This window comes from Ornithodoros turicata, chromosome 1, assembly GCF_037126465.1.
Source record: "Ornithodoros turicata isolate Travis chromosome 1, ASM3712646v1, whole genome shotgun sequence".
Classification (NCBI taxonomy): Eukaryota; Metazoa; Arthropoda; class Arachnida; order Ixodida; family Argasidae; genus Ornithodoros; species Ornithodoros turicata.
The window spans coordinates 83,505,780-83,639,556 of NC_088201.1; the positions used below are offsets into that span (position 1 = coordinate 83,505,780).

Sequence of the window (133,777 nt, forward strand, 5' to 3'; positions counted from 1 at the left end):
ATTAAATCCAGAACGCACGCGGGCATGGGCGTTACCGTTACACTGTCAAGATTTTGCGGAGGTAGAGCATGCTGTCGACAAACTGCTTCTCCCAGTCCCTACCCCTCTCACCAAGCTTTGCCAAAGTGATTGTGAAATATGTGAGGAGTGAGGAGCAATGTAAAGTGGCTTGGAGAATGTTCTAGAGGGTCGAATCATATGCATAATGCAGTATCCTTTGCTTGTCTTTGCAAAATATGCACAGGAATGACGCAAGCGCATGATGATATGAACTAATGCATCTCCATTGTGTGGGATTAGCTGCGTGGCCCGGCCGGGCCTGACTCCCGGGAACATATTTGTCGGCCGGGCCCGGCCCGGCCCGCGGTGGTGGCGTATTTTAACGGCCCGGCCCGGCCCGCGGGCCGGGTCGGACCCGGGCCCGTGCAGGGCTCTAGTTGACATACTTCAAAGTATGTCAGGGCTTTGAAAGGGTATTCTTCGGGGTGTTCTACGCCTTTCATACATTCTCCATTCGTGGTTTGTACAACCGACGTGCTTCGCCCTTGAGACATCTGCTGCTCAGGAGGCACAAAAAATAAAAAATAACAAAGATTATTAATGACGATAATGATTATAGACGCAACGTAACACGTTATCCATATGTAGCAAGTTACGTTTATTTTGGCTTGGATTGCTGTAGGGGAAAATAAAATGGAGAATGTGGCTCCCAAGTTATGTGTTAAATGCGTGCAATATGAATTTTAAGAACATCTAGTTATAATGGGTGTTTCACGTAGGTCCCCCGGATGAAGAACTTCCTTTTAGGTAATGATACTTGAGACATCGGCCCCTCAGCGGCTGATTTGCATACGCTCAAAATACTACCTTTTTCGTATGATAAACAGAAACACATTGAGAGACAATTGCCAGGCGCCGCGCCGCGCCGTGCAGATAAGCGCTGCAAGCTCTCAGTCAGTGTGTAGGATTTGATCAATGATGGAGTTCAAAGCTGACATACGCTGCCACTCTCTGCGAATATCCAGGTTTGAAATGATATGTTATACGGATAAGGTACTTAACGAAGCGAAGGGATAATAACAGCTCCTACCACCGGCTGTGCTGTCTGAGGTTTTCCCTGGGCTTTCCGAAGACTTTCCAGACGAATGTCTGCACAGTTCCCCCTGAAGCCGGCCCAGGACGCATACTAATCCCCTGTCCTCCACTCCTTCCTGCTGTCCTCTATACAGTATTGGGAAGTAACGTAGTTAAAAGTAACTAGTTACAGTAACTAGTTACAAAAAATGTAACTTGTAACTGTAACTAGTTATTTGTCACGAAAACGTAACTTGTAACTGCAACTAGTTACTTTTCTCAGCAACTAGTTACAGTAACTAGTTACTTTATTTCGAAGTTGTATATTTTCACGATAATTTTACCCACTTCGCATTTCTTTCGCAACGCCATTGGTCTTGGCGGTGGTTATGCTATATGGTCGGTTACTCGACAAAAACAAATTGTGAATGTGGTGCAAACCAGAATGTTCCAAAGTGACGAAAAAAAAAATAGAAGCGACGACGCACAGCACACACACAACGAATCTCTGTTGATGCAGCTACCCGCCGAAGCACACAAAACTAGGCACGTGTCATGTGCTCCTCCTTGCGTAGAAATCTTACGGATAGAGGCTAGAAGGAAAGCTGGGGAGGAGGATCGGAGAAGAGCAAAGCACTTAAAGGGGGCTCTTCCCTCTCTCAATGTATGCGCTCGGAGGCAGCCATATTGAATCAGCCGAGGAAACGTCATGTATTTACAGCCCGTGAAAGCAGCCACAGTTCCAAAAACTGTTGCAACACTTGCTTGGTTGCTCCTCTGCTTCCGTCGGCTACATATTTTGTCAGTGTCCGCCCCTATCCAGGCTTGTAGTCAAGGGTGGTTGAGGCAGCGCCAGCGGCGGAGACGGCGTCCCTATGTGGCGTCCGTGTCGTGTCTGTTTCTTCGTGTGTGTGTGTGTTTTCATATATCTTACGGTTTCATGAGTTCTTGCGGTGTGTTACTGTTCGAAAAACATTTTTGGCGTTATGTTTGCTGTATGCTTACTGGATTCCTTTGTTTCCATGCGCCGCGGCAACAGTAGCTGATTCAATCTGGCGCTCCCCTCGCCCGTACGTCCCAGTTTCGGAGGTTTCCTTCTAGCATGCTCCTTATGATTTCTATGCCTCCTTGGGTGTTTGACCTCGATAGGAGGCTACCGAAGGTATGCGAGGGAAGTGCGCTAGGTTATGCGCGGCACTCTCGCACGGGGTACGGTAGAAGTAATAGGCACGTTAAAGGCCTGTAAAAAAATGTGTTACAAAGAGTCACTTGATGACATTTCGAACATTTCGAGTGGCCGGTGTACCGACAGGCAACATCATAGGTGCCCCGAAGGTTCCTTGGCCAATGTATGAGGGTACATTTGATTTGGTGTGCTCTACTGACGTCAACGTCAAAGTTCGTTGCAAGACGTGCAAGAAAACTTATTCATGCAGCAAGACATCTACAGCAACTTGAAGAAGCACCTGGAAGTAAGTTACCTTGTATTGTGAGCATTTTGCCGGCATTAGGAGGTTACCAAACGGTTTTTCAGAGCAAGCATCCTGGTCTGCACCGTGTTGCACAGCAGAAGCGTAAAGCTCCGGAAGGCGAAAGGCAACCAAACACTCAGGCTCAACAGAAGAAATTGGTGGAACTGGTAGCCACGTCGTCTGCAGTATCTCAGAGACAAATAGACCGGGCTATTTTAAATTTTGTTGTGGGGAGCATGCAGTGTTTTTCCGTTGTGGAGAACGAGCAGTTTAGACGCATGATAGAGGTACACCAGCCTGCAAGAACAGTAATCGGGCGAAAAGCTCTTGTTGCCCTGATCAACAGTGCTTACGACGACATGAAGCACTCACTTGTTGAGAGGTTAGGGAAGGTTTCTGCCGTCTGCTGCACAGCCGACTGCTGAACTGCTTCGAACAGGTATTCCAATATGCTGAACGTGCAGGAAGCAGACTAGTGTTAAAACAGCGTGCTTTCAATTTTAACAGGAGCTGCATCCGTGCCACCGCACGCTGGATAGACGTAAGCTCGTTGGAGAGAAGATCAGTGGTGATAGCGGGTGCCGCAAAATGTAAACTTCGAACACCAGCTGCTGCTCAAATGTAACATATATATAAATAGCATAACTTCAATGTATGCGTCGCTTTTGCGCCAAAAACCTCCAATTATCATCATCAATTTCAATGTATGCAATAAAGCCTGTTGATCTCATTCTTTGCTTGGAAAATTTCTAAAGTAACTGTAACTTGTAACTGTAACTAGTAGCTGTAACTGTAACTAGTTACAATTTTCACAGGGTAACTGTAACTTAGTTACTTTTGAAAGTAACTTTTCCCAAGACTGCCTCTATCCATCTGTCCGCATCTGTACGCCGGTCATAGTCACAGTTGCTTCGCGGCGCTAACACGGAATGAAAAGAAAATAATAACGGTCAAAGCACAGAACCTTGAGGAAATTCAGACAAGTCCGGCAAAGCAGCAGACCTGGTGTTTTGGTGGTTTTGTACCATGGCGTACTGTTTCCGATCTGTTAGGTAATCATCTGGCCAAAAAGGCAGCTAGTCATTCAGCAAGTGTTTCAACATGAATAACAATGTTGTGCTTGAAACTCTATAAAATGCTTCTGCCAACACTACAAATATGGTGTCACTCTGGCATGTCAGTGTACTTGGGGCAGATGCAAGATAATGTAACTTCTGAACAAGTTGCGGAACTGTTGATAAGTGACAACGGAATGTGTGGCTGCTAAGACGAGAGAATAGCAGTGGGAAGGACGATACCACATTATAACAACTCCTCAGCTTGACATCTCTGCTCTTAACGCTAATGGTACTAGTTGCTTCGCGGAGTTAACACGGAATCAAACAAGGAAAACTTATGGTACGATGTATGTAGTTTGATGCTCAAATTGGGCGTTCGGTACAAGTGCTGCCTTTTTCAAACTTTCGGAATTATCCCAGGGACAGTGTTTCTCCTGTTCAAATGCAACTAGCTGCTGTGTACTCAGGTGCCATCCATGCACATTCTGCACGTTTGATAGTGTACTCTCCACACTACATTTAGGCGGGGTGTGGCGTAACCCTGGAAAATCGTCATCCGTGTCGAGTACGACCCTTACACTATGCAACCCAATGTGGCACAATATACAGGGTGTCCACGCTAAGTGTGAACAGATTTTTTAAAAATATATCAATCACTTTTTCCGAGATGAAATCAATTGCAATATAGTATATGCTGAAGGGCACTCCGTAGGGGGGCATTAACAGACTCCTAAGGCAATGTCTTAATTAACTTTCAATAATTAACTTTTTAATTATAAAAGCTACGAAGTTGCTCCAATGAGAACACGACGACGAGGACTGTACAGGAACCATCCCTTTTCTGTGTGAACTGTAGGTCCTCTTGGAATTATTGGCCTTGATTGATTGATTGCATATTGGCCTCGAATCTTTTGAACTTCAGCGTGAACTATTTCTTATACTTCAGATATGCGGTCGCGAATTTCCGGACGTATTGCGTACTGATGACAAGACTCATCATCTTCTTAAAATATATTCAACTGGTTCCACGACTCTGACGGATACTCTGGGTCGTTTATGGAAGTAGAAATTAATAGAAGTGAATGAATAATGATGATGATGATGAAGTTGTCCGTAGTGCTGTGATCCTATGATGGCAGATGGATCCAGATGATGTCAGCAGCAGTTGCGGACGGGGTCGGATGTGAATGTGATCAAGCGAAGAGTCAGCCGTGGATCGATGAAGACAGCAATTTATTTACAGTAATCTACATTGTGTCTCACAGAGGCAAGACTTCAAGATGAGATCCAGAATATTCCCACAATGCCAAGTTTCTCCTTTTAAAGGGACCATGGCGTCATGTCCCGCCCATATAGTGACCATCACACTATCAATCAGTCAATCTTTATTTACATTTGACGATGTGGGAGCTCAGAGCAAAAAGCTGGGCGAACAGCTTGACGTGGCCCTGGCCCCCTAATGACAGTGGCAATTGAACATGTGCAATAATACAAAGAAAATCACATTTGTTATATACCTGAACAATCATACAACCTATCAGCATATCAAGATATACACGCTAGCAATTGCATAAAGATGCAAAAAAAAATTGAATAAAGAAAAGGGAAAGTAAGCAGACAAACAAGTCAACGTATACTTAACGTACTAGTTCGCGGATTGTGGCTATACTTGTAGTGGCATTTATTGAGAATTTGTTTAAGAGCACTGCAGCTTGAAAAGATATACGTTGATCACCGTAATTTGTTCGTGAAAATGGTACAGCCGAATTGTATTGAAAGCGCGTACGGACGGCTTGAGCCGGTCGTTCAAGTTTTAAAGGGAGACTCCGCACCAAAAGCGTTATGAACTAACAATGCTACGTCAATCTATATCGTATGATGTTTCAGTGGTCGGAATATCTCATCTCCAGGTGACATAGATAATTAGAAAACGATTTTTTTCCATCCAGTGATTCGGCGATTTTTCCATGGAACGGCAGTCTAGCAACACTGTGCTTCACGTCACCGGTAGTCTTCTCGAGCGCGCGCTTTTCTGTTTCTTCTGCTTCGTTCTGTTCTATCGTTGGCGAGTACTTTGCGTGATATTTTTCATTATAAATTCCTGTGCCGTCAGTGGCAGAGGAAAGACGTTCACCGAGCGGAATGGTTGGGACAATGTGTTGCGCTAAAGGCTGCAAAAGCAAGCACCCGACGACGCCCGATGTTTCGTTCTTTCACTTTCCGAAAGACAGTGATTGTTTTCGTCAGTGGGTGGCCGCTATTCCGCCGAAAACGAGGAGTTGGCATCCGACAACTCACAGCAGACTTTGCTCCAAACACTTCAGTCCCAATATGTTCGATCCCTCGACCGAACTCATGTTCAATATGGGCTGCAGCAACAAACGGCGATCTCTCGTGCCCGGCGCCGTGCCCACGATTTTCGGAAGGCATATGGAACTACCTGCGCGTGCATCGTACGACGAGCAAAGGCGGAAAGAGGTGAGGTTAATTTGTAATGTGTGTTCACAAACTAAAATTTGCTAATTTTGTGTGCAGCTTGTCGACGAAGCACTCAGTGCGTACGAGCTGAGCACACCCACAGTGCCTGCAAATACGGATGCGGAAGATCACTTCAGTGCCGAATGTGGTGAGTGCAGCATAAGTTTGCAGTTGGAAGAACACTGTGAATGAGTGTTCTTGATGCTGTTACGTTTCGTGTTCACTTAATTGCATTGTATTCGCTATTGGCTTCGCTATCACGAAATACACTGAACGTATTTCGCAGATATCGGTGGAGTCATTTGTGACACTGGTGGCGATGTGGAGACAGCACCGTTGTCCCCACCTGCTACTCAGGTAGTGTCACCTGTGTTACCCAGCCCAGTCAGGCCAACATACACGGAGCATGGAACACAAACTTTGGAGAACAGTGGTAAGATTTCTTTGCTTTTCATAGGAATATGGATAGGGATACTATCTGCAAATTTACTTTTCTTGATTAGTTCCACAAGTCATCGTGCAAACACGACCGCCTCCTCAGCTCAGTGACGCATCTTGTCAGACAGAGCCAGTTCTATTCTATGACGACGTGCGACGCACTTCAACTCCAGTTTTTGATGGTCCCATCCTCCCTCCTGATGGTCCCGTCATCCATGATGGTGTCCCCATGAATGATGTCCCCATGGATGATGTCCCCATGGATGATGTCCCCATGGATGATGGTCCCCATTCTGATGATGAAGACAGCATGGCAGAGTAGGTCTATGTACACTTATACCGGATTGTATTTTCTGTGTTCATGCAGCCCATTTCTGAATGCATAAGTGTACGTATATTGACTGTACACTGATTTTGTGCAGGATGTTGGATCCTAATGATGCTAGCTACGTTCCAAACCAGACAGATGGGTATGGTACTTTTCAATGTCACATTTGTACATGGGTAGGTATGGTACTAATGGTATTTCCTCATTATGGAATTTTCATAGGACATTGGAGTCGTCATATTTTGAAGCCCCGCTTGAGGCCCCACTTGAGGAACCTGATCTGCTGGAACTGTAAGTGCACTACTCGTTTGCTTTGTGCACTGCAGTTACACAGATGCACATGTCATTCAGGTTGGGTACAAGGAAGTAGTCATTTATATGCTGAAGTACACACGAAGGAACAGACACATGTGACATGGTTCCAGTGTTTCAATTCCGTTAGCCTTCCCACCCACTTCTGCATCATTTCTAAAAAGCTATTCAGAATTAGCATGCTAAGTCAACTAAATTTATGTTGCTGAACCCTTTCCAGTTTAACCTCATTTCAACACTTCGCAACAAGTTCACTAGCCGCAACAGAGTCAATGCCTCACCCAGTCTATATAATCAAAAGGGAACATTGTGGTCAAAACAGAGCACTTTAAAGTAGAGTATTTAGAGTACAGTTCAGGAATTTAAGCATTGTAGACAATAACATATTTCATTTGCAAGATTCATTGACAAATGGTTCAAACAATAAAGTATATCTTCTGTTATTCTTATCATTTGAATACAGTTTAGGTGTTGCAACACTATGCATTGTTTACCCATGTGTTTGTGTTTACTCTCTTTGCTTCACATATTTGTGATATGGAGATCCATCAGCCCATATACAAGCTGCTTATTAAGAATTTCCTTGTAACCCTTGTAATGCATATTTCTCCAGGCCTCCCAATGCCGACACTGATGAGCAGCCAAGCTGCAGTACAGAAGATGAGGATGATGAGAACAGGTACACTGACTTGTCTGTACTAGGGAGTGAGAGCATTTGTTGCTTGATTCAAATGAAATCTTGCATGTTAACATAAGCTGGAAACAAGCTGAGAAGGATATGTTCCCAGTGCAGAACATATCCTCAAACACAACCACCTTTGTAGTGGAGATAAGGGAGCAACTTCCAGTGAGGTGACCAGTTAAAAAAAGGAAAAAAAAAAGTTGGATGTTGATCTAAGCTTGAGGTAGATGTGCTTTGGCCATTGAGTGTTGTTCGATAAACATTTTTGCATCGAGCGAGTTACATTACTAATTACGAGAATGATCCCATTCACATTATAATAGAGACATTATTGTAATGTACTGGTGACAGTGAAAATCATGCCAGCTATATTGAAGCCTTATACTTATGATGTCCTAATTTCAGGTTTGAAAGCGTACCTGACTCCAAAGGCCTGAGGGAGAACTTTTACATGGTTGCAGAATCTAACCTCCTTGACCTGCTCCGCATCTGCCCAACGTGCCTGACAGACCAAACAAAAGTCAGCCTCAGCTGCAAGGGATCCTTGCTGCGTGCAAGTGTCACATGCAAAAAGGAACACACAAGAGTGTGGCATAGCCAGCCGCTTTTGGGTGCAAAGCCAGTAGGGAATGTCCTAATGTGTGCTGCCATTTTATTTACCGGGTGCTGTCCAACAAAAGTGCTCCGCATGTTTGACTTCCTACACCTGGCGAGCATCAAGAAGACACAGTACTACAGAATGCAGCACTGCTACCTTTTCCCTGCAATTAATGAGGTGAATAATGAGGTGACATTAGGGTTTCTGCTGATGAATGTATTATCCATAAACTGGTCCTTACAACTCTCCAATCTGGCTTCAAGAAAATCAACCCATGGTGAGACAAATGGTTAGCAGTAAATACTGACAAATGTAGCAGAATATCCTTTACACGATCCCAAATCCGCTTACACTCTTATCACATGGGTCCCCATGCTCTCCAACATGTTGGCTCCCATAAATATCTTGGTCTATGCATTACTTCCAAAATGTCTTGTTCTCTCCAAATCTCCCATATCTTACTGAGTGCCAACTGCAGCCTCGGATATCTACACTTCCTTTTCAGCGTATTTGCGTTATTTCTGCATGCTAATGAAAATACATTTCTTTTAGGCGTGGCTCTCTGAGCAACAGGCACTCATCCAGAGGGTGAGGGGCAGAAAACTAATGTTAGCTAGAGATGCTCGGTGTGACTCTCCAGGCCACAACGCGCTCATGGGGACATACACTCTACTGGAGACATCCGTCAACAAGATATTACACTTTGAATTGATCATGGTATGTGGAAATAACCACATAACTGACAAAAATGTGATTTGGTCTCTTGTGTAATCACTAGAGGGAGAGAAACTCTACTAATATAAAAACATACGTTCCAGTCTCCACAGGTTGTCTACAGCAACAACATGGAAAAGAAAGGACTTGAGCAGGCCTTGGCATTTCTTGATGAACATGAACTGTCCACGGACCTGCTTGTCACTGACAGACACACTGGTGTCAAGGCTTTCTTGAAATCAAAGCACACCAATATTCGTCATCGTTTCGACGTCTGGCACGTGGCAAAGGGTAGGGATTTATCTCTACATTAGTGTTTCTTGACAGATATGGTTTGGTACAGTACAACATAATTCGAAAATTTTAGGTATAAAGAAGAAAATGCTGGCAGTAGCAAAATCAAGGCACCATCGAGATGTAGCCCTCTGGTGTGAGAGCATTGTTAGACACCTGTACTGGTGTGCACGAACAAGTGGGGACAGTGGAGAAGAGCTGCTCGCAAAATGGGTGTCCGTCATCCGTCATGTTGTGAATGTTCACACCCACCCTAATCCTCTTCATCCGGTGTGCTACCATGGTGATATCGGGGACAGACTGTGGCTGCGTGAAGGTAACTCCCTGGTTCACTGTTATACTATCTACTTCATATGCTTCGTATATATGCTTTCCTCTTGCACTTGAGATGAGCCATTCTTGCGAAGGGTCTCCAATAGTCTTTTCATAAACATAACATACCGGGTGTTTCAGTTAAGTCCCCGGGCTAAATATTACGTATTTTTGTCGCGGCTGGTCGCGGCGCAGCACAAAAGGACGCTCTTTCACTCCCTTATCCATCAATAAATTACGTCCTTACATTAATGAATTACACCAATGAATTACACCAATGAAATACGCCCTTTTGCGCTTCGCCGCGACCAGCTGCGACAAAAATACGTAAACCGAAACCAATTAATTACTGCAACAAATGACCCGCTTCGGTGGCAGATTTTTCTCTAAAAGGTGTCCACTGAAGGTCCCAAAAGGGGTAGTACACATTTTAATGCCGACAGCGCCCTGCTTTAGAAGATACGCTTTTTGACGAAACTCATTTGCATTTTTATTTTAATAATGAGCGCCTCCCACTCATTCACACGGTGTGCAGCTTGTAGGTGGTATCGGACAGATACTTGTAAAAAAGAAAGTTCGTGGATTGGTGCACCCGTTCGCGAATTATTTAGCCCGGGGATTTAACTGAAACACCCAGTATACCGCAATCAGTGTATATTTTGTGGTACGCACAATCATAAAATGTTTGTGGTATGGGCTGTCTGGTACATTGCCACGCCGAAATTCTTCATACTATTTGTTTTATAACCAATGAAGTGTGTTTTGCAAGCATATGTGTTCTCGTCAGCCATTCATCATGTGCGTTGTGTAGAACTTTGTGTGTGTTAACTTTTTCTTTCAGGTTCAGACACATTCAGGAAACTCCACGACATCATTATGGCGAAGAGTCTTCTCGCTGACATCCCTAGGCTTTCACCACGAGAGCAAACGTTCGGCTTGGAAGCATTCCACGGACTGCTGATCAATTTTGCGCCAAAATCACGGAGTTACTCATTTGAAGGCATGAAAGCAAGGTAATAATTCAAAGTGTTATTGTTTATTTCTTATAATATATTATGAGTAATACAACAGTCTCTTATACCACATAATCTTCAAAGGACACAAATCACTGCCTTGCACTACAACTACAACTCCGACCGGGTAGTGCTGCAGAATGATGATGGGAGCAACAAGTGCCGTCTCAAGCCATGTAAGCCAAGGAAGCAGTGGGTCGTTGTTCCCTTGAAAGAAGCAACATCATATGGTTAGTCAATTTGTGAGATGCAAACGTATCCACATAATTTATTGGACTTTCTAATTCAAAGTAATCATCATTTTAATATTTCTCCCTAGGTTATGTTGATAACCTGTTTGACCATGTCGTGAGGTGCCTGGAAAAGTGGCCATCCTATGACGCTGCTGAAAGGTCCAACCCTCGAGTTTCTATGCCAACACTCTGCAGCTCATATGGTGAAAAACCAAGTCTAGAAGATGCTGCCAAGGCACATCGTTCAAGGTTCAGCACAGACGCAGACTGCTCCTCGTTTGAGTCAGCCTAAAGGATTAGGTATTATACGTCATACATTTCTTTTCAGTATATTTATTTTTGCCAGCAGTGTAACGGATATTACAAGATGCAAAATTACTCTTCAGCAGCCTTGGAAATGCAGAAGCTCAAGCAAACCAGCGAGGAAATGCTAAGGGAAGAGTCTGGGAGATTTCGAGCAGAGGTTGTTCTACTTGGGCTTCCCTCCCAGCCTTTCCACTGGCATGGTATTTAAAGGGTTAGGGATGACATGTTAATGGGTGTTACAGATGGGTCATTTGACCCATGTCAGAATATTTTTGTTGTTCAACAGGGTGTCTACTGAATTGGAGCCTTGAAGTTTACTGACTTTTCCCTATTTTCACTGACTATTGCAAGCAAATATCCTGACCAAAAACAAGTGGGAGCGTCATGGCTGCTGCTATATTTTAGTGCAGATCCCTCATAAAAGAGATCACTACTCGGTTGCCCTACTTTTCTGCCTTGAGCTTGTCGTACTGACGGTTTGCTACTTGCGGCAACGTTGCAGCAGCGTGGTTGCTCAACCATTGGTTGGCAATCGCAATTTGTCGTGCATCGTCACAGCTCTTGTTTTAGACTTTCTCTGATTTCAGATGCCTTCTGGAAATCCCCTGACTTTTCCAGTCATATCCGAATTCCCTCATAACTTCTGGTTTTCCAGGTTGCTTGGTAGACACCCTGTTCAAAAACTTTGTTTCAGTCCAGTGTGAGGGCCTTGCAGTGGAATTCGGTTAGAAAGGAACCTGGGTAATCTCATTGTCAAAGTGTACTGCAGAGTTCTAGTGTGTGTGCGAAGGACCTTGTTTTCTAGGGACCATATAAAAAAATTGGCATACATGGGTGAAACTTCGTGGACTTTTCATGGTGCTTCATGTGCAAAGGCCCCTGTGGGAAAACTGCTATTACATTGCATGGCATGCTGGTATGGTCACATTCACCTGCTGGCCTGCTTGTTTGTCTGGGTGGTGATTGCCTTCCAAGGGAGCAGTACACCTGTAGTGTAGAGTTTGTGTAGGTGTACTTCGTCAATTGAACCTCTGTATGCAATAAGGGGATAAGTTGACTTATCTCCTTTTTACAATTTTTGCTGCGTTCACATCTATATTCCAGTATGCACCTATGAATGAAAATTTAGGACCGTATTGTGATTTGCTGGCCTGCTACAGCATGGTGAAAAACGGGAAATGCATGTATGTCAATGGGACGGACAATCAGACCAGGCCCCTGTTCTCGGTTTGTTGTACTACGAGGGGAGACCCAAAAGAAACCGGAATTATTTTCTAAAAAATTGTGTTTTTATTGTTGCATGCTCTAATTTCAAACACCTTCAAAGTAACCTCCCTTTGTTGCAATGCACCTGTCCAGACGTTTCTTCCACTGCTCAAAACACTTTTGGAACTCGTCGACGTTGATGCTTTTTAGTGCTTCTGCCGTTTTCTTTTTCACTTCCTCGGCATCGGCAAAACATTTCCCTTTGAGGACTTTCTTCATTTGAGGGAAGAGAAAAAAGTCGCAGGGGGCGAGATCAGGTGAGCAGGCAGGGTGGGCACAGCGGTCATGCCATTTTTGGTCAGAAACTGCTGAACACTCAGCGCGGTGTGGGCAGGTGCGTGTCATGATGAAAGAACCAGTCACCTGACTGCCACAACTCGACACGTTTCTTCCGTAGATCGTGGCGCAGCCTTCTTAAAACTTCCAAATAGAAGCTTTGGTTCACTGTTTGACCCTGAGGAACAAATTCGGAGTGCAAAAGCCCCCTCACATCAAAGTAGCACATCACCATTGTCTTGACGTGCGACTTCACTTGTCATGCTTTCTTGGGTCGTGGGGAACTGGCTGTTTTCCATTGGCTAGACTGCTGTTTCGATTCGGGGTCGCAACCGTAGCACGAAGATTCGTCTCCGGTTATGATTTTAGAAAGAAAGACGGGGTCCGTCTCCAACTGGTCCTTCAAAGCATGGCATGCAGCCATGCGATTCTCTGTTTGTTCGGGCGTGAGCAGTTGAAGCATAAATTTCACTGCAACTCGTTCCATGTGCAAATCGTTCGATAAAATTCGCTCACATGAGCTCCATGACACCCCTGTTAACCCCCCAAGCTCATCAATGGTCCGACGGCGGTCTTGCAAGACGGCTTGACGAATTCTGTCGACATTTTCTTCAGTACGGCTGATCGAAGGCCGTCCAGAACGATGTTGATCGTCAATCGACATTTCGCCTCGTTTAAATTGAGAAACCCATTCGTACACTTGTGTTTTGCTCAAAGCAGCCTCCTTGTAAGCCGTCTGTAGCATAACTGCCGTTTCCTGATACGTTTTTGCCCAACAGAAAACAAAATTGCACTTCCGCACGTCGTTCGTGCAAATCAGCCATCACGAAATAGGCAAACGCGTTGAAGTGGTCTAGAAATAGAATTCACTCAAGCCGAATGCAGCGTTGCACAACAACGCCATCTGGTGCACCGATGCAAAACAGTTCGTAAAACTCTCAGCTAGTGGTGGAATCCTGTATTACAAGGAATGCGCCCTCCCGAGGACAGTTCCGGTTTCTTTTGGGTCCCCCCTCGTATTTCTTTTCCAAGGAGCATTGCTGTAATGCTATCTAAATGCTAAAAAAATAGAACGCAAATGTTGCTTCCACATTGCACGTTGCAGGAGCATCGTAAAGTGGATAGTAACATTGGCCCACTTTTGTGGGCCAATATTTTGGTACCAAATGTTTTGGTAATATTACAATAATGTTAACGAGTGTTGCAAAACTTTCCTCTCTAGTGGAATATTGCTTCAATGTCACGGCAACAATGTGTGCTACTAGGGATATTTAATTGTTTGTACTAGAGTTTCTGGGTTGGCTATATTATGATCAGACTCTGGTGTGCGAAGGTCAAGAGTGTTTGTTTATTGTGCTTATGTTGTGTTCGATTGTAGCAAGATGTGGTGCTAATGTTTGAACTCCACTGCAACAACATTCATGCAGCATGTGTACACATTTTCATTTTTCAATGCGTGTGAAGCCAGATTTTGGAGATCTGTATTGTCATCGAGCAGGAGAGCGACCTATGGGGGTAGACTTCATTGGGGGGGACCGCTTGAGCATATCACCAGATCAAGCATATACTTAAACACACACTGTTTGGATAATTTTAAGTATAGCGAGGTGTAAAATATTTGTAACAGTGACAATGATGCATCCTTGCAATTAACCCATGTATCTACAATGAGTCAAGCATACCAATCAACATTCCTAACATCCCTTCCTGTCAGGTACCATGTTTTGAAGTCAGGCTTGTGCTACATAGGATATATTAACTGCGAGGAGTGCACAAGAACCCCTCTCAAAAGACAGTATGAATTTGTTTCCCGAAATGTTGTATTTTGGTTCCAAGAGACATTGCTGTAACACTGTCTAAATGTTGCAGAAATACAACGCAGATGTTGCCTCCACATCATATTTGGTGTAACGCTGTCTCTGTGTTGCAGAAACAGAAGCCAAATATTGCCTTCATATTGCATTTGCACTGAACTTATGCAGCTGTAATACAGTCTCAATGTTGCAGAAATACAACACACATGTTGCGTGCACATTGTATCTGTGTTGGAGAAATATGGCTTTAACACCGTCTCTACGTTGGAGAGGCATAACGCAAGCGTTGCTTTCATATTTTATTTGCATTGACGGAATATGGTTGTGACGCTGTCTCAATGCTACGGAAATCTTATCCAGCATCGTTACTGGAAAAAATTTTCAATGGGACGTTATCCGGGTTCGCACAATATTTGCGCTAACGGTTCCACAACGGTCTTGCAAAATATTGTGCTACGATAGGGTACGCATGAGTAATGTTGCTCGAAGGTGACTGAGGAACATTGAAACACTGTTCCCTAGCAACACTAGAGAAATATTAAGCTGTCACATTGCGAGAATAACGTGAAATGGATAGTAACATTGGCCCACTTTTGGCAATATTATAACAATGTTAACAAATGTTGCAAAACTTTGCTCCACGTGGGACGACATTTGGATAGACAAATGCAGATGCACAGCCTAAACCTCAATGTGATACACTGATGTGATGCATACCTCTATACCCAAGCAAAGTGGGTGTATGCAGTTGAGGGGAAGGCTTCTCGTATCCGCCTTAGGGCACAGCCTGGAATTCGGCGTCTGTTGCCCTTACCGAGGCCACCCCAAATGCAGTACACAAATTCCCTGTACGCTGTAAACCGGAGGACACTGCATGGACAAAAATAAAATACCTATACATATTGGTACTTCTCTACATTACTCTCTCATAGTTCCCATGCATCATGCTAAATAACTGCAAACCCTACATACCGATGCATGTAGTCAATGCTGCTATCGTCGTCTCCACATCTCTCCATATAGATAGGGCAGTCTGCCCTCAGCACTCGTGAGCGCATTTCGAGCTGCTTTCTATGCAGACAAAGCATGGAGAACAACTCATGTTCTGTGATGCATTCAATCACTTCTTCATCACACACGGCTGAAACCTCATCTATTTCTTGGCAGCACAGGTTCTCATCGTCTTCCATTGGACGGCAGCGGCCACATGAGCACCTAAAAATGCAGTGCATGCAAAAACAGTGCATATGCTTACTGAGTGACTTATTGGTTGTGTTGTAAAGCTTTCTACAAAATATAATATCTATGCAATCCTAGGCAATAACATGTGTAACATATGTACAATTGTTTGTGTGAATATTTCATAAAAGTTTTGCCCACTGAATTGATAGTCTGTTACCGTGTGTCCCATTTCTGCAAGCAAGTTTGTGAGCACTGCCAAATAAATGTTAATTACATGTGTAACGCCCGAGGCTCCCTTCCAGTTGTGCTGGACTGGGTGGCCCCTCCTGCACCCCATCTAACCCCAAAGGGGGACAGGGTCACAAACTGCTTGGGGACCCCAAGAACGGATATGGGAAGTGTAGTTGCTTGCTGAGTGCAACAGAATAAACCCGTATTCTTCGCGTGACTCTCTCGTCTGTTGTCTCCTTCGTCACATATATGTCCTTGTAGCTTGCAAAATATTCTTGAAGTAAACTTTTGCAAAATGCATATCATAAAGAATAACAGTAAAAACGCACATCATACTGCTAAGCATTACTTGCTAAGCAAGCATGTATGCTGCAGAGCATCAACTCACACAATCGCCCGAACGGTGCCGCTGTCTGGTTATGCAATGAACTTCCAAAATACACCGAATTGAAAATCTTGGCGGAAGCACTCCCCACGTGCAGTCAGCATGCCACTGTGCGCTTGTTAATGTGTGTGTGTGTCTCGGCAGAAAGACTGCACTGGTGGATGGGCTAGGATCGCAGCGTGCAGTCGTACCAAGTATCGTGCATTGTTCGTACGAATTCACGAACCCTCACACTATACACTATAGTTTCAGTTTTATTAACGTCGCCCGCAACAAAAGAAATGTCAAACCGTACTGATATAGCAGAAACATATACGCTGTTACTCACCATAGACTAGCATCCACACGATCACAATTGCTTTCGCTTTCCTCGCTGCGGTCTCGTTGGCTTGGCATGGGATCAGTCATGAACGGCGATTCCTCATCGTCTATGCATACGTTTTGTTCGTTGAAATGAATTTCTTCGTCTGAACTGTAGTCACACTCAGATGAAGAAATGGAGGATGCAGATGATTCGTTATCCATGTTCCACCGAGAAGCTATAACGCGCGCGTACCCGAAACTGATGCAGACGGCAGCCTGCGGCCCGCGGGAGACTACCGGTGACGTCACACAGGGTACGGGAGGCCGGAGAGGAAGCCGTCTGGAGTTTCGGTTTCGGTATACAATTTTCGGCTTTTATTGCAACTAATACGTCTCCGACCGCCAAACCAACTTTGCTTCTAATTTCTAAACCATATTTGGGGCTCATATGCACATTTACTACGATAGTTTCGATTTCTCCCGGAGTCTCCCTTTAAGAGGTCTAGGAAGGTATTGTTCATGGTTTTTAATGCATTACGATAGATTAAAAGTAATCGGTAGGCCACAGAATCAGGTCTCGATAATTTGGCTATACTTCTAATTACTTATGACCTTATGAACTAATGACCAATAAACACATCAAAAATGAGGAACAACTCACTTTCCCAAATTAAGTATCAATCACATCGCCAGAAACTGACGTGTGAAGATCCCATCCAATCACGGGTTGTATAACCCCCGCAAATCACAAGCAAGCACAACATTCCAGTGATGGTAGTGAAAGTGTTACGGTTCCCAGGAAAGCGGAGAGGATTAACAGACACAAAGGGTGACCACGCTTTTCTTTCGCTGGGAAGTAGGCCGCTTGTTTCCTGCTTCGTGAATCCAATCTCTAATCCACCTCCTCCGTAACTGTACGGCATAAGTGACTCCGTGTTGACGTACGCACCTCAATGGGCATTGTGAGTTACTCTGGCTTTCTTACGTTGGGCATTCGCGGAACATGGCCTTGGCTAAGCGGCATACAGCAACCCGTGGAATCGTTTACATGTTCGGGGACGTGACAAAATTTAAATAATCACAACGCGACAATGGAACTCCCTCGTGATTTGACACAAAAGCTTGCTCCTTCATAACTGCAGAATAGCTCCAGTGCGCTCTACCTGGCGAACATTTCCAATAAAGTCTAGAGGCGATGTGAACGTTCCTCAGCCCATAATGTCCTCATGGAAGATGAATCCGGTGGGCTCCTCAATCCCTAAGCTTACCTCACCCTGAAAGACAAACCGCGCTGTTTCCTAGTCTGGTATCGCGAGGCTCCAACAGCTTCCCATAGAATCCTTAGTTTGAGATAATCCACACAACACTGGGCACACAACCAATGAAATTGCGACGTGGTGGATATTATGGCTGGCTTTTCGGCGGGTCCTGGCTACCATCGACTTCTACTGGATTTCAGGCCTGCCGCCGTTATTCGGTATTCAAAATAACTAAAGCGATTTTTGGGTAAAATACAGATTTATTTGATACAAAGCACTGATTCAAAGGTCTGATACATGGGTGCACTGTGCGTACAAAGCCCACTGCGTTGCTGACACACTGGGACAAAGTTCGAACATGAAGCAGAACGAACACACCGTTCAACTCCTAATACCGAGCCAGTCTCATATGAGTGCGTACCATTTCATGATGAGCATCTTCTATCGCTGCCTCCGGTACATCCATTATCGCGAAGCGAATAGCACTTGTGTGGCACGTAATCCTGTCTTTGTTGACAGCCCTCGAAATCCAACGGCGCTCGAACTTGTTCTTCACGCTCCAACTCATGAAGCATTCCGGTACCGCAGTTGATAGATTGTTCGTGGGATAATAATTGTGTCCAGAAACAGCACAACACGCGTAGACTCACGCACGAGTAAACCCGCGAACATATTTCTGCAAACTGTCCTGTTGATTGACACCACCGAACACAGGAGGACGACACGCCGGCCGTGCTATTTCGAAACAATGCCGAAACGGCTGAAACGGCCGAGACGCTGCACGCGCATGCGCGCGTACAAAATGCGATTGCACAACGTTCTCTACCAATGGGAGCGCGCGCACAGTCTAGGCTAATGAGGTTGAAACGTGGTGTATGGGCGCGGGGCTACATACTCTACAGCCGCGTCCGCGGGTACCTGAGGAGGACTGGTATCGCCTTCTTATAGCTCAATGCACTTGATCCTACTCGTCCGACGTAATCATTAGGCGCCGTCTTTAGTAGCTAACACATACGTCACCGTTCCCCTATTTCCGTCTTCGGGGAAGCGGACATATTCATTAGTGCTGCTTCAATAGGCAGTCTAAATTATCCCTTCAACAGAATTCCTCCGCCCTATTCATCTGATACCCCGCAGTATGCATTACGACGGAGTCTACCTCACACTCAATCTATGCTTCCTTCAACCCGCACTTCATACCCATAAATGGACTGCACGGCGCGAGGCAGCCACCACAGGAATCCTACACCGTTGTATAAAGTTCTTCGAAATCACGCATATTGAAGCCTTTTAGAGGGCTTACACATCATAATGACGCAGTAGCATAGCCAGAAAAGTATTTCGGGAGGGGTTCGGGAGGGGGGAGGAGGATTTCTTCCTCGTTACCCTCTCCTCAATGCACTACGAAAGATACGATTTCGGGAGTGTTTGAACCCCCCAAACAGCCCCTCTGGCTAGCCCACTGTAATGACGCGTATTTTCGTCACCATTAAAGGGACTCTGACCAGAAGTTCAACAAATCTTTCGTTTGCATCTATTACGAAGGTATAATATGCCTCCAGCCACACGCGAAATATTTTGGCTGTGCGCGGCGGCAAAGTTTGCCAAACGGGGAGCTGAAAACCAACTTGGCTTTTCCCCCTCAACTCGCGCAATCGGCGCCGAAATCTAGCCTCTTTGTAGTGGATATCCGCCAATTTCGTGCGCGTGACGAAAACATGAGGTTCATCGATGAAAGATGAAAGTCACTGAAAACGTTAGCCAGCTGTAGGGATCGAACCCACATCTTCTGGATTGCCGGTCCAGGGCTCTACCAATTGAGCTAAGCTAACACGCCTCTCCAGCGACTTTCGGGGTGCGTCATCTGAAGGGACGACAAACCAGCCACTCACTCTCACTCGCCCTCCTTTCACTCTTACATTTTTGCTCACTCATACACACATTCATACGACGGAAATCGACGCATGCGGCACCTGTTGAACAAGAGATAAACTGATGTTCTGAGGCTGGAACAACATAGAGGGGACAGATACAAACAAAGCCTCAAATTGCCTAAGAAATCAACGATGAAAGATGAAAGTCACTGAAAAGGTTAGCCAGCTGTAGGGATCGAACCCACATCTTCTGGATTGCCGGTCCAGGGCTCTACCAATTGAGCTAAGCTAACACGCCTCTCCAGCGACTTTCGGGGTGCGTCATCTGAAGGGACGACAAACCAGCCACTCACTCTCACTCACCCTCCTTTCACTCTTACATTTTTGCTCACTCATACACACATTCATACGACGGAAATCGACGCATGCGGCACCTGTTGAACAAGAGATAAACTGATGTTCTGAGGCTGGAACAACATAGAGGGGACAGATACAAACAAAGCCTCAAATTGCCTAAGAAATCAACGATGAATGATGAAAGTCACTGAAAAGGTTAGCCAGCTGTAGGGATCGAACCCACATCTTCTGGATTGCCGGTCCAGGGCTCTACCAATTGAGCTAAGCTAACACGCCTCTCCAGCGACTTTCGGGGTGCGTCATCTGAAGGGACGACAAACCAGCCACTCACTCTCACTCACCCTCCTTTCACTCTTACATTTTTGCTCACTCATACACACATTCATACGACGGAAATCGACGCATGCGGCACCTGTTGAACAAGAGATAAACTGATGTTCTGAGGCTGGAACAACATAGAGGGGACAGATACAAACAAAGCCTCAAATTGCCTAAGAAATCAACGATGAAAGATGAAAGTCACTGAAAAGGTTAGCCAGCTGTAGGGATCGAACCCACATATTCTGGATTGCCGGTTCATGTTTCATGGTTCATGTTCATGTTTGAGGTTCGTGTTTCATTGGGCGCCCGGACTGGAAGTTCTGTTGTTAGTGAGTTTGATGCGAAAATACTCCAAAAGCCGGGAGATGACATAACGAAAGAAAGAGAGGACTCCGACTTAACGTAACAAATAACAACTTTAAGCAGACGTTTCGCCTGTCATACGACGGGCATCATCAGTGCAAGACTGAGCGGGAGAGCCAACAACCAGTCGCTACTTAAGGAGATGACAGTATTGTTCGGGAAGAGGGCCACGGTTTTTGTTACAGTGCAAGGGATCAGCGCGTATGTGCCACGATTCCAGGAGCTTCCTCGGTCCCCATCTTTGCTCGCGTGCCATGGTCACCGCGTTATCGTAGTCGAAACAATGCCCAGTGTTCCAAGAATGCTCGCTGAGTTCGGTCTGAAGCCGCGTGGCACCAGCTCCGGTGGCGCAGCGGTAACGCGTGCGCTTGGAGATTGGGAGGTCCGTGGTTCGAATCCGCGGGCCGGCTGTGCCGTCTGGGGTTTTTCCTGGGTTTCCCTCAGATGTGTAATAGGCGTATGCCGGCACAGTTCCCCTGAAGTCGGCCCATGGACGCAGCTATCCTCCCCCCGAGCGGATTCCGCTCTGTCTTCCACTTCACCCTTTCCTCTCCTCCTCTCCACCACCTTTCCCTTCCCGAGAAACATGCCGCCTAATCAGGCAGGCAGACCTCTCGGGTTCCTCCCAACGACACTCCTCCTCCTCCCTCCTCTCCGAAGCCGCGTGGCATGTGTGGCGTTCCGGACGTCGCTCTTGTGTTCTTTTATGCGGGTCCTTCTTTTTCGGCCTTTCTCGCCAATATAACACGTGTCACAGTCTAGACATTGTAGCTTGTAAACCACGCCAGACTGGTCTTCTGGGTCGACAATGTCTTTTGGCTTGGAGATGAGGCTGCGCAGTTTTACGTGCGGTCGGAAGGTCGCCCAGATTTCCAGTGGAAGTAGTGCCCGGCGGATAGACTCTGAAACGCCTTTGACGTATGGGATTGTGACCCGGGTCAGGCGGGAGCGATCCTCATCTTGCGGTTTACGTAACTGCATACGTTTCCGGGTGTCCTCAATAAACCTGTGGGGGTAGCCTCGCTTGTCCAGGGAAGCGGAGATCGTCGCATCTTCACATGCCCGTAGCTCGCTGCAAGATGACAATTGCTCTGAACGATGCAATAAAGTTCGCACCACACTTCGCTTATGTTCCGTGGGGTGATGTGATTCAAAACTGAGGAAAGTGCCGGTATCGCAGGGCTTTCTGTAGACACACGTATGGATGCTCCCCGTACTGTCCCTGCATACACATATATCCAAGAAAGGAAGCTTGCCGCCCTGCTCGACTTCATACGTGAAATTGATCGATGAATCGATGGAGTTGAGAACCGAGTGGAATTCCTCGACGTGGTTCCTGTCTAGGATGACGAACGTGTCATCTACGTAGCGCCAGTAGAACTTAACTGGGCGGGAGAATCGTTCCATGGCCGTCTCTTCAATGTGTTCCATGACCAAGTTTGCTAGCGTCACTGATACAGGGCTTCCCATAGGGCATCCTTCGATTTGATGATAACACTTGCCGTTGAAGCAGAAATGAGTTTGATTGAGGCAGAATCTCAGAAGTATAGCTACCTCTTCAACTGTGAGTGACGTCCGTGATGCCAGGGTGCTGTCCTTCCGTAGTCGGTCCTCCGCCACTTGTACCGCGAGATCCTTCGGAACGTTGGTGAACAGTGACACCACATCGAATGACACCATAACATCGTTGTTGCTTGGGGCCTGCGTCCGGACCAGCTCGACAAACTCCTTCGAGTTGCGCACTGTCAGGTTGTTGTTACCGGTAACGGGAGTCACAAGCTCTACTAAATATTTGGACAGGTTGTACGTCGGCGACCCGATGAACGAGACAATCGGTCTCAAAGGGCACCCAGGCTTGTGTATCTTGGGGAGGCCGTAAATTCTGGGAGTAGCACCGTCCGATGAGAAGAGGCGGCGGTAGGTAACATCATCTAGGTGGCCCTTCTTCTTTAACTGACGGAGGTGGTCCACCAAAGAGCGTTCCGCTTTAGCCGTCGGGTCATGCGCCAAGGGGACGAAATGTGCAGCATCGTCGAGGATCTCTTGCATCTTCGTACGGTAGTCCTCCGTGTCCAATATAACCGTGCCTGTCTCTTTATCCGCTTCGTTATCCGTTACGTTAAGTCGGAGTCCTCTCTTTCTTTCGTTAGTGAGTTTGTGAGAGCGGCGGCATCCGGAAAGCGATCCTCAATATGGACGTCGAAGCAAGAAATGCGACTTCGAGCCCGGAACTATTTTCTGACCTTTCTACGATCAAGAAGGAAATTCTGTGTGCTGAATAGTTCGGGAGCCTCGCTTTCGAAACGTCGCCGATGCTGCAAATGCGAGCCGAAGTCAGAGCACTACGAACATCGGTCACAGATGAAGCAAAGAGAGTGAGTCGCCTGTCTTCGACAGACAGGTAAGCGATGAGCTTTTTAACGCACACTGTGATCGAACATATAAACGTTCTCTGAAATTTCGTGTCCTCATATTTAATGCGTACTTGCTGTTTAAGGTGCCGGTGCGGCTGGCGTGTCATAATGCCGAAGTAGATCGAATGCTTGTGCTGCAATAGGAGGTCGAAAGCGCAGCCGAATGACAGCAATATGAGTGCATTACAACCCGCGAAGATTTCCAACTTTTATGCTTCAATACGACTGTCGTGAAGGTGGCATATTTTGAATTCCGTGGACAGCGCGAAATTATGAGCGACCATATTCACAAGTAAGTCACATGTGGTCCTGTCGAACGAGGTTAAAATTTGGGCGCTCAAAATTGGTTTGGTCCTGCATTAAAGTCGCTAAAAACTCCGGCACAGGGCGCAGCACATAAAAGACGACACAATACAGAACTGTGAATTCGAGAAAAGCAATATAGGCAACTGTGTAATTGTCAGTGTGCTGTCTTAAGTCACCTTTTTATGTATTGCCCTGTGCTTATAGGTTTTTAGCGTAGGATTTTAGCGATATTGAGTGTTCTTACTTTCGATTCACTGAAAAGTAAAAAAATGTTGGTTTCTAAAAGAATACAGCATGTGTAGTAATATACAGGGTGGGTGCAGATAAATTGCAGTCGCTCTCAAGTACATGTGGAAATGCCACGACACACACCCTGTACTGTGACCGGTTACCTATTTGCCTAAACTATATTTTATGTACATCTGCGTAGACAACATGGATATACTGCGTATCGCCAGTTTGCAAGGTGTTTTTACCACAAGCTTGGGAAAAACAAGAGCATGGTCATCCCAGCCTGTGCAGTCAACAGGATCTGGCGAGCCTTCCACACAGAAACTGCCACAGGCTTCTAGTACCCAACATCCTAACTGGAGGTACCTCTTCGCACAGCTCGTCTATCGCATTTAAAATAATTCAGCATCTGTATCTAGGATGACTTATAGCGCTCAGGATGATGCATCGTTCATGAGTTCAATATGTTCTGTTGAAACACAACACCAGTCCTCTTTAATGAGTCTTGTGGAATGATAGATGAGCACTCCTTTCGTGACATTGTGTACCGTTGCTACACTGAACAATTTCTTGAGCAAGTCTGATGAACAAATGAAAAGCAGAGCCTGTCTTTCAAATATGCATGTTCCTTGTAACTTCTGTATCTGTTAAGTGACCTATGTTGATGTCCCCCCTCATGTAATGCCCGCAAGGGCCTTTGAGGTGTATTCATGAATAAATAAATATCAAAACCAGAAAAAGACGTAGCATCTATTGTAATACCTATCCTCTCTGTGTGTGAATGATACATAAACATTCTCAGAAGGTATGTTGTCACACTTTGCCTTATTGTGCCTAAAGCCTAATTCCACCTCTTACATCATCTCCACATCCTCAATCTCCAAAGCTGTACAAGGCTAAAGTAATCAGGTACTACATAAAAAAAGGGGGAAGGAAGAAATTAAAAGATGGCACATCTAAAATTCAAAGAAACCCTGGTGCTTTCTCAGGGTTACTCATGTCTCAGTCCTGGATCAGATCCCCATAGAAAACAGCTTTTCTGAGCCTCAGTGATTGATTCCCTTGATTGCCCTGGCTGTGAGGCAATACTCATCGGTTTGGTGGCAGCATGGAGGTAAGAAACTAAGGAGATGCCCTAAGCGCCTCTCTCAATCCAAGCGAGCGTGCTGTGACCCGCGCATGGCATTGTGGTTAGTTGCCCACACACGTGACCCATAAACGTCACGGCAAGACGTCATAAAACATGGCGTCCTCCATGTCCGCGGCGTATCTTACCTGAATACAGAGACGAGCTGCAGCCGAATAACTTGTTTCCGCTTTCATAACGTCTTTGGAGTTCGAAGTTATCACACCCGTTGAAACACAAGATAGATCATCTCAGTGTGGAAGCAATGGATCACTAAATCGCTAAAGACGTACGTACGTCATCGTGACATTCCCTGGCTTCTCTTCTGTTTTGCTCAACTTCTGTTGTGATTTATCACAGGGCAAATGTTGAAACAACCCATAACCTTCAAAGTATTGTGCAAATGGACTCCTTGAAGGTAAGACGATTGCTGAAGATGAGGTTTGGTAAACTTCCAAGCCTCCGCGCAGACCGCCATAACGCCGAAACATGTGGGAATCTCGTGACCGGGCAACTAGATGGGCGTGGTATTGCCAGGAGCGACCGCTAGAGGGGTCCCACGGCCCTCCGATCTTATAGCCCTCTCCTTAGTTTCTTACCTCCATGGGTGGCAGGTGGGCTTGCGTCTGATAGTGCGGTTTGGAATAAAGGGAGCAAGGAAGATCTCTCTACGGTCTTAAGAAGGATATCAACATAACCTGTCAAGGCATAGCATTTCATATTGCTTTCAGTAAGTACAACACTGCTCATAGAAGTTGCGACCATTCATGTCGGGAAAGCATGGTGAAGTTACCTCAGGCAGTGCGTCCAGAACTGGGAGTCAGGTTTATAGAGAGCACCTTATGCGAAGGACAGCGACAGTGCCCAGTGAAGACACTCCAGGAATTTTGTGCAGGTTTAGGGGGTCACGCCTTTTAACTGTTTTGATGGAGAGCAGGGTGTGTGTAACACTGACCTCTGGTGTATGAGTTCTTGGTATCTACAATCAGGTAGCCGCGTTCTAGTAATCTGGAAAAGCCTTAGGTCTCTTGCAGGAAATTGCTAATGAATCTGAGTGTCTTCTGTGGAAACAGGTTGCAACTGTCTTTCTATCCACCCTTCTTAGTTGCACTAGCAAAAGCAAATATGTAATGCTGCACACAATATCTAATGCTAGCACACTAATTGCTTTGAGTGTTCTCACTTCTGAAATGGAGCTACCTCGTGCATACGCTGTGCCATGTCGGCAAGAACATAAATCAGATTGCTTTTACTTTCGAAATTGGCCCTTCAGTGCTTCATGTGACTGAAAGAATGGTATCCCCTCAACAATAGGCAATAAGAATGATTTCTACAATGCAATGAGCTTTGTAAAACAACAACTTTATTTGAAATTATATTCCAAATGCCGGGTGGCGACCTCATAATGTAACATCCTTTACTGCAAACACCGCTTAACATAAAGATTAAAAACGGAGCGTAAACGTTTTGCCGCCTATCCGGGTGGCATCATCAGTACAACAGAGGCCAAAGACGAGCACACCAGCCTACTTATCTAAGAGGGCGTCATACGCATCCGATAGGGGGCCACAGTTTGTATTACAGGCTGATGCATGACGTCTGATAAACCAGGACTCTAAGAACTTTCTAAGGCCACATCGCTAGTCATGTGCAAAGGTTATCGCACCATCAAAATGAAGTACATGTACCTTAGGCTAACATGGGTAGACTAATTCGGTCCTGGTTTCAGTAACATTAGAAGCCTTGTCAACGTCCATTGTGTGCTCTTTTAGTCTTGTCCCACGTCTTTTGTCTGTCTCGCCAATGTAGGTGCATCACAGTCTATGCACTTAACTTTATATGCAAAGTCTTAATTGCTGATGGGCAGAGTGCCTTTCAAATGGCATGTGAAACACCTTGGATGAAAGGAATGCACACCACTGATTTGACTCCTTCGATGTTGTTTTTGACTGTTCTCTGTTGTAGCGATGATGCCACCCGGATGGGCGATGAAACGTTCACTCTCTTTGTTATCAGTCGTTGTTTTCAGTAAAGGATTCTACATTATGAACTTTGTTTGAATGATGACTAGTGGCGAGCTTCATACCCTGGGCCACTACTCTAACAATTGCTTGCGGTAATGTGGTGAAATGGGGTAATGAGCCTTGTAAACAATTTACTTGGCAATATATTTATTTGTCTGTCATAGGATGAAGGACCGTGTGGTGCTACATAACGGAGGGGCGTGTAATTATACAAGACCGATCACCTAAAGGCCTTGCTTCACACTAGATTAAAATGTGATGCAAATGTAACGTGACAAACGCTGCATGCTGGCGATATGATAGGTTCTCCTCACGAATTGTTGACACGGTTGCGGTTAGTCAAGAAACTGCAGATCCAGTTAATGGTAGCAGGAACAAATTTTAATGAGGCTAGTTTGGCCAACAAGCGAGCATAAAGCACAGTGTCAAAAGCCCTTACAAAATAAAAAAATACTGCACCTACGTGGACCCAGAAATCAAGACAGTTTAAAATGCTGTGACCGAATTATGTTAGTTTTGCCTAAATACCCTTTTCTAAAGCCATGCCGGAATTTAAAAAAAAAAAGAAATTGATAGATTCAACATGGTTAACAACGTGCTGGTATATGATGTGCTCCATTAGTTTACAGGGAACCCTACTGGAGCTGGTTAGTAGATAGAAGGAGCATAGTTGACATCTCTTCTGCAGACAGAAATTAGCTTGTGACCTATGCCCTTTCAAAGCACCTTTCACACAGATTAACGCATCTTCGTTCCAGCACTTCCACCTTCAAAATGTTCATCGCTGTTGAGTGGTCTGTCATTCTTGTAACACAGATCTTAATTGAAATACAGGTGCATAAGGGATGCTCTGAAAGAAAAGTGCTTGGTTTTAGTCGTCTTAATGTTTCCGAAAACAAACTTCACAGTGACTATTCTTCTGAAATGAGCAACTCCAGAACGAAAGCAAAAAATATCTCTGGCCATATCATTGTATCCAACTGAAACATGGCACTTCAATTGAATAATGGCAGTTAAAGATGATGATGATGATTCAATTTTAATGGCGCATAAGCACCTCAGGCTATAGTGTGCCAAAACCATGGAAAAATTGTGACTATTAAAAATCAGACGATTATACTAAAATAATATTATTATAAAAATAAACCGTCGAAGAAAAGGCAGAAACAATTGTTGGCATTGTGTGGCTGGTGTCGAGTTTTCCACACTACGTGTTCAATAATAATGTACGCTAGATATGGTACATCATCAAAAGTACAGTGATGTACACACTCAATATGTGGTGGGGATATGTGAAACCAATATAACACATATTTACATTTCGAACTTCCTTGAAAAAGGCAGTCCAGGTCTGTCGGATTTGTCAGACTCGATACAAAGCCAGTAAGCACAGTGTGGAATGACTGATTCATCTTTCGAAAGCAGAGGTGCAGCACCCACGACCTTTCGTCATCTCAATGCTTCAGAGCGGCACAGCCTAGTAAGGAGCCATCAGAAGGGTCACATAAAGTATAACTGGGTTCATGAAGCGTAGGGTTCTGTGGGATACGTAAGAAAGCATACGTGTTACAGAACAGCTACGAGAATGATCGGATGCACTTGCATGGTTTTAGACTCAACCATGTTGAAGACTAGACTTAGAACTGACTTAGCGTGCTTAGACTTGTATTGAACTAGTCCGTAGACTTAGAACTGAAAAATAAATGTGCTAACCTTGTTGAAACTGCTTTTCCGTCAGAACCACACGAGAGCACACTTGGTTTCTTTAGATGAAGTTACAAAGAATTCAACTTCAGCATTTGTAGTACATCATCAGGTCACGATGCTCCTTTGATATGCAGCAGACAGAATTTCGCTGAGGCGAGTGACTGCCGTTGCGGTTCGTTGCTTCGCAGCAGATCAAGAACAGTACGCCGCAATGATAGGTGAAACGTTCTGAATATGGCGAACAACTCCGAAACCAACCCAATGACCCGAAAAAGGCAGGATGAGCCGGGAATCACACAAGGTCGCAAGCTCGTCATATGGCAGCCATTACAGCTGACCGGATACGGAACCATATGGAACGCAAGACAACAGAACGCAGATTGAAAATACAATCGTAGAACCTACTGCATGTGTGAAATGCAGGGTATATTTTTCTCTTTGAGACTCTGTAACAAAAACATATTAACGTATAAATGCCATTTCATTAAGGGAATTGACAGGATATTGTGTGACCACGTGACGCGTTTGAGCAAGTTGTGGGTGTTGCCAGTGGCCCTCATGTTGACGTCATTTTGATGATGGGCCGGGGTGGATATTCTATATAAACGTATGTTTTCTCGGTTTGACGCTAGGCGTGCTGCACTCGGATGAAGTCGAGTGTTTAATATTCGAGTTTAGAGAAACTGTGGGGTTTTAATGCGTGGATTTTCGCATGAAGAGTCCTTGTTGGGTGCTTTATCGACTGCAAGTACGAAAGAGCTCCCACAACTTCTGGTCAGAGTCCCTTTAAGAATGTCATAGCATACCATTCTATTGTGGGATGAAATCAACTAACAGAGGCGGATAGAAGGAGGAGATAACGCGGGGAATGTAGGAGGTGGAGAAACAACTAATAAGTGAGAAGGAATGATGGGTGCAGTGTGCCAAGGAAAGAGTGCATGTACAGTGTGTTACCCTATAAAAGTCTACCCGTGCCGCCATGCCGTATTCGCCAGTTACTCAATGCAGGTGGCACATTGTGCGGTCTTTACATAAAGCTCATAAGGACATTTAATCTTGGTAAGTTTCAAAGTGATTGAGTGCCGCAGCACGAAGTTATAACTCAAAACGTGCAATTCCCATAGTCCAAACAAACAAGATGGCGGCGTCGAGAAGAGCACTTGACATGCTGCTTCCCACACGACAACGTATCGCATATCCTGCCAGCCGGATGGAACTGCAGTTTTCATTTTGTTTTCGTGTAACTGTCGTATTTTGCTCAGAAATAAGCAACGCGAGGAACGAAAAATGCCTACGCATACTCTGCAGACGACACCCAAAAGAGATGTCGTATGCTAACTGAGAAGCGCCATCTTGGCTGTTTTGACTACGGGAACCTCACGTTTTGCGCTATAACTTTGCGTTACGGTGCTCAATCACTTCGACATTTACCGTGATGGACTGTCCTTACGAGTTTTATACGTAGGCAACATATTGTACCGCCTGCATTGAGTAATTGGCGAGCACGGCATGCCGGCGCGGGTAGACTTTTATAGGGTAACACCCTGTAAAATGAAGATGCACATCGAAAAGAACAGGAGGATTAGGAAGGCGCTTGCTGCGCGACAAAGAAGAAGTTAAGGTGGCTGCGGGGTAGATTTTGTGTACAAAGAAGAAGATGACTTTGAGAAATGGCGACGGAAACAACAGTTCCGGATAGTACAGGGCACTATAATGTCCATGTGACACAGCTAGGAGATAGTTTCGAGCCAGACTACATGCGCATCCATGTAAACGGTATCGCATCGACTTCATGCCGGTTTCCACTCGATTCGATGCGGTTCTGTCGCATTCATGTAAACGCAGCTTATGCTACCACAAGCAAATGCCAAACCGAAGCGGCAAAACTGACGGTGACTTCACATGGCTGACACCCAAATTTGGGTTCAATTTTTGGTGGAATAGCGCGGTTGAGTGCATGGTCAGCCAACTGCACTGAGGTCGTTGGAGCCTGCACTGGCTTCGTCCCGCGCCTATGAACAATGTCGAGCATGCTGCTGCAGTGCAAAGGCTGACGACAACCATTCACAATCCCGTGTGGTATGTGGCAGATGATCTTCAGTCCGCAGAAGTGCATTCCGAGCAGAGTACAGCGTTTCGTCAGAATGAGACGCCGGTCCGCCGAGTTCAAAGTTCCGCCGAATGAGCCAGAAAGAAGCAAGTGGCTTGCTTTAATTCAACTTCATGGAGCCGCACACCGTCGGAAAGAACACGTGTGCCGTTGTGTAACCCATAATTAAATTCGCGAAAACGCTGCAGCTCTCGTTCTTCCCATGGTGTCAGCGCACCCAAAAAGTCCAGGTCGTTGGCGGCCTCCGGATCCTTTATTTCGAACACCACGTAACCGAAGAGCGGGAAGCGACTTTGATACGGCAGCAGACGCCATGCGCTCCGGTATGAGCGGTGTCGCTGACCGATGGCGGATGATGTCACCTGGATCATGTGATCCCAGATCCAACGAGGAGTGTCCCTCACACACACGCCACATGGTGATACGCATCGCGCTTGTCACGTGGCTATCGTGAATGTGAAGGAGGAAGTTTCGCGCACGGGAGATTCGTGTGGCTGTTGTAGGCGCCGCGAGTTCGCTACGGTTGTACTGATTGCGATTCCATACCGACCAAAAACAGAAAGTAATGGCGAAATTCGGGTGGTCATTTCGTGGCAGCTTTTTTTTGCCAGATCCCGATGGTTCTTACCGGATCTCGCACGTTCGCGTGGCGTGCTCCGAGCGCCAGGAATTTGCCAGCTAGCGCTTTTTTCGCCGTGCCTCGAAGCAACCGGGCAGCGGATTGCCCAACTATATGCGGTGTCGTCACATCCGCATCGCGAGAGTGGCGAGGGCCCTGAGGGCCGCACGTCGAAGTTCACGTGGGTCAGCAGACGACGGAACCTGAACACTAGCGACCGCGATGCCCCTAGCGTGATCCAACCGTCTCAAACCGCTAGATTCCTGGCACTCATGTTCGGGTGGCAACGGTCACGTGATCCAATGCGGGCGCCGACCTAAGGCCGCGTACCCACACGCGGAGAATCTGCGCGGAAACGCGAACGCGGCGTGGTAAACTCTTGCCGCTGTGCGGGAAAAGCCACCTCCGCTTTCCGCTTTTTGCCGATCGCGGAGCGCACGACTTTTAGCGGCATGCGCACATGCTCGGCCAATCAGGAAGTAAACGGAAGTTGCGTGCGTTCTTGTTTTCTTCCGGCCTCCCGCACGGAGAGCATTGACGGCGTCGTTGACTGGAAGGTATGTCGCAGTGATGCTCACGTTTTTCAGCCGGCGAATTTATGACGGAAATAAAATGTCATTGCTGCCTACATTATAGAGCATTGGATTAAAATGACTTTTTGGGTCGACACTAGAACAAAATTTGGGAGTACAAGTAAGTAAAGTGTAAGATATTGACTGTCATAATATCAAAAAGTTGAAAGCTAAACATCGTTCACAAGAAAAGAATGCGCTATCGCCACAGCGAGTGAACCCAAAGCCTGCGTTTCTTGCGTCTGCGATGTTGATTTCGCAAAAGCTCAGATGTAAGAAACGAAACATTCACTACAGTCAGTAGCTCGACTTCGCTGTCGTTCGCCATTTTGTCAAGCTCTCGCTGTGGAGAGTCGCGGACGGAAGCAGTATAGCTGCGGCGGCATGCATACGCGTCCGCTTGCGGCAGGCGGTTGCGTACATCTCTACCGCATGTGGGTACGCGGCCTAACAGTTTCCGAGCGCTAGGCCGTGTTGGCATGAAATGACCACCCGAATTCGCCAAAAGTTGTCTTCCTCTAGAGTGCTCCTTTCAAGGACCATGAGGGCACCTCGAACATAGATAATTTTGTTCATCGCGTGATATGAACATACTACCTTCGGGAACCTACACACAAAATGTTTCCCTTGGGAAGCGCACGTTTTGTAGAAAATTAGTTTACAAGAGTGAGCGCAGCGGCGGTTATCTCTCCCACCTTCTTCTAGCGTGTTGTTACATCAGACCATCGAGCACTTTCATTGGCTGCCCATAACCGTCTGCCACGGGGAGAAAGGAAGGCAACCGGTCGACTACTCTGTGTCACACGCGGTATGGGCGGCGCCAAATACAACCGCGAAAGGAAAGGGCACACCTCACGATTAAGCGGAAAACGTGACGTCACAGACTGACTGCCGAAGGATGAAGATGTTCTGACCCACGAGATTGAACGCTCTCTTGCGCAACAGCATTGCGCGTCGCACCCATACCTTTCGCTCGAATATGCATTCCAGGGCTTCTAACCCTAATTTGTAGCCTCCTTACACATCTTTTTCGGGACCTTTCATGTCTCTTTAACGTTGAAACGAACGCCAATAAAATACGACGTCGACGAGATTGCATACCACTCGATGCTATACTACCGTTGCTGCAGTTAGGGCATAACGCTCCGCTTCATTCTGGGAAGCTTCAATTGCACGGCGAAGGGTAGCATAATAATGGTCCCATATTTGAGCATTAAACTTGTGCCTAATAAAAGTGGTGCATGCAGCCCTTATCAGTATAGATGGGTAATAAACGAGGTTACGAAGCAAGTAGGACCGGCGTTATGACTGGCGGGACCTAAGACGATTGATTACCTGAAAATAATTGCCAAGAACACTCGATGACGGTGTAAGAGAACGGAAGACAGTTATGCGGGAGATTCACATATGTAGGTGTAGCTGGGGTTGAAATAGCGATAATATAACATAGAGCTGGAGTCGGCGACAAGTTCAGCAGGGATTCAGTAAATCAGGGAATATACTGCACGTGGAAACGGATATCTCAAGCCGGTTCGCTCGTTCACTACTGATCCAATAACTTGGGTAGCCCGTTTCTTCTTTTTTCTTTTTTCACGCCAAAGTAGAACTTTTGACAATGGATAGTTCCAAATGAGATTCCTACATATCTTGAGCACCACACTCAAGGTATCGTGTTTCATTACATTTGCTGTGCGTCATTCTACAGCAAGTGATCCAGTCCTGTCAGCCTATATGATTTCCGATACTTTTGACAAAAATACTACATGTACAGGACGTAAAGAGATGGGTAGTTGTGGATGTCTCGGCTCAAACCATACTTCGACTTTGGAAGGACCCAGTAGATAGCACCGATGTGAGAAAAGTCTACCTTAACATTTTCGCGTCTCTCCTTTATCTTCTAACGTTGCGGGCGAAAGTCGCGATATATGCTATGCAAGCAGGGAAGGATAACGGACGCATTTTGGTTACCGTTTCCATTTTTGTTACTGCTATATTTTCGTTTCCGTTACCCGTTTCTGATACCAGCCTTTCAATTTCGTTTCATTTCGTTTCCGTTACTGTTTCCGGTAATGAAACGGTTGTCACAGAGCCGCGGGAGGACAGCCCGTCCGGCTCTGTCAGCGCCCTGTTTTGCCCAAGTGCTTCGGTGTCACGCGTACACACTACACAAGTAATTTTACGTCGTTAGGATGTGCACATCTTGCAAGATAAAATATATATATGTAGGAACATGTTTTCAGTCTTCAGTCACTCTGAGTCCATTAACTCAAGATGGGCGTAACTTCCATCCAATGTCGCATTCATAAACGGACGCTCTCAATGGTAAATAATACTGCCATGGCCAAAGTGAAAATTAAAAAAGTACAAAATAAGTAACTAAAAATCATAGACTGGCATCCTCGTGCTATGGTGAAGTATAGTCACGTGTCGATGTCATGGAGTCATGAGGACTGGGGCGAGGTAAGTGAGGGATGCACCCTCGAGACCCATTTTGCGCTTTCTTTCCATGCTCTCGCGTAGTGTTTATAGCATTACAGGGAATGAAGTCATCAAAATACAAAAACAAAAAATGGAAAGTCACTCAAATGTAATCGCACAACAGGAATAGCCATTACCCGAATTCAATACCGGACGATAAATTCGTTTCCGTTTCTGTTTCCGGTAATGGAGGACCGTGGTATGCGTTTCCGTTATCGTTACCATCTTCAATTTCGGTAACATACCGTTTCTGTTTCCGTTACCATTACCCTTCCCTGTATGCAAGTAGGTCAGCGTTTCGCGCAGCCACTCAGCTTTCCGCTTTCGCCACATGCACGCGTCTTATTCGTATTATTCGAGAGTAAACTCCAGCCTACTCTCAACATCTGCTGTCTGCTCCTGTCAAGCATTACATCAAATAGCACGAACACTACTTCACTGATCTGCGTAGGGTTTTCGGCGTTATTAGGGAGCTTTAGATGATCGTATTTGAACAAAAGGTTCGCGAACGGTTCTGCCCCTCCTCATTGGTCCTCCACAATACCATTCCCGAACCGTTCGAGAAAAAGCGATTGACTAAAATTCGTCATTGTCGATGATGACCGAGGAGTAAAACGGAGCTATAGTTTCGGAATCGATCGGGATGGATGCGACAGGCCCTTTAAAGTAAGAAACTGCAGCTGAGAGACGAACATTTTGACAAACGAAACTCCTGCTACGAGCCAATAGAGCCTATACATCAATAGACGATTTCAGGAAATCCCAGCGCTCCTTGCGTGGCATACTGGGCGTTTATTGTCATGGGGGAAGGGAGAATATAGTCCTTCACGTTTCGTTTTCGCTGACCTTCACACGTCGTGGGCTATGGGCAAAACCTTAACACGTGAGAGAAGGAACCTCTGCAGTGATTGCGTTGTGATTCCCTCAAATCCAGGGGCGGATCCATCGGTGCGTCGGCCTAACGTGGCAACGCCCACCGTCGTGCAAGCGCATGCTGCCGACGCACGGTCTGAAGTGGTCAGTAAGGTCACCTCGTCCGCTGGGTAGGCGAGCCTCGCCAGCGCGAGGAGCAATGACGCTGCTCTCGATGGCAGACGTAAGTCTGTCAAGCAAAAAGCCTACATTTGACGACATTAACTTACTTTGTATTTACCTTTAACAAATATAAATTCTGTTACCGCGTGGAAAGGAACCTTCTTGCAAATACTTCGCTAGATGAACACGTAAGACACGAATCAGCCAATGCGAATGCAGTGCAGTGTCGTCTGCTGCTGTCATCGGCTCGAAGAGAATCCTTCGGTGCTCGGAGCTGTCTCTTTTTCTTTTCAAGCGAAACATGTGTTGAGGATTAACTGTATTTTATTTTAGCATTACATTCGTAGAAGGCGAGGACGATGATCTGTGCACTAAACGCCGCGTGGAAGATTGCTATACTGACGAGGATAAAGTTATTTGGTGGACTTACGGTGTGCTTGCTGAGCTTTTTGAGTAACCTCCTCCTCCTTTTTAGTTGTACAACTAAACTAAGCAGTTATTCGGGTAAGAGCTCAGGGCGACACACAGCCTGCTGAGGCTTCCAGAGAGTTGCCGGCTACAGCAAGCAGCCAAGCTCAAAATGTGCGGAGCGGAGGCAGATGTCGACGGAGGATGAGGCAGGTGTCACCATCAATATCGCACCAACTCCTTGAAGAACTAAAGAATAATGGTGGAACAACAACGGCGGACCGCAGGAAGCATTGACCGCCTATACTAGGTCTGCCAATCAGAGTTACTAACAATACGGACAATAAAATATGTGCTGGCTCATTCCCGTAGGAACTGGTTCCAATATCACAATATTTTGCGCACAAGCTTCTTCAGAAAAAGCATACAAATGAATAGCGCAAGTATTGCTAGTTTTTTTTTATTGCAGTGTCCAAACATTTCATAAATAAAGGAATGTCATGTTTGTGCAAGACGAACTTCACAATGGTGGGTTACAAACACACTAACTCAGCTTATGCGGGTGATAACATTCCCTACATGGGAAACACTCGATGTCATGTCCATGTTTCCATGTACATCCTGTATGTGTATACAAGGCTTTGGACAGTCGGAAGAAGGAAACAAACTGCTCTTCCGACAACCACGTGAAGGCATCCTTGTGAGCACGAAATGTCCTCGTTGACTTCACTGAAGCGGCTCCTTGTTCCACTAGAAACGCGTACACAAGCGCCATTTTCAACGACGAACATCGCAGCGTTTTGCGTCGGCTGACCTCCTCGCCCAATGGCTACGAACGCCACACGCCCGGCGACGGTGGCAGGCTGCAAGTAAGGTCACTTCTTCCTTCTGACGACGAAGCTGGTCATGTTCAGCACGCGTTACTATGGAGACGACGCTGCGCTACGCACCGACAAGTGGCCAGTAATCCGCCCGAGGTCTCTCCGCGTGCACCAAGTGACATGTGTTAAATTTAAAAAAATGAGGCTACCCGCGATAAATTATTTGCAAAGTATTTACACGCTGAGTACATTTTTGGGCATAACTGGCGCTTCCAGCCGCTACGGAAATGAGGATTACTATGAGTACTTGGATTGTGTACTTGTATGCGAAGGTTTGGGAATGTTGCAGTTATCTTCATGCTTTGTACCGAAAATAACAGCCACTGACATGACGAGGAACCGAGTGGAATGCTGTTACGAAACGTAATCCATAATCACTGCTGGTGAACGCTTTTTATACGAGTAAAGACGACTGGTGCCGGGGAACTGAACGTGGATTTTCCTCTGCAACCCTGACAGCAGGCAAGAAAGTACACTGTTAAAATAGACATTCGCCACCTAACACGCTACTAGCCATGCGTAATTGCGAATGCTATCATTCTTTCTGTTGATTTGTTGAAAACAGGAGGCGTATAAGGTAGCATTGGACACGTTGCCTTTTGCGTGAGTGGTCAAAAGCAGGCGTATACCTCATGTTTTCAAGAAGTCGAGAGACAGAACTCTGAGTGATGATAGGTTCCGGTCGGTGTTACGTGGCGAACCTATGTTCTAGCAGTGCACGAAATGGAAACGTCACGATTGTTCACTGCCCCGAACGTTGAAGACACCGTCTGCAGGAAAGGGACGTACGTAACTCCTGCTGTTATGTCATACGTATATATATATATATTGTGAGGGAGAACCATTCCCCTCGTCGAGTTCCCCTCGACGAGAAATGCGAACGTGCTTTTACTGTGGTATCCGAGGGCATATTTCGCGCGACTGTCGCCGCCGCCGCAGAGACCTCGAGTATGGTCAGACGGGCTCGGACTCTTATGATTCCTACGTGGCCGCGGGACAGAATCGTTCCATTCCCTACGGCATACCTGAAGGGCCGTTTCGGTCAGGTCCAAGGGACTGTCGCATCTCACCTGATGCACGACCGCTCTCGCTCACCGTCCCCACGGTTTCGGGACCCGCGTCCGTCACCTACACGCAATCGCGGCCCGTCACCTGTTCCAGAGGGAAACCAATAGCCGCAGTCCGAGGAGGGCGGGCTGCGACAAGGATCACTACTCACAAACCTCCCCGTACTCTCATCACCATCGTTGTTGAAGGTCTCAGGATGACTGCTCTCATTGATACAGGTGCGGCCACGTCGGTAATCAGTGCGGACATTTGTCAGAAGCTACGTAAAGTTACGTCGCCATACGACGGTCCTGTACTCAAAAGTGCAGCAAATGCCACTCTTCTGCCAGCCGCGAGATGTACGGCACGCGTAGGGATTCAAGATTCCTGGTACCCAGTTCAGTTCGTCGTGCTCACTTCCTGCCCACATGACGCCATATTAGGCTGGGACTTCCTGAAGGACCACGGTGCGTTCATCGACTGTTCTGCCGACGAAATCTTTCTCTCTGATATGCCCTCCTATGAGGTTGAGCACGTCACGATCTCCTCCTGCAAATTACATGGCCTCCACGATGTCCTAATCCCATCTCGCTCTACAGTCTTCGCCAGCCTGAAGCCAGTCTTGGGCACGTTCGACTCACCGCACATTATTGTGAACCCGCAAAACGCATCACTTTCTACTAAAGGCCTCATCGCTCCTGTGTGCTTGTGCACTCCAGCAAACGGCGAAGTGGCTATACCAATTACTAATCTACTAGATGGCCCCGTCCTACTCCCCACAGGATTTCTCGTCGCGATGTATGAACCGCACTACACACACGGTGTTGTCGCTGTCATAGGTACTCCTGACCCCAAATGCCCTACCGGTCGTCCTCCTGGTCGCCAGCCTGATTCCATATTTCATTCTATGATGTCACCGTCTCTGCTTCCGGCTCCTTGCTCTTCCACGTCAGTACTCCTCCCTGTTCGATATCGGCGCCTCTCCCCTAGGCGTCGCACGCCATACCGAGCACCGCATCGACACCGGGGACTCCACACCCCTGCGTCAACGACCGTACCGAGTTTCAGGATCAGAACGGGAGGTTATTGAAAACGAAGTGGAACAAATGCTCTCCAAAGACATAATTCGACCCTCCTCAAGTCCCTGGGCTTCTCCAGTCGTGCTTGTCCCAAAGAAAGACGGAAGCATACGATTTTGCATAGATTACCGTCGCCTCAACCACATCACCCGCAAGGATGTCTATCCTATGCCGAGGACCGACGACGCCCTTGACACCCTCCGCGGCGCAAGTCACTTCTCGTCCCTGGACCTCCGATCTGGTTACTGGCAGATACCCATGGCCGAAACCGACAAGGAAAAGACTGCCTTCACCACACCAGACGGCTTATTTGAATTCAACGTAATGCCATTTGGTCTGTGTAATGCTCCAGCCACTTTCGAACGCATGATGGACTCTGTGCTCCGTGGCCTTCGGTGGAAGACTTGTCTCTGCTATCTAGACGACATCGTCGAGTTTGCATCCACTTTTGACCAACATATCCAACGGCTCCAAACAATATTCAGCTGTCTCTCTCGCGCCGGCCTGCAGCTCAATAGCAAGAAGTGCAAGCTTGGATATGATACAATCAAAGTACTCGGTCACGTGGTTTCTAGGTACGGTGTCGCGCCGGACCCCGACAAAATCAAGGCGGTATCCTCATTTCCCCTTCCTACTACACTCAAAGATCTGCGCAGCTTCATCGGTCTCTGCTCCTATTTTCGACGGTTTATCAGGGATTTCGCGGACATTGCCGCTCCTCTTACGTCCCTCTTCAAGCGAAACGGCAAATTTGCCTGGGCCGCGGAACACACCGATGCTTTCATGCGCCTGAAGACAGCCTTAACGTCTGCGCCAATTCTTTCGCACTTCGACCCGTCCGCAATAACTGAATTACATACTGACGCAAGTGGAGTGGGCATCGGAGTTGTTCTTGCCCAGCGTTTACCCAATGCGCCGATGGAGTCCGCTGTCGCATTTGCCAGTCGCACCCTTTCGCACCCTGAGCAGAACTATTCGACAACGGAGAAGGAGTGCCTCGCTGTTGCCTGGGCCGTTAAAAAGTTCCGCAATTACCTCTATGGGCTCCACTTCATCATCATCACCGACCACCATGCTTTATGTTGGCTGACCACTCTGAAAGACCCTTCTGGTCGCTTAGGCCGTTGGGTCCTGAGCCTCCAGCCATTCGACTATGCCATCAAGTACAAGTCCGGTAGGAAACATCGTGATGCCGACGCGCTATCGCGCTGCCCATTGCCCGCTATGCAACCTACCGAAGGAGAAACAGATGGCACGATAAGCGTCCTGTCCTCACCTCCTATCGATCTGCCCGTCCTCCAAGAACACCAGATCCTCGACCAAGACTTCTCGAAGATTGTCCGCCATCTGAACGGCTCCTCCCCTTAGAGCCTGCATGCTGACCCTACGGCGGGCCACTTGGGGTTCTTCAAAACATACGAACGTATTCGGAAACGGTATTTCTGGCCTGGGATGTACACAACGGTCCACAAATACGTTTCATCGTGCCTCTCATGTCAACGGCGGAAGGCGTCCCCTTCGCCCTCGGCTGACTTCCTACACTCAGAGAACAAGGAGCAGTCAAAAACAGGGACAACGACACAAGAAGACACACAAACAGCGGCTCCACTATCAACAAGTTTTTACTGAACTACACAAGCACATTTATACCCAATGGTATAGAGGGGGAAAAAAGGGGGGAAACGGAACACACGTGGGGGCCATAAAAACACGAGGAACAACCGGATCTAACTACTCAACTCCAGCTTTTAGTCTGCATTCCAAGAACCCAAACTCTTCCCTTGTTAGCGATATCGACGGCTCACTAACACATTTATCAGACCCATACTTCATTATCAAAAAGGCCTCGAAAATTTCTCTTTCATTCTTGGATTTGAATCGTCCTCTAATCTTTGTTCTCGGAAACTCTGGAACGCAACCGCAGACCCTTATGTGTTCATGCAAGGTACCCCCACCCGTTTTATTTACACATATTCTTATGTTCCATTAAACGTTCATTTAGGCACCGGCCAGATTGGCCGACATAAACCTTATCACACGAAAGTGGGATTTCATAAACAATAGACCTTTTACATTCCACAAGAGGACACCTATGCTTCTTCTCGCACTCTAGTGATACCTGTTCTTGATTCGTTAACCTAACGAGAGAAGATAGCCTAGAAAAAGACTTAAAAACTACAGGTACACCGAACCTTCCTGCCAATTTTTTAAAATGATGCGACGTTTTATGAATATATGGAATCACCCCTGGTCTACCTTCCAATCTTACATGGGAACTCTTTAGACCCTTAACCTCTGTAAGCAACCTACGGAGGATCATCAGCAGTACCTGCCGAGGAAATCCAGCTTCTTCAAGGCGGTTCAACTGTAGCACAACGCTTTCAGACATGGTATGCACACAAGATTTCTGGAGGGCCTTCCTAACACAGGTCAATCCTATCCCATTTTTTACTACTTTTGAATGATATTAAACGGTAGGAACAACTTATTTATTTACACATGGTAAACAAGACTTTCGTGCACGAGTCTGCACTTCTTCAGGTTACAAAAATATAAACATGGTACAGGCACATATATACAGTTGAAGGGGGAGTTCTGGCATGAGAGGGTAACAGGTTGATGGAAAGGATGCAGACACAGATAAAAATCAAAAGAACATAAATACAAAAGCAGGGGTATCAGAAGCGAAACATAACGCGAGCCCAAGGGCTTATACACAGGAAACGAGAACACTTGTTGGTGACGTTCGAGGAATTAAGGATAAAAAGGGGGGCGTTATGGCGACGGAATGAGGACACAGGTGCGGAGTACAAAGGTGTCTCCCAACTATGCGAATCTTTTTATGGGGCAATTCGAAGAAAAAACATTAGCATCCTTCCCGATCAAACCTTTAGTCTTCTTAAGGTACATTGACGACATTTTCATCGTGTGGTCGGGTGATGAACCATCCCTAATTGCGTTTTTCGAGCATTTTAACTCCGTACATCAGGCCATCAAGTTCACGTGTAATCTTTCCCACGCATCATTGAATTTTCTAGACGTGACTGTCTCTATACAGTCTGGTAAGCTGGTCACGAATCTATACAAGAAACCCACTGACAAACGCCAGTACCTTCATTTTAACAGCTACCATCCCAATACTCAGAAAAGGAACATCCCCTTTGGTCAATTCACACGTCTAAAACGCATATGCTCTAACCCAGAAGATTTTGAGGCATGCGCTGAAGAAATGTCCAACGATTTTAGAAAACGAAACTACCCTCCCAACCTTATAAGCAATGCTCTCTCCGCGTGCAAATCTCTAGATCGGGATAAATTACTTTCACATGAACCGCGGCAGCAACAAAACCATTTATCCTTCGTTACCGCCTATAACAAAGCACTGAGTGGCGCAGGGTCCATCTTCACCCGCCATCTCAACATACTTCACAGCGACGAAAAACTTAAAACAATTTTTCCTGCTCCCCCCAATATCACATTCCGTCGATCACGTAACATTCGTAACTTACTAGTTTCATCCCGTCTATCCCGACCAAATCCTGGGTGTTCCCCTTGTGGTAACAAACGCTGCCAAACATGTCATTTCATTAGCCCATGTACATTTATCTCGAGCACCTCAAACTCTTTTATTTTCGAAATCCGACAGGGATTGCACTGCAACTCTTTTAACGTATGTTACCTCATTATGTGCACTAAATGTTGTATTCAATATATTGGAGAAACCTCGAACACCATGAGGGAAAGGTTTTACGGCCATAAATCAGATATTGTTAATAACCATCCTACACCCGTTTCTACACATTTTAACCTTCCTGGACACGCTTTAGGTACAGACCTCAAAATCGTTATCCTTGAATCGGGTTATAACAGTGACATGAAGCGCAAAAATCGCGAATCCTTTTTAATTGCAAAATTCCAGTCTCTGAAGCCTCATGGTTTGAACATCCACGCAGGCCCACTACAATTATTGAACCCGTAAATATAATTTTTCAAAAAAAAAGATAATGATAAACACACGCACACACAACTCTCCAATTTCCACATTTTCTTCGTTTGTCTCTCTCCTGAGACCACCTCCGTCTTCACTTTCTCACGGTTCACTGGTCACCTTTGTACTCCGCACCTGTGTCCTCATTCCGTCGCCATAACGCCCCCCTTTTTATCCTTAATTCCTCGAACGTCACCAACAAGTGTTCTCGTTTCCTGTGTATAAGCCCTTGGGCTCGCGTTATGTTTCGCTTCTGATACCCCTGCTTTTGTATTTATGTTCTTTTGATTTTTATCTGTGTCTGCATCCTTTCCATCAACCTGTTACCCTCTCATGCCAGAACTCCCCCTTCAACTGTATATATGTGCCTGTACCATGTTTATATTTTTGTAACCTGAAGAAGTGCAGACTCGTGCACGAAAGTCTTGTTTACCATGTGTAAATAAATAAGTTGTTCCTACCGTTTAATATCACTCTTGGATTTTCTCACCACCGGCAACTTGACATCGCCTATTTTTTCTGCCTTCGTATCTACTTTTGAATGGTTCGACCCAAAGGGTAACACAGGTTTCCTGGACCTTTGTTTGTACTGCCAACAAATATGTTCTGAACCTTCAGAAATACATAGGTCAAGAAACTGGAGTTTGCCACCCACAGGTTTCCCATGTGTAAATTCCAAACCCTGTCCAAAAGAGTAAAACACATTCAGAACTGCATTCTCTTCCAACTCACTGTCAAAAAACAGAAGAAAATCATCTACAAATCTAAAAACCTTCTTTACACCTAAATTCTGCAAAGATTCATTAATGCTAACATCAAACTGCCCCAAAAAAATATCTGACAGAAGCGGAGCAATGCTGGAACCAATCCACACCCCTGATTTCTGAGTATAAATCTGCTCGCCAAAAGAGACCCTTAACGACTTTAAATACAGCATGAGTAACTCTACAAAGTCATCAACACTAACGCCGCACTCATTTTGAAAGCCGACAACACCACTCTGTTCAATGCAAAGCTTTACACAGTGCTTCAAACCTTCAGTAGGAAGGGAGTAATATAAGTCCTTTACATCAACCGACATAAATTTGAAAGCGACCCCTTCATTGATTCATGACTGCTCCTTGTTCTCTGAGTCATGTACCAACAAGCCCATCAAGCTACTCTAGTGACTTCCTACAGCCATTGCCCCTGCCCCATGCACCATTTGATCGTGTCGGCGTCGACTTACTCGGCCCCTTGCCTGTTTCGCCAGCTGGAAACAAGTGGGCTGTCGTCGCCATCGACCACCTTACACGTTACGTTGAGACCGCCCCGCTCAGTAGTGGTTCATCAGAAGAACTCGCAAACTTTTTCATCCACAGCCTCCTCCTCCGCCATAGTGCACCTCGTGTGCTGCTCAGCGACCGAGGCCGCCCGTTCCTTGCCCGTCTGCTTCAGGATATTCTGGGTGCGTGCTCCGTTGCGCATCACTTCACTTCTGCATACCATCCGCAAACTAATGGCCTTACAGAGAGGTTCAACCATACTCTTGGTGATATTCTGTCCCTCTACGTGTCTTCCGACCAAACGAACTGGGACACCCTCTTGCCCTATGTCACAAATGCCTATAACACCGCCATTCAATCCACGACAAATTTCAGTCCATTCCGGCTCGTATACGGCAGAGAACCAGTCTCTAACGTTGACACCATCTTTCCATATCATCCTTCCACCGACCACAACCTCAGATTGGCCGAAGCAACATGACGAACTGAGGAGTGTCGCCAGCTCGCATGGTGCCGCACATTCAGTCAGAAGGCCGCCGCCAAGCTGCGTTACGACGAGCGTCACAGACATGTATCCTACCACGTCGGCGACCTCGTCTGGCTCTGGGTACCTGTTCGCAAACCAGGCCTCTCCGAAAAGCTCATTTGCCCTGCCGCTACCTTGGTCCCTACCGTATACTCTCCAAAAAATCTGACGTTAATTACTCCGTGGAACCTGTTGATTTACCTTCCGACCGCCGTTGCCGTTCCCGAGAAAATGCTCACGTATGCCGCCTCAAGCCCTACAAACACCCTTCATCCTCTGAGGACATCCCAGCCAGGTTGGCTTCGTCTTCGGCCGGGGGGAAGACGTGAGGGAGAACCATAGCCATGCTCATCGCCATCAGTCCTTTAGCGCGAGTTTTCATATCACCCGCATTCTTTCGCTTGGCTGCCATAAAACCACACGCTAAGCTTCCTGTCTCTCCCGTCTTATTCGCCTCTTAACATTATATATATATATATATATATATAAAGGGGGAAAAAGCCATTAAAGAAATAAGAAAATGACGCTAGACGTGTTTGAAATTCAAACTTACAGACCAAGATGGCTTCTATGGCTGCACGTAGAGAAACAGATACTCATGGAACGATGCGACAGCACCAGAGGACACGTGTTTCGCCGTGTTTGCGGCTCGCCAGCCCTGGGTAGCTCCGCATCGTTCGGAATTGGCAAACCAGGGGTCACTCAGCGAGCGATATACACCTGGGAGGGTGACTGAGCACTCCTCAATGTCCCAGTGCAAGCCAGTGAATTATAAAGAGGGGAAAAAAAGCCATTAAAGAAATAAGAAAATGATGCTAGACGTGTTTGAAATTCAAACTTACAGATCAAGATGGCTTCTATGGCTGCACGTATGGCTGCACGGCTCGGAATTGGCAAACCAGGGGTCGCCCAGCGGTTTGCCGCCCCTGGTTTGCCAATTCCGAACGATGCGCAGCTACCCAGAGCTGACGAGCCGCAAACACGGCGAAACACGTGTCCTCTGGTGCTGTCGCATCGTTCCTTGAGTATCTGTTTCTCTGCGTGCAGCCATAGAAGCCATCTTAATCTGTTATTTTGAATTTCAAACACGTCTAGTATCATTTACTTGTTTTTTAATGCCTTTTATCCCTCATTATATATATATATATATATATATAGCTGAAATGAAAATTGAAACACAGACTACGAAGGTACGGGAAGTAAGAAAAAAGGGATAATTTATTTACATTTAAGATACTTGGAATGCTAAAATGGTTGTCGACGTTTCGACAGTGGCACTGTCTTCTTCAGGACTAAAGATGCGTAGCTGATTACACATTTCTTAAATAGGTTTGCTACATGACGTCATAATCGGTACGGGCACGCCACAGGCGTTTGTCAGTGAGTCAGATTCTGGAATATTCCAGAAGGTCAAGTCCCGGTGGTGATGTCATTCGCCGTAGGTCACTGTCCGTTTTCGGGAAAATTCAGGGCAGGGTGAGTGCTGCTTCAAACTTTGCTGGCGGTCGTCAATGGGTCACGTTCGAGAATGTTGACTTGTGAGGTTCAAGTGTGATGTCATCGTCCTTGGGGGAGTGGCTTTGTCCAGGTTGGGCCACCCATCCAGCTGAAAAGGAATTGGAAAAAAGTGCCTTATCTACGAGGTTAGACTTCTAATTGTTGATAGCATGCCGGGGTCTTCGTTAATGGTCGATTGGAATTTGTAGATTAGGTAGGATTCGCGCTGCTCTCGGGAGCGGTCAGAGCTGAAGTTTGACTGGAGAATAAAGATTGATACATCGTTAATAGAATGTCCTGGCTGCTTGAAATGGCGGGAAACCGGAAGATTAGGTTTTTTGGTGACATCCGATCGGTGGTTGTTGAATCTGACTCTGAAAGAAGTTTTTGTCTGACCCACATATTGTGCTTGACATGCGTTACATTGGATTGCATAGATGACGTTCGAGGAATTGCAATCTAGGTCCGCAATGATCTTGGCGGTAAAATTAGAGTTTGTACTTTTGACTTCCTGCGTGGTCTGCATTAGTTTGCAAATCTGACAACGTCGGCCATTACATGGGTGACAACCAATCGAAGGGTTTATCGTACTGTTTACTTTAGAGCGGACCAAGTTATCCTGCAGATTACGTGTACGTCTGTAAGCGACACGTGGTGGTTCGGGAAAAATTTCCTTAGTGCGTTCGGACTGGAGGAGGATACTATGGTGGCGATTAAGTATGCTGTTAATGTTTGGGATATTTCCGGTGAATGTTACAGTTAAGTTTACCGAATTGGTTTTCGAGTTATTTTTCTTTTTTTCGAACAAACTAGTGCGATCTACTTTGCGAGCCCTGTTGAGAGCATCTTGCACCAGGTTCAGTGGATATTGACGATCAACGAAAGTTTGTTGCAGCTGTTCTAAATTTTTTTCCAGATCGCCATCATTTGAGCATATTTTCCTGTATCTAAGGGCTTGACTATAGGGGATGGCCAGTTTCGTGTGCCGCGGATGGCAGCTTTGAAATGATAAGTATTGTTGAGAATCGGTTGGCTTACGGAACAGATCAGTTGTTAAACCACCATTAGTGAATTTAACCTGAACATCTAGGAAGTTAACAATGGTGGCTGAATAAGAATGAGTGAAGTTAATGGAGGGGTGGAAGTTGTTGAAGTTGCGTATAAAATCTAACAGGCTGTCTTCCGAGTGTGGCCAGATCATAAATATGTCGTCCAGGTAACGTTTGTAGAGAGTAGGTTTTAGCTCGCACTGGCTCAAGAAATTTTCTTCCAAACTGCCCATGAATATATTTGCGTAACTGGGTGCCATCTTAGTGCCCATAGCTGTGCCGCTGATTTGTAGATATTGTCTGCCATTAAATTCGAAGTTATTGTTCCTCAGGATCAGTTTCAGTAGAGCAGATAGAACAGTCGGATCACAAGGGGAATCAGAGTACTTTGAAAAAGCCGTTTCTGATGCGGTGATCCCGTCTTCGTGTGGGATATTGGTGTATAAGGATGACACGTCTAGCGTAACTAGGAGACTAGAAGCAGGTGGCTGACATTGGTTTAGTACTTGGAGGAAGTGATTAGTGTCCTTAATATACGAAGGGAGTTGTGGGGGTATGTCTTTAAGGAGATAGTCTACAAAGCTGGAGAGATTTTCTGTGGCTGTTCCATTACAAGAAACGATTGGGCGTCCGGGATTTCCCGGTTTGTGAATTTTCGGGAGCATGTAGAACCTGCCTGGTTTTGCGTTACGTGGGACAAGGTAATCATATAATGCCGAATCGATTTTCTTTGTTGCCTTTAGTGTCTTTAAATTTTTGGTGATGTCAGTAACAATTTGTTCCGTACGATCACCGTCCAGTGGCTTGTAAAAAGTAGCACAAGCCAATTGTCGGAGTCCCTCATCGATGTAATTTTGCATATCCATTACAACAATTGCACCACCTTTATCTGCTCTTTTGATTATTATGTCCTTCGATTGTTTGAGATCGGAAAGACTACGATGCTCCGCTGGGGTAAGATTCGGTTTGGGTTTGCGAGAAGAAGAATTGTATGCTGTTATAATATCTTTCTGCACTGCCTTTATGTAGATATCTAGGGCTTTCTGGCGATTAGGTTCCGGTGTAAAATCGGACGGTGGCCTAAAATGATTGGGGGTTTGATCTATGAGCTATGAGCTATGAGCTATGGGCACTAAGATGGCACCCAGTTACGCAAATATATTCATGGGCAGTTTGGAAGAAAATTTCTTGAGCCAGTGCGAGCTAAAACCTACTCTCTACAAACGTTACCTGGACGACATATTTATGATCTGGCCACACTCGGAAGACAGCCTGTTAGATTTTATACGCAACTTCAACAACTTCCACCCCTCCATTAACTTCACTCATTCTTATTCAGCCACCATTGTTAACTTCCTAGATGTTCAGGTTAAATTCACTAATGGTGGTTTAACAACTGATCTGTTCCGTAAGCCAACCGATTCTCAACAATACTTATCATTTCAAAGCTGCCATCCGCGGCACACGAAACTGGCCATCCCCTATAGTCAAGCCCTTAGATACAGGAAAATATGCTCAAATGATGGCGATCTGGAAAAAAATTTAGAACAGCTGCAACAAACTTTCGTTGATCGTCAATATCCACTGAACCTGGTGCAAGATGCTCTCAACAGGGCTCGCAAAGTAGATCGCACTAGTTTGTTCGAAAAAAAGAAAAATAACTCGAAAACCAATTCGGTAAACTTAACTGTAACATTCACCGGAAATATCCCAAACATTAACAGCATACTTAATCGCCACCATAGTATCCTCCTCCAGTCCGAACGCACTAAGGAAATTTTTCCCGAACCACCACGTGTCGCTTACAGACGTACACGTAATCTGCAGGATAACTTGGTCCGCTCTAAAGTAAACAGTACGATAAACCCTTCGATTGGTTGTCACCCATGTAATGGCCGACGTTGTCAGATTTGCAAACTAATGCAGACCACGCAGGAAGTCAAAAGTACAAACTCTAATTTTACCGCCAAGATCATTGCGGACCTAGATTGCAATTCCTCGAACGTCATCTATGCAATCCAATGTAACGCATGTCAAGCACAATATGTGGGTCAGACAAAAACTTCTTTCAGAGTCAGATTCAACAACCACCGATCGGATGTCACCAAAAAACCTAATCTTCCGGTTTCCCGCCATTTCAAGCAGCCAGGACATTCTATTAACGATGTATCAATCTTTATTCTCCAGTCAAACTTCAGCTCTGACCGCTCCCGAGAGCAGCGCGAATCCTACCTAATCTACAAATTCCAATCGACCATTAACGAAGACCCCGGCATGCTATCAACAATTAGAAGTCTAACCTCGTAGATAAGGCACTTTTTTCCAATTCCTTTTCAGCTGGATGGGTGGCCCAACCTGGACAAAGCCACTCCCCCAAGGACGATGACATCACACTTGAACCTCACAAGTCAACATTCTCGAACGTGACCCATTGACGACCGCCAGCAAAGTTTGAAGCAGCACTCACCCTGCCCTGAATTTTCCCGAAAACGGACAGTGACCTACGGCGAATGACATCACCACCGGGACTTGACCTTCTGGAATATTCCAGAATCTGACTCACTGACAAACGCCTGTGGCGTGCCCGTACCGATTATGACGTCATGTAGCAAACCTATTTAAGAAATGTGTAATCAGCTACGCATCTTTAGTCCTGACGAAGACAGTGCCACTGTCGAAACGTCGACAACCATTTTAGCATTCCAAGTATCTTAAATGTAAATAAATTATCCCTTTTTTCTTACTTCCCGTACCTTCGTAGTCTGTGTTTCAATTTTCATTTCAGCTACATATATTCGCGGTCGTCCGAACCCCATTCACCAAGTATATATATATATATATATATATATATATATATACAGTCAACCCTCGATTTATGAACATCCTGGGTTCCCCGACAAATCGTTCATAAATCGAGGGGTTCATAAATCGAAAATTCCGTTAACTGAGTACTATCGAGCAAATGCAACAGTATTTCCGAGTTGGGATTGTGTTTATAATGCCATATATTGTGTAATTTTGCTTTTGACCATGCCTTCTGCTGTATCAACCTCACATAGAACAGACGTTAGCGCATTCACACTCTGTTTATTATGCAATGCTAAATTGTTTAGTTTTGCTCTGGACCATGCCTTCCGCTGTGTCAATCTTGGAAAGAAAAGATGTCACCACATTCGTACTGGACTGGTCTCAGATTTCCTCCGGGATTTTTAACCTCCGTTTATTAATCTCTGGGTGGCAGAGACCAGCTTATTCATCAACTGAGGTCAGGAACACTTGGTCGCACCTTGTGCGACTCCGGAAAACCCGTTTGTTGTTCGGATTTCGAGGAGTTAAGAACCAAGGGTGCAATACCTGGAAACGTTTTGTCCGTTCAGGCGTCATTCATAAGACCACGGAATAATCCCTTTGTAGGTTTCTGTTGACCTCGAAACGATCCGTTCATAAACTGAGGGCAGAAACGCTGGGCAACACCTAGTTGGTTCCCAGAAATTCCGTTCATTATTCGAATATCGAGGTTCATAAAACGAGGGAAAAACGAATGGAAAAGTTTGGTTGTCTGTGCTCGTGTTCATAAAGCGAGGGAATTCATAAATCGAAGGTTCATAAATCGAGGGTTGACTGCATTTAAGATTGACCCCACCTTTAAAAAATAATGAATCATCGCAGAAGAATGAAACCAACTGCATAGTGTTACCAGTGACCTGGAGGATTTAATAGTATTTTTTGTCGCGCAATTAACTGATTAATTAATTAATTTAATTTTCTGACTTTTTAATTAGGAGGATCACACCGGAGATGTCAACTGTGAAGTTGTGGGCGTTGACATGAGAAAGCGAATGCAGTGTGTTGCAACTCTCTAGCTCATATGAGTCTTTTTTTCCAGGGCCAGCACAAAGGACCCGGAGTTCCGAAACCACGACGGAATCAGTTTCCGTCGCGCGAAAAGAGCGCTTGATTGCAGCGCTTTCTCACGGCCGCTTTACGAACAAGCATTGATGCCGTCCATTCCGCCGATGCTGTTATATCTGTCACGGGTGCGGGGACACGAGCAAGGTCACTGCGGCGCTTTATCTCTTGATTCTTTGTTTTTTAGGCGTGAAAGGACACAATACAAACGACACCTTCAAACAAATTGCTTGTTTGAAGTGATCTCCGCCCGCGTTCAGAGCACGCGACCTTGGGAATGGAAGCAGGAAACGCTATTAACCAAGCCATCGTCTTTTTTTTTTTTCAAACTGGCAACCGAAGTTTGTTCAAGCAAACAAAGAATTAAACGAGTAGATAAAAATAGTATGCCTTCTTTTTCATTCAACTTATTTTACAGAACATTGCACAGGTATTTTAACATGACCGAAACAATACCATGTACATTCAGAGCAGGTGTTCGAAAAGATCGCCTTCCTCAGTCACACAAAACATGCATCTCTTAATTGTGTCCTCCGTTGCCCTCCGCAACGTGGCCGCGGGGATTCCACGGCACACTTCCGTGATCCTCGCCTTAAGGGCGTCAGGTGTTGTTGTCTCCTGGTCGTACACGCGATTCTTCAGATATCCCCACAGAAAGAAATCTAACGGCGTCAGATCTGGGGACCTCGCAGGCCACGACACAGGTCCGTACCTTCCTATCCATCGGCTAGGAAATGCCCTGTCGAGATAGGCACGAGCTTGGCTAGAGCTGTGGGCGGGTGCGCCATCGTGCTGAAACCACAGCTTGCCAAGCCGTGCCAGTGGAACGTTGGCGCAAAACTCTTCCACGGGGCCCAATAGAATCTCATTGAGGTACCTCACCGCGGTCAGTGTCCCATCAAGGAAGACGGGGCCAATGAGAGCTCCGTCGCAGATACCGCACCACACGTTGAGCGACCACTTATACTGGTGGCGCGTCCTTCCAAGCCAATGCGGATTAGTAGCGCTCCAGTAATGGGCGTTATGCAAGTTCACCTGTGCGCCACGAGAGAAATTTGCCTCGTCAGTCCATATGACATTTCTTAGAAATTGGGGGTTCTCATCGACGATCTGCAAAAGCCAGTTGGCGTAGTTCAACCGGCTTTCAAAGTCCTTTTGTTCCAACCTTTGGTGAAGTTGTATGTGGTATGGATGGAGGCCTGCTTCTTTTACCACTCTAAACACCGTGGACAACGGACGTCTGTCTGCCTGCTCGCCTCGCGGATGCTAGCTTCAGGGTAGGCCTCAAGAAATGCCAAGATGTTGATGCGAACATCGTCTGACAGCTCCGCTGGCCTACAACGCTCCATGATGAACCTGCCATATTGCTTCAGCGCCTCGTATTGACGGACAATAGTCGATGGGTGTGGTCTTGTGCCAGGGTGCCACCTCTGAAATATCTTGACTGCCTTTTTCTTTTTGCCCCCTGCAGCACCTACGGCAAGGACCATGTCCGCTTTCTGTTCGTTGGAGTAGGGCATTGTTTGTCCCTCAGAGCGTTCAACAAAGAATGTCGGCACAGTGATAGCCCACAGCTTTTCTTTCTTTCTTATTGATTTAATAATCTCGCGCTCGTAGATCAAGGTAAGCCGTGAGCAGATATCTTCCGCTTCCCGTGTTTTGTGTCGTTTCACGCCTAAAAAACAAAGAATCAACAGCTAAAGCGCCGCAGTGACCTTGCTGGTGTCCCCGCACCCGTGACAGATAACAGCATAGGCGGAACGGACGGCATCAATGCTTGTTCGTCAAGCGGCCGTGAGAAAGCGCTGCAATCAAGCGCTCTTTTCGCGCGACGGAAAGTGATTCCGTCGTGATTTCGGATCTCCGGGCCCTTTCTGCTGGCCCGGGAAAAAAAAAGACTCGTATGAGCTAGAGAGTTGCAACACACTGCATTCGCTTTCTCATGTCAACGCCCACAACTTCACAGTTGACATCTCCGGTGTGATCCTCCTAATTAAAAAGTTAGAAAATTAAATTAATTAATCAGTTAATTGCGCGACAAAAAATACTATTAAATCTTCAAGGTCACTGGTAACACTATGCACTTGGTTTCATTCTTCTGCGATGATTCATTATTTTTTAAAGGTGGGGTCAATCTTAAATGGTACACCCTGTATATATATATATATCAATCAATCCATAAGGATCGATGGCCGTGTTTCGCGTATATATATATATATATATATATATATATATATATATATATATACGTTAACAGGCGTAGGGAAGTAACACGGTCTTGGGTCGCTTGGGCGCTAACAGTGCGTCTCGGCAGGCTGACGAGTCCCAAGTGGGACGAAACAGCTGTACTCGGCTGGAAGTGCACGGTCAAACTGTATATATATATATATATATAACAAATAGGTTAATATATCAGACGGCTACGAAGTTGAATAAAAGTGAAATAATAAGAGTTGGACTACAGATTACAGGAACGTTAACAAAAACTAATTTATTTAATGGGCAATTTAACACATAGATTAAAAAAGGAATGGTCGACGTTTCGACAGTGGCACTGTCTTCGTCAGGACAAAAAGTCCTGGCGAAGACAGTGCCACTGTCGAAACGTCGACCATTCCTATATACCATATATTCCACTTCCATATACCATATTCCATTCCATATACTATACTCATGGAACAATGCGACAGCACCAGAGGACACGTGTTTCGCCGTGTTTGTGGCTGGTCAGCTCCGGGTAGCTGCGCATCGTTTGGGATTGGCAAACCAGGGGTCGCTCAGCGAGCGATGTACACCTGGGAGGGTGACTGAGCACTCCTCAATGCCACAGTGCAAGCCAGTGAATTATAAGGAGGGAAAAAGGCCATTAAAGAAACAAATAAATGACACGCTATGCGTGGGATTTTACGGTGATCGGGAGGAGTGACATGACCCACGTGACCTAGGAGCTTCACGGTGGCGTGTTTGAAATTTAAAATTACAGCTTAAGATGGCTTCTATGGCTGCACGTAGAGAAACAGATACTCATGGAACGATGCGACAGCACCAGAGGACACGTGTTTCGCCGTGTTTGCGGCTCGTCATTTCTGGGTAGCTGCGCATCGTTCGTCAGCTAAAGTAGGAGGAAACAGCTGTACTCGGCTGGGAGTGCACGGTCAAACTGTAAACATATGCTCAACGTGCAGTTACAGAGCTTCGGCTATTTTCCCTTTGTATATGTACTTGCTACCTTGCACTGCGGCCTCCACAGGTGACGCCGTCACCGTGGAACATTGACGTCTCGCCGAGACGCACTGTTAGCGCCGACCCAAGACCGTGTCCTTCCCTACGCCGGGCTGACGAGTCCCAAGTAGGACGAAACAGCTGCACTCGGCTCGGACTGCACGGTCAAACTGTAAACATATGCTCAACGTGCAGCTACAGAGCTTCGGCTATTTTCCCTTTGTATATATACTTGCTACCTTGCACTGAGGCCTCCACAGGTGACGCCGTCACCGTGGAACATTGACCTCTCGCCGAGACGCACTGTTAGCGCCGACCCAAGACCGTGTTACTTCCCTACGCCGGGCTGACGAGTACCAAGTAGGAGGAAACAGCTTTACTCGGCTGGGAGTGCACGGTGAAACTGTAAACATATGCTCAACGTGCAGTTACAGAGCTTCGGCTATTTTCCCTTTGCATATGTACTTGCTATCTTGCACTGCGGCCTCCATAGGTGACGCCGTTACCGTGGAACATTGACGTCTCGCCGAGACGCACTGTTAGCGCCGACCCAAGACCCTGCACTTCGCTACGCCGGGCTGACGAGTCCCAAGTAGGACGAAACAGCTGTACTCGGCTGGGAGTGCACGGTCAAACTGTAAACATATGCTCAACGTGCAGCTACAGAGCTTCGGCTATTTTCCCTTTGCATATGTACTTGCTACCTTGCACTGCGGCCTCCACAGGTGACGCCGTCACCGTGGAACATTGACGTCTCGCCGAGACGCACTGTTAGCGCCGACCCAAGACCGTGTTACTTTCTTACGCCGGGCTGACGAGTACCAAGTAGGAAGAAACAGCTTTAGTCGGCTGGGAGTGCACGGTGAAACTGTAAACATATGCTCAACGTGCAGCAACAGAGCTTCGGCTATTTTCCCTTTGCATAGTACTTGCTACCTTGCACTGCGGCCTCCACAGGTGACGCCGTTACCGTGGAACATTGACGTCTCGCCGAGACGCACTGTTAGCGCCGACCCAAGACCCTGTCACTTCGCTACGCCGGGCTGACGAGTCCCAAGTAGGACGAAACAGCTGTACTCGGCTGGGAGTGCACGGTCAAACTGTAAACATATGCTCAACGTGCAGCTACAGAGCTTCGGCTATTTTCCCTTTGCATATGTACTTGCTACCTTGCGCTGCGGCCTCCACAAGTGACGCCGTTACCGTGGAACATTGACGTATCGCCGAGACGCACTGTTAGCGCCGACCCAAGACCGTGTCACTTCGCTACGCCGGGCTGACGAGTCCCAAGTAGGACGAAACAGCTGTACTCGGCTGGGAGTGCACGGTGAAACTGTAAACATATGCTCAACGTGCAGCTACAGAGCTTCGGCTATTTTCCCTTTGCATATGTACTTGCTACCTTGCACTGCGGCCTCCACAGGTGACGCCGTCACCGTGGAACATTGACGTCTCGCCGAGACGCAGTGTTAGCGCCGACCCAAGACCGTGTCACTTCCCTACGCCGGGCTGACGAGTCCACAGTAGGACGAAACAGCTGTACTCGGCTGGGAGTGCACGGTGAAACTGTAAACATATGCTCAACGTGCAGCTACAGAGCTTCGGCTATTTTCCCTTTGCATAGTACTTGCTACCTTGCACTGCGGCCTCCACAGGTGACGCCGTTACCGTGGAACATTGACGTCTCGTGAGACGCACTGTTAGCGCCGACCCAAGACCGTGTCACTTCCCTACGCCGGGCTGACGAGTCCACAGTAGGACGAAACAGCTGTACTCAGCTGGGAGTGCACGGTGAAACTGTAAACATATGCTCAACGTGCAGTTACAGAGCTTCGGCTATTTTCCCTTTGTATATGTACTTGCTACCTTGCACTGCGGCCTCCACAGGTGACGCCGTCACCGTGGAACATTGACGTCTCGCCGAGACGCACTGTTAGCGCCGACCCAAGACCGTGTCACTTCCCTACGCCGGGCTGACGAGTCCCCAGTAGGACGAAACAGCTGTACTCGGCTGGGAGTGCACGGTGAAACTGGAAACATATGCTCAACGTGCAGCTACAGAGCTTCGGCTATTTTCCCTTTGCATATGTACTTGCTACCTTGCACTGAGGCCTCCACAGGTGACGCCGTCACCGTGGAACATTGACCTCTCGCCGAGACGCACTGTTAGCGCCGACCCAAGACCGTGTTACTTCCCTGCGCCGGGCTGACGAGTACCAAGTAGGAGGAAACAGCTTTACTCGGCTGGGAGTGCACGGTGAAACTGTAAACATATGCTCAACGTGCAGTTACAGAGCTTCGGCTATTTTCCCTTTGCATATGTACTTGCTATCTTGCACTGCGGCCTCCATAGGTGACGCCGTTACCGTGGAACATTGACGTCTCGCCGAGACGCACTGTTAGCGCCGACCCAAGACCCTGTCACTTCGCTACGCCGGGCTGACGAGTCCCAAGTAGGACGAAACAGCTGTACTCGGCTGGGAGTGCACGGTCAAACTGTAAACATATGCTCAACGTGCAGCTACAGAGCTTCGGCTATTTTCCCTTTGCATATGTACTTGCTACCTTGCACTGCGGCCTCCACAGGTGACGCCGTCACCGTGGAACATTGACGTCTCGCCGAGACGCACTGTTAGCGCCGACCCAAGACCGTGTTACTTTCTTACGCCGGGCTGACGAGTACCAAGTAGGAGGAAACAGCTTTACTCGGCTGGGAGTGCACGGTGAAACTGTAAACATATGCTCAACGTGCAGCTACAGAGCTTCGGCTATTTTCCCTTTGCATAGTACTTGCTACCTTGCACTGCGGCCTCCACAGGTGACGCCGTTACCGTGGAACATTGACGTCTCGCCGAGACGCACTGTTAGCGCCGACCCAAGACCCTGTCACTTCGCTACGCCGGGCTGACGAGTCCCAAGTAGGACGAAACAGCTGTACTCGGCTGGGAGTGCACGGTCAAACTGTAAACATATGCTCAACGTGCAGCTACAGAGCTTCGGCTATTTTCCCTTTGCATATGTACTTGCTACCTTGCGCTGCGGCCTCCACAAGTGACGCCGTTACCGTGGAACATTGACGTATCGCCGAGACGCACTGTTAGCGCCGACCCAAGACCGTGTCACTTCGCTACGCCGGGCTGACGAGTCCCAAGTAGGACGAAACAGCTGTACTCGGCTGGGAGTGCACGGTGAAACTGTAAACATATGCTCAACGTGCAGCTACAGAGCTTCGGCTATTTTCCCTTTGCATATGTACTTGCTACCTTGCACTGCGGCCTCCACAGGTGACGCCGTCACCGTGGAACATTGACGTCTCGCCGAGACGCAGTGTTAGCGCCGACCCAAGACCGTGTCACTTCCCTACGCCGGGCTGACGAGTCCACAGTAGGACGAAACAGCTGTACTCGGCTGGGAGTGCACGGTGAAACTGTAAACATATGCTCAACGTGCAGCTACAGAGCTTCGGCTATTTTCCCTTTGCATAGTACTTGCTACCTTGCACTGCGGCCTCCACAGGTGACGCCGTTACCGTGGAACATTGACGTCTCGTGAGACGCACTGTTAGCGCCGACCCAAGACCGTGTCACTTCCCTACGCCGGGCTGACGAGTCCACAGTAGGACGAAACAGCTGTACTCGGCTGGGAGTGCACGGTGAAACTGTAAACATATGCTCAACGTGCAGTTACAGAGCTTCGGCTATTTTCCCTTTGTATATGTACTTGCTACCTTGCACTGCGGCCTCCACAGGTGACGCCGTCACCGTGGAACATTGACGTCTCGCCGAGACGCACTGTTAGCGCCGACCCAAGACCGTGTCACTTCCCTACGCCGGGCTGACGAGTCCCCAGTAGGACGAAACAGCTGTACTCGGCTGGGAGTGCACGGTGAAACTGGAAACATATGCTCAACGTGCAGCTACAGAGCTTCGGCTATTTTCCCTTTGCATATGTACTTGCTACCTTGCACTGAGGCCTCCACAGGTGACGCCGTCACCGTGGAACATTGACCTCTCGCCGAGACGCACTGTTAGCGCCGACCCAAGACCGTGTTACTTCCCTGCGCCGGGCTGACGAGTACCAAGTAGGAGGAAACAGCTTTACTCGGCTGGGAGTGCACGGTGAAACTGTAAACATATGCTCAACGTGCAGTTACAGAGCTTCGGCTATTTTCCCTTTGCATATGTACTTGCTATCTTGCACTGCGGCCTCCATAGGTGACGCCGTTACCGTGGAACATTGACGTCTCGCCGAGACGCACTGTTAGCGCCGACCCAAGACCCTGTCACTTCGCTACGCCGGGCTGACGAGTCCCAAGTAGGACGAAACAGCTGTACTCGGCTGGGAGTGCACGGTCAAACTGTAAACATATGCTCAACGTGCAGCTACAGAGCTTCGGCTATTTTCCCTTTGCATATGTACTTGCTACCTTGCACTGCGGCCTCCACAGGTGACGCCGTCACCATGGAACATTGACGTCTCGCCGAGACGCACTGTTAGCGCCGACCCAAGACCGTGTTACTTTCTTACGCCGGGCTGACGAGTACCAAGTAGGAGGAAACAGCTTTACTCGGCTGGGAGTGCACGGTGAAACTGTAAACATATGCTCAACGTGCAGCTACAGAGCTTCGGCTATTTTCCCTTTGCATAGTACTTGCTACCTTGCACTGCGGCCTCCACAGGTGACGCCGTTACCGTGGAACATTGACGTCTCGCCGAGACGCACTGTTAGCGCCGACCCAAGACCCTGTCACTTCGCTACGCCGGGCTGACGAGTCCCAAGTAGGACGAAACAGCTGTACTCGGCTGGGAGTGCACGGTCAAACTGTAAACATATGCTCAACGTGCAGCTACAGAGCTTCGGCTATTTTCCCTTTGCATATGTACTTGCTACCTTGCGCTGCGGCCTCCACAAGTGACGCCTTTACCGTGGAACATTGACGTATCGCCGAGACGCACTGTTAGCGCCGACCCAAGACCGTGTCACTTCGCTACGCCGGGCTGACGAGTCCCAAGTAGGACGAAACAGCTGTACTCGGCTGGGAGTGCACGGTGAAACTGTAAACATATGCTCAACGTGCAGCTACAGAGCTTCGGCTATTTTCCCTTTGCATATGTACTTGCTACCTTGCACTGCGGCCTCCACAGGTGACGCCGTCACCGTGGAACATTGAGGTCTCGCCGAGACGCAGTGTTAGCGCCGACCCAAGACCGTGTAACTACCCTACGCCGGGCTGACGAGTACCCAGTAGGACGAAACAGCTGTACTCGGCTGGGAGTGCACGGTGAAACTGCAAACATATGCTCAACGTGCAGCTACAGAGCTTCGGCTATTTTCCCTTTGTATATGTAGTTGCTATCTTGCACTGCGGCCTCCACAGGTGACGCCGTTACCGTGGAACATTGACGTCTCGTGAGACGCACTGTTAGCGCCGACCCAAGACCGTGTCACTTCCCTACGCCGGGCTGACGAGTCCACAGTAGGACGAAACAGCTGTACTCGGCTGGGAGTGCACGGTGAAACTGTAAACATATGCTCAACGTGCAGCTACAGAGCTTCGGCTATTTTCCCTTGGCATATGTACTTGCTACCTTGCACTGCGGTCTCCACAGGTGACGCCGTCACCGTGGAACATTGACGTCTCGCCGAGACGCACTGTTAGCGCCGACCCAAGACCGTGTCACTTCCCTACGCCGGGCTGACGAGTCCCCAGTAGGACGAAACAGCTGTACTCGGCTGGGAGTGCACGGTGAAACTGGAAACATATGCTCAACGTGCAGCTACAGAGCTTCGGCTATTTTCCCTTTGCATATGTACTTGCTACCTTGCACTGCGGCCTCCACAGGTGACGCCGTTACCGTGGAACATTGACGTCTCGCCGAGACGCACTGTTAGCGCCGACCCAAGACCCTGTCACTTCGCTACGCCGGGCTGACGAGTCCCAAGTAGGACGAAACAGCTGTACTCGGCTGGGAGTGCACGGTCAAACTGTAAACATATGCTCAACGTGCAGCTACAGAGCTTCGGCTATTTTCCCTTTGCATATGTACTTGCTACCTTGCACTGCGGCCTCCACAGGTGACGCCGTCACCGTGGAACATTGACGTCTCGCCGAGACGCACTGTTAGCGCCGACCCAAGACCGTGTTACTTTCTTACGCCGGGCTGACGAGTACCAAGTAGGAGGAAACAGCTTTACTCGGCTGGGAGTGCACGGTGAAACTGTAAACATATGCTCAACGTGCAGCTACAGAGCTTCGGCTATTTTCCCTTTGCATAGTACTTGCTACCTTGCACTGCGGCCTCCACAGGTGACGCCGTTACCGTGGAACATTGACGTCTCGCCGAGACGCACTGTTAGCGCCGACCCAAGACCCTGTCACTTCGCTACGCCGGGCTGACGAGTCCCAAGTAGGACGAAACAGCTGTACTCGGCTGGGAGTGCACGGTCAAACTGTAAACATATGCTCAACGTGCAGCTACAGAGCTTCGGCTATTTTCCCTTTGCATATGTACTTGCTACCTTGCGCTGCGGCCTCCACAAGTGACGCCGTTACCGTGGAACATTGACGTATCGCCGAGACGCACTGTTAGCGCCGACCCAAGACCGTGTCACTTCGCTACGCCGGGCTGACGAGTCCCAAGTAGGACGAAACAGCTGTACTCGGCTGGGAGTGCACGGTGAAACTGTAAACATATGCTCAACGTGCAGCTACAGAGCTTCGGCTATTTTCCCTTTGCATATGTACTTGCTACCTTGCACTGCGGCCTCCACAGGTGACGCCGTCACCGTGGAACATTGACGTCTCGCCGAGACGCAGTGTTAGCGCCGACCCAAGACCGTGTCACTTCCCTACGCCGGGCTGACGAGTCCACAGTAGGACGAAACAGCTGTACTCGGCTGGGAGTGCACGGTGAAACTGTAAACATATGCTCAACGTGCAGCTACAGAGCTTCGGCTATTTTCCCTTTGCATAGTACTTGCTACCTTGCACTGCGGCCTCCACAGGTGACGCCGTTACCGTGGAACATTGACGTCTCGTGAGACGCACTGTTAGCGCCGACCCAAGACCGTGTCACTTCCCTACGCCGGGCTGACGAGTCCACAGTAGGACGAAACAGCTGTACTCGGCTGGGAGTGCACGGTGAAACTGTAAACATATGCTCAACGTGCAGTTACAGAGCTTCGGCTATTTTCCCTTTGTATATGTACTTGCTACCTTGCACTGCGGCCTCCACAGGTGACGCCGTCACCGTGGAACATTGACGTCTCGCCGAGACGCACTGTTAGCGCCGACCCAAGACCGTGTCACTTCCCTACGCCGGGCTGACGAGTCCCCAGTAGGACGAAACAGCTGTACTCGGCTGGGAGTGCACGGTGAAACTGGAAACATATGCTCAACGTGCAGCTACAGAGCTTCGGCTATTTTCCCTTTGCATATGTACTTGCTACCTTGCACTGAGGCCTCCACAGGTGACGCCGTCACCGTGGAACATTGACCTCTCGCCGAGACGCACTGTTAGCGCCGACCCAAGACCGTGTTACTTCCCTGCGCCGGGCTGACGAGTACCAAGTAGGAGGAAACAGCTTTACTCGGCTGGGAGTGCACGGTGAAACTGTAAACATATGCTCAACGTGCAGTTACAGAGCTTCGGCTATTTTCCCTTTGCATATGTACTTGCTATCTTGCACTGCGGCCTCCATAGGTGACGCCGTTACCGTGGAACATTGACGTCTCGCCGAGACGCACTGTTAGCGCCGACCCAAGACCCTGTCACTTCGCTACGCCGGGCTGACGAGTCCCAAGTAGGACGAAACAGCTGTACTCGGCTGGGAGTGCACGGTCAAACTGTAAACATATGCTCAACGTGCAGCTACAGAGCTTCGGCTATTTTCCCTTTGCATATGTACTTGCTACCTTGCACTGCGGCCTCCACAGGTGACGCCGTCACCATGGAACATTGACGTCTCGCCGAGACGCACTGTTAGCGCCGACCCAAGACCGTGTTACTTTCTTACGCCGGGCTGACGAGTACCAAGTAGGAGGAAACAGCTTTACTCGGCTGGGAGTGCACGGTGAAACTGTAAACATATGCTCAACGTGCAGCTACAGAGCTTCGGCTATTTTCCCTTTGCATAGTACTTGCTACCTTGCACTGCGGCCTCCACAGGTGACGCCGTTACCGTGGAACATTGACGTCTCGCCGAGACGCACTGTTAGCGCCGACCCAAGACCCTGTCACTTCGCTACGCCGGGCTGACGAGTCCCAAGTAGGACGAAACAGCTGTACTCGGCTGGGAGTGCACGGTCAAACTGTAAACATATGCTCAACGTGCAGCTACAGAGCTTCGGCTATTTTCCCTTTGCATATGTACTTGCTACCTTGCGCTGCGGCCTCCACAAGTGACGCCTTTACCGTGGAACATTGACGTATCGCCGAGACGCACTGTTAGCGCCGACCCAAGACCGTGTCACTTCGCTACGCCGGGCTGACGAGTCCCAAGTAGGACGAAACAGCTGTACTCGGCTGGGAGTGCACGGTGAAACTGTAAACATATGCTCAACGTGCAGCTACAGAGCTTCGGCTATTTTCCCTTTGCATATGTACTTGCTACCTTGCACTGCGGCCTCCACAGGTGACGCCGTCACCGTGGAACATTGAGGTCTCGCCGAGACGCAGTGTTAGCGCCGACCCAAGACCGTGTAACTACCCTACGCCGGGCTGACGAGTACCCAGTAGGACGAAACAGCTGTACTCGGCTGGGAGTGCACGGTGAAACTGCAAACATATGCTCAACGTGCAGCTACAGAGCTTCGGCTATTTTCCCTTTGTATATGTAGTTGCTATCTTGCACTGCGGCCTCCACAGGTGACGCCGTTACCGTGGAACATTGACGTCTCGTGAGACGCACTGTTAGCGCCGACCCAAGACCGTGTCACTTCCCTACGCCGGGCTGACGAGTCCACAGTAGGACGAAACAGCTGTACTCGGCTGGGAGTGCACGGTGAAACTGTAAACATATGCTCAACGTGCAGCTACAGAGCTTCGGCTATTTTCCCTTGGCATATGTACTTGCTACCTTGCACTGCGGTCTCCACAGGTGACGCCGTCACCGTGGAACATTGACGTCTCGCCGAGACGCACTGTTAGCGCCGACCCAAGACCGTGTCACTTCCCTACGCCGGGCTGACGAGTCCCCAGTAGGACGAAACAGCTGTACTCGGCTGGGAGTGCACGGTGAAACTGGAAACATATGCTCAACGTGCAGCTACAGAGCTTCGGCTATTTTCCCTTTGCATATGTACTTGCTACCTTGCACTGCGGCCTCCACAGGTGACGCCGTTACCGTGGAACATTGACGTCTCGCCGTGACGCACTGTTAGCGCCGACCCAAGACCCTGTCACTTCGCTACGCCGGGCTGACGAGTCCCAAGTAGGACGAAACAGCTGTACTCGGCTGGGAGTGCACGGTCAAACTATAAACATATGCTCAACGTGCAGCTACAGAGCTTCGGCTATTTTCCTAATCTGCCAGCATCACGTCACTTCAGTAAACCAGGTCACTCTATCACCAACATATCTATTTTCATCCTACTGTCAGGCTTTCCATGCCAGCGGTGCAGGGAACAGCGCGAATCTTATCTCATTCTTACATTCCAGTGTAAGATTAACGAAGACCCAGGAATCCTTTGAACTATTCGTCACCTACATTCATAGTCCTTCCACAATGACCTTTCCTTTCAATAAATATATATTCCTCCCCCCCCCCCTTCCACAATGCATACGCTCTTTTGTCTCTTTCCAGGCTCACGGGTCAAGATCCTGCTGCACAGTTCCTGTCATTCACCTTTCACATGTCATTTCCCAACCTGCATTACTCATGACAAAAGCGCATGCGCTGCACTCTTTCCCTTGCACATAACCCTCTCCCATATATAAAGCATGTTCCTGTCACCAAATCCCAGTCCCGTCGAAGGCAGCGCTGACTGCCGAAACGTCGATCCCTATCCCTGTATGTGTTAATAAACTCCCCTTTGTGTTTTCCTGTAAGCTCTTTGTCGTCTTCTGATTTTTCCTGCTTATTTCATTCTCGTGGTCAACCGCCTTCCTGAGCCTTTGAATTATATACACACATATATATGGGCCTGTTGCTCTGGTCCAGGTGGCGGGAGTGAGCAGCAACATCAGCGCCCCAAATCATGCAACACTCCCCAGTTTTGCAAACGACGCGGCACTTTCAAGTACACGGTTTGGAGTTGTTCGCGCTTTTCAAGAAGCACCGCTTTTTCTGTTGATTTCCTACAGGTTTTGTAGCTTCCTTGGCACCATACCGTTTGACACACCATGCAAAACCCGCTGATGGAACTCCTTACTGTTGGGATCCGCGGCCGTTTGGGCCCGAAATGGCGCTGTGCAAACTTCAGTGCAACAGCCCTATAATGAATAAGTGAGCCGGAGACGGAGGTTACATGAAAGGAAGTAAAACAGTTGCAACGGAAGGAGGTGTCAGATCTGCAAATTAAGGCAAACATGCCAAACAGTTCAAAGTACTAATTCACAAATGTACTTGGCAAGTTGGATTGCAATTCTTCTAATATTTATTTATTTATTTATAATACTTCTGGCGAATGCCAGAATATCATCTAACTCCTGCAATGTAACACATGCAATTTCCAATATATTGGCCAGACAAAAACTTCATTCAGAATTCGATTCACCAACCACAAGTCTGATGTAACTAAGAAGCCAAACCTCGCGGTTTCGCGTCACGTCAATCAACCTGAACACTCAATTGCTGATGTATCAATTTTTATTGTTGAATCTGGATTTCAGTCCGACCGATCAAGAGAATAACCCGAGTCACTTCTCATTTATAAGTTTAAATCTCTGATAAATGAAGATCCAGACATCTCTACTGTTCGTAGCATCAAAGCCAGATAGAGAAAGCAATGGCCCCTCTCCTCAATTGTACAGTTCACTTGGTGTTACCTTCCTTTTTTCAGATTACAACAAAGCCAGCCTTTCCATTATACCTTGGAACGCGAACCGTCTCTATACAATACCCCAGATTATGTCAACCATAGGATAAGGACCCCGCACGTGACCTTCCCGGAAATTTCCATAACTCTGTACGACAATCGCCAGGTGGCGAGCTCATACTAAACTGTGACGTCATTCAAGAAACCTACATCAGCCATAGCACAAAGTCATTTATCTTTATCCTGAAGAAGCGGAGCTTCGGAGCCTCCTCCGAAACGTCGCTCTCCGTATTTTAGTAACGTTTTAAATCTAAGAGTTAATTACCGTATTTTCTGATGTATTACGCGCGCGTTATGCAGTAAAAAAGTGTTCTGAAGAGGTCCTGCGCGTTATCTAACGGTTAGCCTTATACACGGAAATATTTTCCTCCAGAATTGCTTTCCAGGACGGTGACGTACAAATTCTACCATCTTCCTGAGTGTGATGTGGCTTTCTCCCGTATCTCTTAGGGTCAGTTGAAAAAACCGGCGAAAGGGCACTGGACTTCATGAAAGCAGAGTTCGAGGTAACTCGTTACAAGTAACTTGTAACTAAGTCCCTTTTTTGGTAACTTGTAACTTAACTCTGTACTTTTGCGCCGTGGTAACTTTCAGAGGAACTCGTTCCTGTTTCAGGTAACTTTCCCAAAGTAACTTTAGTTCCAAGTCACTTTTAACTCGTTTTTCACTCACGTCCACATATTTTCTCTTTCTCTCCGGTTCCTTCGTGGCATTTTTTGCCATATAAAGTGATATTCAATCAATGACAGTATTTTATTCAGGAAGTAAGAACCGCTGCCATTGAAATGAAGCTGAACCATTGTGCGCCCACAGGGAGTAAGATCCAAAGCGTTCGAATAAACCTCTACAAGAGAAACGTCATCATGACGTTGGTAGACAGATCGAAACCGAAACAAATCGGAAGGAGAGGGCTGGGTTCCACGAATGGGCACTTGTTCGCTGCCTCACATTGAAAGAAGAGCAGGACCCCCATATCGTCATCCCCTCAAGACCGTGGCTTTCGGGCGCAACCTTGTTCACCTCTAGCTTCTAGCGTAGTTCAACTGTACCAAATTTGTGGCGCTGTCGAACACAATCACGTCACTTGTTTACAAACAGGGAGAGGTCTATTGTTGGACATAAACGAAAACGATCTAAGCGTGTTGCACTCCTCCGCAGGCAACTCAAGGTCTAACTAACTCAACTGCTCACGCGCGCTGGACCTGCGTAATGCTATTTTGTGCCCCAAGTAACTTGGAAGTAATTCGTTCTTTTTTTTAAGTAACTCAGTAACTGCGAGTTATATTTCAGGCTGAAGAACTTCGTTATTAACTTAGTTACATTTTTCACACGGTAACTTAACTTGTAACGAGTTCTTTTTGACGGGTAACTTCTCAATCTATGCATAAAAGGTTAATGATGCTGCTTAGGGATGCTATTCAGCACTTAATAATCTTCAATTCATTTCAGAAGAATGGCGTGATTGAGAAGGGACGCGGAACGGAAAGTAGAGAGGAGACTGAAGTATACTATGAGAGCGACGCTGTTGCATCGGACTTTAACGGATTTGGCACAATGTGTTTCAAATATAGCATATGCATTGTGTACACTGGTGGAAGTACAGAATATTGTAGCACCATTGCGGTGCGCGTAATACATCGAACATTTTTCAAATTCGGCCCGTTTTTATGAGTGCGCGTTCTACACCGGAAAATACGGTATCTCTGTTAACTAATGCATTAAACTACTAACTGTTTTACTTCCTTTCATGTAACTTCCGTCTCCGGCTCCCTTATTCATTATTTTATATTAACTCGCGGCATTCAGACACTTTCTCTTTGCATTATATACATATGTATATGTCCAATAGCGGCAGCATACTACTTCTCTCGTTCGAGGCCCCCACAATAGTACAGAAATATCCGCTAGGATATTACAGCGCGCTATATTTACCGGAAATATTGTGTTGTTGCAGCACAGCTTCGCAGCATGCATATTCCATGTTACATAAGCGATTGTTCGCTAATGTAGTTTCTGGAGTTGCCGAACACAGTCGTTTAGAGCTTTCTTCACGTGATTTATTCCTGTTCCGTCACTACAGCGTACACCAACGAGCTCATCAAATGTGATGAAGTTGTCAAACATTGTTTTCAAGACTGTTATGAAACCTGCCCCTCTTTAGAAGTCGGAGAACTTCCTGAGAGACGTGTTCAGTGCATTTATGTTCATGGAGACAGGTTGCAAAATAAAACTATGTTCTTATTCGTGTCATTGATGGTCCTTTGTGAGGTTTGAAACTTATGATGTGTTCAAGATGTATGTGGAGGCGTGCTCAAGGAGGTGATCTCATCAATTACAGACGTCCTCTGGCGGACTCAGGGCATGCTGTACAATGAACCCCCCCCCCCCCCATATCTGTCAAAATGTCCCAAAGCCCTCAGATACATAGAGCGCGCAGATGACTAACTTCATCACCACCAACCCATTCACTCTTACGCCTGCGTTCAAAGGTCAGCTTGCAGATAATATGACGAAGACGGGGGTGGACAAACCCAAATTTTCTTTTTCTGTGTCACCCATCACTCATTTTTCCTCACGATGGAGTTAGCCTGTAGCTATTTCCAGAAACAACGTGACCCCGTTGACGTTTCAGCGCTTGCAGTATAAATAATGTCTAGTTCCCACATGATGACGCCGGACACGACGTCGCTTGCGGGCGGCAAAAGTAGATGCCTGTAAACCGCGCACGATGTCTTTGATCTACACCCTCCCTATACCTCTCAACTTCACCCCTCAACACCTTCAGAAAGACGGGGTGGTGCTCCCATCTCTCCGTGACGTAGACAGTCCCCTGCAAGTACGCCACTCCACATCCGTAGCATGCGAACTTTGGGTGAGAAATGTGTCCTGGCAGGTGCTCCTCACGGTGATGCTCTACTCTAGGACCTGATTACGTCACCTCAGGACACTGGGCTGAGCCACTAAGGCCGCTTCAAGTCGCTCATTGGCTGTTTCTCTCTCATTTCTTTTTCATGGCGGTTTTGTAAATCTAATTGCGAAGTGATGAGATGTCGCAGAGCGAGAATACTCTGCATGGTAGATCGTGATAGTGTGCCTGATGGCTGAAACAGGGTTTCGAGCAATGCTACACTTCCTTGCTCCTTGAACGGACAGTTGTCGACGGAGAGATATTCCGGAATAATGCCCACAGCAAGATGATGACGATGATGATTGCACAGCGAGAACAGGTTCTACTTCGAACAGAGGCTTCCTTGCGCTCTTCAGTATCTCAACATGAACACTGAGTTGGGAAGGAAAACGAATCGGCAAGAGAAAACAACAACAAACTTTATGTTGATGACGATGGTTGGGGAGTTCCATCACCAGGGGCGATACCCCACCCCATTGCTGGTGGTAATGTTGTGAAATATAACAGTGAGTATCGCCTCAGGGTGAGGAACGAAGTTTAACGGTGTCCAAAACGCTTAGAAATGATTTTACGGTAGAGCGTTAGTGGGCTGGATTTCGCCATGAACCAAGCAATTTTGACATAGTGAGAGGGTGAGCGTCGAGCTCATCTAGAGACACTGAAAGTGTGGTTCTGAAAGATCTGTAGTGCGGTCGATGGAGAAGGATGGGCTCTAGATCTTCCAGATGACCTCAGTGACTGCATCTTGGAGGGTCAACCTGTCGCAAGCGGTAGCAGAGCTGTAAAAGCCACATTGAGTCGTATCCTATTAATTCATGCAGTATCTTGACGAGAGGTGTTTCGTGACATCCGGATCCGCATTATGTAACTCCGTAACGATACGATCCGGACGCGGAAACTCGGATCCAGCGTAAATTCGAGTTCATGACCACGCAAAGGAAGCTTTGGAAACGTACAGGTTCAAGATTCATGGGAGCGACCCACAGAGGGAAATTTGTCATGGCCTTGCGTGTGAACAGGAGCTCGACGCAAGGTGTCGGAGCGAACCGAAAACCGGAACCGAAAACCGAAAAAAACCGCTATTTTGGTGCGAACCGGAACGGAATCGAAACCGTATGCGTTTTTTTCGCTCAGGAGGGAAACCGAAAAATATATTTAACGGTTTTCGGTCCAAAATGAAATTTCGCCGGTTTGGACTATGGATAGGCGAATGAAACAGAGGTCGTGTGCTCTGAAGTCATGTCATGGGTACCATACGAGTAGGGATGTCGCGAACCGGCCGCGGTTCGAGTTCGCACAGGTTCGAAGAAAAACGAACTTTTTTGAAAAGTTCGTCGAACAGTTCGAATAAAGTTCGACTGGTCTGCGCATGCGCACCTTCCATAGAATTTTCAATGACTGAAGAAATCGCTTTGCAAATAATTGTTACTTAAATTATTATCACTTTAGGAACACGAGAAAAAGAGAAAAACGTTTCTAGCTCAGGAATCATATAGTGCACACATAGCATGACATAAAACATACGCGTCGCAGACTGTTTGCAATTGCCATCAACGTCAAGTGTTGCGCCGCACCCTGAGTCCTGAAGCGTACCTCGTTCTGTACCTATATGCATTGTAATGTACAATTTATATGTACGAAGACGTAACTGAAATGTTTTTATTCCATCTTTGAGATTGCGGCACCATCTTTTGCCTATTGCATGGCGTGACTGCTTGCTCCTTGCCGTTTGTGTTTCTTGAGTGGCATGTGCGATGTCAGTCTCAGTATTTCGCCCCAATAGCTCACATATAGAATACTTTTGATTCCGTTTTGTGTAGTGTCAAATTCTTACCCTCCTCAGAGTTAGTGCAAACTGCTATGGAATGGCCTTCCCGGTGAGCCGTGATCCAACTACTTCTGAAGCCCTACATGTATTTCGATTTTTCAACGACACCAGGAGGTCAAAGGAAGCAAGAAAAAAAAAGCCAATGCTTTGCCTGTAAAAAATAAGTCGGACTTTGCGGACCTCCGCGAACCTGTTGAAAAGTTCGAAGGTTCGTCAAACTATTCGAACCCCTAGGTTCGACATCGAACTTCGCGGTTCGAAAAAGGTTCGCGATATCCCTACATACGAGGGTTACGGTTACGGTGGAATGTATGTCGGTATACTATGACCCTTAGGCTCCCTTTGTAATGGTTTATCGTTCGCGCACGCACACAGGCTTGAGGTACATGTGACTCTCTACCAATGTGCCGTACTGTTCGTTCTAATTTGATCCCCGCAAACTCTCCTCAACTAAACAGCGACCCAAGGGGGCTGCATAACGGCTTCTTTATATGTAATGTCGTGAAACGCGTCCCTTGTTTGAGAACAGCTAAGTTGAATACATTTACGTATACGCGAGGGCAAGCCCGTGAGAAGTGGCAACTCTTTTGTGGACAGAACACAAAGAAAATAAAACGGACCCGTCGAGCGCGTTTGTGAGTGAAGGTGTTCCTCGATTTGCGTCGTACTCGTGCGGCGGTGCTTGCTGGCTAGACAGTAGCAACAGACATTCGGATGGGACGCGATCGCTCCAACCCAGCAAGAAAGTACTTTACGTATGACATCACGACAAACAAGTCCGTTTGTAGCATGTGCTTCAAGAAAGGAGAAAGCCTATTTGAACAGACAGTAACCTACAGGAACCAGGAGCTACCAATTTCACAGCTGTCTATTAATATTAAATACCATGTATGCGGAATAAACTGGTTTACATTTTGTAACATTGATTTTTTTTTGTGAGGATAAATATTCCCAGCAGAAGCGGAACCGGTTAAAAACCGGTATGAACCGTTATTTTTTTGCTCCGGAGCAGAACCGGTACCGGATCGTTTATGATGTAACCGGAACGAAAACCGGAACGAAAAACGTTTCGGTTCGACACCCTGGCTCGACGTACGTTTCGGGGGAAAGGTCGAAGAGAGAAGAGGAATAATAAAAGCATTAGGAATATCCTAATCTATAAACATGTGGACATATGCGCGCCCAAGTATCTGCTTCGCAATATCGTGTCTTCCGTTACGTTATGCTGCGCAATAGTGCCGACGTTGGGTATGGATTAAGTACAAATAACATCGCCGACAGATGACGGCAATCAATACGCAAACGAACAGATTTCGTGTCATAAGTGCTTTCTTAGAGACACAGGGGAAAATACTATCGCATATTCACGAAACGAGCGTATTCACCGTCACTCCCAGGCTTAGGTTCAAGACTGGGACTTCATAGTTTGCATGCATTAATGGCCCGTAAGGAGTAGAGTCACTTTTGCCGACCACGTTGGGAAACGAAAAGATTATGGATTCCTTATGAAGAATTCGTTTTATGTGTGATTGCGGTTAATGTGCCATACTGTTTGCAGTTCCTTATTACTGACCGTAGAGTCGAATGGACGGAGAGACTACACACGCAAATACTCGTCAGAGGGAGAATACACCCTCGCGTTAAGCTGTAAAAAAAGGAAGAGAAAAAATAAAAAAAGTTCCATCCGGTTTGATTGGGGGGGGGGGGCATAGCAAAGACACAATTCTCCTCTACTTGTTCCTATATTCTCGAACGAAAATCCTACACCAGGGCACATGGTCGTCCGAGTGCTTGTTCTTTCTATTTCCTTTCTCTTATTGTGTGAGTAAAGGCATCATGTTGGAATGGTCAACGTATGATCAAAGAAGCATACACGATAATCGAAAAGCGTTACATCAAAAGCCCTTGAACACAGGCTTCAAATTTCGAGATATTCTCTATTTGCAGGTACTACATGCGTAGAAGCGCGACTGTTTTTGTAGGAACTCATGAGCAGTGTATATCGAGACCCTTCAGATCTTTTTGAATTCCTCTGGTGGCTGCCAACGGTTGCGTTCCGGGAAACGAAAAATATGTACTCCTGATGCAGTCTTGACTTCAGCGGTTTCAGCGCAGTATGTTTCTACTTGTTTCTTATCCGTGAGTGCCACGGCGCGTGCATCTTTTCCTCCCGTTCAAGCATCTTTACAAAATGAAGATATTTTCTTTGAGCCTGTTGAGCGTGGTTTCTTTTCGAGGGAAACCGAGAAATTATTACAGAAATAGCAGCACGTGGTAGTGTTTAAGCGTTGCCATATACACAATTTGTTACCGCGAGGCAAGCATGTAAAGCTGCATACCAGAGTGAATTTTGGAATTCCCGTTGGTCGTCGTTCTGCGTTCCATGCAGGCGTAAGTGCACTATGTACGACTATGTACTCAGAGCATGTTCCCTGTGGAGGATTGGACCTCCACGTGCCCAGTTTAGTACGCCGGCCCGGGTACGCATTATTCTTGGTTCCGACGATGGGCTGACTGCTAGGCGATGAGTCAAACTGACAAATAACGTTATAGATTGGGCTGTTTGGTGTAACATTCTGACTTAAAAATAATAATACTGCAAATAATATCACAAAAATCGCAAGTATTACAAAAATGTATTGGCGGAAAAAGAAAAGCGGGTCACACAAGTATCCGACGCGTGAAGAGGGCGAGGGTGTGTGAAGGTTAAAAGCAACCTTTGTGGTGGGTGTGGTACGATGTTCAAAGGATGCCCAACCTTTGTTCCAAAACAAAACATAGTTGTCAGTTGAGTGCCTATGTGTCCGTCCTCTTTTCCGTCCTCGCACTAGGGTGTTTTAGAGATGATTCTAGGTCAGGATGAGTCAATCTATACATATGTCGTTGGCTGTCAGCAGTATCTCCTTTCATCTTGCGTCCCGTCTCCCTCGTTATCACTGCTGTAATGCACAATCACATGAACACAGTTCTATGTCGGTAGTATAATGTATATAATACATTTTGGGAAATCACTTTACATAGAGGTATCGACGGTGTCGGTACTTAAAGGGCTGTCTGGTCTGAAACACGTATCTAGGAAACACCGTCTTATGGTGTCTAATGCTCCACAAAACCACCATGCAAAATATTTTGGAAGAAATCGTATTGTGCGATTTATAATCGATTTTTTGAATGCCGCGGTTAGCCCCGAGTAAAGGCCGCTTCGAGCTCTCCCGTGACGTACATAAGTGCAACAGTACGTCACGTACGTCACTTCCGTTTGCCTGTTTGCGCGACAGTTGTTGCGTAATAGGGTCTGTCCGCTAGTGTGATCCGAAACTTTGCGGTAGCTTTCTGTTAAATGCTTCCCACGATTGTTATCGATGGGAAGATACGCGCGCTGCTCCGTGCACCGTGGGAACAATCGTGGGAATGCTTCTGGAATGTCATTCTTCGAGTTTACCAAGTGTTACCGTTTGAAAGCGCTGTTGATATCGAAACTGTGTCGGCCCGGCTGGGAGCCTACTGCGTCCAGTAAAGTCTTCTCTGATCATTTCAGCAAGGACAGTTTTTCTGTGGCCAATATCGCTGAGAGACTTAAAGCAGAGTTTGGACTTTCTCAGCTAGGAAAGAGACGACGACGAGGGCTCAGATCGGACGCTGTTCCGTCCACGTTCTCGGAATCCGACGGCGGTGCCAACGCTGAACCATCGCGCAGCGAAGCGTCGAGAAGGGTAGGTGTTGGTATTTTTTGTGGCTGTAGTTCGTTACCGGGACCACTCGTTTTTAAAAATTTGTGAAAGCGTTTGGAAGGTAAATATTTCATAGAAGTGGAAGGAGGTCATATACTGAATCTAAAAATATAAGAATTATAAAATTTTGTGGACTAGAAGTTTTTTTTATATGCATTTCAACAACCCCATCTGATCCACTTTTAGCGCAGGAGAAACACGGGAATGCTAAGCCTAACAGGCTCGAAACTTGCCATCTTGCAAGAGGTATAGGGTCGTTGAATTGTGCTAAATCACCTCACTTTAGTGAGGTTAGTCTAGATTAGGTCCTACAGATTGGGGGTGGGTCTGCCCCCCCCCCCCCAGGCACGCCCTAGGCGGTGCAGGCGTCGAGACTGTGCATCGGGTTAGGTCAGAAGGTCCTGAGTAAAGATGGCGGATCGCCTTCCAGAGGCGGGCGATAAAATTAAATTTTTATACGTTTCACGCAATATACAAGGGACATTCCTGTTTAATTTCGTTCCTAATTTGCTCCTGCTTCAGGTAAAAACATATGATTTACCTAGTATTTTCTTTCGTTACAAAAACGCAGTGGTCCTGGTAACGAACTACATCCGTTTTTGTTTAGCCCCAATAGAAACAGCATTCTGATATGCCGCCCCCTTTAGGGGACCATAAATCTGGCAGCGCAATGGGACCACGAGAGGGAGAAAGTAAAAACGCACGTAAACGCTGTAATTCGTCGTCTCTTCTTCTCTTATTTCTTTTCATATTACTGCGGCAGAATTTACCTGATACATGCAGTTCTAGGTAGTTCCATAAAGGTGATCATGCTTTTGCAATTACATTCCTCCATCTCTTCCAAAAGATAATTACATCATAGAGAACTTTTTTTTCTTCAGTTCACTAGATATGTAGGACGCAACTCTGCTAACTGCGGGCAGAGTTTTGTGGATGGAATAAATACACTCGTGCACTTACATATTCACGTGAGGGATATAGGGACATAAAGGGTTCTTCGGGAGAGGAGTATGCGAGAGAGAAGACCAAAATCGCATGTCGGCAGCGGAATTATTTTTATTGGTGTTCTCGAAAACCACCTCATTTTGAAAGGTGAAATTTTGCGCACAACATGTAAGCTTACGTAGCAGTCGGACAAAATTTATTTGAAAAGGTCACCAGGTTGTCCCGGACTGTCACTTTAAAGAAGGTCGCAGCAGCTGTCCAGTGCTGGCAATGAGAGACGGCTATAAACAGTGTTATTCTGTACTACGAATGCGCATGTAGCAAAGCATAATAATCGTCATAGTTTTTCATTTCTCGCTGCACCTAATGATATCTCACATAGGACTCCAGACGCATTTCTTCCTAATGCAGACACTGCACTGTTAAAACAAGTTACCAGCTCGCACGGTGTAGTGGTTAGGATGATCGCCTTCCGTGCCGGGACAGGAAGGCGACGCAGGTTCGAATGCCAGCAGTGGCTGTGCTGTCTGAGGTTTCCCTAGGTTTTCCAGCAGATTCTGCAGGCGAATGTCGGCACAGTTCCCCCAGAAGCCGGCCCAGGACGTATACTAACCCGTCTGTTCCCAACTCTTTCCTGCTGTTCTTTTCCCATCTGTCCACGCTTGTACGCCTCTCATAGCCGTAGTTGCTGCGCGTCGGTAATACGGATTTTTTTTTAAAGCTAGAGCTTCACCACATAACAGGCTCCGAGCCAATCCCCATTCCGAATGATATCGCTCTGCGACTGATTTGTTGAAAAGAAGATGAGGCGTCTATCTTGGATACATCATGCATGTCCAAGATAGGCGCCTCTTCGGTCTTCGCCCAAGGCCCTTACACTACCATTTTCTGACCAGAAAGATCATACGTTTTCATTAATTAGTGATCTACTCCTTGCATTGTCAGCACTGTACGAGTGACCAACAACACGACAACTAATATACTGTTGAGCATAAAAGGATTATGCAAGCGAGCTGGTGTAAATTTGACGTGGGCAACATATTCCTGAGTTTGGGGTGACAAACAGGAGGACGAACAAAAAAAGTAACAACACAGAACAAGACTTGTTACAACGGCGTGTTTGTGTCTGTCCCTCCGTGTTCCCTAGTCTCGGGGTTTTACATCATGCAAGACTTGTTTGCTCGACCTTTTGTCCTGACCCCAAACTCAGGGATATGTTGCCCACGTCAAGTAATATACTCTCAATCGCGTAACGCGATATACAGGGAACCTTTATTTTGATATCAAAAGCACTAGTATCTAACATTATGTAAGGAAACAGTAGGGCAGTAGGGTCAGGATAGCTTCATCCAATCAGTGGAGGAGGAGCAGTCGCAAAGAAATACACAGAGCGGAAAGCAGATGAAACAAATGCATTCATACAAATATATTCAAATACAAACAAATACATGCACTTGCAGCAATGCACAAGCTCTGAACTAATAGGGCACGCACTCGCAATGTCCGAACGGTGAACAGTGACAACAAAATTTTGCTTCAAGCATTTGGCTCCTCGATTATCATATTTCGGTGTGCTTTTCATGCTTTGCGACATATTCTTTCCTCTCTTAAACTTAATTATCACGCGTAACGCCGCGTAGACGTGAATGAGCTGCTACCGGCAGAATGGCGTAAATGCAGGCTAGCTGGTGGATAAATTCCATGATAGGCAAGCCTGAGCGATGGGCAAGACACGTAAACAAACACAAACACGAAGGCTAAAAAATTTTGAGCCTTCGTGTTTGTGTTTCTTTACGTGTCTTGCCCATCGCTCAGGCTTGCCTATCATGGAGTTACTACCGCTGTCTAGCAGCAAATCCTTGAATCACCCTTGGTGATGCTTGCTGCTTCGTACGAACAGAACACGCGGTTTCCACAGCATTCCAGTGTTAAGTAGGCGTCAAAATCTCAAATTCGTAGCATACAGTCTTAGGAAACCCTTTATTCCAGCTCCCGATAACCGCTTAGAATGCGTTTGAGTACAAATAACCGTAGCGGGACTGTTGGCTCCGTCCAAATACCCTCCCTTCCGTGTAAGAAGAAAAGGAACCATGCTACAATCACACCTTTCGCCTTTATCAACGTGTCTGTCGTCAATCGCCAGCCACTGATAATGATGGGTTGCGCGACAAAAGGCCTTCGATCGGAATAAAACTGTGTCGCTCTTTCCCTTTCACCACGATAAAGGCACAGATAAGAGTTCCGCAAATGCAAATGTCGGCGGGGCATGCTTCCTTCAACGACTGATTGTTGGCTGACAAAATTTTGTAGAAATTTTGTGAAAAAAAAAAAGGGACACCTGATTTTGATTGAAATACTGTGTTAAGGTCGTGAGCTCCCGAATCCAGGAAGAAAAATGCTGCCTTTGCTTGGCAATTTTTCGTGTTTAATTATGCACATTAGCTTAATTAATACGTGACAGGAATGCAAATGACCTCAATATGCGGTAAAAGTCTCTGGGTGTATTTCAAGTAGTTTTTTTCTGTTTTTCTTTTCTTTTTCTTCTTTGAAATGAAACCTACTTTTAGGAATATAGTGGTCATCCTCTCGTGGAACACCCTGTATAGGCGACCCGCAGTCCTACGTCATTGATTACGTAACCCCACCGCGCAAAGCATGCTGGTGGGCACTATCAGCCTCACCAGCCTATCAACCGACGTGTTTTTCCCGTTTCTCGCCAACCAGAGCAAAATATAACACTGAATCGGTCTTCTCGGGACGCCACATCTTTGTAAACAGACAGTCGTCTATTGTCTACGTACGTACATAAACCTTACTGCACTAGCAAGCGCCTCATCGTCGGGAACTTAATGTATACGTCTCAGCGGGGGGGCAAGAACACTGCGTTCCTAGGAAACATGTCCCATTCGTGCATAGAGTTAGTCATTGAAAACACCCACTTTGTTCAAGACATCACTCGTCTCATAAACCATCTCAAAGGCCACAAAGCAGTGGTCACCAAAGTGATATAAACACTTTGTGCACAAAGTGTAATGCGTCCTATACAGGGTGGTCCACCAACCATGATAGAAATTCATAGTTAAAAACGTAGGCCCCGGCGAGACATGCGGTCAAGGGATTTTTTTCTGCCAATAACTTTTCCCACATATTGGTAACATTTTCATTTCATTTCAATTGACGGAAAGTTAATTTCTTGAATTGAACTCCGAAATTTCCCAGGGCAACCTAACGTTTTCTTTGTGGAAATCGGCTCCCCATGGTCATTTTACTCAGTATAGCACATAATGCCACTCGTAATGCAATGGCAATTGCCGAAATAAATTCGTCGAAAATCCGTGGAAATGAGCCTTTGGCTCCGCCTCTTTTTGACGGCTCTAGTTTGACCGCGAAGCTGCGAAGAAAGGAGGTTACATTGTCACGCCACACAAGGGGGGAAAGGGTTACAAGTCTTACCAACGAAAGAATTCCGCTGATAGGTATCAGGGGTCAGGGGTCGGATTCACAAAGAGCTCGTGCGACGGAATCTGTCGTATCTCCGTCGTACGGGAAAGTTACGACGAAGTGTAGATTCACGAAGGGCGCGCGGCGCAAAATCTTCGCACCTTACGGCGGAATCCTGCGAGAGCTCCCGAGCAGCCTTACGAAGAAAGATGGCGGCGTTATTTGGGAGCGGTGGATTTGGAGACGGCAAACAAAGACTCCGTAATACGCGCCCACGCATTGCACTTTGCCGCAGAACGTTCGAGACCATCCCCGAAGTGACATTGAGGCACTTTTTTGCTTGGTGACCTTCAACAAATGCTTCAACTTTGTGCTCCGTAAAATCGGGTCGCAGGGATTTTTCAAGCATCCCCTACACCCCGCTAACACACCCCCAACACCCCTCCAAAATGTCTGCAACAAAGGCAAAAGAAGCCATAAAGGCTGCAAAACTGGGTGCCACACACCGCTTACAAAACACCCTCACCCACCCCCTCCCCGAGACGAACATACTGGGAATATATTTGCTGTGTCATCGAACGCGTTTCGCCTGTGATTGCATGGCATCCATTATGGCTACCGAAAGCCCGAGAGCACGTGCAGTAACAAAACATTTGGGGACGAACAACTTCGTCTTCTTCTAACGGGACGACTCTTATTGGTGCGATTACAAATTTTCGTCATCGTTACCATAGCGAAAACATAGTCTCGCACCCTTTGGCTGTTTCTCTCAGAGGTGCACGTGACAGGAAGCGAGCAACTTCCTGTTCCTCGTTAAAGGGGGTACCCTCTCCACTACGATAGCTTTGTGGATCGCGCTTACGACGCCGTCGTACGCGCGTCGCAGGCTACGACGTCTTAGCGCATCTTAGCGTAACTTACGATCGCGTTTGTGAATCCGACCCATTTGCCCACGTGAGTTTCAGGGTCGCGCTCTTTTTCCTTTATTGATTTTTTGCTTAGTGTGTTTGTTTGCTTTTGAGTGCGCATGAACCCGCTCCTCCTGTACGCGGCAGTTTTCACTATGACCGCAGATAGCAGTTTTTCTGCACCACCTTATGCGTGGTTCACACTACAACTTCTCTCCGTTGCGGTTACGGTGCGGATCCAGTGCGAAGGCGGCTATCGTACGACACGTTGTTCAGACATATGCGTTCTTGATACGTCAAACGCTTGTGGTTGACCAATCACGTCTCCACTCCACCACGTCTCCATTCCACAGGCAGCCATGAACAGACAACTTGATGTGGTCGGCGAAACTTTGAGGGTAATTGAAGCGTATCTGCGTCATACGGAGCACGTAAACTGGCCACTTGTTGTTCAAATGGCAGCAGCAGCGCTTCTGCTGAAAAGAAGGAAAAAACGACGACGACAGTGTGTTCGCCAAATACTACAGGAACGTGCCGTGCACGGGGAGTTCAACCACATAGCTCAAGAAGCGCGCCTACATGACGACAAGACTCATTTCGGATATTTCCGAATGACGAAAGAACGGTAAGCACACAGCTTTAAATGTGGTGGGGATGTTACAGGCCTACCGGACATGCTGTCATGCACCTGGGGCGCATTTTGAGTTAGCACCACTTTGGAATTCCCTTTCACTCAGGTGCATTGATTTTACAGATTTGACCATCTCCTTGCACTTATCGAGGCCCGAATCCAACGCTCTGACACAAGTTTCCGTAGGGCGATCCCTGCTGCTGAGAGGCTCTCACTCACTTTGAGGTAAGGGCTTAATTAGATGATTCACACACGGCTCTGACACAGCACTGAATGTGCACCAGGTACTTGGCTCACGGGTCATCCCAGTATATTTGTTCCCTCAACTACCGAATTGGAAAATCCACCACGAGTGGAATCATCCGAGAGACCTGTGAAGCCCTTTGGCATGCTCTGGAGCCCCTCTACCTTCAGGCATGTAGTCTGCATAAAGGAACGCACGCATCAATATTAGTCCTTTAGATCAACAAGTGTTTTTCTTACAGGCTCCAACTACGCGAACTTGGGAGAGGATTGCAAGAGATTTTGATGAACTGTGGAATTTCCCAAACTGTGTGTGGGCGCTATCGATGGGAAACATGTTTCAATTCAGAACATGCCCAAGACCGGCTCTGAACATTTGAATTACAAGAAATTCTACAGCGTGATCCTCCTCGCAGTGTGCGATGCCCAGCACAAGTTTACAAATGTGCACATTGAGGAATCTGGCCGCCTGAGTGACGGGGAGTATTTCGAAACACCGAGCCTGGCCCAACCCTGAAACCCTACCAACCCTGAAAGCAATTATTATGGCAACGATCTGTGTTCACAACTTCCTTCGAGTGTGCGACAGCAATGAAAGAACAGGACACTGCTTGTATTGCCCTGCTGGGTTTGCAGATATGGAGGATGCATCAGGAAATGTAACAGAAGGACTGTGGAGGAGGCAAGTGACTGATAATGATGCACTTCAAGGTGTTCCGCGTCTAAGCACCAACACGTATGCTGAAAGTGCACGACAGACTAGGGACACATTTGGAGATTATTTCTCTTCAGTGGGGGAGGTACTGTGGCAGTAAGCTAAGGTCTACAGAGGCAGAGAGCCCGAGAAGTGAATGACATTTGGAAGTGTACATAGTGTGCTGTGCTTTTAGTGTTTGGAATGTGTGCTGTATTTTCTGTATAGTCTATAAGAACAGGAGATGGTTAGTGACCTTTTCAGACTGGTAGGATATGGCCCGGTTTCACCAACACTGGTCATCTTTGACCCAAGATCAAGGGTTGCTTAAACTGAAGTGAACACACTCCACGAAAACCAGAAATGTGGTACAGTATCACCCCTGGCAGTGAAGCTCCCCCGTCATCTTCATATAATACATGTGATTTTTTATGAACATTAGTTGGTTATGTGATGAATGTTTCAGTGACAATAACTCCCTTTAGTGAAGCAGAGTTCGTTAAATCCAAGTTAAGGGACTGTTGGTCTCGGTTCAAATGTTGGCATTGGTGAAACCGGGCCTATGCCTGGAAGCTATTACCTCATTTGTAGCAAAGAATTCTGGAAAGACAGAAAACCTTGTTGAATGCAGAACAGAAACAGAACCCGGAAAAGAACCAGTGCTATATTTCTGCTACAACAAAATTTGTAGTAACATGTTTGTTTTGTACGTAGTAACTGTTTTGCAATAATGGTCCAAATGCCATCAGGTATACGCCATCCGTTGTAGACATCTGTATATATCTGTGGAACAAAATATTGTTAAGCAAGTTCTACCTAAGGCATGCATCGCAATGTACCAGTTAAAGCAAGAATCTGTATATAATAGAAACGTTCTTTTATTCCAACAACTTTACTTTGTTTTTATGACAGCTGCACAGCTAGCGGGCAACCAAGAAAACCACACCGTACTTGATGCCCCTGCATGTTCATGACTTCTTTTCATGGTTACTCACTACTTGGTCAGAGCCTGAAGCATCACATACACTTTACATGAACATCTGTGAAGAATAGGAGTTGTGTCCCAATGTAAAATCTCAAATTAACTGTTTATGAGGACAACGAGACCATACACTACTGAGACAGTACTGTAAGTCAAACAACAATTGCTGTATTTTGATTTTTGCAAGTTGCCTTGCTTCAACATTTAGGTTCTTAGTGTTGTTTTCAGGCTCAGTAAAAACATAAGGTCGCAGTCAGACACGTCGATGTGTGGCTGTTGGCATTCATTGGTGGAGATTTTAGTACTTGCTGCAGCTAATACCTCAACAAGGGCATCATCGTCGCTTTACCTTTTTCTCTTGGGTTTTGCAAAAAGTGGCACCTGGTCAGTTCTCTCCGCCGCTTCCAATGACCGGAAAGCTGGTGAGAGAACAAGACTACCCCGTGTCGTGTCCTGCAAATGGAAGAGAAACACAGCAATATTTCCATGTTAACTTCACACAACAAAGGCTTTATCTTCGAAGCTATTATATGTGAGCACCATTTAGCCTCTCTAAAGGAATTAGTAGGTACACTAATCTGAGAAAACAAGAGGCTCGTAAAACAAGAAGCAATTGGCCCTGCGTGACTCATCTATTCACGACAACCCTCATCCTTGATATTGATCACCAAGCATAGTGATGTTCAATCTACAAATTTCCACATGCTTTCTTCGCCCTGAGATAACGTACCATAGGGGAAGCACTGTCTTCTGATGTGTGAGAGCTGGGGGGTAGACTGCCTGAGCTTTCACCTGGCAACAGTTCCTCACCACACCTTTCACTCTGCTGGTCCACTATCGCATGCAGGATCTCTACCGTCAAGAAAAAGCGAAGAGTTGCTACCATAAAGAACCACTTCATAATGATCTGATTCGTTCACATCAGGATCTGGACACAAGCAAATGACAGGGTAAAGCTACTTAAATTGTCTATCTAACCCTGCGGGGACGTTGATATTCCTGCGGCTGGTTCTTTAGGGTTCGATCCTGCAGCTCCTTGAATTTTGCTGGCGGCCGCACCTCTACTCGCACGGCTGAAAATATACATATGTCAACATCCTTCGTTGCCTGGTCAATGAGCAGGGAAACGGCTAACAACTTCCTACACACCAGGCGACAAACCAACAAACATGTATGTCTTTCGTTGGGAACACTCACCGAGGCTTTATTTTATCAATAAAAAAGCCCAGGTATTTTAGCAGGGGCCAACTTGACTCGCACGGCGTTGCCGATCCGCTCGGCAATGAATTCCTTAGTTCACGGGACAGGCGGTCACGTATGTTCCTCCACATACGTTGACAGTCATCGACTAAAAACACAAAGCGAATACTGAGTGCAAAAAACGCTAGATATATGCGCTGCGAAATCACTGTGAGCTACGAGTTTCGGTTACTATGAAGTGCAAGCATTTTAACTTACTTGGCATGCTCAGCGCTCCTGCAATTGAAATCCATGAATTTTCCCGCATTAATGAATCTCTGTACTCGGCAGGGCGTGGGTCGTAGAACAACGGGCATTTCTCGACCTCTGCAATTAGAGCTTCTTGTTTTGCCAACGTGCTTTCACCGGAGGCAGCCATGTTGAAAAACCACGGCGACAGCACAGCACTGATGCGCTTGCGCGGAGCGCCTTCGCTCATTGGTCAGCTGCATCTCCGCAGGTAGCCGTACCGCATGGAGTTCGGTCGAGCTCAACTCATGCGGTGCGTGTGCTTTTCGGAGTGTCGTGCTTCGCTGTCATGACAACAGTGTCGCGCCGCATCCGTAATGCATGAAAATGCAACAGTGTGAACCAAGTATTATTGTCATGAACCTCTGTCTGTCTGTCTGTCTGTCTGTGTGCGTGCGTGCGTGTGTGTGTGTGTGTGTGTGTGTGTGTGTGTGTGAGAGAGAGAGAGAGAGAGAGTTGTACGCACGAACGCCTGATCGGCCTTCTTCTTTTTTCAATTCGTTTGTTTCAACACGCTGCGGATTTCTTCACATTCAACACTATCCCTGTGTACTTTTATTAGGTTGTCATTAGCAAAAAGGGTTAAAAACCGGGCTGTTCGGTTTTCTTGAATCATGATTAAAAACGTTAAAACCGCAGTGCCGGGGAGCTAAAAAGACAGACACAGACACATTGACTGAGTGCAATCAGTGCAATGTGTCTGTGTCTGTCTTTTTAGCTCCCCGGCACTGGGATTTTAACGCTTTTAATCATGATTTATCATTAGCGACACTTTCAATGCAGAACAGGATATGTTTCCCTGAACAATAGAAGACAAATCAACTTAAAAAAGAAAAGAAAGAAAAACACGAAAGTTGAAAGCAAAACGAAAGGCGTGAAAGCATACACCAGGTATGGCTAAAAGTGTTCGAAGTGTTCGCCATCGGCTGCAATGCACAGGTGGGCTCTCCGAATTGTGTCTTTCGCGGCCCTTTTTATTTCGGATCTGGAGAGCGACGAGCAGTGATTTTCCCCTGCAGGTCAGCCTGCGATCGTGGCTCGCTTTTGTATACTTTGTCTTTGATGCGACCCCAGAGGCGTTAAGGCTTCATCGGCGTTAAGACAGGAGTCCTGGCGGGCCATGACACTGGACCAAATCGGCCAACCCACTTCTCCCGGAACATCTGACGGAGCAGCTATACTGCACGCCGCGCGCTGTGAGATGGAGCCCCATCGTGCTGGAACCATACGCGGGTCCGTTCAGCAAGAGGCAGGTCATCAACAAAGCTGAACACGGGATCTAAAATTTCGTTACAGTAGCGGTTGCCATTTAAGGATCCCGTGAAAAAGATTGGCCCAATAACGGCTCCGTTATAAATCCCGGCCCATACATTGAATCCCCACTCGTACTGATGCTTGCAGTCCCGTAGCCAGTGTGGGTTTGTTTGGCTCCAATAGTGCGCGTTGTGGAGATTTGTAGCAGCCCGCATCGCCATCGTTAAGCCGCGGCCTGCACGCTGCACGTTTTTCCACTTTCGTTTTTGGTGGCAACCGCCACTGGAATAAACCCTCAGTTCTTTCCCGCAAATTGTGGTGTGAACACCTCGTTTACTTCGCTCCACAATTTCTGGTGACCCGGGCGTGATTTGAACATGCAGCCTTCAACACGCGGCCTTGCCGACAAGGTCATGGAGGTCGCTTCCCCTGCAGCAAGCATAAGCGCCGTCGGCCATAACCACCCTACTTCCTTTCCGCTCTCTTGGACCGACGCTGCTTCTGACGCCTTCACGTCCATCAAGTCGCTGCTGTCGTCGGTAACCCTTCTGGCCCATCCCACGCCCGATGCAGCCACCGCACTTATGGTCGACGCCTCCGCAACAGCTGTCGGCGCCGTGCTGCAGCAGCACGTCGGAACAGGCTGGCGACCTCTTGCTTTCTTCTCAAAGGCCCTGAAGCCCGCGGAGACGCGGTATAGCACTTTCGGCAGGGAGCTCTTAGCCGCTTACCTCGCAGTCAAGCACTTCCGGTACTTCCTGGAAGGCCGGGATTTCACCATTCTAACTGATCATAAGCCGTTGACATACGCCCTGCGATCGGCCAGCAGCCGCTATTCTCCTCGTGAGACGCGCCACCTCGCTTTTCTAGCCGAATTTACCTCTCGCACTGAGCACGTCTCCGGATCGGAAAATGGTCCAGCAGACGCCCTGAGTCGCGTAGCCACCGTCCAGACGCTATCGTCAGAAGCTCTAGCCCGCGCCCAGCACAATGACCCCGAGCTTGAGGCCCTGCGTAGCTCGCCAACATCTCTGCGTCTTGACGACTTTCCCGTTCCCGGCACAGACCTTCTACTCTCCTGTGACACCAGCACCACTCCACCTCGTCCTTCCGTGCCACCCGACCTCCGCCGCGCAGTTTTCGACTCACTACATGGCCTATCGCACCCAGGAGCGCGCCCAACACAGCGACTGATTGCTACCCGCTTTGTATGGCCGAAGATGCGCGCAGATATCCGATCTTGGGTAGCCGCCTGTTCCGCGTGTCAAAGGTCAAAGATCACGGGGCACACGTCTGCACCACTGGGACGTTTCCTGCCCCCGGACTCCTGCTTCGAACATGTCCACATTGATATAGTCGGACCCCTCCCCATCTCTGCTGGACATCGATACCTCCTAACTGCCGTCGATCGTTTTACCAGATGGCCAGAAGCGGCCCCCATGTCCGACGCCACCGCCGCCACTGTCGCCTCGACCTTCCTTTCGACCTGGGTTGCCCGTTTCGGAGCCCCAGCTGTCGTCACCACGGACCGTGGCGCCCAGTTCGAAGCGAGGCTTTTTGCCGCTTTCCTCCAACTCCTGGGCACGCGACGGATTTGCACCACATCCTACCATCCGGCCTCTAACGGTATGGTAGAACGCCTGCATCGCCAGTTAAAGGGTGCCATCATGGCCCACGAGGACACCGCCCACTGGTCATCTGTCTTGCCCGTCGTCCTCCTCGGCATCCGCGCATCCGTCAAGGCCGACCTCGGCTGCAGCGCGGCCGAACTGGTGTACGGCACTACCCTCAGGCTCCCGGCTGACTTCTTTGACGTAACAGAGGTCTCCACTCCCCCCGGAACTTACGTCGACACGCTTCGTCACGCTTTCGCAAACGTCCGTCCTGCCTCACCTCGTGTTCCCTCGCCCAGATCCTCCTTTGTCCCCCAGCAGCTGTCTTCTGCCTCGCATGTCTTCATGCGCCGTGACAGGATCCGCCGCCCGCTTGAGCAACCTTACACCGGCCCTCACCCCGTTCTCCGGCGTTCGGACAAGTTTTTTACCATCTCGGTTGATGGCAAAACAGAAACCGTGAGCCTGGACAGACTCAAGCCAGCCTTTGTGGAGCCACCCGAGCCCCCAGTAGCCCTCCCGCCTCCCTTCCCCACTTCCCCACTCAGCCTTCTCTGAGCACCACCAGACATGTCACTTGGGCTGACCGCTCCTCTCGGAGTCTGGGGGGGGGGAGGCAGTGTAGCAGCCCGCATCGCCATCGTTAAGCCGCGGCCTGCACGCTGCACGTTTTTCCACTTTCGTTTTTGGTGGCAACCGCCACTGGAATAAACCCTCAGTTCTTTCCCGCAAATTGTGGTGTGAACACCTCGTTTACTTCGCTCCACAGATTCACTTGAGCGCTATGGCAGAACAGTCCAAATGACGCTGTTCACAAAGTTTCTGCTTTCCTCGGTCTGACATAGGGTCTAGTTACAGATTTCCAGCCTTTTCTCGTTGTCACCCGGCTGGAAATGTTGATGAAGGCTCACGTGGTACGGGTGGAGTTTGTGCTTGTGTAGTATCCTCAGCACACTTGACTTTGATGTCAGTACTCGCTTTGCCAGGGTGCGCAGACTTACGTGGGGATCATCTACTTCTTTCAGGACCTTGTCTGTTTGTCTCGACCCACTGGCAGTGATTGGGTGTGGCCGGCTCTGGGTACTGGAATGGAAGCTTCCTGTTGTGGACAGTCTCAAAAATGCACGCCTTCCTGCAAACACTTCACTGTATTTGAGGACTGCTCTATCATAGTCCATACCTGCGGCCCCTAGAGCAATGATCATCCTTGTTTTTTCTTGTTTGGAATACACGGTGCTTGCCATCGCTGCCGTTTAGTTGTTCACTGCAGTCACTGAGACCGGAGTGCAAAACGCTCCAAAAAACTATTTCCTTCCCTACCTGTCAACACCTCGGGTGATCTCATATTTCATAAGATAGCTCACAGCTATAATCAGAGGCGGTTAGGGCCAGTACTGTTCTCTATCCGTAAGTATTATGAATAAACTTTGGATTGCATTGTTTTGTTATTATAACTGTCATTCAAAATCACCCGATCTATTTTTCATCGCGGACGATATGTATTCGGGTGCCTGAGACCTGCCGGCTTTGACCACGCTTATTTGTGAAGGCAGGGTGAGGATTTTGTGTTCGCGCGACAGGGAAGGGGGAGCCGTTCACATCTCTTGCAAGGGAATCCAGCAGGTACTGTATGCGACACTGTTGTCTGAAATCTGCGAGCGCGTGTCAGGCTGGTGTAGGGAACCGAGGTCATCAGTTAGTACCGCCTTCGCCTCACTTCCGTGACTAGTAGGGCACCCTAGTGGTGACTACGCTGTGACAACGCCACCAAACAGGAGAGATGGTCTGATAATGTCCTCCTGAATAGAGCGCACGAGGAAAAGCTTGCAGACGACGCGACATTATCAGACCATCTCTCCCGTCTGGTGGCGTTGTCACAGCGTAGTCACCGCTAGGGTGCCCTACTAGTCACGGAAGTGAGGCGAATGCGGTACTAGCTGATGACCTCGGTTCGCTACACCAGCCTGACACACGCTCGCAGAATTCAGACAACCGTGTCGCATACAGCACATCTTTCTGCCAGACGCCTTGTAACGGACTGGGTCTGTGAGGGTCGGGAAGTGTACCTGTTGTTTGAGGATCGAAAATTTTGAGTACCGTTTGAGCGTAACGCAGCTCGCATCTATTGCGGTACTAATTCGTTAACCGACATCTAATGTATACAGGGTGTCCCAGAAAACGTGTCATTGAATTATAATAAAAAAACTACGCCACCTAGAATCATGCGGTCAACGGCATTTGTTCTTATTAGGTTTTTGCCCCCTTGTAAAGTTAATGTCATGTACCCCAAGTTTAATTATGCAAATATTTTCGAACTGAACTCAGAAATTTGCCAAGCGAAGGTCACTTTTTTACCCCACCAATATGAAGAGCGTGCCGAATTCACTCCAATTCATGATAATTGACAGTGATATTCACGAGCTATCCCATCGGAAAAAATAGCCGAATATCATGCTTTTCGGAGCACCGGACCATAACGCGCGATGTCTTTTTGAGCGCAATCGCTCGCAGTGCGACGAAAGGAGGTTCCGAAGCCAGCCCAAAGAGTGATAGTAGAAAAAGTAACAGTTCCTAAAATTGGGAGAGGGAAAGCATTATCCCAGCGAAAGTCGGACGTGATAAGCCTTGCCTGCGTTATCTCTTTTTGCGATGCCGGGGTGGGCTGGGTTTCCAACCTCCTTTCGTCGGACTGACAAAGATTGCGCTGAAAAATTCATCGTGCGCTATTCTGTGCGACCTCCGTAGAGCATGATGTTGGGCTATTTTTTCCGATGGGATAGCTCCTGAATATCCGTGTCAATTATCATTAATTTGAGTAAATTAGACACGCTCTTCACATTGGTGGGGTAAAAAAGTGACATTTACTAGGCAAATTTCCGAGTTCAGATCGCAAAAATTTACATAATTAAACTTACGTTACACGACATTCACATGAGGAGGTGGCAAAAACCCAGTAAGAACAAATGCCGTTGACCGCATGACTCTAGGTGGTGTAGTTTTTTTATTATAATTCAATGACACGTTTTCTGGGACACCCTGTATAATGGATGTCATCCAAAATCACGCAACCAGATTCATCACTAAAACTGTTCACGTTACGCAAGTATCTCTCTGCTAACAAAGAAAGAAAGCACATATACAATCTAAGTGTACGTAGGAAAATCACCTTCTCTCTTTCGTAATGTATATCACACTCCTGCTTTCCTATCCTCCTACGTCCGCCTCATCAAACCTCATCGGGTCTCGATCATGAATTCATTTTTCTTCCTTCTCCCATTCTCCGCCGAACGGGACAGTTTCCCATCTAATATACCAGCCATAAGACCAGATTTCTTAATTCCATATGAAACATCATTACTTAAGATTTCGTACTTCTGTGTGTTTCATTTTTTTCTGTTTCTGTTTATATATGCTCCCTTTGTATATGCTTGTTTTATGGCTCACTAGCTATTTTGTCAAAAGATGACTGTACTCTTCGGCGCACTGCCAAACGCGTATGAAATGCGGTAGCATTAGTATCATTGCAGTAGATGAAGGACGACGACTCCATTTCGTATGCGAAAAAAGCACACTTGTGGGAGTTTCAGCAGATCGGCTGCACGCTAAGTGAACGATACGATAAAGGGAGCTGTCAAATGAAAGATCAACAGCGACTTCAAAGGACTCAGGTGATTGACTGATCGTGTTTTCAAAAGCGTTATTGTCTGCTAAAACTCGCTATTTACTCATAAGGCCTTGAACCTGTACATATGTGTGTCACCGACTCACCGTACACGATCACTCGGGCGATTGGTGGTCTTCAATTCTGGCGATGCAGAAAATGGGTTTGTGAATAGTAGGAGATGTAGTCCTTGCAGCGCACACTATAGCACTGACCGTGAACACACAGTCTATCGTTGCGCCGTTGCGTGTGGTCGGCACATTTGCATCACCCACGATGTGTAAATTGAACGTCTCCTGTGCCGCTCGGCGCATACGCTGGGTTTCTGCGCGGTCAGATGTTTACGTTCAATTACGGCCAGTGTGCGTATGGCGGTTCGGCTAGGCAGTACGAGTAGGTGGGTACCGAATAGTTATACGGAAGTATTTCGAGGTTTAGTATAGTTCGGTATTTTTGCAGTGTCTCGCGTATTCCGGCCTTCAGCAACAACGGTAGTGCGCTTTGCCGCACGTTGTTTCCTGGCATTCTCGGTGGCACGTCACTTACGTTCAGTATCTTTAGCGAACGCGTCCGCATCTCCCGCAGCAGCGGCGGCAAACCTGCGAGGTCAATAATTGCCCGAATGCTCCACAGTACGTCGTTCACACTCAAACTCCGTGATGTCGGACGACATTGACATTACATGACACGCACTGTGCAGACCCTAGAGACCTCCAGCAGGTCGCAAGCACTGTACGAAAACGGTACAATACAGAAACAATGAAAGAGGTTTGTGCTTGTCTGTTTGTACGTTCCTGCCTTAGAGTATAATCACTTTCCAACTAAAGGAAGCTCCACCACAGATCCACAACATATGATGTCAGCGACTTCAAACGAACCAGGTTTTTGGCTTATCTTGTTTTAGGAATCGCTGTCGTAAAGATCTCCCAATGTACTAAATCCCCGGCCGCCGAAACGTCCCTTATCAGCCGAGACGCCCAATAAAAAAAACAGACAAGGGGGAGATAAAATCTTCCCCTAGTTTGTGAAGTCTCGTAAAATCTACGTAAACAACAGAAGTTAGCCGAGGCAGGCAAAACAAATATGGACGACACAAACACGTAAGTGCCTCGAACGGCAAGAAATTAACGAATTAAGCAACTCAAGGAAAATATGCTCACGCTAGGAATGGAACCTGGGTCTTCTGATTTTCTGTCATATGCTACCGCTACAGCACGACAACAGACTTTGCTTGAGCTAGAGTGCTTCAAGTACACGGGAGACAGACAATCAATCACGCTATTCCCATTCTCTCTTACAAACCCGCCTCGTGTCTGACTGACTGACTGACTGAGCGAGCGACTGAGAAATATGTAAGAGAGGATGGGAATAACGTGATTGGTTGTTCGCCCCCCTTGTACTTGAGGCACGCTAGCTCACATAAAGTCTGCTGTCGTGGTTCAACGGTAGCATATGTGACCGGAAATCACAAGACCCAGGTTCGATTCCAGGCGCGAGCACCTTTGCCTTGAGTTACTTATCTCCTAAAATCTCGCCATCGCCAGAGTGAAAGGGCGCTGTACATTGACGCTACGCTTCACCGAGGCCAAAAAGTGCGTTAATCAAACGCTATCGCATTTAAACATTTTCCATTGTGGCAAGGAAGCAGGAACCGAGGAACTGTTTACTGAAATCCTAGAATTGGAAGAAGCGAGAGATATATAGCGAACGAGCGGGGTATGATGATAAGATGATAACCGCGAAAGAACGTGTTCCGTTTCACATCTTCCCCTCGCTGTGGAAAGGCGCCAGCCTGGCGACACATGACTGCGGAGCGGCTAGGGGTGGGTGAAGGGTTTAAGCCGGGTAACATGAACGGTTGCAGTGCAGCGGTGTGGACGGTCAGGGGGAAGGCCAATCAGGTCGGCGACGTATTGTTAACCTCTGATGTTAGACGAAGGACGCGTTAGGAGCCAATATAACAACATATCGGCTTCTCCGGCATCGGGTGCGATGCCGGGCCCCGATCAATCGCCGACGCAAAATTCACGAGGAACCACAATTCACAATTGCTGTCTATTGGATGCTGCCAATCGTTGCCTCCTTGGGATCCCATTCGTTGCCGCCAAACACGGCTCTGATTCATTGCGTTTTTTTCTTCTAAATGGTAGCGTTGTGCGAACTATTTTTTTTAATTAAGGTAATCGAAACACAGACTTTCATTTGAGAGCAAGTTGTTTTTGTGTTTCCGCTTTAATGAGTATAGCCGCTGAGAACATTAACATTCCATGCAACTGGTCATCCTGTTAACATCTGACTAGCGTATCAATGTTCGAAAGATAAAAAAAAGAAGATTATTGCTTACTTCCGCGTGCGATATACACAGTTGTCCACGTGAGGGTTGCTGGCCGATGCGATATCTTTTCTACACTTGTTCCTGGGGCGGTGACGTTCATCGTAGCGGCGTTTGGCGAGCGCTTGGTGTTGAAAGGTGCGGAAAACGGACCAATTGTCGGCAATTCTAAGTACGTGAAGTATAGCATTAGCCAAGTGTGGGTGGTGATCAGTTCGCTGAGTGTAGGGCGAAAGAGTATCGATGCTGCATAAGGGGATCGCGTTCAGAAAGGAGACGAAAAGGGCTGAAGCGCCCGTTGTGATTGACAATGGTAATGTGGATGGGATGGGATTTTGGTGCACCAAATGTGGCAAGGAAGTAGCAACGGAAGAACTGTTTACTGAGATCCAGGAACTGCAAGAAGTGAGAGAGAGAAAGCAAACGAGCGGGGTATGATGGTACGAGTTGATCACGATACCCTACTGCTCACACGTTAGGCCCTCCCCAAGGATTTTTGGGAGTAAATTGATAGATTAATCGTATTTGTTGTTGTTGTTTAATCGTATATATTATTCGCACATGGCTGAGCCACTCGTCGCATGTAGCGTATACCGTTTCAAAATCAACTCGTCGCATGTAGCGTATACCGTTTCAAAATCAATGTGCCGGAAATAGTTGCGCTCGCTGCTGAATACACTCGTGGGATGAGATATAAGCCAGTACAGTCGGACATTGAACACTAAAAATACGCACGCTGTAAAACAGGAAAGCTGAAAGGAAAAAAAAAATAGAAGAGAGACGACAGGCGGTAGCAGAGCACTTTTAAGGCTGCCACGTGGTGAGGAGCTTCCTCGTAGCACACAAGAAGAAGACTTCGAAGCCCTGGAAGTTTAATCGGAAGCAGGCTTTGTCACACGGCTTAGCTTATCCTTTCAGCTTTGCCAATATTATCTTTTTTAACAGAGGGCCTGTCGTTGGTATGAGAACGTGACCTACGCAAAAGAAAACTAAAAAGTATATTGAAAAATAAATCTCAGCTGAGTGCGTCTTTCAGCCAAAGAGCCGAAAGTGTTGCGCGGATTTTGCACACCACCATGTTCTTTAAGGTTGGCGTGACTGGCAGCCGCTCTCGTGTTGCTGCTGCAAGCATGACAAGCAGACAACCGAAGAAGGAGCATCACTTGAAGCGATAGTTGTAAGGTAACGGCTGTCAAGCCTGCGTGAGGCTGGAGTCGTTAGCTAGTTAAGTGATTCTAAGAGTAGTTTTCACCTCTCTACATACCTTCTGCGTCATTTCTGTATGCCCTGTCACCTTTCTGTCTACCATGCATGTACACAAGGAATGAATAGATATTTTCTGAGCGTTCTGTGTCTTCAATTCGTATAGACTTAGTGACGACCTGGTATGCAGAATGGCTACACTCTTCCAGTGTGCCACGGCTTTGCTCCTTTCTGTGTACTAGGTACACAGAAATTCTACAGACATTTATGCGAATGACTATTAACGCATGAAAGATTAAAGAACATTTTTGTACAAAATAATAAAGCAAAGTAAAAATAATATAATCAATTAGAAAGTAAGTAGGAGTAGAAAGTTGAGTAGAAAGTAGGAGGTAGGACCGAGGTACGACTGAGGTAGTAGGTAGTAGGACCGGTAGTAGGACGGGAAATTAAAGAATACAGTATTTATTTCTTTATGTTATTGCTATTTATTTTGTTATCGATGACCTATATTACTTATGCGAATGACTATTAACGCATGAAAGATTAAAGAACATTTTTGCACAAAATAATAAAGCAAAATAAAAATAATATAATCAATTAGAAAGTAAGTTTTGCTGCTCAGGTTGGGATCCAACCACGCTGTTTCAATTTCGGGTAAGAACAAGCATATTAATTGTTCTACGTGTTCAGTAATGTCGGTATACAGAGTGTTTCCTTTTATCTGCCACAAATTTTCATTAAAAGAGGAGTTGCCCTAGGGCGGTTTTACTTTTGTCATTGGATTACTCGACGGGGCTGCTACTATGAAACCAATTTTTTACTCAATTACGGGACTAATTAACAGAGATATTTTAATCAGCTTTCCTCACCGCGTGCTATAGACCCAAGTATTTCACCTCGTCCGCCCGCTGGAAACAGAAAGTGATCGCCAACGAGAGACGGTGACGGCGATATCTCCGCCCTCACTTAACATCAGAGAAAATCGTCATACGCGATGTTGGCAAACCCTTATCGTGGTACGTTTGACATTCTTTGTTTTGTTTTTCTTTTTTTCTTCCTTTCGTTCCCTCATGTGTTCGCAGTCACTTGCCGTATCAGTCATTTCATCCTGCCGAGGACGGCTCTTGCCCTTCCCTGGTATGATAAGCGCTGATAGGTACTGGTGGAGCCCAAAGCTCAATGCAAATAAAAAAGAAAAACAAAACAAAACAAAGGTCGTGGCACATTACGTTTTTCTGTGACGCAAAGTGAGGGCGGAGATATCGACGTCACCGTCGCTCTTTTGGCGATCACTTAAAGGTCAGCTCCGGGGAAAATTCATTGTCACAGATCACAACAAAAGCGGAGCAGGCATAAAGGTTTGTGCCTACTGAGTGTACCTCCAAAATAGTTTGGCAAAATGCCCTGCATTTACGGAGAAATCAATTTTTTTGGTTTGCCGTCCGATCGTCCACTCAAACCAGTGACGTCACGGCCATCTTTCGCTTTGGCTCTTCTTGGCCCTTTGACTTGCTCGCGGTTTCGCAATCGCCAGCGATCGCCAGGCTGAAAGCGAAATCGAGAGTCGCCCGTATGCCCGTACATACAAGCATCACGAGCACCGTACTCTTGATCATCAAATTTGATCAGATTTGGTCTAAATTTGATCATCATCGTTTTCCTTCGGCTGGTCAGTACATACAACTTTGTCTAAGGTGTCACCTTGCGAGAGACATGGTGTGAGAGAACTGTTAGAATGCCGTGCTCCCCGCCGTACGAGCAGGTAACAACAAATATGTTTCGTACCAAGTTATCAGTTGATTTTGTGCGTGATTGGGTGATACGAAACCAGTGGTTTAGCGCTCTGAACTTATGAAAGTAACAGTCGTGTGTGCTCGAAGCATTTTGCATCAGAATGTTGCGATGTCGTTCACCTGAAGACCGATTCGGTCTCGAAAAGTCGCTGAAAAGGCACCTGCCTGGTTCAATGATGACAAAGAGGATACACCAAAGGGTCTTACAAAGAACCTAATTAGCAGGTAAGTGTCCGCACGAACTTGCACTATGGCTTGCACACAATATGAACATGTGAACGAGAAATATGGGGCTGCTGAGCCCAATAGTCCGCGGTTGTATGTAAAACTACGCAGTTTCTCAGAGAAGTTGATTGCGAAATTACATGAGTTTGAAGGAGCCTGAGCCTGGGTACAGAGAACACGAACAGTCACAGCAGATGAAATCAGCAAGAAATTGAGGGTCCCTGTTTTGAGGCGCTCTGTGTCTGTCTTCACTTCTGTATGATCATGCTCAGCCTTTTCCCAACCGTGGAACAGCCCCGTATCCCACTTACATGGCAGCGTTATTGTTCCTCTTTGAAAGCCGGGCTGTGTATGTGAGTGCTGTGTGTTCAAGTTGTAATGTAAGGTTATCACATGCCACAAATTCCATTGTGTTCTAGTCCGCTGAAGTTGACACCAGCAACGAGCAGCCCTTCAAAGGGTGCTCGAGTACCTTCACCACCAAGGGTTGACAGCCAGCATGCTCATCACCGGTAGGCACAGTTAGGCGCATTCGTCTGTGAATCATCACTTTGACGTGCTGTATGTTCCAAGAGGTAATAAGGCACATTTCCTTTGTAGTGCACACCGTCATAACACACATGTGCAGTCCAGCTTGTGTATGTTGTTCGACAACATATTTCCTATTAGAAGGGGTACATTTGGGGGCAAGCTTTCCTGTTAACATTATTGATCACATTTGTAGCTTAAATGTGTTGATGGGTGATTCCATCTCAACTCAGGCAGGGTGGTCCGGACACCATCACCGATTTCCCTTGAAAAAATATATGTTGTACCGCAACACGCATACACACAGGTGCAACAAATATTTTGGCTCTATGTGGTGTGGTCCACCCGAAAAAAAAATCCAAAGAAATTGACCTGGCGACGGAGCTTATTGACGGAACGACTTTGACATTTTATTCCTCGCCATCGGACGGTCCCAAACTATAGATTTTTTTTTCACAAAATATTTCAGGTACAGCGACTTTCAGCGTGTATAAACAGCACCGGTCAATTCTATTTTGATCTTTAATTAAAAATCGCCAAAGTTGCAACAAAATTCACATTTTGCTCATATTTGGCCTTACGCAGTGCTCCTGCTATATATGCCATCGAGATATATGAGGTACGGCTGTGTAGGTCGAAGCGTGCTCTTTAAATTGATGTCAAATTTACATGTCTGTACCTTGCCCATTTTCGTGAAGGCGGTGTAGAATACAGCTATGTTTTCAAAAGTTGGGTTTTTTGGACTCTCGTTTCTCAAAAACCCCACCTCCGATTTCCTTCATATTTTGTAGTTATATAGCCCAGGCTATGACCTACATGTGTTCGCAAAACATAAGGTTCACGCTCAGCACAACTCGGGATAGCCCGCAACAAACGTGGAGTGCGGAGCACATGATGTAGGCCGCGACCATTAGAACTACGCCACAGAGTTAACAGCCGGGAAAGGTAACGGTAATGATAACGGAAACAGGAACGGTATATTACCGAAATTGGAGATGGTAACGATAACGGAAACGCATACCACGGTCCTCCATTACCGGAAACAGAAACGGAAACGAATTTGTCGTCTGGTATTGAATTCGGGTAATGGCTATTCCTGTTGTGCGATGACATTTGAGTGACTTTTCATTTTTTGTTTTCGTTTTGATGACTCCATTCCCTGTAATGCTCTAAATACTACACGAGAGCGCGCAATACTGGGTCCGAGGGTGACTCCGTCGCTTACCTCGTCCCATTCCTCATAACTCATCATATCAACACCATACTCCACCATAGCACGAGGAAGAGGCACTACGATTTTTAGTTACTTATTATTTTGTATTTTTCTTTTCTTTTTTTCTTCTTTTCACCGTGGTCATGGCAGTATTATTTACTACTGATAGTGTTCACCCATGAATGCGACATTGGATGAAAGTTACGCCCGTCTTGAGTTGCTGGATTCCGAGTGACTGAAGACATGTTCCCACTTTTTGTTTTTTTTATCTTGCAAGTTGTGCGCATCCCAACGACGTAAAAATAACTTGTGTATTGTGTACGCGTGACACCGAAGCAGCACTTGGGCAAAACAGGGCGCTGATAGAACCGGACAGGCTGTCATCCCGCAGCTCTGTAACAACCGTTCCATTACCGGAAACAGTAACGGAAACGTAACAGAAACGAAATTGAAAGGCAGGTATCGGAAACGGATAACGGAAACGAAAATATAGCAGTATCGAAAATGGAAACGGTAACCAAAATACGTCCATTATCCTTCCCTGGTTAACAGGATTATTTATTGGCGTCCGCTACTGCCGACGTCTCGGGCTTCGAATGACACAGCTCAGGATGCAGACCTACCGCAAATCCCATCCTAGCAATATATTTTGAGTCTTTCTGACTCGTTTTTCCCACAGTCGAATCTCAATGCGGTTTACGTGAAGTTCGGCGACGTTCTGAGTCGGTGGTTTGTGTTTTCCAAGTACAGTATGGATTGCGATACTGCATCCCTTACAAAAATGCCAAATGAGTACCTATAGAGAGCCAAATGTATTTTTATTGAGTCTATAGAAACTCAATAAAAAATCAACTCCTAATGAGTTTCCTCCATAGATAGTCAAAAGAATTTCTTATGATTTTGCTAATTGTATTTCTTATGAGGAATATCAAAAGATTATCTATTGATTTCCAATTGAAATGCAAACGTGGTGCGTTCCGTAGCTTATACATAGTCTGAGTAGTCTGACTCCCATACTTGTCTATCACGCTATTTCTTTGCGATTCCATGAATAGATATACGCATGTGAAAACTAACGTTCCTACCGAGGGAAATTTCTATAAACACAGACAGATAAAATCTGACAACTTAGGTTTTTTTTGGGAGCGCCTGTTTCTTTCTCTTTTTTTTCTTTCTCTGTCATCATAATTTTGAGCAATAAACAATTGGATTTATGTGGCCAAATGTGCGGTCCATAAGACAACACTTACTGGGCAGTTGTTTATATACTGTCAGAATGGGTTGCACATCATGCCTGCGATTAGCAAGTGTCACTGACACAGTCAAATGTTGAAAGACAAGGTCAATGACAATGACAAGGTCAATGAAAGACAAGGCTTAGGAAAAGGAAAGGGGGAAAGGCACGGGGGGGGGGGCTCTTTTGTTGTGCTTGACGGTGCACTGCAATGAACTGCGATAATAACATAAAAAATAGTTTGCAAACGGTTAATTATAAACTAAAAAGTGCTTCAAGACTCTTTAGCGGAACTGGAAATATAAATATTTTTAACTATATTTTAATTATTTTGGAGGGATACGCATGGGGATACGAAAGTCGTCCCAATCGGACGGCTGCATATGCGTGGTTGAATCAGTCCTCTCCGGCGCCATCTTTGGTTTGGTGTTGGCTCACAGTTTGCACGTGTGAAAACCGTTCTTCGCACGCGTGCCGTTTCTCAGAATGTGTTCTATGAGATGGATTGCGAAGCAGCAGTGGGATATTTTCCCGGTAAGGACTATAGCGGAACCCAGAGAAGGAACAAGTCTTCTCACAGAATCGAAAAAATCAAGATGGCATCGAAAACCAGCGCTGCCGTGTCTTCGTTGCGCGCTGGAGAGAAGAAGAACCTGCGATTGCGGACCAAATTTCGGTGAGCTTATGTATGTGTGAATGAATTTCGTGTCTTGTCGACGCCGGTATGGTCGCTCTAATAATAATAACCTCTCTTCCCAGTGTTACAACGTTGAAGATGACGTTGGAGGAACTGGGGCGAGCCGCAACACGCTGGCAAGCAGTAATTGCTTGAAAAGAAGAGGACACAAGTTGCAGTGTAGGCCGCGACTTTTCGTTGGTGTGTGCGAGTGTGTGTCTATGTTGACATCAACGAAGGAATCTCTGACACTATTCGTGGGAACAGGAACAGGCGCACAGCAGCTAGCCAGGTGAGTGAAATTTTAGGGTGTTAACGAGGTCTGGTTTATTAATTAGCAGGTGTCGACTCATAATGGTCACACAGTCTAACTTCGTCCTTAATCGTATTCTTTCAAACTGGTGCAAAGAGATCTGCCTTTTAACCCTGCAACCTTGCACGGTTTTCTCTATGTAACAGATCTGTTGTTTTCTTGCCTGGAGGTGCGGCGTGTGTGCAGAAAAAGGAAAACCAGGAGTTGAAGTGCCAGCGGGACACCTCGCAGAACACAATCGGTATGTGTTGTCGATGCAGCATACAACTGTAGCAACATGTAGTGCTTTTGAATTTTCCACAAACGTGCAGCCGGGATTGTGAACACATTGTGGAGCTCTCCAGCCTATAAAGTCCAGGACCAAGAAATTTCATTCCGTATGACAAAGGTACATTACACCCATTAACATCCTGAGTCATAACCAGTTCTCGATATGTAGGTATTATAAACGTTCTCAGGTATGGGATTGCAGTTTTGTAATTTAGCTATGTTATATACTGTGCTGTTTCTCTGTTGAAGAAATTTCTGATGAAACTGGTACACAGGATGTTCGGTGCCATGCACTAATTTGTGACTACGTGTGCACATGGTAGTCGTGTACTAAGGTCACGTACTGAGAATGTGACTTCGGTCAAACCATTGCGACCTTTAAAACCCTGCATACATCAGAAGCGCTCCACTTCATAATGCTGCTTACAAATGGTGTTAAATTTGCTATTCATGCAATACTACAAATGCAGTTTTTGCAGGTGTTAACAAATATTTTGTGTGAGGTAGTATAGACGTGGAAGCAAATCTTTTGTGTGAGATAGCATACTTAATGCCAGACAGCTACTTAATTAAAATGCATTAATTAGCTTTACTTAACTACATTGATAAATTAAATTGGGGCTTTTTGGGCTGTTCCGAGATCAGCAGAATGTGAGGGAATTCTTGTTCATAGGGCCACGTCCTTTTACAATGCCGAAAGCAAGGCAAAACTGTGGAAGAAGTGCAGGTAATGCACTACCAGTTCTTTTTGAGAGCCAAGTGCTCAGACTAAAATTTGCGCCTGATTGGTGTAACAGCTGGCTGAGGTCCAGACACGTAGCAATGCCGTTGGGAGTCAAACTGCAATCAGCTCGATCAAGCAGTCATTTCAAATTTTTGCAAATTTAATAACAACACAAGACTATTTGATATACGTGGATGTTGTGCTTCTATCTCGTGTACGTGTCCGACTGAGCCCAAGTACATTAGTTGCAGGATTTCTGAAAAATTGGCTTAGTTTAAACAAGGACTGCCTCCTTTATGCTATCATGGATTTGCCGAAAAATAGCAAGACTGCTTGGACGTAGAATCCACATGCAAACACTGCATCAATGCTCTCATCATAGGTTTTAGATCAACCGCTGTAGGAAAATAATCCTGTTTTTGCATGTTTTTTATCCATGTTTGTGTTTCCATTTTAAAATGCATGCAGTATGCAGCTCGCTTTTTGTATTTTTGTTTCCTATACCACCAAGAGTGGATGTTTATCATGTCTAGAAGGTCATGTCTAGACTTGAGCTAATATTTGTGAATATAGGTTGCAATCATTGCCATTTTTATGTATGTACATGCGCTTTGTCTTTTCAGGAGAGGCACGTGGAAGATACCCTTTAGCATCAGATACTCAACTGAAGAGGAGCCCCTCCTTGTTGCTCTCAATGGAACCAAAAGTAGTATAAATAAAAAGCTTGTTCCTCATATGCCTGTTTTATGCGCTTGCATGCAACATTTATGGCGCTGAAAGCACACGACACATCTCTAAAGCAATTCTAAAGAAAAGCGATAGAAACTCTCTCATTAGTAGCTCATTAGAGTTTCTATAGAATTACGGTGGCCAATATTCCGTAAGAACTCAGTAGGGGCACGTCAGGATCTCATAATAATATCTATAGACTCTCTACAGAGTATTTAATGTGTCTATAGAGTCAATACAATAGAGTTTCTTTAGAAAATCATTTCACATTTTTGTAAGGGTGTGCTGACTGTGCGGTGTCATGGTAGCCTTCTTAAGCCAAAAAATCAAAATAACTACGCGTTTGTTATCAGAAACAAGTTTGGAATGCCGGGCAGAATGGTGCCTTGAACCGCGATACCATCAAAATGTAATAATCGCGTGCAATCAAACAGAACCGTACACTTTTTAAGCAACTAGTCGTCAAGAAATGGTTTATTTATATTTAAAAAAATCAGAAAAACGATAATACAGATCACGAAGCTTGTGAAGTATAACTAGGGTTCCGCGTTTTCGGTTTTAATCGAAAAACATACGCCGGGTAAATTTTCCTCATTCGGTTTTAATCAAAAAACCTCGAATACAGAGGAACATTCCAGGAACCATGACACTGACAGATAAATTGCTGCACATGCCCAGCTTAAGATTCCAACCTGCAAAGCATGCTTTCCCTTATCACTGTTTTTTCTTGGTACTTGCTATGGTTGGATGACCAGCGACCACATTGAGTGTTCCAGGGTCAATCCTTTTGTCCCGCATCGGGTGCGCTGGTCGGAATCTCATTCTTCTGCCATTGTATGTGCCCCACCGCGCTCGTGAACCTTTTAGGGACGTGACGTCAAGTAGAATCTCTGTCACCGGCCTTTAGTTGTTTAGTGGAGAGGTTACGACAGCGCATACACCTCCACTTTCCACGTACCGCGGTCCTGTCTTTCCGCGGCACTCGAGATGGGAAGAAAGAGGAAGAGGGCTTCGGACTACGTTTGCGAAAATCAAGATTTTGAACTTCCAGGCAAGGAAGATGTTGTCGTATGCAAGTATTGTCGCGTGACAGTTAATGTGGGCTGCGGAAGAGGTGCGGCACGCATATCAGAGCACGTGCAATCGCGACGCCTCGTAAGAAGCCTCGTAACGAAAAGGTGAGCAAACGCCTTCCGGTCATTTCTTGCAGAACTTATAGAACTCGACTAATTAGTGAAAGGCAGGAGCTGTTTCTTAGAGGCACTTACATTTGGACATGTTCTTAACATATTCTCGTTTCAATAAAGTTTCTTTTGTGATGTCACGAAACTGGTAATTCGCATCGGTTGTTGTGAAGGCTGCGTTAGACGCGCACAGCACTGAAATTACATCGTAATTGCTATTCGCCGATAACTGTCGGTTAACCCATGTACAGGCAAGGAAAAACATCGAAGAACTTCGATTTCGCGAAAATCAATACACATCGAAAAACATACGCCGAATCCGCCCAAAAATAAACATCGAAAACGCGGAACCCTAGGTATAACCTGGCTGGACGACGCCGTTAATGTTTCTTTTCAGAAGGTTCTCTTGTTGTTCCTTGGAAACTCTGGACATCTTGACTGTGACACGTCCATCTCCTTCGAGGTTTTTCGTCCACATGTCGAAAGACTGGATTTCAACAGCGGTTCGTGCTGTCTCCCATTCTTCCTTCTTTCTGACCCGGTATGTTTCTAGGGAACTTGTTTCTAATAACAAAAGCGTCGTTCTTTTGATATTTTGGCTTAAAATGGATGCCATAGCACCGCAGAGTCAGCATAGTCACACGCGATCCATACTGTACTTGGAGTTCATATCGAAAACACAAGCCATCGACTCAGAACGTCGCTGAACTTCACGTGAACGGCATTGAGATCCCACTGTGGGAAAAACGAGTCAGAAAGACTCAAAATATACTGCTAGGATGGGATTTGCGGTAGGTCTGCATCCTGAGCTCTGTCATTCAAAGCCGGAGACGTCGGCAGTATAGCAGACGCCAATAATCCTGTTAACTATCTGGCGTGGTTTTCCTGGTCGCGGCGCACTCCACGTTTGTGGCGGGCTATCCCAAGTTGTGCTGAGAGGGAACCTTCCGTTTTGCTAACACATGTAGGTCATAGCCTGGGCTATATAACTACAAAACATGAAGGAAATCGGAGGTGGGGTTTTTGAGAAACGAGAGTCCAAAAAACCCCATTTTTGAAAACATAGCTATACTCCACACCGCCTTGACGAAAGTGGGCAAGGTACAGACATGTAAATTTGACATCAATTTAAAGAGCATGCTTCGACCTACACAGCGGTACCTGATATATCTCGATTGCTTATATAGCAGGAGTAGAGGCGTAAAGACAAATATGAACAAAATGTGAATTTTGTTGCAAATTTGGCGATTTTTAATTAAAGAGCAAAATTGAATTCACCGGTGCTGTTTGCGCACGCTGGAATTCGTTCTACGTGACATATTGTGCAAAAAAAATCTATACTTTGGGATCGTCAGATGGCGAGGAATAAAATGTCAAAGTCGTTCCGTCAGAAAGCTCCGTCGCCGAGTCAATTTCTTTGGGATTTTTTTTCTGGCGGACCACAAAACATAGAGCCAAAATTTTTGTTGCTCCTGTGTGTATGCGTGTTGCGGTACAACATATTTTTTCAAGGGAAATCGGTGGTGGTGTCCGAACCACCCTGCCTGAGTTGAGATGGAATCACCCAGATGCTCTTTGCACATTTTTTAGCAATGTTAGCCTTAACCGGTATAATTATATTACTCTGCTTCTCCTTGCTCAGGCCTCAGGAAAAAGATACATGCAGGAGCACTGGTGAGGCAACATCCAGTGCTACAAAAACGGTGCCACAGCATTGCAAACCACCTCTACTGGTGCGCATGGACAAGCAATGATAATGGGAAGTAGGTCCTGGTAAAGTGGCTCGCGATATTATCATGGATATTTGGATCATGGCGTTGCTTCATATATTCATGAGACTCAAGGTCATGCAAGACGTGCATATCGAGACATTGGAGAGCAGTTTTGGCTCCATGGAGGTGATTTACAATATTTCAAGCTAGCAAGGATTACTAAGCAATTGTCCTGCATTCCTCACTTACAGGGACTGAAACATTCGAACAGCTGGAGGGCATAATGGATGTGCCTCCTCTTCCGAAGGACATCCTGTCATTGTGTGCACTACAAGTTTCCGTGCCTCAATGCTGTTTCTCGGTCATGTATCTCAAAACACCACGTCTATCTTTTTCTGTGTGCCCTATGTTGTTTCTACACAAGAGGAATGCATGCGGGAAAACTACTGAAATATGAAATTGCATTGTTCCTTTACTGTGCAGGCTGGTTCTGTGTGTTTTAGGCGTTCTAAGAATGCTAATATTCATGTTAGGCTAAGTCCAGGAGCTTACTGGACCTGTGCTGAATCTCTATGTGCGGTGGATGTTCATGAGGCCCTGACCAGAAGCAAAAGGCTACAGAAGCTCACCACAAGAGATACAGTGAATGAGTTACTAAAACACCGACAACTCTGCAAAGCATTATCTGCAAGTGGACAGCAGAAGGGCTTGTGTGAACGCGTACAAGCAGTCTCATACCTAGGATTTGTGGTTTTCGGCACCTCATTTGCGATTAACCGGTGGCTTCTGTAGAAGTGCAGGGATGGGGAAAGCAACACGAGTTTCCTATGCACACGGTAATCGATACTCCAGGTTCTTTACACACTTGAACTATATGAAGTGTCAGGGAGAGATTAAAGGGGTTGGGATGCTTTCATACAGATGGTTTGTTACATCATAGGTGCATGTTTTCCACACCATAATACTGATAAAAAAGAATTATTTTTGTTTCGTGTCATACTTCGCGACATAGAAACCCTCGAACAGATGCCACGGACCTTAGAGCTATAACCAATCCCATTGGTAGCCGTTAGCGCTGGGACATTAGAGCTGCAGAAATTTCGGTATTCACGGTGCCCATTTTATACAGTTCTATTCCCATCTTGGTTTTAAAGCACACATTGGTACAAAAGAGGCTTCTTTTACGTTTACGTGGCATGATGGTGTTGCAACCCCTCTCAGTGGTTAGTGGGATATGACCTGGATATGGTTAGTATGATATGTCAGGCAGTTCTATGATCTATGTATGGTGATAAAATTGTGTTATGTGTGAAACTACAGTATCTGTGGAATATGTGGAAATGTGCATTGATACTAGAATTAACCAACTGCTGAAACCAATATCCAGATCCAGATGTAATAATGACATGGCCAGGTGAAGTATGCAAGCAACTCGTCATCCCCCTTTTTATTTTATATTTTTTTTAGTGGTTGATTAACGTGTTGTGGCATGATTGCATTGGTCTTGAGATGAGATGAGAGAAGTGAGATCCAAAGATGTCTCTGATAATTACACTTTCACTGTGTACTTGCACTGTGCAAGGTTATTGCGTCTTTATTTTTTCCTTCTTTCGTTTTGTCCTGCTCTTGAGCTCTCAAAAACCATGTATGCCCTCATGTAAGTATCTTGTTTGTTCTTGTATCTGGTGCTTGCTCTCTCAACAATGCATAATTTCATTCTTACGTACCTGCCTACCTACCATGTTGTTGCCAAGTACGACGCGTTCACACGATACGTCAAACGCCAGCCATTCGAGAGAGATATATGTGCGTAGTGTGTGACTTCGCAAGCAGCAAGTGATGCAGCGGTGACGATACGAGAGTGAAGTCTCTCAATAAGCAAGCAATTGACTTACTTTATCAAAGGTAACTACAATTCCAACAAAAATATCGTATGTAGGCGTAGCACAGCTCTGTTGATAATACGTGATGTTCATGGTGCTCTTCGCCAGTTAGCCGCAGTCCGGCAACGCGACAGCATAATTGCACGAATCCTAAGCCCACTGGTGGCATCAACAACGTGTTTTGGCATTTGCAAACCATTCCACAAATAGAAAAACACTGCAATCAAGGAGACTACGTCGATCGAGCAGACACTCCCTGCCACCATCGCTTGTTTACTTACCCGTATGCTCCGTAGAGAGGGAGGGAGGTCTAGAAGAACACTGATATCACTTACGTCAGCGGTATAGACCGCCTAAACCAATTCCGTCATAAAAATGGCGGCCCCCATGTGTGTTTCGAGATGGTTAATTTACGATTATTTAAAATATGGGGCCATTTTCTGGAAATGAAGGGGGTTTCAGACATAGTTCGAAATCGGCTTCCAGAATATCGTTACAGTTTCAATAAGTCAAAGTACCCCCGGAGCTGACCTTTAAGGTGCGCAACAGACGGCAGAGCTCAAATAATTAGGGATGTGGAGCGCGCTGCGATTACTTTCGTGCTTCGTCACTGGTTTGAGCACATCGTGTGAAGCTCAGGCTTTAATATTACAATTGCAATGTGCTCCCTAAAGTCATAACGAAAGAAAGAGAGGACTCCGACTTAACGTAACAAACAAACTTTAAGCAGACGTTTCGCCTGTTATACGACGGGCATCATCAGTGCAAGACTGAGCGGGAGAGCCGACAACCAGTCGCTACTTAAGGAGATGACAGTTATTGATTAACTTATTGATTAACTTATTGTTCGCTAAGGGGGCCACGGTTTTTGTTACAATGCAAGGGATGGGATCTCCCGCTCAGTCTTGCACTGATGATGCCCGTCGTATGACAGGTGAAACGTCTGCTTCAAGTTTGTTTGTTACGTTAAGTCGGATTCCTTTCTTTCTTTCGTTATGTCATCTCCCGGCTTTTGGAGTATTTTCGCATCCCTAAAGTCATTAATTAAAAAGTCGATTAAATATTTCTGTTAATGAGTACCTAATTGGGAAACGTACGGCTTGCTAGTAGCAGCCCCGTCGAGTAATCCAATGGTGAAAGTAAAAGCGTCCTAAGGCAACTCCCCTTTTTATGAAAATTTGTTACAGATAAAAGGAAACACCCTGTATGTGCAGAAGACAGGGGCACATGTTAGTAGCTTAGTTAATTCAAATCATGTTGCCAATTATCTGACAAATGACAGCTTCTTTAAACCTTACAGCCCGCGCATTTCCCATTCACCACGGTTGCTGTTGTCTATACTCTACGTTATTACGCTCCACTATGTTGGTATTCTCGAAGATCACCTACCAAAGCCAGCCTCATCTTCTTTGATACAACAGTGACGCTTAGCAGATGCCTTCTTGTGCAAAGGTTGGTATAATTATTGGTGCACAAAACCCTGTGTATATGACAACGAAGAATGATAGCATATCTACCGAGTACCGTGCAGTTCTTTATTTTTCGCATATATCTCTCACATCAATTTAGCACACACGTTAGTCGCGCTGAATTCATACACATTTACCTTGTTGAGCCAAGTTAAAATAGGTACCATTACTAGCCACATAACAGTGCCGTATACAATAAGAAAAAGCACGGACTAACAGCGACTTTTCGCTGCAGAATTTCTCGACCTATTCGGTGTACGAATAGTATAAAATGAACGAAAACGAATATGCACAAAATAAAAGCAAAAAATGCCAACAGTACCAGCAGGTGCATAGGCTCTGCGTCCACAAGAATTTCTGCTTGGATAAGCACATGAGGACACGACGATTCATCGTTAAACAGTACCCATCTCATCATATAAATAGAGATGACGCATGAACATTTATATTTAATTAACGTCATCACGTCATCATGTCATGTCGTTTAACTTCCCAAGACGCATGCGTGCTTGGCACGACACAACAAGGTTTTCTCTTAAAGTTGTAATGCCAAACACTTTTCCACAATGTCACTTTCTATGTGTAGTGTGTTGTCACATTCCACAACCTCGTATATGACTGTATCCCAAATGTAATCAAGAAATGATCGTACTACTACTAGCTTAGTAATAAAAAAAAACAAAAAGAAAACAAAGTTCTTAGCGCAGTGGCATTGCCTATGTTTGAGAGCGCACATGGCTAGTATTTATTTAATATGCCGAAAGTGTCATGTATAAATATGTACGAATTGAAGCGTCGTGACTTCTCAAGTGATCGCACATAGTACGTGAACTCATTAATACGAACTTTCTTGTAGCACGTGCCCACATCATTCCTTCTACCTGTACCATAGAAAATGACACCACTCGTGCTGAGTGAGTGTTTCCTTAGACGGTAACCTTTAAGAAAGTAGCGCATTAATTTTTGCTTGGACTCCTGATCTGGTGTGTGAAAAGGGTCCTGAACATATGCGCACTTATCCCGAAGCTTGGGAAGAGACGTCAACAAATGAAATTTCTCAATTACCGGCCAATGGGCGTGGCGTGTTCCATTGACAAGGCGTTCAAGTTGCCCATTCATGTTATCGAAAGCGTACGCCGAGTCATTCCACAGGGGTCCCCAGACCAGCACAGAATCGGAAAGATGTAACAATAGGTGCGCGTTGAATGTCATGTGCTCTTTTCCATACATCTGCTCATATTCTTGTAAAAACGAGTACATTTTTTACGTGCTTCCCTGAGTTTGTCTATTGCAACAGTGTCTGACACACACACACAAAATGCATTAGACTTACGAAAGTAATCCAGTTCTTGTAATAGATTTGTGGTAATATTCCACGCAAAACAATGGGAGAGTAAAACAACAGCCAATTCTGCCATTCGGGTGCTTTCCAGTACTTGCGCAATGCCATTGATCGGGGCAGCCTTGAAATTTCCCATATTGGATGTAAATATCGAAGTTGCCTAGCTGCCAATTTCGTTTATCTTTGACCCAATGCTGTATGGAAAGGCTGCTTTGGTGTCAGACCACATGCACGATGCGTGCCTTACGAAACCAGCGCACATAGCATATATGCAGTCGACAAAGAAGCTAACTGGAAATGAAAAGAAGGCCAGAAGAAAATGAATGCTACGGCCTTTTACCCCATTTCTAGGTTCCTGAGATTCTTCGGCCTCAGACGTGCACTCAAAAATGATTCGTGTGTTCCTCCTGCAGGTTTTGGCGACAAAGGGTACAGGGTACACGAGTGCATGACCATTTCCTTTTGGCACGACCTCGCCCTCGTGGACACACCAGACACAGCCCTGCGAACCATTAAACTGGTTCATATTCATGACCATGGCTACTCTGTCTACGCTACATGGGCTTAGAAAGATGCGGACTGTTTGGCAGTTTCCTTGACGATCAGTCCATTCAAAACCCGTGCTCGATAACGTGTTCATTTGATTCACAAAGGGCTCCAAGAAAGTATTCATGACTGGTTTCCTATCTCCAAACCATAGCCCTCCCAAAATCATGTGTCTCACACGAACCGTTAGGGGTAGCTCGTTGATTTGGAGTAGCAACGGCCATATGCTATAGGCTGAGGACTCGTACAGGGGTACGCCGTCTGTTTTCCAAGGAAGTGACAAGTCATTTTCAGAAGTTGTTAGATCGTATAGCCTTTACTTGTTGTGATTGAGCCTACATCGAGAGTCAGTGACCGTGAGAGCTGTTTAAAGTCCAGCTCGGGCATCGAAAGCTTCTCCTTCACTTGCTCACTGATATCGAAGGAAAGAAAGTAGCTGAAATCATAATCATCTAACACTGTGTCCGTTTCAAAGCTTACACAGCATGTGTCGCAGTGGAAGCCTCGTTCAGTAGAAATGGTACACCATAGACTGATGACTAGACAAAAACTGCTTGAGGAAGAGCTACTTAGAAGTTGTCAATGCAGCCTCTACAGGTAATTGAGCTTCCAGGAGACGAAGAAGGCTTTCTGTTGCCTCCTTGGTACAACTGTGGCGAAGACTGTGTCCTAATATGAGTAGCAATCTTTCTCCCTTAGTGACCTTTGACCCAGTGTACAGTCCCTCAGTCAGTGAATATTGAAAATAAATTACTGCCTACTTTTTACAGCAACTCATGTTCATGACCAGATAATAAAACAATGCCGTTCATGTCCTCGATTCTGCAAAAACTGTCAATATTTTGTTATGTTTAATATCTCTCTCACAAAACGCTGTTTCTCCAAATGAGGCACACACTAAAATATTCAGTATGCAAGAACAACTGACAAACAATGCATTTAGTGGCTAACATTGTACATACCAATTTTGTTGTTGTGGCATCTTGTATCGTAGAAGAGCTTTCATCGTCACTGATGTCAGAGGAGGAGCTTGCAGTTTGATCATGCTGTCCAGTTGGGCCCGCTGCTTCTCCGGGAGCATCAATCGGCAGCCTTAAAGAATACGCAGGATACTGATAGTTTGATCCATGAGTCTGGAGCGGGTATACTAAGCTATCCAAGCAAAATGTCATTCCCTTAAGCTACTAACTGTTAGGTACCGCTTAGTTGACGGAAGGATAATGTAGCAATACGAGAGTACCTCGGACACAGACTGTCGAAATACTGTTTACAAACGCACCACATTCGTCACTATCGTACTTACGATACATACTTACACACCACTAAATGCTCACCGTGTTTGTGTCCGGACTTCCGCATGCCGACGAAGCAGAATACTCATGGTTTGATGCTTCACTACTATCCTCCCCTGGGTGTACCGCACGGTCCCTCGCCACTTCTTTGATTTGCATGGTCACACTGTATGGAACGTGAGAGCAGCTCCGCATTCTTCTCATGCCTGAACCTTGTCGAGCGTGGTTTCCGAACATCCTCCTCGAACAGCCACTGTCGATACCCTCTCTTCATACTTGACACTTAGTTGTATTATCAATGCTATGTTTGAAGAAGGGGTTTTTCCAAAGGAACTTAAAATTGCTAATGTCATCCCTGCATTTAAAAAAAAATGAGATAAACTAGATAAGTCGAACTACCGCCCAGTCGCAATTTTACCGGTTATTAGCAAAATAGCGGAAAAATTACTATTAAAGAGACGAACATTTCTTTGAAGTGGGTAAGTTATTTTCATGCTCTCAGTATGGTTTCCGTAAGGGACAGTCGACAGCCTTATCCTTGTTCATATCTCTGAGGAAATTCGGGATAACATCGAGCTGAATCTTCTGACGCTAGGGGTGTTTATAGTACTGTCCAAAGAGTTTGATGTTGTGGACCATGATATCTTATTGCAGAAAATTGAGAAGTATGGAGTAGATCCCACTGGAAATTAATCAAAAGTTATTTAACAGATCGAGCCCATTACGTTTTTGTCAATGGAAGTTGTTCAACTAGGCTTGGATGTCGCTGCGGTGTACCACAAGGCTCAGTCCTAGGTCCTTTTCTTTTTTTTGTTTGTTTGTTAATGATTTGGCAAAATTTATATCTGGAAAAAACATATTACAGTCAACCCTCGTTTTATGAACGTTCGATCTGTGAATTCCCTCGCTTTGTGAACACTTCGTTGTGAAACCAACTGTATTCTTTTATAGTCATTTGATACCTCGATTTATGAATTCCCTAGTTTTGTGAACGTGTTTTCGAGAAACATTCGCAGTTCATAAATCGAGGTTTGCCTGTGTATGCGGACGATTTAAACTTTTTTTTTGATCGCTGCTGATAATGAATCTGAATTGTTTGATAAGGCCAGCCATGAATTACGATAACTTGCTGGTTGGCTAGGGTCTAATAAACGTATTCCCAATCTCAGCAAGTCACCTTACATTATCTTTCGCCCAAGACAAAAGAAACTTGCTACAGTACATAATGATTTAGTTTTCTGCAAATCCATTGTTCCGAAGGTAGATTCTATCAGGTTTCTCGGACTAGCCACGTAATTGCTGTGAGAAGGAAGATGTCACTTGGAATATATGCACTTAAAAAAATTCAGAGATTGCTACCTCTCCGTACGCTGATATCTGTGTACTACTCATTAGTGCGACTCTACTAAAACTCTGTACTTGTCCTACTCTACTACCTCCGCACTCTCCACTCTACTCTACTTTTCCCATTTGGCGTATGTCATCGAGGTATACGGACTTGCATGTCAGGTCTTCCCCAGAGAGTATCAAATACATTCGCGTTATTTTTGCACACCAGGCACGTGTGCAATCGATTTATCATTTAGTTAAGTTTAGGACTGCCTTGCTAATGCACAAGTTGGTGCATGGGTACACAGTTGTTGACTCTGTTGCACTTACGCGATTATCAACGCCATATTTCACGAGGTCTAATAACCTGCAATTATGTTTGCCACGTGTTAGGACGAATTATGGATTACTGAGTATTAGCGATTTTGGTGCGGGAATTCTTTATCGTTTGCAACAAGAAATATATCCGGTATTTATGTCTTAAAACGTACTTTGAAAAATTAATTTATGTAAATTAATATGTTTGCTGTTCTTTTTCTCTTTTTCTTTCTTTTTTTTGTGCCAATCCCACAAGTTTTCATGTTGAACACAATGTTGCTATTGTGACCGCGTTACAGGACATCCTAGCAGTCTCTTAGAAGGTTGTTTGTATAACATTAGTTTTAGTAATAAACATTGCATTGGATTGTATTGAGAGCAAAAGCTCAGTAACTGCCGACTGACCATCAAAATTATGCTCCGAAACTAGTGCTTCAATAACCCAGGTACCTGCTGTGCATTGTGAACTGAGTTTGAAGTAAGAAGAGCGGGGAGCACACCGTAAAAGCTATAGCGAGCGCAAGACGCAACGCCTACTAACAGCTGACGATTTTCTTTCGCGGTGTCTGCCTGATACGGCTAGACCATAGTGAATATCACGACCTACTACTATACTAGAGACCTTGACATCCGCAAAGCTCCCAGCACCGGGGTAGTAGTTCTAGCAATCGCCAGCTTCTTTATAGGATTTGACGCTAGCTAGCATTATTTGTTGCCACCTGATTTGCCGAAACCGCGGCAATGTATGGTGGACTGTGTTGCCCACCTCTGTGAGGCCGACAACGGCGAGCCCTTTCACCACCACCACCACCACCACCGCTGTGTTGACAACGACGACGAGGTACGGAAGAGAGCGGCGCGTGCTTAGCGTAGCCCTGTGTATCAGGTGAACGACGGTGGCAAAGATGATAATAGTGCACAACTCGTTTCCTCTCCCCAATAATGCTATGTGGTGATTGCAGCGGCCACTATAGTAACTAACCCATGACCCGACTCTCCCATAGGCGATTGCCATTTGTCCAGCTATAGAGTAGGTCGTGGTGAATATCTGTGCTTATACTTTTGCATGTTCTTTTTGTTTCTTTTTGAACTTTTCTTTACCCCAGTGCGCTTACACGCACCGCTCTCGGTTCAAGCTGCTTTCTTATCTTCATGGTACGATAACTTACACCACAATGCAAGAGCCTGAGTCTGGGCACACATGGGGACGACACACAACACACGACCACCAGCCAGCCTGCATCTACGCCATTTTGTCAGATAACTTACACGCGGCTTGTGCAATCAGCAGCAACCACCTGATTCAGGGAAGGAGGTCGACCGCATGAAACCACAAAATGCGACAACACTGACTTTTCTTCTTTCTCAAAACGAAGCAGCTTCTCGAAAGACAAGCCAATATAATCCTGTTTAATTTCCCTTGCGTTTCAAGCTGTTCCGAAGAGTTTACCGTACCGTCTGCAATTACCTGCGTGCATACCATTCAAAGGGCGGAAAGTTGTGCGCAGACGTGAGCCATATCCTAGTGAAGTGGACAACAGTGGAGGCCTGGGACGTCAATTCCACGCGTCAAATGACGCATGTAGCAAGAGCGACAGATATTTTGGACGATCCGTTCATAGTAGAGACGCTTGGTGGAAGCACCGTTCAAATCCTTTGGAAAATTGGGGAATGGCCGGCGGATGCGTATTTAGCGGCTGCAGGCAAGCATGGTTGATAATAGTTTTCAGTTTGATAATTGTTTAGTAGAAGTCCCACTGAAAGCTCAACTTCGCGACACTTTCTGCATAGTTCCGCACTGTTCCGCACTGATCCTCAGCTTACCGTATTTTCTGCATTCAATGGGCTCACTCATTTTTAGGCTGAGGAAGGAGGGGAGGGGTTCTTATACTTTCAAGTACAAGCACAGTTCCGAAACACGGAGCGACGCATATCGATTGACGTGAAGCAGGAACTAGACAGTCTTCGAAGAAAGTCATTATCAGAATAAGTTTAGTATATTCAATTATGAAACAACTGGCCAATAACGCCTCTCATTCATCGTTCATTCATCATGGAGACATTGTATTGCACGTCAGAACACAAAGGAAAAAAGAATGATTCTTCTACGTATCGAACTTAGCGAGACACAAGCCTTCGAACGCACTTCCGGGCAAAGCCCAAACGTCACAGACCTCCGAGTTGCGTCCATTCCCATTGGCAGCCGTAAGCACGTGACTTCTCGTGCGCTGCGTCACTGCCGGCGGTGAGGTCTGTGATGTCACAGCCGCATGAGTTTCGGTATCCGCGGTGCCAATTTTTGCTGTTTCTATTGCCCTGCTCGCTTTGAAACTTGCAATGCAAGTTCACATCGGTGCAAAAAAAACGTTTTTTTTATGTTCATCTGAGATAACCTGGGATGACCTGTCGCATGTCACCACTGTTCTGTAGTCCGTGCTTTCCCCGGTTCGAATTATCGCTGCCTAGAATCAAGTAATTACACGTACAGTGTCAACCGGTGTTTGAAGTCCGTCGTGTATTTTTTATTTTTATTTTTTCAGTTCAGTGTAAAAACGACGGCAACGCTTAGACAGCGTTCACACAGGCGATCCTCTCGTTTGTTAAACGAGGATCCCACTGAAATGTATTGCGCCCTTCATGCACGGACGTGTGAACAGCACCTTAGACATTAGTGGGTCCGTTTGCTGTGCGATGAAAACACGGACGAGGAAAGCGTCTGTGCGAACCCAGGCTTGCAAGGCTCTCAGTTCGAGTTGCGGTCCTATCTTCATGATTTGATTTCGAACGCGATGCTCGCAATCAGCAGCAGCCATCTAACTCACGTAGTAGGACAGGCGGTCGACTCTACCACGTAGATAAAACTTGTGGACAGGGCCGCTTTGTTTTTTGAGCTCGTCCGAAATAACTGTGTAGTGAGGGCTGTGGGGGAGGCGTGTGCAGCGTAAGCAGAAAATATCTGCATGCGTTTTATGTAGGAACTGTATATTAGATAGATGTCCCTCTTGTTTCCCTGTCCTGACTGCACCATCACAGGTGTTGCTATCTGGGGCAACACCATTGGCTAGGGACGTACAGGCAGATTCGGAAAACCTAAAGAGTACGGCTGTCGAATTTTAGGTCGAAATTACAGATTTTGCCATTTTTCTATACTTTGTTTCTCCCTTATTTTTTTTTTTATAAACCTTGCGTCTCCCCTACTATACAACATGCCATACACGTGCCCTAATTTCAGTAGACGCGTATGCTGGTGAAAAACTGTTAGCCGCGTCTTGTGCCCACATTAATCAGTGACATACATAATTCAGGTAATGGTTACCATTCTCCCGTTGAATGCAGATACATCGCCACTGACAGTAACAGCCGTAACAGTTTTGCTTACGATATTTTACAGCAGAACCAGCTTAGTTGGAACGCCGGAGGAATAGATTCGCAGAACGAGCAACAGCAACACCGTCACTGGTGAGCATTAAATAGTGGTAAAGCTCTTGCCTTCTAACTAACTTGTAACTTTAGCTTTCTAACTAATATTGTACATCACTCCTTGCTTTGTCTGAATATTACTATTGCATGTAGTATTGCATATCATGTGCATATAATCTGAATGCAGTCTTTGTGTTCTTACAGCATGAGGTATGTTGTGATCACCCTGAGCAGGTGAAAAGGCTTGAGAGAAAAATTGAACAGCTAAAACACAAGAATGATGAACTGCAACAAATGCTATAGGTACTTCTTTTTGCTCGTGACTGTGTATAGAATACAAACTTTTCCGCTGTTGACGTGCTTGACTTCTTGACACCCTTGACCTCTGTTCTTGACACAACTGATTGTTCAGTGAACTAGTAGAAGTTACCACCAATAAGGCTTCACTTGTTAGGACATTCGTACCTTGTACACACGGCAGAGACCATGGGTAAGCAAGGCTCGATTTGGGTGAATAGGCATTTCTGAAATGCAATTATTTATGGTCACAGTCCCAAGCACATTGTGCCCACGGCTTTCCAGTCTGTTAGTGGCTTCTTCTGCTCAGTTAGATGTGGTGCTATATATGTTTAATTTTAAGCACTTTATTTTCAGTGTTGCAACACACTGTGAAAACACTGGAGCACGCCATAAAGGACCTGAGAAGCTCGAGAGGCAGGGCAGCACGCGTGAACTCAATACGGTAAGCAGAGAGAACATGACTACTACCCTTCCTGATTGTATTGTTTCATCTGTGTAATTAACATTGAACATTACAATTCATTTGATGTGCGGTCAGTTTCTTTCCTCACATTCTCTCTATTTGGACTTATCGGCCTTTCATAATGTGGACTTGGGAAACGGCATCATGGTGTCAAAAGCCACACTAACCAGGGTTCAGGAAACATATAAAGGTTCCCTTTCCAAGTTCGCCCGCTCCTTGATGAGGGCTGTCTTCACAGAAGAAGAACTGGAAAACAAATCCCTGTTTGGGAAGCCCCCTAACGGTCACAAGGGGCATGATACAAGGGCTGCCCTGGACACCAGTCGTGTGAAAGCTGTACTCGGTACGCACCTCCTTGTCATTAACGTATGGCGTTATATGCCGTGCAACATGTTCCAAGCCACAATACAGTCAACCCTCGATTTATGAACAGTCGATTTATGAATTCTCGCGGTTTATGAACGGCACCTCGAGGCACAAAACATATCTTCGCCTCGTATTTCTCCCTCAGTTTATGAAATCCCTCTTTATAAATGATTTTCTTGGGAACATCAGGTGTTCATAAATCGAGGGTTGAGTGTACATAGTTCTCTGTCTCTGTACTATTGATCTGCTGTTGTATTGTCTTAATTGATAGAGATGTGCGGCGCACATTTCGAACTTTGATTATTCTTCGAATATCCATGCCCCAGAAAATGCACCTAGGCCTCACCAGACTTCACTACAACTGGGATGTGATTGTGTAATACATCAAATATTGCTATGCGTCTTCTAGTTTAATTCAGTAGTATGCAAATGTAGCAAGGAAGACTTGTAATGCCATCAGGCACCAACATGGATCAATATTTTGTACTTCCTGAGCTGGATTACGTTGCTTATTTCTTCAGTGTATATACCTTATAATATTTTCCTGAACGGACCTGCGCGACCTACAAGTGTCCTGACGCATTAATCAAAAGGAGTCTCAGCTCCATGCTGCACAAAATTAATAGGAAAACAGCAGGGAACACCTCAGCAAACCATGAATGAAGCCCACGAAATTTCAACGCCAATTACCCGCACCTCACCACGTCATGACTTTCCCACACCCACTGAAAATGGATGAAGCAAACAGTACCGATGATTATTTCTCTCTTTGCTGATGTCCTTCATTCAGATAATTTTGCTATTACACAGTCAAAACGCTGGGCACACATGAAGGTGCAGATTTCAGTAGCTTTTGTGTGTGCTTCGCTACGCCTAACGGCACACACTGGGTATACATTCAGCCTAATTTCTGTCCACTTTCTTCCTCTAGGATGTGTTGCCTTCCTACAAAAAAATGGGTTCCATTTGCCTACAGGAAGGTGGTATGGGTGAAAGAAAGGCTGTAGAATGTCTGTGGCTTTTCTGTGTACTTTCGTACTCCTGACAGTAGGAAATGAGTATACGTTCATTCTGTTTCTGCCTCTAATCCTTTCCTATCCTTTCTACAAAATAATGTGTTCCAATTGCCTACAGAAAGGTGAAGTGGGTGACAAAAAGTGAGAACAAAGTCATAAGACTTTCTAATGGGTGAGTGACTTAAGCTCTACGGTCCTTTTTATGAAAGCGACAAATTTTTTTGTAAGGGCTTCGTGCGAAGAAACTTGTAGGGATTCATGTTCACATGATTCATGGCACATATAAACATTGTATACGCTCTTTGCTCGAAGCAATAAAACACCCTTTTGAATGAAAACCGTTGTTGTCATAGGTATTGGAATAGTACACAGTTGCGGTTGACCTTACGCGAAATGCTTTAACGCTTTGCATCTCTATGAAAGAAATTTACTGTACACATTTTCTTACCTGAGAATAGAGGGGAAATCAAAGTCACACGTACGTCGCGAGACTTGATGCGCAAGAGACTGCAACGCCGGCGGCGAACGTGTGACTGACTCTGGCCAAGAACGGTGCATTGCTGAGGGAGTGGACTTTCAGCGTTTAAAAGCGCTAAAACCCCAGCGCAGGCAAGAAATAAAGGAGGGACAGAAAGTTGGTGTCCGTCCTTTACTTCTCCCCATGCACTGGGGTTTTAACGTTTTTAAATATGTTCTACCAAACAGCCCGGTTTTTAACTCTTTTGTGGACTCTCTATCCCGTTACAAGCCGACAGGCCACAAAGGCCCGTATATGTGAGCGGAGGCCTTCCTGACAGGGTTGCCACGTGGCCGGTATTTCATCGGCTCGGCCGGTTTGCTCGTTCTGCCGGTTACCGGTTGAAAGGTAATACCGGCAGCCCCTTGCCGGTACCTGCAGTTGAAGGCCTCTGATAGAGTCTTTTGCCAGACTTCTCCTTCAACATTCCAGAGGTGTACGAATAAATCTGGAGCGGAGGTCCAATTCCGCAGTCACCCGATAAGGAAACTGCAATGTGGACACAAGGTAGACAACCAACTAGCCCAAGGTACAGCTCCGTTATGGAATAAGGTTTGCCGCTGTTCCTTATGTATTATCTGTTTCAACCATAGGCTCAGGACGCTGTTTTGTCCATATTCGACTGCTATGAGAGTATCTCCATGTCGAGAATGAGAGGTGAAATCAGTTACCTATGTTCTAAGTACAACCCCAGTAGTGTTCTCAAGACTATCGGCAACCATAAAAGTGATTTCCTTGCGGTTTTCTTGAGCGCTAAAACTCACAAGTCAGATGATTTATTTGGCATGATTATATGCGAACGAGGGTCATGGCAAAAAAAAAAAAAAATGTAGCAATGTTTATTGCAAGAATAGCTCGACTTGTTAGATGTTGATCATCCCTTTCTTGTAAGACCCTCAGGAGGTTTTAAAGCCCAGGCGAACAGAAACCTCCCCCCCCCCTCCCCACACACACAAACATTGGATGTTGATGAATTGGGCGATTCACCGCCGCTGAGGCGGCACACTGCCCTATCGCACATTGCACCTCCACCACACGTTTCAATAGACATCAGTATCAGTGACTCAAGGCTCAAATGTGTGGAACGCATTGATAAATTTGGGCTAATCAGATTTCAAGACTCGGCAAGCATTTGAGCCAGTGTTTTATTCTTTTGCAAATTTTTAATCACTACCGTAGTCCGCTTAGATGCTTTGGAATGGAAAACTGCACCTCCAGGTGAGAGGAATATGCATTAGTTCATGCTTAGCTCTTGGTCTCAGTGACCTGCTTTTAGCAAAACTTCACCAAGCATTGTCCATGGCTCTAGAGCATATGAATGTTGTTCGTATTTATGGGACAACAACAACAAAAAAATTATTTTATGATGATGATTGGGGAGTTTCGTAGCAAGGGGCGGTACTGTACCCCATTGCGGGTGGTAATGTGGGACATGGAATAGTGAGTGACCTCACGGTGAGGACCGAAGTCCTACGGAGTCCTACGGCGTTGAGGGCAGAGCGTTGGTGGGCTGGATATAGCCATGGGTCAAGCAATTTTGACAAAGAGAGGGGACGGGAATCTAGCTGAGTGACCTAGATTCAGTTCTAGATCTAGATTCAGATCTAGATTAAGTGATCCCGAAAGTGTGGTTCGGCAAGGCTGGTAGTGTGGGCAATGGAGAACGATGTGCTCGAGATCTTCCACGTCACCACAGTGACAGCATCTGGGAGATTCAACTTGTCTCTAGCGGTAATCCCACTGAGCTGTAAAAGCCGCATTTATAGATTTGTAGATGTCTGACTGATCTTCCTGGACGGGTTATCAGAGTTCTCCGAGTCTCATGTTTTAACAACTCACAATCTTGTGAAAAACAGCCTCGTACCCTTAGTGGTCACACAAGAGTTGCCGATCCACGGTATCACATTGTTCTTGGACGTAGAGAGTTGACCCAACAAATGCTGTATGTGTAATGTCGGGCTAACGAACCCCCTGGAAACAAGTCCTTCCTGCTGTTTAATTCGGTTCACTCGATACGTGTAAAAAGAGGTATGGTGTATGACTGCTTCAGAAACGCTGTTAAAAAATCTTGCCAGCACCGGATGTCCAACAGTTTCGCCAAACGAACAACTTGTCCAGTGCTGGGTACCCGGTGCATACCTTGGGCACAATAGCAGAAACACTGCCAAGAAAAGGCTTTCCTCTGGCACAGGATCACCTGGAAGTCCCTGTAGTCAACAGATGCAACGTCTCAGCTATATCGGTCTTGTAGAAGGTATCACCAACCTCATGAATATTGCGGAACAGCTCAATGTGAATGTTATCCTTACAGCCCCACACAAATTGCCTCGGCTTTACATGCTTAGCAGTCCAGAAAGCAACGCAATACCACAATGCGCCAAAAGCCATAGAAGCCCTTACAGAATACGCAAACAGCGTTGAATCTCCGATCTATCTGTCCTGTGGTAAACGGCATCTAAGCCGGACCAGCCGTTGTAATCACGATAGGCTCAGCGAACATCACAACAACATGAAAAAAGGCAAGGAAAAGGGTGGTTCCTCCATCACTGCTGCTCGTGTGGGTGTAAGCCGCTGCTCTAGAATTCGTATCTAATTGGGAAGGGTAAGAACAGGCTAAGAAGGGAGATTATTGGGACTGAAAAGATAGCGGCATTGTAGGCCCCATGTGTCAGCAATCCCTATGTAGCCCTTTCTGAGAAGGAACTGGATTTTATTAGACCATCGCATGCATTTGTAAGATTGCCGTGTGTCTGTAAGATTGTGTGTTTGTAAGATACAGGGTGTCCCAGAAAACGTGTCATTCAATTATAATAAAAAAAAAACTACGCTACCTAGAATCATGCGGTCAACGGCATTTGTTCTTACTAGGTTTTTGCCACCTGCTGATGTGAATGTCGTGTAACGTAAGTTTAATTATGTAAATTTTTGCGAACTGAACTCTGAAATTTGCCAAGTACAAAAGGTCACTTTTTTACCCCACCAATCTGAAGAGCGTGTCTAATTTACTCAAATTAATGGTAATTGACAGGGGTATTCAGGAGCTATCCCACCGGAAAAAATAGCCGAACATCATGCTCAACGGAGCTCCCAGAGGATTGCGCGCGACGAATTTTTGAGTGCAGTCGTTGTCAGTCCGACGAAAGGAGGTTGGAAACCAGGCCCACACCGGCATCACAGAAAGAGATAACACAGACTTATCGCGTCCGACTTTCGTTGGGATCGCACTTTCCTTCACCCAATTTCAGGAACTGTCACTTTTTCTACTATCACTCTGTGAGCTGGGTTTGGAACCTCCTTTTGTCTGACCGACAGCGATTGCGCTCAAGAAGTCGTAGCGCCTTATGGTCCGGTGCTCCGAAAAGCATGATGCTCGCCTATTTTTTCCAATGGGATAGCTCGTGAATATCAGAGTCAATTATCATGAATTACAGTGAATTCGGCACGCTCTTCATGTTGGTGGGGTAAAAAAGTCACCTTTACTTAGTAAATTTCCAAGTTCAGTTCGCAAATATTTACATAATTAAACTTACGATACATGACATTCACATCAGGAGGTCGCAAAAACCTAGGAAGGACAACAACAACAACTTTATTTTCGACCTTGGAGAGTGGGGAGTTTCATCGCCACAGGCGATACTCTACCCCATTGCTGGATGGAATGGGGGGAATAAAATAACGAGCCCCTTCACAATAACGATCGAAGTCCGATGGTGTCCAGAAATGTCAGAAGAGCTTTGAGCGCAGAGCGTTGCTGGGCTGGATTGGGCCAGGGACCAAGCAATTTCGATAGGGAGAAAGGGCGAGAGTCCAGCTGACGAAGAGACTCGGAGAGTGTGGTTCGGGAAGGTTCGTAGTGAGGGCAATGAAGAAGAATGTGCTCCAGATCCTCAAGAGCACCACAGTGGCAGCAGGTGGGAGAGTCAACTTGCCTCAAGCGGTAACGCCACTGAGCTGTAAAGGCCACATCGAGGCGCATTCGGTGGATTAATGCAGCATCTTGACGAGAGGTGTTTCGTGGCATGCGGAAAGCGAGCGTGGGATCAACTCTGTTCAACATAGAGGGGGGAAGAATGTCGGTTGTCCGTTGGCGGGAAGCCAGGGGTGTCACTAGGCGTCGCAGAATGGAACAGCGGTCTCCTCTCAGCAGAACAATACGGGTCCGTTTCCGATACGAGAGTGCTGCTTCTGCGGCGCTGTCGGTCTGCTCGTTCCCCACGACACCACACTGGGCTGGAACCCACTGGAGAACTAGCCTGTGGCCTGCGGCGTAGATAGTGTGGTAAGCCATTAGCACGTCTGTGACTAGGGGTGCGGATGGTCCTCGTATGCCGGAATTTTCAATTGCTTGAAGGGCAGATTTGGAGTCTGTAAAGACTGCCCATTCCCGGGGTGGAAAATCAGCGATGTGTTGTAGAAAGAAAAGAATGGCATAGAGTTCCGCTGCTGTGGAGGAGGTTGGATGTGAGAGGCGTCTTCCGTGCACGACGCCTTCGGATGGAATGACGAAGGCTGAGGCGGACTTGTTGTTTCGGGATGCGCCATCAGTATATGCTGCCGTAAACGTAGAAAACTTCGCGTCTACCAGAGCATGAAAATGGGCTCGGAGGACTTGAGGGGGGACCTGATCTCTTCTTTCCAGAAGGTTTGGGAGGCGTACAAAAGTGGGCGGTACCGGTAGAGACCAGGGGGCTTCCGGCGGTATAGTGTCCTTAGTTATGAAGCCAGTGAGAGTCTGGCGTGTCCTCTTCGCTACTCGATAGAAGTCGCTTTCAAGGCGGTAGGGAAAGTAAGGGAAAGTAGTAAGGACAAATGCCGTTGACCGCATTATTCTAGGTGGCATAGTTTTTGTTTATTATAATTCAATGACACGTTTTCTGGTACACCCTGTACCAGGCAGACGTCATTTCGAAGAGGGTATTAACTACATGATGTATGAGAGTTTGTAACTAATTACATTAAAATTCATTAATTAACGCTTCAGTTAGGGGATTCCGGGCAAGAGCGAGGTAGCAGAATGGGAGACAATCCTGGTTGAAAGCACTTTTTTAAAATCCTGAAACGCGCACATACGTTGAAATGTCCATCGCCGGATTTTCATGTGCACGTCAGCCAAAACCGAAACCGCGACGATCAGGAGCGCAGGCAGCACAGCGCTCATTCCACGTCTGAGGCCCACGTGCTTTAGAGCGATGGAGATGATTGAAGTAGGATTAGACCAGCATGGGGGTTTGGAAGTGCTGATCTCCTGGCCAGACTAGAGTCACTAAATAAGCTTGGCTTCAGAGTATCGACACTGAGGTCCAAGGAAGAGCAGGAGCGCCATCTTGTTTCAGCACCACACCGGTACCATCCCGAATTGGGGATCAAAGACGGCTAACATAATGCTCCCTATGGGATAGAGAAGCGTGTCAAGGTGAGCTCAAGGCCGTCAACTGCTGCTTGTAAACGAAAGGAACATTTCACCCGCGCACGATAGATGGCATCGTGCGCTAAAGTGCGCAGTGCGCGTGCGCGTGGGTAGCGCGCGCGGAAACAAGATGGCACATGCTCTCTCTTGGAACTCAGTGTCGATAGTTGAAGCGTAGCTTATTTAGTGGCTCTAGAGCAGACGAACCTCTTTGCAGCCCAGATAAGCCTCCGTCGGCGAAGGTCATGCGCTTCTGAGGGGCGCTGCTTAGTCTTCGACTCAGTTGCATAGGGAAATTATGCTATTGATATTTCATCGCACGCGCTTTTTCTTTTTCAGGATATGTTTAGGTAGAATGAAAAGGGGTAAAAATTGCCCAGTTTGGTGTGACATTAAAAGCTATGAAAACCCCAGTGCAGGGCGACACTTGGGGGTTTTATCGATTTTAAAGATACAATGGCTTTAAAAAGAGGATTGTCTCCCATTCGCCTATGACAGGTTTTCCCGAAATTCTCTAATTAGAGAGTTAATTAATGCGTAATTATTTATCGTGTAGTTACATATTCTTTACGAAAGGATGTCCGCCTGGTCGTAAAGCTCACCCGTAGAAACGGCATCGGTGTAGCTGTCATATCTTTTTTATAAAAAAAAACTATGCCACGGTTAAAATGAACACCCCGTACGCTCTTGCGACTTGTTTCTAGTAAACCTGTTCGAGTACGGCTAGTCCCTCGTCTGCCTGCCCGTTCTTGTTTCAGAAGAGCGGTTGTGGGTTCCGTCATGGATCCCGAGCTGAAAGTATCACGCCGAATGATCAACGTTTTTGCCAACGCTACTTTTGTTCTTTTTTAACTTTTGTTTCTCGTAACGAGTTAGGGAGAATGAGAGTTTTCTACACTCCGTAGACGTTGTCTCGCTATAACCAGTACAAAACGTGCACAACAACAGATAAAAATTCCGCTTTATTGGGACGCAGTCATTAACAGGCAATAGTCTGGAAAAAATATGAAAATGATAATTTTAGAAACGACATCATAGTTTATGGAGACGCAATCCTCACGACCATAGGCTCAGCAACGCCACAGAGCTCTCAACTGAAAACTATAGTGCTTTTCCGCCCTGACGTTGTGTACGTTAGTATGAGCTGCTGGGGATGACAGGCGAACCTTTATTTCCCTCGTAGGGAGATGCTCAAAGCAACGAAGTCAAACTGTTGCGTGCAAGGGATGGCTCCCTTTTCCAACCGTTGTTTGAAAGCCATTCTGTTCTGCTGAAGCATCACCACAGTAGGACACCCATATTATAGCGGTACGTTTTGAATATTATTTGAAGCTCACAAGAAAAAGGTCTAGAGGAGTTAATGTTTGAATGGCCCCCGAAGGCGGCCTTTGCAACAGGTGCCTTAAACGTGCTTCCTACTCCCTTCCCATGGGACGGCGAAGCCTTCTTGATGACACCATAACCGTATTCAGCTCTCTCGAATTTTCTACCACGGAGCAGCACTACGGAACAAATACCGCAACTTCCTGACGTGTGTTTGAGTAACACGCATACACACACGCACGCGCAAACAAACAAGAACGTCATGTGAACTAAAAACAATTACTATAGTGACTTCTAATATAGTTGTTATGTAACTGAAATGTGTTATGTAACTGAAATTATGTAACTGTAACTGAACATGAAATATTGTGTGTCGGTGTGTTCCAGCCTCAGAACAGTTAGTTTCCGTCATGTTCACCAAATGCCGTTGCCTCGTCCTGTGTTGCATGCTTGTACGTATGTGTGCATGAGAAAACATGTATGAGAGAATGTGAAGGGAGCATGCGTTGTTCGTTGAATGAGGGACTTGCCAATGTAGCGTAGTGGTTATCGCACTTGACGGGCGATCAAGAGGTGCGCGGGTCGATACCCGCCGTAGCCTAGCTTTCAATCTCAATGAATATTCCAATCTTCCATATTCTTAGTCACCTGGAGGCTTGTGCTCGGTTGGTATGTCTGTGTGTCCTAGCATTAGACGAGTTACTTTCCATCATGTCCTCCAGATGTTCAGGGGGTCTCGAACCGAAGAATTTACGGGTTCGGTTCAGGTACAGGGATTTTGGTTCGGTTCCGGTTCAGTTCCGGAGCGCAGAAATAAAGGTTCGAACCTGATTATTCGGGTTCATAATGGTTCAGTGCATTACAGAAAAAGGTGTGCCAACATTCTCAGGTAAGCAACACCAACTTTATTTTAAAATTATGAATGGGGAGCTTCATCGCCAGAGGCGGTACTCGACCCCATTGCTGGTGGTGATGTGGGGAATGAAATACTGAGCCCCCTTTTCGACATTTCCTGCCAAGACGCTCGTGCAAGGTGATACGTCTGTACGGGAGGCATTGTTCAGAAGCACGAAACTTTTTTAAGTGAGTCTCCAGAATAGCTTAATCTTGTTACAGAACTGCTCTGAGACGCAGCTGCGTTCGCTATAGGCGTACTAGGTCTTCGCAAGCTGAAATATGCACGCAGATACTTATCTACCGCTAGTGGAAATCAACATCTCAAGTACCACGTAGCGCAAAAGTGCTCGTACAGGGATGTATAAGGGTTTCGCGCCCATTTCAACCGCTCCACAAGCGCTAATATAAACCACTGACAGTAACGCGCACATTCGAGAAAATAAGACACATTTTGATAGCGCGTGATAACCAACAGGATCCACAGCTTATATATTTCATGCAGCGTACTTTAATCGTTTGCGATTGAGCCATAACCGGATCGCTGGGGAACGTGATATAGACGACTCAGATATGTTATCTACCACTCGTTTTGTACATCAGTTGCGCAAGAATGAGCCATGGCCAGCGCCCTTAGGGATTAGTCTTGCCATATCCGCAGGCACATACAGGCTCAAGACGACACCTGGAAATGCAATTACAACCGACAACATAAATCAATAGCGCGAAGTAAAAGTTGTAGTTTCAATTATGGAGCGTAATAGCAACCAAAAATTTAAACAGTATGCAAAAAGAAAGGTTTAAATTATTATGTTTTAGTAACTTTACAATCTCGCCGAGAGCGAAGTATACGGCGTCTGTATTTTCCGACACACGGTCTGTTTCAGCGTCAGAAGATTGATTCCTAAGCCTTTTCGCCGGTTCTGGGAAATTCAATCAGGGCGACCTTTTTAGTCTTCCCCCGAGGCAAGCCGAAGTATTTTTGTTGACGGTAAACGGGGAACACTCCAGCGGATGTTAACCCACCTGATTTATCATACTATGTGCCTGCCGGTGATCAGATTTGTTCTGTGCCCGCCCCGTGCAGCAGGGGCCTTGTAGAAGCTTCATGTTACAAGGTTATAAAGGGTGATCCATGCATATACACCGCGGGTAAATGATTAAAGGCACTGTAACTCCGCAGCTGAATAAAAGAACATTTAACGAACATGTATTGTTTGCCTTGTATATGATCTTCATGTTCGCTTCCGTTCGTGGGAGGTAGACCGCATGTGTCTATGTTACATTGCAGGGGATTTCGTGGGGTACCAAACGTTTAATATTGTAGTGAGCTCAGACTGTTCAAATCGACATCGCGTCGTGCCTTTGTTAATCCTCGTGCATCAATATAGACGAGCGTTCTGCACAGCTACAAGATAACAAATGAATGAACGAATACGTGGCTTATGTTTTATGTGTCTTCTAAAATTACAGAGGATAGGATCCCATGGCTGGAGAGTCCCTTCAGCGCAACAATGCGTTGACATGGTGGATTCAGTAACTGTCAATATTAAATTTTAGGCGACATCCCGTGGTGTATGGGAACTTTAATTGGGGCTGGCGATACCAGTGCTCTAAGCCAGAGCGCTCCCGGCTGGAGGAAGGAAGGAAGATGGAAGAAAGAAACAACTGCCGAAGCTGTAGTCAGAGCTCCCCGTTTGGACCAGTCGATGACGGAGCGCGCGCTCCAAGAGCGCTCTAGAGCGATCGGTGCCTGCCAGTCCAAGATGCCATTAGTGAGTGTTTTCCAAAAGTACTGACAGCTTCCTGGTTTCGCTTCTGCTATGCAGAAATAGTGTGAATTACAAGGATGTATCACTGCTTCCGATTTGTTCAACATAGTGTAATTTCATGGTTTCCTTATACCAGATCAGACCTGGGTAGTAATGTCATTACTGTAATGAAATCGCTGTAATGAATTACTTTTCCTGGTAATTTGTAATGTAATGCATTACCTTTACATTAGCTAATTTGTAATGTAATTTAATTGCATTTGGCCAGTAAGTTTAATGACATTAGCCATTACTTTTTACAAAAGAATCGAGTGTGTGTTCTGTGTTTGCACCTGGCAGAGTGTTGGGGACCGGCGAGTTAAAAGAATTCCAACGCCCACTAAGAACGGTGACGCACTCAATCGGCACGGGGAACGTCAGTTCCCTTCGACGAGCCAGTTGCCTTAGTTAGCGCACCCGCAAACAAACGTTCTTCAGGTCAACGGTTTGCCTTGGAGAATCATTGTTTGCGGGCCCCATCCTCCAGACAATTTTCCTGTTGTCGTGATATTTGTGTCACCTTCGTCTCTACATTGTGGAACGATACGTCACACGTGGCACACTAGCCTGATATGTAGAAGAGACAAATGGAAGAGTACAAGCTAACTGTTGTTACATTGTCAGCATACATTTCCCCGAATTTCGGGGAAGGCAAGTTTCTTCAACTTTTGTGTTTTTGTCCCTTGTGCCTTCCACAAAACTCGGGAACATGTATGCCAATAATGGCGAAGTAATGACATTGTAATGTCATTACTTTTTCGTAGTAATTGTAATGTAATTTCATTACATTTCAGTTGCAGTAATGAGTAATTGAGTTTAATTAAATTCTAACTGGAGTAATGAGTAATGTAATTTAATTACATTTTAGAAGTAATTTACCCAGGTATGTGTCAGATACGGGGGCATAAACTTCGGAGATTCCCGATGCCTATACGATGGCTTCAATAAAGGCCCTACACTCTACGCCCTGTACCCCTTAAACAACATGTACTACATTTTACTTTAAGTGTACCGCGTAGTTCAGGAAGCATACAGCGAACCATACAGCGAAACCAGATGGTACAGCGCACCGTTTGCGGCATGAAGTGCATAGCCGGTACGATACGCCTTTCTCACGCAAAGAGAGAAGCCTGTCACGAATGAGCAAAACATGCGATTGCAGGGTCTCACTAGGCCATGGCATTTCAGATTTCAAATAAATAAATAAATTGGACCTCAGACTTCCAACTTTAGGTAACGAAGGAGTATCGTCCTGCCGGAGACGGTGAACACTCAATTTATTCGCTCTCAGCGTGGTATCCTTATCTCGCCTCGCGAATACCACACAGAACATAGTGCTATACATAAAATCCACATACAGTCCGAAAGTGCATAACACACACACAGAGATAAACACAAACACCCACCGCACGCATACGCACTGTGGTTTCCCCACACTCCTGGAGCAGTTGGCAAAGACCCAAGTGTCCGCTTTATTTGACTTCGGAGTTTGATGCCTTGGTGCTTGCAGCGAAAAAAAAAAAAAAGAAAGAAAGAAAAAAAGAAAATACCGTTCGTTCATGCCTAGGTGGCGAAGACTCGCCAAAAAGGGACGAATTTCTGTAGTCCCTTTTCTTTATTTGCGCTACGTTGTGCTTTACCAGTCTGCCACATCAAAAGAGTTCGCATTGCACTTGTTTGCTTGTCTAGCTTGATAAGTGCGACATACAAGCTAACTGGGTTCGCTGGTTTTGAGACGAAAAAAATACCTAAGTGTATGCGCGTGGTGTAACGCGACAATGTTTCATTTAGAACTGCATAAGCCAACAATGAAGTAGCTTCATGCTTGTTTCTGAGCTGTTTAATTTCGCTCGTTGTCCGGGATGTTTCCAACGTACAAGAAACAAATATAGTTTGCAATATGCAAGAGCAACAACAACTTTATTTTGTGATGATGATTAGGGAGTTTCATCGCCGGGGGCGATACTGTACCCCATCACTGGTGGTAATGTGGTGAATTACGCAGAGGGGAACTGTGGTGGTCTTGAATTACGCAGTATGTATCTGTGTTGTACCCTTGTCATATACGGCGCAACTAAAAGGAGCTCGGAAAGCACTTAAATCACTACATTTTTTTAAACCAAGCGGTTATCCTGCCTATTAAAATGCATCATGCGAAATAATTCAATCAACAGATGCAGAAATATCGCGGAATTCGATTTTGAAAATCGCGACCGTGCGCAACGGTGGAAAGGAACGAGCCGCCGAACGAGCCGCCGGAACGAGCCGCCGAGGCGCCCACCCCATTTTGACGTCAGGAAAGGGGACCCATTGGTTGGCTTAGAGGAACGTCGTCTGCTGTTTTTCACTCGGAACCGTGCCGTAAGCCGGAGAGGTGGAAGAACTTTCTTTTCGCTTTTTCTTTGATTTACCAGATACCACAAACGAACATTGGTCTATACACACCGTTCAAGGCATGGTTCAAGGTTAGGCTGTGAGATTGTGGAGGCCATCCTCATTGAACTCCCCAAGCAACGTTAGCCAAAAATGTTCAACCTGTTCCTGCTCGAGCTCGCTTTTCTCTCCCGCGACCTTCCGGAGTAGGTGGATTATGACAATAAACTCCAGATGCCCGTTCAACGCTGTTCTGTCTGTGTCTGTGTTTTGTATGGCGTTCTTCATCGTAATCATTGTTCCTGTTATTGTGTTGTTTGCGGCAATAAGTATAAACACAGCGCTGCACTAAGCGAGGCTTCAGTTCACGCTTCAAAATGATCGACGCATCGCTATGAACACTAATTCGCCCGTCACTTCTACTGGCAACTTTGCTAGCCATTCAGTTAATGTATGATTCAGCTGGAGGAGTGTTCTTGCCGATACATTGTCAGACACAATCCAGTGAAATCTATCGCAATATGCCATCGCCGGCACGTCGCGGCATCAGGCGTTCAACATCCATTGGCTGTTGCACAGACCAACAGAGCCAAGCAATATCATAAAACCACCGCAGTTTATGGTCAACTTGCCAATCATCGAGCTAAACGAGAATTAGCCGATGCATTCTACAAACGTGAACGACACACACCCCAGTTTGATTTCATCCGTGCTTTTCCGGCGCCTTTTGTTTGGTTACCACATAGTGACCGACAACGCCGGTTAAGTTTGCGCCCGACGATATATCAACGTGAAGTGAAACCGGCAACACGTGTCAATATTTTGCAGGCACTTCGAAGTCCCCACCCCATGGGTGTAACTCGAAATAAAGTGATCGAAACCCTGGTTGCAAAATAAACCAGTGTAAATAAATGTTATCTAACTATAACCACAACAATGACTATAAAACGCACGGTCACGCGCGGAAAACTACCAACGGCGAACTGTGGCTAACCTGGACATAACAATGCAAACACCGAACTAACTAACCTAAATAAACTAACCAACATGATGCACCCCATCGTCTCCGCCCTGCTAAGCCTTGCGGCTGCGAAAATGTGGCTCTCGTTCGCTGATACGAATTTGGACAGATATCGAAAACCCGTGAACTTCAGTGGTTTAGTGGAAACGTGAATTTCGAGATCGGAGACTTCACGATTAGGAATATGGAGGTGCTCCCTTATTCACCACTTGACAGGGAGAAAGCAACGAAAGAAGAAAAAAAAAAGAAAAGGGCAACACTGACCCAGATAGAAGCGCGGTTTTCCGCTTTCTCATTTAATGACATCACCGATGACGTTTTTTTTCCTCCTCCTCCTCGTTTGACCCTGAGGAGCGAGGCGAGTGGGAACGTGCGCGGCGATGTTCGTCTTTTCTTTTCCTATAAAAAATATCGCGTACAGATAAAATTTTTGTGTTAATCATCAAGTTAAGTGACCTGCTTTCACAAGGCGTTCGGAGCTGAAAATTTTTTAGATTGCTTTCCCAGCTCCTTTAAAGGCCCTGAACGCTACGGTCGTTAGAACAGGTCGTACCTTGGTGAAGGCCGTATCGTGTCGTACGCCGGCCTCGGAGGCTCAATTGGTAGCGTGTTCGCCTACTGATCGCAACATTGCGGGTTCGAATGCGGTCGAGGACGCCAGCGACTGGGTGGCAGTGTACAAGTTGATTTGATCTGCCGTCTTCCGCGGAAGGGCGTTAAATACTGTGTATCGTATGTTGAGATCTCAGAGCACGCTAAACGACCCAGGTGGGCAAAATGAATCCACAGACCGACCACTGTGGCGTCTCTCATGATCATAGTTGTCTCGCGACGTAAAGCCACGAATTATTATTATTATATAGATATAATAATAATAATATTAGTAGTAGTAGTAGTATCCCAATGGCTAAGTCCAGTCATGATAATGGCCTTTCTTGTTGGATTGGGCTACAATGACCATGCGTGCAACTTTTTGACTTTCTTCTCCACTTGCTGCTTCGTTGTTTAAATTAGGATGTTTGAATACGCAGTCAATCTCCCTACAAAGGGCACCGTTGATAGCGCTTTTGGAGCGCGCGACTGCTGTTACTTTTTTTTATATATACTATGTAGCCTATAGAGAAAATTTATTTACAGACGACCGAATGGCTGATGATATTTACAATGCACAATGAAATATAGACAGCTCAATTAATTATGCAAGGATGTGTACGGATATTGCAAACGACAACACTAACACCCGTATGTTGCAAGTGAAAGTACTATTGAGACGACAGAACACCGAGGTTTTAAGATAATACGAACGGTTTATAAAAACAACATCATTGACGTGTAGGCATTACAAAACCAATTATGGCGGCCCGTGGAGGACTACGACGCGCCTCTGCTGCAGCGCGCTACTGCGCAAGGCAGCCAGTTCTACCGGCACCGTCCTAGCGTGAGGCCACGACCATCTGAATCAAACGACCGAGTGGGGGAAGGGGGGCAAATAGCTTGCCGTTGTTGGCCACACACGAGTGGGCATCGTCAGGACTATAGCAAAAAAAAAAAAAAGAAAGAAAAAGAGAAAGAGAAGCGGGCGAAGATGATATTTGAAGGGTGAGGTACAGGCAGGATGAACGGTACTGATGTGACGGAAGTGCACTGTGGATGAGAGGTGCACTAGAGGGGTCTCTGCACGAGGCCCGTTTCTTGAAGAAAACGCGCGAGGTTGCGAGTTTTGGTAGTTCGTTCTGCAGAAGGACCTTCGGGAAATAGGATGTCCGTCAAACAACCGCCTACCCCGCAACGGAGGGAAGCGACCGATCCTAAGGCAGGCAAATAGCGGCTACGTAGCGCCTCTAATATGCTCATACACGCTGTAGCCTACGCTTCCGTCGACGGAGCCTGTCCTTCCCACTCCTGAAAGTTTGGAGCTGATCTCTAAGTAGCGCGGAACGAAGTTCAGTTTTGCCAGCAAGTCAGCAAGACTGCATGGGTTACTGTGTCTGCTGTCGAGAGTATCCCGTTCCTTTCGACTTTCGAGAACAGACAGTTTGGAGCGAGTGAGCGGTGCGTTAGCCGACCGCCACCCTGAGACAGTAATACCCCTGTTACAGTGGCAGCCTGCGAACGACCGTTGGAACCAAATGCCTTGAAAAACGCGCGTAGCGCCAGCGAGCGCCTATCGTGTAAGGCCTAAACACATGGAGCGTTTTCCCGACGTTTTCAGGACGCACGCGCGCTCGGCGTGCGTGTGACCTCGGAAAAACCAGTTTTTCAACACGCGCGGAGGGTGTACGCTGGAATCTGTCGGCTTCAGATGTTCGCGCGTGTCTGCGCGCGTTTTGCGGGAAGTAGACAGAAGGGTGGCCGCCATGCGGGTGACAAGGTCGCGTATGTGTAGCTCGCATAAATTTTTGGGGCATTATCCATCACACTAAATTCGCTTGTACATTTTAATGATATCTCGAATGAACGAACGCGGAAACCACAGGAAAGAAAGCTTCGGCACGTTCTAACAGACCTTTGTGGTCGACGAAAATAGCAACAGTGGCGCGCGTCACTGGCTCCGTACGTGTCCCATTCGTTTCGGATGGTCGCCTCGCGGGCGTTTCTTCTCCGCCTGTGCAAGGCTATGGCGTACGCGCGCGTTTTGTCGCTGTGAAAACGTCCCATGCGTTTCGGGCTTCAAGGCCAACCTCCATGGAGCGAATGTACAGCGAAAAAGCTGCGAACTTCGTTCAGCGTCGGGCGCCCTGCACGA

General features: G+C 46.4%; 1 protein-coding gene and 2 long non-coding RNA genes across 3 annotated transcripts; 1 reads left to right on the forward strand and 2 right to left on the reverse strand.

The window, feature by feature from the left end:
* Positions 1-10,774: 10,774 nt before the first annotated feature.
* LOC135401668 (uncharacterized) lies at positions 10,775-15,832 on the reverse strand. The gene is made up of 3 exons (XR_010424878.1): positions 15,641-15,832; positions 15,386-15,538; positions 10,775-10,980 (listed from the first exon to the last, which is right to left on the reverse strand). It is a non-coding gene; the product is annotated as an uncharacterized LOC135401668 (long non-coding RNA).
* A 5,708-nt stretch (positions 15,833-21,540) lies between these two features.
* Positions 21,541-22,992, reverse strand: LOC135377800 (uncharacterized). Its single transcript, XM_064610489.1, has one exon. The coding sequence runs from the start codon at positions 22,990-22,992 to the stop codon at positions 21,541-21,543; it is 1,452 nt and encodes a 483-aa protein (XP_064466559.1).
* A 50,858-nt stretch (positions 22,993-73,850) lies between these two features.
* On the forward strand, positions 73,851-116,277 carry LOC135401676 (uncharacterized). Its single transcript, XR_010424881.1, has 4 exons — positions 73,851-73,924; positions 115,512-115,579; positions 115,745-115,843; positions 116,195-116,277. It is a non-coding gene; the product is annotated as an uncharacterized LOC135401676 (long non-coding RNA).
* Positions 116,278-133,777: the final 17,500 nt, after the last annotated feature.

Excerpts from the sequence above, each read along its gene's own strand:
- LOC135377800 (XM_064610489.1), bottom strand. The coding sequence starts at position 22,992 with ATGCAAGAGATCCTCGACGATGCTGCACATTTCGTCCCCTTGGCGCAT.